This window comes from Schistosoma haematobium, chromosome 4 (genome assembly GCF_000699445.3).
Source record: "Schistosoma haematobium chromosome 4, whole genome shotgun sequence".
Taxonomy (NCBI): Eukaryota; Metazoa; Platyhelminthes; class Trematoda; order Strigeidida; family Schistosomatidae; genus Schistosoma; species Schistosoma haematobium.
Window position 1 is genome coordinate 24,081,396 of NC_067199.1, and position 129,102 is coordinate 24,210,497.

At 32.1% G+C, this 129,102-nt stretch overlaps 4 protein-coding genes across 8 annotated transcripts; 3 read left to right on the plus strand and 1 right to left on the minus strand.

Moving 5' to 3' along the window:
* Nucleotides 1–1,216: 1,216 nt before the first annotated feature.
* On the plus strand, nt 1,217–47,001 carry DOCK7_3 (Dedicator of cytokinesis protein 7; the record flags this gene model as incomplete). Of its 4 annotated transcripts, XM_035729837.2 has the most annotated exons (10): nt 1,436–1,550; nt 6,097–6,314; nt 13,866–13,988; nt 18,595–18,733; nt 20,287–20,427; nt 33,625–33,797; nt 36,907–36,975; nt 41,118–41,310; nt 42,945–43,565; nt 45,428–47,001. In XM_035729837.2, 10 exons carry the CDS (start codon nt 1,436–1,438, stop codon nt 45,736–45,738), a joined length of 2,103 nt encoding a protein of 700 aa, XP_035585322.1. In that variant the 3' UTR covers nt 45,739–47,001. The 4 variants fall into 4 exon arrangements, with proteins under 4 accessions (XP_051066575.1, XP_035585322.1, XP_051066576.1 ...); XM_051216028.1 differs by lacking the exon at nt 36,907–36,975 and having other exon boundaries at nt 1,217–1,550; XM_051216026.1 differs by lacking the exons at nt 1,436–1,550; nt 36,907–36,975 and having other exon boundaries at nt 6,043–6,314.
* Nucleotides 47,002–55,342: 8,341 nt separating this feature from the next.
* Nucleotides 55,343–109,038, plus strand: DOCK7_1 (Dedicator of cytokinesis protein 7). 2 transcript variants are annotated; one of them, XM_051208208.1, is made up of 34 exons: nt 55,343–55,551; nt 55,590–55,658; nt 55,691–55,778; nt 55,813–55,953; nt 56,536–57,114; nt 58,645–58,710; nt 61,589–61,757; nt 62,448–62,785; nt 64,633–65,195; nt 69,563–69,686; nt 71,331–71,401; nt 73,464–73,611; nt 74,231–74,353; nt 76,732–76,907; nt 78,323–78,636; nt 79,033–79,130; nt 81,764–81,871; nt 84,240–84,411; nt 86,147–86,271; nt 87,191–87,615; nt 89,031–89,379; nt 90,920–91,234; nt 92,604–92,727; nt 94,380–94,702; nt 95,699–95,944; nt 96,236–96,388; nt 98,214–98,891; nt 99,364–99,822; nt 100,589–100,723; nt 101,159–101,248; nt 102,662–102,752; nt 104,615–104,877; nt 106,472–106,659; nt 107,566–109,038. In XM_051208208.1, exons 1-34 carry the CDS (start codon nt 55,457–55,459, stop codon nt 107,759–107,761), a joined length of 7,602 nt encoding a protein of 2,533 aa, XP_051066579.1. In that variant the 5' UTR covers nt 55,343–55,456; the 3' UTR covers nt 107,762–109,038. The 2 variants fall into 2 exon arrangements, with proteins under 2 accessions (XP_051066579.1, XP_051066578.1); XM_051208209.1 differs by lacking the exons at nt 69,563–69,686; nt 71,331–71,401; nt 73,464–73,611; ... (20 more) ...; nt 106,472–106,659; nt 107,566–109,038 and having other exon boundaries at nt 55,706–55,778; nt 64,633–65,865.
* A 1,345-nt stretch (nt 109,039–110,383) lies between these two features.
* Nucleotides 110,384–110,853, plus strand: MS3_00007708 (uncharacterized protein; the record flags this gene model as incomplete). The annotated part of the gene is made up of 1 exon (XM_012936438.2): nt 110,384–110,853. One exon carries the CDS (start codon nt 110,384–110,386, stop codon nt 110,735–110,737), a length of 354 nt encoding a protein of 117 aa, XP_012791892.1. The 3' UTR covers nt 110,738–110,853.
* A 1,626-nt stretch (nt 110,854–112,479) lies between these two features.
* On the minus strand, nt 112,480–120,264 carry SIRT7 (NAD-dependent protein deacetylase sirtuin-7). Its single transcript, XM_051216029.1, has 6 exons — nt 116,747–120,264; nt 116,514–116,714; nt 116,418–116,482; nt 116,240–116,383; nt 114,831–114,929; nt 112,480–113,925 (listed from the first exon to the last, which is right to left on the minus strand). The coding sequence occupies exons 3-6, from the start codon at nt 116,430–116,432 to the stop codon at nt 112,861–112,863; spliced, it is 1,323 nt and encodes a 440-aa protein (XP_051066580.1). The 5' UTR covers nt 116,433–116,482; nt 116,514–116,714; nt 116,747–120,264; the 3' UTR covers nt 112,480–112,860.
* Nucleotides 120,265–129,102: the final 8,838 nt, after the last annotated feature.

Consider the following 129,102-nt stretch of genomic DNA (forward strand, 5'->3'; position numbering starts at 1 on the left):
ATACCGCGCAGCGAGTTTCGAATCCAGGATCTATCAGTCTCCCACGCGAACGCTTAACCTCTAGACCACTGAGCCGGCCGAGGTCTAACGGTTCTAATATCTAACTTCAACTGATCCGTGAAATCGAAACACTGTTCACCATTGTCTTCAGTGATTCACTATCATAACTGATGCAGTTGAACTCCACTGGTCACCGCTCCTCACTAGAACTTCAGGAAATATCTCTTGGAGGCTATCACTAGTGAGTATATGATGATTATAATCAGAGAGGTGTTTTGTGGATATTATAGTAATCTAATAGTTGAATTCATGAGTCAATGCTTTCACGTTTTCCATGGTGGTCTAGCTTCAATTGACTCATGAGTTCAATCAGTGAAATTTCTAATATCTTCACAAAACCCCTTCTGATAATAAATGATTTAAGCAAGTAAAAGTAACTTTAATTAAATTTACTCTGAAAAACAAACAAACATTATTAGTATAAGTTTTCTAAGAAATTACTAATTAAACTACTTCAGTAGTAAATTCATCAATAGATTTATGTGTATATGAAAAGAGGATTTCAATCAAACACTTTTATGCTGATTTTATCTTTAGACAATCAATTTTGAGTTAACTGTTTTACTTTATCTACTTTAAATTTTTATTACCTTTCATTTAGTGAATTTCCTATTTCATAAAGAGAAAAAATTATACACAAATCACAATAAAACTTTTTATCACTATTTTTCTATACAAAATAGGATGGTGGAAGAACCATTAGTATTCATAAAATATTTTTTATATATATTTTTTTGTTTTGATACCAAGTTTAATACTGTGAATTTATGATTCAGCCTTAGATAATTTGTTGAAAGATTGCTAGGGTTAAAAAAGGTAGTTTATTCACATATCTACATAGATGTGTGTGTACATGTATGTGTGTGTGCGTGTAATATGTTCAATGTGCTATGAAATTACTGGTTAAATAAAAGTTAATCTATTTGTGTTTTAGTGTGCAAAATTATGGTAAACTAAACCGTTGTTATTAGTTAGGTTTCATTATGTTTCCTTTTAAAAGTTATCCATCTTCACATATTATTTTGAATGTATGTACTACTATTTTATATATGCATGTGAAATAAAATCAAATACATGGTGACCAATACCATTCTCACTGTACTATTAATCACATTAATAAAATAAATGAGGTGAAAAAGATTATAAATCAGTTTCAAGTGAACAGAAACAATATAATTTTTTTGTCTAAAAACACACGGTAGTTACTACTCAAATATATTGGAATGTGAATATACTAACTGAAGTTATGGTATATTAGAAAGTATTTATTGAGTTCAATACAATATTCATTACATATGATTATTAGAATATACAAGAAACATAAATAAATTTCAATTGGATTTTATTAAAAGTTTCTTCAGTGGATCTTGTTTTAATGAAGTCATTACCATATGAATATTATATATTATTAAATATGATTTTATTATTAATTTTGACTGAACTACCATTCATTATTGGTTTAAATGAACATGTTCAGTTGTCAAATACAAGTAAGTTTTAATGAATAATTACAATAATACAATATCACTAAGTATTTAAGTATATAAGGCATGATAGTTTTCTTTACACTCAAACATTTTAGTGAGTTAAAATTATTACTAGAAAATATATCATGAATGATTTCAGTTGCTAACTGATTAACGTTTAGGTTTATTGAAAGCTGTTACATTGATTTATTATATTTTTAATCAGGAAAGCGTTTTATGGATATTATAGGAATATAATAGTTGAATTTTTAAGTCAGTTGAAGCTAGACCACCATGGAAAACGTGAAAGCATTGACTCATGAATTCAACTATTAGATTACTATAATATCCACAAAACACCTCTCTGATTATAATCATCATATACTCACTAGTGATAGCCTCCAAGAGATATTTCCTGAAGTTCTAGTGAGGAGCGGTGACCAGTGGAGTTCAACTGCATCAGTTATGATAGTGAATCACTGAAGACAATGGTGAACAGTGTTTCGATTTCACGGATCAGTTGAAGTTAGATATTAGAACCGTTAGACCTCGGCCGGCTCAGTGGTCTAGAGGTTAAGCGTTCGCGTGGGAGACTGATAGATCCTGGATTCGAAACTCGCTGCGCGGTATCGTTGACGCGCTCTGCTGAGGGGTCTTACAATATGGCGAAACTGCCGTGCAGTGCTTTGAGGTTTTCCATGTTGTTCTAGCTTTAATTGGCTCATGAATTCAACTATTAAGTTATTATATTGTTATAATGTTTTGTGTTTTAATGAAGTTTCTTTTACTAACAAGTAGAGCTTGATCTAAATGGAGCCTAAAATAACTATATATTTAATTTCATCAGATATTACATAAAATGTTCATGAATCTGCACTTAAATCTGGCATATAGACTCATAGTATATACGTTGCACAATGTATAACTTGTATTTTTCAGTACTTAGTATGTTATTTATTACTACAACCATTAGTTGAATAGTTTTTTTCACACTACGTTAGCAGGGTAGATCGAAGTGTGATTTCATAATAAATGTGAATGTTCACTTTATAAAAGAAACAGTGATAAACCTTTTCAACTAGAATTCATAGGAAGTACATCACACTGTTGTTACTCTGCTAGCTCGTGAGTAGTGTACTGGATGCTGTCTCAAAGGTGAATTCCTGAAAATACTTGAATTACTTATGTACTAAATGAAGAAAGCTTACTTGACAAAATCATTTTGTGTTTACTGCACAAAGTAATTTGTAAATACGGAATGTATCAAGTTATTTATAATCTGAAGTTTGAGTTAGTTGGGAAAAATTCGATTTTGATTGATTGTTTCACAATTTTTGAGTCCTGAAAACGTTTATTAAGAATACAATAGCCCATTATCACTAACTAGCAAAGTATATAAAGCATGACAGTTTTCTCTAGTCCCATGCAGTTTAGTGAGTCAATAATCTTAACAAAATATATCATTTGACTTACGGATGATTGCTTAGTATTTAATAGGTTGCTTTTATATTTGCCTAGGACTTGGATACCGAAACAAAGATGTATACTGTTTATTTAAAAATCGGTTACAGTGTTAATGTAATCAGTTTTACTACAAATCTAAACACTTTTCAACTTGATTATGTCTTAAGTTTTTTACATTAATGATAGAGGATATAATTTTTAATTAAGCGGCAAGTTTTAGAATCCAAAACGTAGTAGACCAAAACAAAATGTTGGCGTGATGTAGAGCAATAGATTAGGCAACAAAACGGCTCGGTATATACGAAACGCTAGTGGAAATATTCGGTTTTATAATTTGTATGAATATGATATGAATTAAGAAGAATGTAACTGAAGTGATTTTTTTCAAACAGCCATATATGAGAAAGAATGAAAAACAGAATGCTTGAAATTATTCAAAACTTATTTTTAATATGGTGGCTGTTCAGTAATTATTTTTCAGATTTGAGAACCAAGTTTTCTGTTCTGTACTATGGTATCAGTTGTCAATTTCAGTGAAGTCGACTAATTTTCCATATTCGTTGTTAATTTTCCTTCCACGTAAATTACATATGGTTTCTATATTTCCGACATGGTTTTCTACCTTAAACGTTAGAAGCCTAAATATAATCACGGTGAAACAGTGAATACCGGTCATTTTTTTAAAAGATCTCCATGATAATCGCAAACTTGAAACATATTTTAGAATACCATATTGAGCTTTATTCACTTATCCAAAATTTTAAAATAAAAAAATTTTTTGAATAGTGTGTAATCAACAAAATTGCATAACATTAGATTCAAAAAGTAAATTGTTAATACGTTGTAAATCTTGATAGTTTAATGGAGGTATTACTTGAATATTAACCGAGTGTTTTCATTTTATTAAGTTTCATTCAAAATATTCTACTATAACTGTTATATTATCATTCAGATTTTCGACGAGTTGAAATAATGTTTTTTCCCTCATTTAGAATTTTGAGACTATGTATGCATTTAAATGATCACATTTATGTAAAAAAACTAGATATTTTTGACGTTTTCGCCATTGTTTTCTTACAAATACAAATTCACACAAATACCAAAATATTCTTCAGGGAGAAACTATTGTGTACACATAGTTCCCTTTATTATTTTAAAGAGAGCAAGAACAAAGATTGGTGCAGAATAATATGAATTCATTTTATTTCGTTAGGTTTTTATCAGCTGCTTACAACCTAAAATATTTGAAATTCAACATTATTACAGATATTGACATATTTATACATCAGAGGGTGATGAAGGATGAATATATGTAACATAATGTGGTAAAGATTTCGTTAGAGTTAGTGAGGTCATAAAATTTTGTTTTGAATATATAGAGCTTGGGAGGGAAGGTTCCAGAACATTGAGATAGTGATTAGAACTCATGGAATTAAACGCACATGATTATGTAATCAAGTAACTGAAAATAGATTAATGTTAATAAAGAGATATATGAATTGAAATTGGTCAGTTATGAATGATGTAATTATAAAATTCAGAAAGTTGGAATGACGTGATAAAAATAAATAAAAATAAAAGGGGATAGGGAGAATGTTACTAGGGCAAAGAAAGATTTATTACTGTTTCTTTTCGTATACAAAGATTTGGTTTTAAACGTTTGATTGCTATTGCTTCGGCGAATTTCAAAAGGTTTGAATTTGATTGTTTGTTGATCACCTTGAAGGACTTCAGTATATCAATTTCGTGTCCTGTGTCAAGGAGATGCCTTGCGACAGCGCTGCTAAATGCTTTTAGTCCGTTTGATCTCAAACTCTTCGGAATATGTTCTTTGAATCGAACGTAGGCTCTCCTTTCTGTTCTACCAATGTAACTGCTTTGGCAGTTACTCTAACGAAATCTTTGCTACATTATGTTACATATATTCATCATTCATCGCCCTCTGTTGTATAAGTATGTCAATATCTATAATAACTTTGAATTTCAAATATTTTAGGTTGTAAGCAGCTGATGAGAACCTAATGAAATAAAATGAATTAATATTATTCTGTACTAACCTTTGTTCTTGCTCTCATTAGAAACTATTGGAATTTGATTGAGATCATGAACCAATTGATGTTAGACCACTGTTGGAAACCTGGAAGCAGTGGACGGCTCAGTGATCCAGCAGCTCAAGCGTTCACGCTCGAGACTGGTGGCTCTGGGTTTGAGTCCCTCAAGCGGGGTCGTGGATGCGCACTGTTGAGGAGTCGCACAATAGGACGAAATGGCCGTCCAGTGCTTCCATGTTTTCAACGGTGGTCCAACACCAATTAGTCCATGATCTCAATCAAAAACTTAATAATCTTCGCAACCTCTATACTGATATTGTAATTCGCTTCGCTTCTTCACAACCAACAGTTTTTCTACATTATGCTTATCATGAAGTAGGTATTGATTTTTTGTAGTTTTCTGTACACGCTTTCTCATTATACTTAGTGGTAATAAAACTGAAAATGAACTTACATTTGATATTCTGAGAATCTCAGTACAATTATACTGTGTTGTATGCTATTTATGTTGGCAGACATAAATAGGTTGTTACCAAAATCAGAAGTGAAATGCCTGATAGCAGTCGGTTTAGAAGACCACATTGAAAAGAACGGTAATGTAAACACATAATAATTGTAATAACAACAGAAATGAAGGAACGGTAAAGTTTGTGAGGGACAATTGTTTGATGTGCAAATGAAGTATTTAATGTATGGTTTTCAGATTTTATGAAGACTGTAATTTTGTTTCTAACACTAAATTGGTTCTTCCCACTTGAGTGTTCGTTCACTAAAATACTTATTAAATTAGTGTTTATAAACGTTAATATTCAATAATGGTTAACATTAAGGAATTGTATTTTATGCTGACAGAAAACCAGTAACGCTCTAGGTTCACACTACTGATCAATTAAATATTTATTATAACTGTGGAATATACGACAGTTTAAGAATTGTGATAACTGTGTATTTTATTTATAAATCAATCATTTGTAATTTCACTAGACGTTTTTCACTAATAACTAATGTGCATATTTAAAAGTTACATTTAATTTAATTCTTATGTTTGTTTTTAGTTTTAAACAAAGAATGTGAAAATGATGATCCACTAGGTATGATATCAGGTACAATTGCCGATTGGCAGATTACTTCATCTTCAACTTATCCATCCAGTTTGGTGAAAGGATGTGAAGAAAAAAATGCACGCTTATTTCGAACAAATGGTTTAGCTTGGTGTGCAAAATTTAAATCCTCTTCAGAATGGCTTCAAATTGATTTAGGTGTACAAGCATTAGTAAGTGAATATTTTGTGCAAGAAATGTTTATATGAATTTTGAATGACGAAAATTTGTCTCAGTTAAATTAATTGTTCTCTTTAATTTTAATTAGAAAATTAATTATGTAGATAGTTGATTATCTCAACAACAAAAAAGAGACTACCCATTATTTCTGATGATCGTAGGAATCATAAATTCCTAGCTAGTTTGTGTCCATTACTACATTTCTTTAAACAATCAGGTTTAGTATATCTAACTTAATGCCTACATTCAGAGAGAAAAAAAGTGAAGGTAAAGAAGACATCAAGTAAATATGTGGGATTAATATCAATTCTTTGTTACGTTGTATTAAATTAGACCAAAATAAAGATGTTATTTGGTGTTTAAAGGATTACATTAACACAATTTTAGTATTCATTTAGTTGCAACTATATTTATTTAATTGTGGAGAGTTTATTGAAAAACTTAGTAGGGTAAACTTATTGTAATATTATTATGTGAATGATGTTCGTTTTTCTGTCTTACAGAAAATGATTAACAGTATAGGGGTAGTGGAGATTATTAGGTTTTTGATTGAGATCATGAACTAATTGATGTTAGATCATCGTTGGAAACCTGGAAGCACTGGGCGGCCGTTTCGTCCTATTGTGGAACTCCTCAGCAGTGCACATCCACGATCCCGCTCGCGAGATTCGAACTTGGGGCCTTCACTTTCACTCACGATTGCTTAATCTACTGAACCACTGAACCGGCATCCAGTGGTGCTAGTGTCTAACATGAACCAATCCACGAAATTACACGACCATCTTCTATTGTACTGAGTTAGATATCTGTCTCTACCCGACACAGTTTAGCGTTAGCTTAGCTTAAACTCTTCTAAAATTATCATTAATACCTTTCACTTATAAGCGACTGTAATATGACTAGAAGCAAAACGTCAAAACAGACACTTCTTTATTTGTTTATAAATTAATTTACGATGAATAAACATTTAAAATGTGAAATCTACCAAATCATTATGTTTTCCACAAACAATCATTCTCTGATGATCTATTCAGATTCACATCTTCGAAGCTCATATTTGAAGTTCATAATGTATTAAAATACCGCTCGCCTAGCGAGGTAAATCTATTCGTAACGAATGATTAATAAAATATAATCACATTTAAATCTGTAGTAAATCTAAATGTCTTAACTTGTTTTCAGTGATTCACTATAATAATTGTAACCAACTTTTCTATTCTAAATTGGACCTAGTAAAACATACTATTTTAGTTACGTCAGTGAATATAAATAACAGTTTCAGATGTTTTTGTTTACATTATTTTCTAGTGGTTATTAGATAAACCGTTCGTATCACTGAGTAATACAATTAAAAATAAATAATTTTCCATAGTCTACAAAAACCTCAGGTTACTAAATTATTTAACTAAAAGGCTTGTAGAACTTATTTTAGATGAATGTTGGTTTGTGTCACCGGTGATATCAAACCATGATCCATGGTAAAATGAAAAAAGCATTGATTACGTTTTTTATTTTAATATGGGACTTGATCACTTATCGATAAATATGGGCTGAAGACAAGGAGCGAATGGGTTACTATCACACGATTAACTCTAAACTTAGTGATTTCGTTCACATTTTTAATTTAAAAAAACTAATACAGAGAGGTTCTATCTTAGGCTACAGGATTCGATGTTTTGGGTATTACTCTACTTGAATGAAACAATTATTTAGTCCTATATAGTTTTGAACACCTTTCGGCTGCTTTTATACCGTTTGTTCATTAGATTATTTACTCTGTTTTAGAGTTTAGGACTATTTCCCTTCTTATCCGTGGTAAACTACTATAAAGTGTGTATTAATATAGCTCTAAAAATTTATTTCGATATCACTTTAATTTTAAACTAAAATACCTTCACTTTACCTATAAGATTTTGTCGCTACTTCAGTTAACGCTCTCTGAACTTCAATGTCAGATTAACGGATATCAGATCACTTATTCAGATCTTCGCTAAAACGTTATTATCTTTACAGTCAGCGAAGTGAGATTAAGCATTGGAAGATGGTAAATAACATCTTCAACAGACTTTGATCCGGTAGTCTAAGAGTACAGAAATGTACACGATACCTATAATTTATGGTTTTTAAACAAACAAGCAGTCTTTGATATGCACAACAAGGACGAAGTGACTTTTCAAGTGATGCTTGATATCCATTGTTCTCCAGCCGACATCATTCACTGACAAACGGATCTCAATAGATCACAGAAATTAAATCGATAAATTATCTTTGCAAGGAGAAGTGTTAAACACTTCCTGTGTAAGTCACCTATTCAACGAACTTCCATGATCACCGAAAAAACAGAACAGGTTGTGAAAATCGCTTGTATAATGGTTTGGCCATCACACTCCTACTAAATAATAAACGTTTTTTGGAATGCACTGACCGATCATGCCCACTGGCTCTTTCAATAATTCACTTATAATTTATAAAAATCATGTCAAGTATTACTGTATGCTATCATAATGTGAAAATTTTTATGCACAGAACTTAAATTTATTGTCAGGTATAGTAAAATCTATTAAACTGTACACTTTCAGTGTGCACCTTCATAACAATCTCCTATTTTTCAGTATCTCAGATTTATTCAGCAATAAATACGTAGACGGAGGCCCTCATTTTTTATTACGTTTACCAGTGCCATTATTCAAGAAATTTTTCTAGAAATCCGGTAGTTTTTTATATATAATCATGAACATAATTATTTTCAAATATCATTTATTTTATATTATTATTTTATATTTCACCTGGATTGTGTGCCAGATATGGTCTGAGAGTGTTCCATATTCACATATATTTGAATAATCGAAACTATGATAAAGAATGGTTAACAGTAACAGTCTCGGAATTAAAGTTTTAATGAAACACGATCCCAAATATTAGATTTATTTGAAAAATTATGTTTCTAAAAAAACCAAATGGGAAATTACAGGGGAAATAGCTGATACTACTACTACTAATTGGTGTTGAATTTTACAAAATAACCCCAATAATTATCTGCTCATATCCTTTAAATATTTCTAATATAGTTTTTAAATCTTATCACCTACAGAAAGGAAATCAACCAATGTAGTATTGTTCACTATTGCAAAAAATACGACATAATCATTATACATAAGAAGATATCAAATTGAAAACTTATTTTTACGACTTATTTTATCTCACTTTCCTTTTTTTTTCTAAAGTTTTTTTCTCGTCTTTTTTATTTCACAAAGTGCAAATCAATTAACTGAACCACTATTTCACTATGCTACCGGTTAAGAATTAAATAATGAACTAAAAAAAACTATTATTACTATCGTGACTATTCTACATTTAAACAATATGAAACCTATTTTTTTATTTCTTTTTAATTTCCATTCAAAAATATGAATTTACTCTAAAGTCATTAATTAAACTTCACTCTTATTTAATAAACGTCAGTTGAATTCTAAACAACAGCAACAAAAGTGAATATTTTATTAAAAATATTTCTGTATTACCAAAAAACTATCATAGTAACTTGATCTCATTTATGGATCTGTATAATTGAAGATCATTATTTGAATAGTTTTCTCCGTTGTTGTTTAGTTTTTTGTTTTTGTTTTTCACAAAAGACATATGTGATCAGATTTTTACCCGTTTATTATTACTGTTATCATTATTTTTTTCCATGACTATTAGTAGTAACTTTCATGTTTAATCATTTCATGTTAAAATGTTAATTGCTCTAGATGTTATTACTTTAGAAACAATTTTGTTAATGTAGTTTTAAAACAAAAAAAAGAAGAGAAAAAAGAAAAAGAAAGAAAACTTAGATAAGATTAATTCTCCATGTATTTTAAAATATGGCAAATCATTTTATTTTACTGAAAAATAAAAAAAATAAAATAACACAATCTATAATATTAGATAACTTTTATCTTGGCAAAATACACTATTACAATGTTATGTTGATTGACTAAAAGTTCATTCATGCATAATAATAAAATGTTCTTTTTTATTGATCGGTGAAATGGATAATACATGTCTAATATTCTATTTATTATTATTACAAGTTACATTTCTTTTTGTTACTTCATAAATATATTTGGAAAAAAAAATTAATGTCTTTTACTACCGTATAAATGTAACACATATATCATGTAATGTAAATTTTATAAAAAGCCGACAGTATAATGCATTTAATTTGAAATTATCACAGTTTATCAGTTGACTGACTGAATAACGAGTAAAGTTTTGTTATTCAAACAATATGTATAGTGGATATAAATTGGTAAGCATATCCATAATCAAATTCATAACAAAGAAAATAAAGTTTTAACGAATAAAACTATAATATTAGACACATATCTGAATGAACTTCCACCATAGTGTATACTTAAAAACAAGTCTATTATATTCAGTGCATTGTATCAACAAAGCTTGATACTTTAACTATAAAGAAAGTTGAATAGATCAAGAACATACATTGCTAAAATTCAATACTTTTTCTTGCAATCAATGTGTATAATGTCTCTTGGTAAAAGAATTCGTTTAGAATCATGTTAAATAAAATTACTCATTCATACTAAAAACATCAAATTTCTACACAGCTCTTCACATGCATACATATACATTAAGATGTCACTCATAGAATCGTTTTAGATTTTAATTACGTATCAATATGGTCAAATCTGTTCTTATGTATCATGTTTGTAGTTCACCTATTATATTACTAAAACTAGCAATGACTCGAAAAAGATTATAGGTTCTTTAGATGGGAAGCATATTCTGGGTCTAGAAACTCCAACTATTCAGTTTTAATTCATTCCGATATTACAAATATGTTTTTATTTATTATTATTTTGTTTTCATCTGATTAACAAGAATTTACGTTCATATTTAAAATTATAATCTGAGCAAAACTTTTAATGTGTCATTTTCATTTAAAATATTCGTTTAATTGAAGGTATCATCATTGTTTGATCAGTATCAAACTGTTTGAATTGAGTAAGATACATAAGTTACGATTTAACAAAGAAAACCTTTTGATATGTAGTAGGGATCACAATATTAAGAGGTCTCAAACTAATGCTGTCCTATACGTAATTTGCTGCTAATTTTTGTAAATAAGACTGGAATAACGTGCCACCGCTAAAATTTACTTCTGAAACCTAAAAGTTCATTAATATCAGGTTCATCTGACCTCTATGATCTATTATGTATTTACTAGAATTTATCACAAATCCACATTTATTGCCTAAATAACATAAATTCATCTTGATTTACAGGTTATACTTTTTAACTAAGATCAAAACGATTTTTAATTGTATTACCTTTGTTAAATGAAGTTGAAGCGAATTGTGATTAGATAAACTCTCAAGTTTTTGATAGAGTTTTGTTCTCTGAGCTGAATGGTTTGGTCGTGGAGCTTTCATCGTTCTTCTGAACGACGTATACATACGGGGAAATTCTGAAGTTTGTGCTGATGACGTCGTTCAGAAGAACGACGAAAGCTCCACGACCAAACCATCCAGCTCAGAGAACAAACTTCCATCAAAATCATCCACCTGAGCTACAAATCTCTACCATCTCACTCTCAAGTTTTATTTTGTTACTGACTACATATAAATACATTAGATTATAAGTAATTACACCAGTCAGTCAGCTTAGTCGTTCACTTAAAGACACTGTTGAATAATCATAAATATGTACCGTTTTTGAAAGACTAAAGTATGTAAAACACTAACTTTATTAGTTAGGAGTAACTTGAAGTTGCTTCTCTGAAACTATAGATGCATCAGTGTGAACAATACGCAAAGTGATTTGATTTATACGGTAGTTAATAAGGTTAAAGTGTTTTTCAAATAATCAGCAAACTTAATTTACTTATTATAAACAAAAATGCGAACCACTAAATATTTAGTTACTTTCTAACAAGTTTGTGCTCACTTTTAACAAATATTCATTTTCTAATGTGCAGGAAATTAATAAAACAAATGATGCAAAGTTATCAATGTGACATTCCTTATTTGTCAGCTGTTTGGGCTCCTACTTATATTGGAAATATATATTATTATTGTTCCATTGAAGAATGTGCACAATTTGCTATATATAGAATATCAAATAAAACGATGTAATTATCAGATGTGTGGTTTAGTTATGTAAACGAAATAAACTATAATAGAAAAATGAATAGTTAACAATGTTGTAGTGTAATTACAGAAAACGTAGTCGATAAGAAACAAATCACTATTCATAAAACAGCAGACGATTTAAACGTATTATCATGTTATCATGAATGTAAAATGAGAATATTATGTCATATAAGATCCATTAATGGTATTTGTAGTTTGAATTCCTACTGATAAACTACAATTAGAGTTACTTAACTAACCCAGAAAGTTGAATTAACTCTTCAATGAGTCAGGTAGCTATTTTATAGATCATTATACCTCATCAATTATAAAAATAGATTGATATCTAAATTTATCCACATATATATTTGATTTGACTAATATCTGTTGACTTTGAAACAACGCATACATCTGTTTTCATTTCAGTACTAATAAACAGATGATATAAAAATATCAATCCATGAAACTATATTTTATGGACGACCTTTAAGCGACGCTAAAGTGACCATGAGAATGTCTACCAATTAACTAGGACTAAATGACGATGATAAAGCAGTGTGAGGAATTAGAATTGACAGTAAATGATTAGGGTGAGGGTTGAGATTTAAAGTTTTCATCACGAAATGCCAAAACGCTATTTAACCAAATGGATGGATGAATTTCGAGCCAACCCTTTAAAATATTAGCAGCTGAATTTCAGTTGCTGTGGCTTTGTGGATTCAGTGTACAAAATTACAAACTTTGGTATGTTGTGAAGTAGATTCACTAGTTTTCCTGTTAATATGACTATCATTAGAGAATAATCGAGAAACTGTTATTCTATCAATTTACCATGAAATTCTGTTAAGGCTAAATCATGAAATCAAGTCCAGATTAATTCCAGGATATCATATCAAAATCACTAGAATTTTGTTCGGAAATCATAATAAGTAACTAACTAACAAAATTTTGCAATAATGGTAAGGTACCTTATTCAAATTTATTGACAAGACATTTGAAGAGGTCTGCTGTAAATTCTAAACCCAAATCTGAAATTTTTTTTCTGAACCAACATTTAACCATAGAGTGAAATAAATGTCTGGTGTTAGTAACGCCGGTAAATAACCTTGCCTCGAAATAATAGATGCTAATATAAACTAAGAAAACTTGGTTTAATATAATTCTACTAAGTAACGTTTATTTTCAGTATACTGGATAATATAGATGAAAACAAGTAAGTCAACCAGATACAATTCTTTCAACCATGAGTTACAAATTGATTAGTTTACTGTTACTTATGATAGTAATTTTCAAACTATATTTTCCACGCCATGGCTGATCTACCAATTTATCATTTAACATCGTTTTTTCCAAACGACAGAGGAACTGATAAAATAACTTCCATTTGCTATACATTAAATTTTAAAGGTAACAGGCATCATGACTCAGGGTCGGGGTGATGGTTCAGAATGGGTAACTTCATTTATGGTATCCTACAGTGATGATGCTATGCACTGGAAGTTTGTCACTGACCAATATGCCAATCAAAAAGTAAGTTACTTACCAGTTTTTCTTATATATATTTATTGAGTAATGTTTTTGTCCTGATGATGTATAATAATCTAACATGATCCTTTCTTGAATACTCACTCAGAAATGTACTTATTAGTAAAATAACAACCTTATAAATTGATCAGATAAACGCGCTACACTTGATGACTGAACATTTCTTAAAATTAGTACTAGTGGGATCAAGTACTTGCCCCATGATATAAATTTATTTATTCACGGAGATCTTAAAATACATTTGCGTCAATTATGAGCTAACACTATGCTTGCGTAAGAGAGAACAATATTTATTTAAAATACATATATTCTTAGTGATAACTGTTATCAATAATTTTTTTAGATAAAGTTAAGGTGATAGTCAGGATTTTAACCGTCAGTTAGTTAGAGTAACTGTGTTTAAAGATAATTCTCTACGCTATTACATTGTGCGATAAATAGCATTTAGGAATCATTTTTTGTTCATTTCCACCCATGAACTTATATTAAACCTTATGTTGAAAGATAGGTAAATTAAAAAATAAGGTAATAGATGTCAGTTTCGAAGCATACATTTTCTATACACCTGTAATGATCTTTTGACGTTTTTTCACGGCCGTAGTTCAACCTGTGTTCGGAATTATTCATTTTAAGTTTCTATCCGTTTTATAACGTTCTTTCTTTGTTTAAAACATTTTCCTTATAAACGGTTTTATAGATAGCATCACTGAAAGTGATTATCAGTATACCCAGTATCAGTTATGTAACATGATGTTAATACAATTAGTGCATACTACTAATTTTAATAAGTTTACAAGTAGCTAATATAAAACCATGAAACTTATTGAATACTAATTAATGTGTTATTCATGCCTTATTTAAATAAGCAAAACATTTTAGAATGACTCTTACACCATAGAAAACAGAATAAATATTTATCTACTTGTAGTTCAATCCATTACCATGTAATAAATATTTATTAAACAGAACCAAATAGGTTTTACATGAATTTTCAACAACCATAGGTAATATCATTCGGCGCCATGTTTTTTTCGCTATAGTAATTTATGTTTTTTTTTTCCAGCCAATTCTCTTATAAATGTCCATTTCATCTAGCTATACAATAGTTATGAAGTATTTTGTAAAGAAAGCATTTAATCATTTAGGATAACATAACACTGTACAATGAAATCATTTTATTATTTAAATAGATATTATTGTTACTACTGTTGTTGAAATGAGAATAAAGTATTAGACGAGGAAATAATAATTTTCTAACAAGTCATTATTATAGATTTTTACTGAAACATATGTTTTACTGAAATCAATCGTCAAAACATAACACTCGAATTTATACATATATATACATCTGGAATAGTTAGTTATATCTCAAATGTTTCTCGTTATATTTAAAGTGACGTAGTATAACACTGTCCTACATTTAAACAGAGTGTTGGAGATTATATATATATATATATATATATATATATATATATATATATATAATTAAGGTTGTATTTTTGTGTTAAATAGCTTGTTTTTTTGTATTTTGGTTTATGACTTCTTTTTGTTTGTATTTTGATTCTTTATTACAACTAAGATGACTTTTTTGAAAAATTTTTCGTTCATCTCCATAGTTAATTATCATTGAAATTGTTGTCTGTAGATGTGATAGATTCGACTATTCTAATACCTACTATTACAATACATTGAGTTTTCGTTTGCATGTCTAAATAAAAATATAAAAATAACATTACACAAATGAAACTATCTGTTTGAAACTGGTCATATATATATATATATATGCATATATATATGTATATATATATATATGTGGGGACATAAGAGTCAAATAAATAAATTGGGAACAATAAGGGAATACAATATTTTAGTACCATGTTTTTAATGCCCACTAATATTAGTCGATTAAAAACGTAGAAATTTATCTGGTTTTTATAATAAATCCAGTTTAAAAATTAATGTTTGTCAGGATCAAACCACTGGAATCATTTGTATTCAACTATCCGTCGAGGTTTTGCCCATTCATACTAAATTCATTAAATAGAATAGTTAAAAGAAAAACTTCACAAGTTACGTTAGAATATTATGACGTCTTAGTGACGATGATTTTTTAAAATTTTAAACGAGTAACTTTTATCCTCAGTCGACAAAGTAGTAAAACAATGTGAAAAAACCTATTCCAAAAATTATCCTTCTTTTGTTCTGAGCATATATTGAATACCTCATTTCAGTAATCTAAGTGTTTGATTTCTGTCAAGGAATCAATAACTTATTATGCTAACTACGTTCATTGACTACATATAAACCAGCGACCTTTCCCAAACATCTGGGCTACCTGTTCCTGCCATCTAGATGTTTCAAGAAGGTATCTATTTTTGTTTGTTCTAATACATTATTATGACTGTTAATCACATAATCTATTCAGGTGCGTTTCTGAAAAGTGTACAATAGTTCGTTGTACAAGTTACAAAAGGTCATCGCTGCTGGCAATATGCAGCGCAAAGAATGTACATTATTTAGTTTTCAATTGACTGGACTGATAACTTCTAACTGGCGATCACTCAATACTTATCGTCAGGATAGACAAAGAAATAAGAAATGGAAACTTGTTAATTTGCTTTGTGTCGAGAATTCTATATTGTATCAAAAATATAATATTGAATAAAGCCAACGATAATAAGCATCAAGTAAAAAGATTTTACTTGTATATGCTTATTTTCCTTTTTGTGGCCAGAATTTCAACGACTGCTTTACTGTAGTACACAAGTGTAGCATTATATATATATAGTATTTAGCATATTTTATTTTCACCCTAAATATATTTATAATGATAAACGAAAACTACAAGTGTGGGGAAATGTTGGGGACGTTAGATTCCCAGAAATCACTTGAAAAAGGACCTAAGTTTGTAATTTTATTTAAAAAATTTGAACTTCTTTGTTTTCGCGCCAAAGGCGCTCTTGTCACCTTCATGTCGTATTTCCCACTGGGAAATATTTTAAATGCTATTGGTCCGTTACGTCTTTCATTATGCTATTTGGTAACTCTGCACAAGGACGACTTTGTACTGTATATATACGTTTTGAGTTGTGTTTGTTGTGATCGCTTGTATCTGGCTGTTTGTGGAATATACTTCCCCATTCCATGCTTGGACTTCTCCCTCTAGTTAGTGGGGCTGGGACGCATCAGTAGCTAGCTTACTGGTCTTTGGCCGTCGAGTCTTGTTTCTCGTTCGCAGATTAAGTGAACTCATGGTAGCTTCAACTATAGCAGGAAACGAAAGTAATCATGTAATACAAGCAAATGAAATCTACCAATTTATTTTTCCTATAAATGCATACATATTAATATGAACTTTGAAGTAGGTCACTTCACATCTCGAATGAGTTCTTTTAGACCTTACATATTGGATTATATACTGTTAATTCAATTCCTTGAAAAGATTTACATAGAGCTTTTGAACTCCACTGGTCATTGCTTCTCACTAGAACTTCAGGAAATATCTCCTGGAGGCTGTCACTAGTGAGCATATGATGATTATAACCAGAGAGTGGTTTTGTGGATATTATAGTAATTTAATGGTTGATTTCGTGATAACGATAAGTCCTGGGTTCGAATCCCTCGGGAGATTCATGTGTGTTCACTGCTGAGGAGTCCCATACTAGGATGAAACGGCCGTCCAGTGCTCCCAGTTTCTCCATGGTGGTCTAGATTCAGTTGACTCACGAATTCAACTGTTAAATAAATTTTAACTAAATTATGTGTCCCGTATTTCTAAATGTATAGTTTAATATATTCTGGTTATAATAATCAGATGTTGATTTAATACTGATATGAATAATCTCAGTTTCATTTAGTTTCCTTCATAGTTTTGAAGTGACACATCTATTGTTTTTATGCCCGTTATTGTGAATGATCTGATCTCATCAGTAAAATTATTTATCACTCTTTATGCATCAATTTTCATCACCGACGGCTACATATGAGTTCATATTAGGACAATAAAATAGGCTGGATAAGTATTCACTTTAGCATTGATTAATTTACTAAACTGTTAAACATTTAAACAAATCACTTTTACATTTTAGTTTTAGAATTCAGTTTGCCATATGATAAATTTCATCATTTCTTCTCATAACTGTTATGAAATGTGGGCGAATATAAGCCAAAACAAAATGGATCCGAATTGAAGACTAGTAACTTGCTTCAGATCATATATATAAAGTACAACTGGATAAATCTCATAGTTCCTGTTCAGAAAGAAATTTTAATGACCAAATTAATGATCTAAATTCTACAGTTCATGAAACACTCTGTAACTAGACATGTATACAAAAATCTTTTCAGATAGAGTTAATGATTGTCGCATAAATATCTTACTTCTATTTTGCTATCCATCCAGAATTTTCACAGTTTACATCAGACTTTGATCTTAGACTACAACTGAAAATTTGAAAGAACTAGGTGGGCGTTATGTCCTAGGATTTTTAACAGATTGCTTTATTTGGTGCCAGTTCAAGCTTGTGATTTGTCTCGAATAAACGTTTTTCTCTTAATTAACTGAGACTTTACTTCACGTGATTTTTTCTAGATTTTTGAAGGAAATTCAGACTCCTACTCAGTAAAACATAATTATTTTGATGAACCAATTCGAGCGAGATATGTTAAAATTCATACATACACATGGCATAATCATCCTAGTCTTCGAGTTGAACTAGTTGGCTGTCAGTGTAAGTGAATAATTTGAGTTTTATTATTATTATTATTATTATTACATGATTACATAAATCAACAACTGATTGTTATTCAGTCTTTCAACCATACTTTTCAATCTCGTTACGAGTTGTGTAACAAAATAATATAAATATAGTTGACTATGGAATTTTGTTCATAAATGGTTCGTAGTAATCGCCGAATTCATTAATATACACTGACATTCACAAATAAATTTATTAACGCACAAATAGGAATTATAGAATCAGTAAAGCAGCAAAGTAAAAAGAAATTATTAATAAAATGAAAAGGTGGCATTTAAATCAGACGGTTACAATATTATTTATTACATAACCTCGTTGACTGCATTTTTAATATGATATTGATTCATAGAATCTATTGAACACTTTGAAGGTATTGGTGCAAATTCATTACGATAACTTTAACTTCTTAGTTGGCTTTAAATATAAATGCCACGATATAATGAACAGTGTTTAATAGTTATCAAGAAGAACGTATCCATCATATGAACATTTAAGTGTGAATTTTTCCATTCATCGTTCATTTTATATACACAGTGAAAACGCCTGTCAAGCAGAACTTCAAAAATACTGTCTTTTCCTAAGCAGAGAAAAATCACCAATAACGTAAGCACTCCTAAAGACATTACAAAGTGTATTTTATTAAATCTATTGATTACTACAATGTTACCAGCTTAGAATTTATGACAATTACTTTGTCATAAACCCAATAATAATTTCTAAAGGTCACTCAATTATCCTTAAACTAAATAATTATGTTTCCGCATATTTTATCGCACGTTCCCCTCATCATTTAAATATGACTTTCTGTCTTTTTTCATTAGTTTTTCTGTCAAATCATAAAACCGTGTATGGTATATTTTAGAATTTTTGACTCATCAATGTTGAGTAATTAGTTATTATCCTAATAACCACGTGCTGAGTGACTATTATATTACATTACTAACTAATACAAAATATGGTTGCATGATGTAAAAATTAAATCATGTTAACCATACTGTTAAGATATTGAATTATACTTCATCCTTATCTAATTGCATGAAGTTAATTATGGATTTTACCACAATTCAATTTTGCTAGAACAATGGTGATTAATTTTCGTGGTTGTAGTTAAAACAATAGTTTTGAAGATATAAACTTACTTCTAAAATTCTTTTGTAACTAACTGCAATTTCTAAGCGAACAAGGTGAATAACCTCAAATCTTGACGTAAAGACAGAGGTTTTATTCTCACATGTTAGGCTTAATAACATTCAGGAATTATTACTTATAATCAATACAGTATGTCTGACAATAGATCTACCATCTCAGAATGTGGGAACATGAACATCATTTATACGTTGGCTAGTGTTAGTCATCCCCATCCATAAAATGAAGTTTTCTAAAGACTAAAATAAGTTCATGATTTCAATTTCGAAAGTTGTGTGAAATGAGATTGAGAAACAAATATTTCAAATGAAATATTAATTAAAAATTCCTTAAAATCCATTTTAATCTTTATGTTTATTGTTTATACTTTGTTACTTAAGCATGTAAACAACTTATTGGTATACCTCCTTATGCAAGATTCGCTGCTTCAAGTTCTCGTGGCAAACGCTCACAACGTTCTTGTACTCCAGAATATGGTCATTATCTAAGTAATAAAGCATGGTGTGCTCAGCGTCAAGATGGTAAGTGAAATAAACTGTTTACTTCGAAATAATCCACTGTTTTTTAATATAATTACTTACGCCTGTTACTCGTAATGAAGGAGCATGGGCCGCTCACAAACATTCTCCATCCAACTCTATTCTGTGTTATCCATCTCAGTTGTTTCCAGTTTTTATTGATCTTTTTCACGTCTGCTTCCAATCCCCGATGTAGTCGTCGAGATCTAACTATTCAATATATTTTGCTGAATCCATATTTTAAATTTAATTCGATTTACAATTAACAATAGGGTTTATTGGTCGATCTATTTGCAAAACTGATATGCAATGTATGTTTAAAAAAAACGCATGTGTTACTATTCTACAACAACTGAACTACATTAAAATGGTTTATAATTGGTTTCTTCTTTCATAGAAATTATCCTGGAGTGATGGAATGATATCTAAGAAGCAATGGTGATGACAGTTTCTCTTAACCTAACATAAAGGATTATGCACCTTTTTCACAAACAGATAATAAGAGAATCGTTGTAAACTCTTATATATTTTCCAGGGATACTGAAAATGTTTTTATAAAATAGACAACTTTATCTATAATAATATGAATTTATTAGCCCAATGCTAAAAGTATACAAACGATAAGCCGATCATTTAGTCGGTTTTTTATTTTGTAAGTTAAATAGTGGTAACTTTTTTTAATAAGTTTATGAAACAGTCGAATTTTTAGACAGACTTTTGTTTACTAAGTGAATGTTTGTTTTTTTCCGTTTGAATGTTCTCACATGAACAATATACTCAGTCAGTTATCAAGTTTTATTACCTTTGTTCAAGCATAGACATATTTGTAAGAAATATAACTAAGTAATCATGAGTCAGCTTATTATGTGACGAATGTTTAATAAACCAAATATTTGTTTTCCAGTCATTGAAATTATTGTATCTAACTAGGGTTTACTAATCTAACATTCAATAACCTTATAAAAACGAATAATCTTATAATGTATCAGATTAGAATTATTGGTCAAAATCAAGTTCTTAACTTTAATATTTGGAGCCTGGATAAGTGGATATTGAGAACCAATCAATGGAAGGTAATGTGCAATAATTATGAATAATGACGTTATATAGCAATTATATTACATAATACTATTACAAAGTTAAATAAATACGTCCTTTATCACAATATCAATGTTCAGAATTTGTTAACCACAGTAAACTGACCTATACGTTTTTATATCCTTTTGTCTATCAAGAATATTGACAACAAAAAGCTGTAAGATAATATATTATATATTACTGGTAATCAATAAGTAAACAATAAGCTGATATAAAATGTTGCTTTAACAAAAGTCATTAACTTGAACTATTGTTTTTTCTAAAAATAATGTCATTCATACTTTACGCTTTAGTATCTTCATAGATATTCTAAAGTGAGATTGACATTCTATAGTGGGAATATTTATTGATTTTTATATTTATTGGTTTCTTTAGTATTCCATTTCAATTATGTTATTTATCAATCTTTTTATTTCGATTGCATAATGATAAAATCAAATGATTTATGGATTCATTCTGTTTAATAATAACATATTAAAACAGTTAAGGTTCAATAATCAATAACCATCCAGCTCAGAGAACAAAACTCCACCAAAAAGGTTCAATAATGTTTTTCTTTCAATAGTTTATTATATATTTCTGAATTAATCTATAATAAGATTTATAACCATAGCTAACAAATTACAAATTGCATAATATTTTTCTTAGGAGAGATTACAAACAAACTCAGTTTTGTGGTATTGTATAAAAGTGTAAAAAGGCGTATACTAAGGTTTATTGAAGCCTTAGCCATACGAAAATTCAGACCCCCTTTGTGTGTTTAAAAACAGTTTGTTCTTACCTTAAACCTACCCTGGTAATATTGACTTATTATCCAGAGTGATTAGGTTTCAAATTGCGTTCACATTATTATTATTACTCTTATGATTATCCTTATCTCCTCTTACCCCGTTTCTAGTCTAGTTGACCTTTTATTTTTATATATAAATGCTCTTAAGAAGTATATGTGTGATTAGATTGTTCGAAATGTATTGCGCTAATATATCACATAGTTCTGATAATCTTCGTCTTCCAATTACATTATCGGAATTTATCAAAGGGACTAATTGTTTTAAAATACCATCGATTTCAGAAATTTCAAGCGAAATTGTAGTTTTGCATTTTTTCAAAAAAAACTATGATTAAAGAAATCCAAAACTTTCTAACAGTTAGAGAGGGTGGTTTTGTAGACGAAACGGCTGTTCAGTGCTTTTAGGTTTTCTATGGTGGTCTAACTTCAATTGACTCATGAATTGAACTATTAAATTTCCAATAATTAATGAGTATCCTGTTCCTATTGAGGCCTAAAAATATATAATAATCAAATATATACCGTTTTTAATCCTAAAATTTTATAATGCTTTGTTTTAGGTAGTATTACTCATTCAGTAGAACTTTGTTCATTCATTAAACATTCAATGAGGTAAAAAAATGTCTAGTTCAGTGATCAAATTGTTAAATTATCACCGTTTCACAATTCAGCTTGTATCATTGATATTTTCTGTAGAGACAATTAACATTTTAGACAGATTTTGAGAATTCCTGATTAGTCCACATATCATGATTATTGAAAATTTACCATTTTCTTCATAGTTAAAAATTGGCGTCTAATTTATTTCAAATATTTGAAATTGAAAAAATATTTCCATAAAATCCATTTACACTATTGAAGATTTGATTTCAACATATTTATTTAAATGATATCAGTTTTGTAATATCTTCCATTCTTATTCGAACAGTTTACTTTCGAATCAAAGCCTTAGTAAATAACTTTTATTTCTAAAGAAATTTTTTGTGGGAACAAATTAACAAATAATTGCTGTTACGGAAGAAATGTTTATCATTACTTGATGGCAGAAGATTCTCTGGTTAATTAGGTCCAGCACCATATATAGGGCTAAAATCAACACCTTAAATTTCTTTTTGAAGGATAAAGTCACAAGACCTCTTCAATAACTCATACAGTTGTCAAATAGCATTACAAAACAATAGATAACTCTATAATGAATACATAACAATTATTTCATACAATTTTTTCCATTGAAAAATATTATTAAGGTACAAACAATAAGCTTATTAGGATGAAATGAGTTACGTTTAACTCGTGGATATTTTTTGGCCGTTTACAGACTAGAAACAGGAGTAAAAAATATACATAGCCACTTTACATACTTACATCTTAATAATGAAGACTGTTAGAATGATGACAAAAGTTATGGGAGAATTATTAAGTGGTATAGTGGCTACCTATTTATCTAAAACATGAAGAACAAGTGTAACGGCAACATAATACCTGACGCGATGAAACGTTGGACATTCATTTCATTCATTATTCCTGAAAATTTTAGTAACTTTGCTATTAGAACTTGTTAAAAATGGTTAACTGTTGATCTCGATTTGGCTAAATACCATTTCGGCATTGTAGCTGTCAGTTTTTGATGAAAAAATTGAGTATAATTTATAACACTAACGTTCAACTGTAAATCGTAATCCTAGTTCCTCGCATTAATTTATAACCCAAGTAAGTAGATGGATATTTTCAAGGTCACTTTAGCGTTTCTCAAAGGTCATCCATCAATTATAGTCTCACTGTATTGTGGATTGGTCTTCGATCATACTTTTATACAGGTGATTAGTACAATTTAAGGTGTTTGTGTGAAAAGAATCCTTTCCTCTTAATCACTTACAATCATGTTTTTTTAAAGTTCACATGTTTTCATCGTAACATAGATATAATTACTGATATACAATTGTGTCAATTTATTTGTATCAAACATACGGGATATTGCGTATGTTAAATGAAATATATCATTTATATAATTATTAATTCCTCTTATCCAATAGAAGAAAATTGAAATTAAGCTTTAGATTATATTGGTAGTTGAATATTCCGGTAATTGTGAGAAACATAAATAAGTACCGAGAATAGAAATTTCTAATAACATAACTTTATTCAATTGATTTGACATAAGCTAAGATAATTCATTCAAGATCATTAAATATATGCACTAGAAAAACTAACTATTCAAACGAAATAGAATGAATAATTTTAGTCAGCTATTTATGGGAAATAAAACCAACTTTAAATACAGAATAAAAGAATGGGATAATGTAAATTGTTTCAGATTGAATTATAACTCATACCCGTAACACAAGTTAGTAGATATCTGAACTTAATAGCCTAGTAAATAACGCAGTAGCATTTGAAGCGAGAATTACTGGGTTAAAGTCAACTTCAGATTGCACATAAACCCAGCTGGCGTGTCCTAAGTAGGATGAAACAATCACTATTGATTCCATGTTTCTCCATATTCCATTTATTTTTTTATTTATTTGTGTCACAATGGTTATATCGAGGCAATCTACACAGAATGCATATATACTAACCAAGATTGATCAAGTTTCAGTCAAATAGGATAATACAAAATTTTCAAATTGAATTAAACCTCTAAATATGGATGATGAATGTTTACTCGTCGTAGAAATCTACCTACTTTAAAACTTATTTTCATTTTGAGACACTGCAACAAAAGCTTCTTTAAATTCATTTGGTGTTGTTTGCTTGTATCTACCTATTGTTGTTTAGAACTGCAATTGTTCAGTCCTTTGTTAGCATAAGTGCATCCTGTGCGGGTTGCCTCAATATTGCCTTAAGTCGTAAGCTCTATAGGCAACGATGGATTGTCGCTAACAGTAGAATTCAAGAAGCGCGTTTCGTACTATTTGGGACTCGTCAGCTCGATGTATCTGAATCTCAGAGTTTATGTCCACTCCGGGACTCTAACTCAGTAATGTTCGCTCCAAACGCTATCGCTTTATCCACTTAGCTACTAAGTCCTGATGAACATCAACTCTGGGATGCAAGTACATCCAGATGACGAGTCTCAAACAGAATGAAACATACATCCTACATTTCACTGCTAGTCACCATCCATTTTTACTTAAAAATGTCTTGAATTATTTACCACTTATGGACAAATTCTGTAGAGAAAAATTAATTAATTGCTAATATAAACCTAAGAAACTTTTATTTCAAAGAACTTACAGAATAAACTATTGTACTGAAGGCGGACACAGGTGAGGACAACCGAATTATATTTAGCACAAAATGACAGAGTTACCTGGTAAAATAGAAAAACCATATAGTAAATTGTTAATTTGCAAAATATTAATGTATCATATCAACCGGAACTGTCCCTGTTGCAAACATCAATCCATTGTCTCACATTTCATTGTTCATGCATTTCCTTACAAATTGCATTGCGTTGTCACTCTTCCTTTCTTGATCTTCCCCATCTTCTGCTGCCAGACATTGAGTTTTTAACCCGCGTGATATACTACTTACATCGATATAAGTAGCACGCACCATACTATAAGTAAAAATAATTTAATTCATGCATTTCAATCCATTACTGATCATCAATCTTTCACATATGTTTACTTAAGCGATAAAATGTAAAATAATTTTTCATTGTTTTACAATAAAAAAAGTAGAGAGAGAATGTGTGTGTGTGTGTGTGTGAGTAAGGGAGTGACTGAGAGAAGAAAATAAATTTAAATAGGGGTAGAAGAAGAGTTCATAAATCTACTTGATTTTTCTTTCTAAACAAATAACTAAATGACTTAACAGGTGTAAAATAATGAATAAAATTGCATGAATTTTACATTCTTTTCTGGTTAATTCCAGAAGAAAAAAAGAGAAAAACTTAACAACTTAAATAATTAATCTATTCTACATTCTATTCTATTTAAACTATACATTTTTTTTATTTAAATAGTTCATTACGTAAGAATAATGTTGCCTAGCAACAAATCATTTTGTTTCTTGAATACATTCGTTTAGTGCTATTAAAAATATCATTTTAATGATTTCCACATGTAGAGAAAAAAGAATATGATGTTTAAAGGAAAAAGCAAATAAATTAATATCACACAAAACTGAAATGAAATTAGTTGAATAAAGATTGTCTACAAGTTTCTATTCCTTTTTTTATATTATATGAAAGGAAGTAGATTTTTTCTTCTAATCAGAAACTCTTTGAATCATCAAAAAATGAGAAATGAATCAAAATAAGTTGAATATATATGACATAAATATTTAAATGTTTTCCATGTTTCAAATTATTTATTATAGTTACATAATCATAGGATTTATTGTAGATGATTCATCAATAAAATTTCAGTGTATTATATAATAGTTTGTCAATAAGAAATAAACAACAATATATTCTTTATACGAATATTCGTCTGACAAGTAAATTTGGAACATATCTCTTGTTTAAACCTGATTTTAATATCACATGCATCGTTATTATTATTGAAAGAACTGAATGAGTTTTTGAACAATACAATTTATGTTTTGACATGCACATCGATCTTTCATTATCAAGTTTTCATCCTTGAACTTGAACTTTATTTATTCCTTCATATCAATCTCTCACACATACATACATACCTACACACTCACACACATACGATTTGTTACTCAGTTAAGTATTTCCATGTAGTTGAATTCATCACATGATTTGTAGTTAACTGACTCATTTTATCCTATTTTACAAAAAATCAACATCCAAATATGATTGGTTTAACACAGTATAATCCTGATTGTTAAAAGCTATATATTTCTTTGATAATTTTGATTTTGATTATTACCCTGAAGAAGTCCAGACAAGTTAACTGGACGAAACGTTGGAATTAGTTAAATTTCAATCGCTGAGAATATTTCAAATATAATTTTCACATATAATATATTCTTTACTTTAGATGTTAAATAAGGATTGGAAGTTAGTATTCCATATTGTCTCATTGTTAGGTCCCGATAAACATAATGAATGGTTACTTTGGGATCCTTTTATGAACCAATACTAAACGTATATTTTTATCGTATAATTGTTAAATAACTAAGTTATTCATATTCATGTTCTTCTTATTATAAGCTTTATTTCGACCTAGGAACCATTATTATATGTTTTGCCATTCTTGAATTATGCACTGTCTATTAGTCACTACCTCACACATTCACAGCCACATTTGGCCATATTTTGTACAAATGTTATTTTCTATGTTATGCTGCGTTGTGCTCTGTTTGATTGATATATAAACTCAGTATGTTTGAAATATAAGCATTCATATTACAGAAGCTGACACTGGTGTTCTGGACTTAAGTGGCTGGGCTAGGCGGAAAGCAGGACCAATCAGGACGTCTTTTACGCGTCTTTGGTCTGATCAATAATTCGCTGCTTCTGATTGGCGGTTTTGGGCATAACACTAATGTATAGTAGATTGTTTAGAAGACGTACTGATATTGGTCAAATTTATTAACTTTTAACAAGATCTCATCTATAGTCTTCGTTAAACAACAACGTCACGTATGAACCATATCTATGGAATGTAACGTTGGAACATATAGATCGATATTGACGACGTTAGTGAACTCATTTTGATTACAGTCAAGTTTCATTGGTGATATCTATTCTACTGCAGATAATGGTTGAATTTCAAAAGTCATAGTCTCATGTTAAATACTCAGAAAATCTTTTCTTCAATATTCAAAAAAGAACAAAGTAATTTTCACGTGAAACACTTGTGGAAATTAGTTTAATTTGAAGTTACGTTTCATTTTATACTATCATCAGTCGGAGAGCTAGTGAAAACCCGGAAAGCTGTTTCAGTATTCAAGATAAATATTTGATTGAGATCATGAACCGATTGATATTAGACCACCGTCGAAAACCTGGAAGCACTAGGCGGCCGTTTCGTCCTATTGTGGGACTCCTCAACAGTGTGCGTCCACGACCTCGCCCGCGGGATTCGAACCCAGGGCCTTTAGTCTCGTGCACGAACGCTTAACGTCTGTCCAGTGTTTCCAGGTTTTCAACGGTGGTCTGACACCAATCGATTCATGATCTCAATCAAAAACTTAGTAATCTCCACAACTCCTATACTGATAAATATTTGAATTTTGTAGTATTTGGATGCATTAAGTCTAGTACTTCAAAGTATTTTTTACAAATATCAGGATATATATGCAGTATTTCATAATATAATTGTCGTATTAATAATTTACTCTAACTGTTTTATTTATAAAATGGATAATAAGTGCTATTATCAGGCGGATAAGGATATTAAAGAAAATATGAGTTAATTCTCTAACAGCACAAACATGAAGAAAGTACTTAATCATAGACTAATGAATCAGTTTTACATTGTTTGAAACAATTTATATTTTTTACATGAAAGACAGTCATGCAAATAAACACCAAAGTTTTGTTATCAATCGATACAACATTTGAGAAAACAATGTTGCTGACATGCTCTAAAGGCATTTATGATTCGGAAGCTCTAAACAAAAAGACTTTCTGAAACGACAGAACATTATTCTTAAGAAAACTGAACTTGTATTTGAATGCTCATAAAATTTAAATAATTATTATTCCTTGCGTAAGCAACTTGAATACATTATAAATCACAGTCAATTATAATCAAAATAGATACAGTAATTGATGAGTTAATGAATATTTATTGAATCTAAGTAAAATGGTCGCTTGATGTTTATCGAAGAACAATAAATCCAAATGGCTGAAATTGTTTAGCAGTATAGTAAAAAGACTATCAGTAATCAAACAGCTGGTAAATATTGGTCCAGAGTCATCTGTTTGGTGATCAAAAGCATTTTTAATAGTGGTGAGCGTTTGTTATCTTGTATTCCTCAAAATATCGCTAATTAATAAAAATCCAGAATTATTTGTACAAAAAAGGCATATCAGTTTGCATAAGTCATAGTTTTAAGTTTTGTAAAACCACTTATTCAGTAAACCTTTTATCGTCAATTAGGTTAATTTCATCAGTTCTATTATTTTTTTTGACTACATTTCATTTTGATTTGATAAATATATCTAGTCATAATGAGCGTCTAGTGTTTACATCTAATAATGATTTTATAAATTCTATGACATTCTTGGTGAATATTCAGTACTATCATGACTGAACTATCAACACCCTGGGAAAATTAACATTTTATTGCGTTTTGTCTAATTTCTCTTGCATTACTAAATTCGATAAACTATTGTTATTTCCAATAAACAGATCATTGATCATCAATACAAAGAAAAGCTTATAGTTATATGCACAAAACTCAATGAAGAAAATGGATAGGAAACAGGTCTTTTCATTGAACCACTTCCTGATTTATGCCTCAGTGGGTGTATTCCTCTAAGAAAAATATTCTACTAATCACAGTCACATAAAAGGAATAATGTCTAGGTTAAAACATGAATATTGATGAAAAATCATCACCAGATTTCAGTGAATAACCTAAAGTCAATCTCAGTTCGAATTGCTCAAAAGCAATGTTTCATACTATGAAGCTGGATAGTCCGAGTTAATTATCAAAAAGATTACAAGTATAATTTCTATAAAGCTTCAACCGGCAAGAAACCAAGGTTCAAGGTTTCTTATTGGCTATTCCAAACCACGTAAAATCTTTACTTTGTGTAAACGATGTCTAGTGACTTAGACTAGTGTTCTTTATCATAAATCAATTGATAAAATCTGATTAGCACTAATGCACTAAACACGCACGACACTGACCACTATCTCATGATCAAGTGAAAACTTCAGGTAATTTGTATGAAGTTAAATAACATGAGAACGGTCGACTAAACATTTTTCAATATCGCTTGCAGGTTGAGAAATAGTCAACGAATTTATCAATAATAACAAAAATTGATTTCATGATCCGGTAATAAGGCCAGAATTATTGTATAGCTCCCCTAGAGAATAATGTATTTTAATCTGGCCAAGTAGCTAAGAACACTTAACGGTGATTTTAGTCACCTAGTACACTGGATGTATTGATGTGACTATAATTTATGGACGACCTTTGAGCGACGCTTGAATGACCTTGATAGTGTCCACTTAATAACCAGGACTAAATGAGGGTTGTAAACCTGTGTGAGAACTTCGAACTGGATTTATAGTTGATAGTTAATGTTAGGAATTATATTTATGGTTTTCATTACGAACTGACATCAGCTATAATGCCAAAACTCTATTTTGCCGAATCGATTATTGAGTTTCGCACCAAAATCAGAGACCTGTTATCTTATAACTGATTGGTTTGTCCATAAATTATAGTCTCGCCGATGTATTCTTACAACATCAAACTATTTTGCCTGATGTCGATATCATACGTTTCAGTTCATTTTAATGGTCCATTTAAATCATCGATGACCCAATTTCTTTTTAATTTTATACTGAATAATAATTAAACAATAGAGTTGTGACTTTATATTTTGTATAATTAATTACTGACTTTTCCCTTAGTTCTTGGAAGCAGATTTTTTACCAATAATGAAATGATCTGAGGTAATTTTCCGGACCTAGCTGATAATTTCAAAGATAGAATGAGAACATCAATTCTTAAAGCTTCAGCGGATACTGTAAAGTATAAAATATGATACTCAACACTCGTTTATAGTGAAAAAATATTGTCTTAATCTGGATAAATATTGTTTAGTGATTTTCAACTTTGTAGTTACGATTTTTAAGGAGTAATGAGTTAAAGAATAATTTACTGTCCAGTTTGGAAACATGCATTTTAGAACGACTGACAAACAATAATTTTTATCATTAAGTAAACCAAAAGTTGCCAATCTGAGTCACTATACGTTATATTACATTCCAGCAATATTATTAATAACCTTCCGATAAGTCTTTAGGAAAACTATTTTTCATAAATTACAGCATATTATAAATATATATAATTACCATTCCATTTCAAAATCACATTCTTGCAAGTACATTTCATAATCAATACTGTGTAAAACTAATGCCGGATATTTTCTTACCAATTATTAACGTAATTTCAATAATTGAGACCATGAGTCATTTGAAGCTAGACCACCATGAATAACCTGGAAGCACTGAATAGCAGGACTACTCAGCAGTGCGCATCCATGATACCGCCTCGGGAGACTCGAACCCAGGACCTATCAGTCTCGCGCGCGAATGCCAAACCTCTAGACCACCGAGTCGGCTGAAATTGGATATTGAAGTTAGACATTAAAACCTTGAAATGACGGCCCAGTAGTCTAGTGGTTAAGTGTCCACTCGCGAGACCGAAGTTCCCATGTTTGAGTCCCACGTATATGATCTAGGATGCTCACTGCTGAGGAGTCCATGCTAAGACGAGACGGTCGTCCAGTGTTTCCAAATTTTCCATGGTGGTCCAGCTTAAATTGACTCATGACCTCGACTATTGGAATTATTATAATATTCGCAGAAACCACACCCGATTTTAATTAATCATGTCTTAAAATTCGATGTTGAAAATGGTTTGTCTACATGAAATTACTCATCATGTTTTGTCTTTTAAAATAGCTTACAAGTTCTAATACAACTAAAATGGAATTATGTTATGAATCACAAAAATACTTTTTTTAGTGGGAAACATTGAATAGGTATTGATAAAGATGATAGACTTAACTAATTTTTCTAGTGACTTAAATTCAGGCATTTTATTTATAAACATTTTTTTATGGTGTAACCACTTCAGTTTATTGTAGTTTATCAATGATACAATGGTAGGTCTTTTTTCTCTATCGTTAGCAATATATATATAACAACTGAGAAGTCCAAAAATTGGAATTTGTATTAATTAATATTGCAGAACCACTATATCCATTTATGCGTGAACGAAATTCTAGAAAAACCCGAATGTATTTCAGTTAAACTTAAGATTATTTCCGCAGCTCTGTTCAGTTAATTAGTGTGTTACTAATCAAGTGTACATGAATTTTGACATGTAAGTCTTTCTAGATGTCCTGACACTCATTGTAACCGATAATTAGCAGGTTATTTATAATTTTATAATCTGTGCTCGATTCGATTCTAATTATTTTATGTCTACTTAGATGGAAGTATTTAAAAGTAATACAATGAATGAATTGTGTAAGTGATACTGAAGCAAAGTGGCTTCTCTTAACAAAATACAAAAATTCTCACTTGGCTTCTGTACATATATGTATCTTACAAGATAAATTTTCCATAATATTTAAATTAAATAACAAATTAACAGCTTGCGCTGCATATTATGTATACTAATGCCAAGTTTTTTAAACTCTTAGTTTTTCTTTAGTGTGTTTGATATTTTGAGTATAAATACCCATACATCTTAGATTCCTAATAGTATGTGCTAACAATATGTGCTTCATTATTATCATAAACCAATCCCCATTGTGGACCTGGAAGCATTGGACGGCTGTTTCGTTACAGTATGGGACGTTTTGGCAGTGCGCATCGACGATACTGCACGCAGAACTCGGTCCCGGCATCTTCAGTCGCACGCAAACGCTTGACTCCTAAACCACAAAGTCGGCGTCCAGTGGTGTTTATGTCTAACTTCAACCAATCAGCGATATCGTGCGACTATCTTCCGTTATCTCCAGTGGGCAACTGTCTCACATTCAACACGGTTGAATTCTTCTGATCACGATTGCTTACTAGAAATCTATAGGTCAAGCTTTAACACTCGACCGAAGTTCTTGGGTTCGAGTCCCGCGTGCGAGGCCACCGATTCTCACTGATGAGGGGTTCCATACTAGAACGAAACGGCTGTTAGTTGTTTTCAGTGGTGATCTAATAGTTCAGGATTTCAATGAAATTCAACAATCTCCACAGTCTCATATTGAAAATAATATATATGTTCATTAACTAACTAAAAATTACTTAACCTTCTGTGTTCTGTTACGTTTATATTGAATTTTGGCTACTGATATTACCATTCGAACATCAGTTAAAATATAAGCTGCTTATGAGTTTGGAACTGAAATCACTCTGAAAATTATAATTTTGATGAACAATATGAGTCTGTAGTTCTTCATATGTTTTTAATTTTTAAGAAGCTCACACAGCACTTAGGACGCCTAATCATTATTACCTAAAAAACCACTTTACAGACTCTTGTTTACTGCTTGTCTAACGAAGTACATCAACTATATTATTAGTCCGTTATAACCAATGTCGAATAATTAAAAAAATTGTTTTTATTTGTTAAAAAATGTTTTCACTCAAAATTCAATTTATTCTACATTGTCTTTCATATCTTTTAAAAATATTCAGCTTTGCAATGGCTTCAAATAGACGTTGGCCCACCAACATTAATAACTGGAGTTATTCTGAAATCACGAGGAGATGTGAAAAATTCGCAATATGTAACACGTTTCAAGCTCTCTTACAGTAATGATACACGGCTGTGGTACTTTTACAAGGATGCAGCCCCTCTAGATCCTAGGGTAAGTTTCTTTTGATCAATAAGTGAGAGCGGAGTACAGATGATTAATTACTTACTTACGCCTGTCACTCCTCGTGGAGGACCATATGCCGTCCACCAGCATTTTTATCCAAATCTATCCTCCGCAATCCTTTCCAGTTGTTTCCGGTTGCTATTCATTACTTTGATGTCTGCTTCCAATTCTCGACACAATATGTTCCTTGGTCTTAAACTTTGCCTTTATCCTTCAGGATTCCAAGTTAGTGCTTGCTTCGTGATGCCATTTGATGATTTCTGTAGTGTATTTCCTATCCATCTCCATTGCTTTTTCCTGATTTCCTCTTCAAATGGAGGCTGGTTTGTGCTCTCCCTCAGTAGGCTATTGCTAATGGTATCAAGTCAATGGACAGTGAGTATTTTATTCAGGAAATTGAATATAATTACCTGGCACCGATTTCATGAAGGTTACGGTAGCAGTTCTCCGAGTTTCAGTTCCTTACAATATGAACAGCTGTCTACACGTTCGTATTGAAGGTTCTGACATTGATCTTGACTTGCAGAAAATTATTTTGAGTTCCATATGTACTCCAGTCGTAGCAATGGTGACCTTGTTTTGCCAATGCCTGCATTCACATCTGCGCCAGATCCTCCGTGTTGATCTATGATGCCGACCATGTACGTGAAAGATTCCACCTCTTCCATGGTTTCTCCATCAAGTGTGACTGCATTGGCGTTCTCTGTGTTGTATTTGAGGTTCATGCTTTTTCCCTTGTGTATGTTGAGGCCTAATGGTGCAGATGCTGCTACGTTACTGACTGTCTTCACTTGCATTTGTTGATGTGTATCGGATAGAATGACTAGGTCATCTACGAAATGAAAATCATCTATATGCATCCAAGATGTCCATTGTATTCCGTGCTTCCCCTCAGCTGTTGAGGTCTTTATAACCCAGTCAACCACCAGAGGAAAGAGAAAGGGGGAGAGTAAATAGCCTTATCTGATATTAGTATTCACTTGCATCTGTCCGCCGTCTGCCATTTACGACTTTGCAGTATAGTCCGTCGTATGAATTTTGGATGATGTTGACAGTTTTCTCAGGGAGACCATAGTGTTGAACAAGGTTTCATAATGTTCTCCTATCCACACTGTCAAATGCCTTATCGTTGTGAAGGACTTTGATGTATATTGACGCATTTCATTCAACTGATTGTTCAACGACAATTCGTGGTGTCACGATTTGGTCTGTGCATGATCGATCCTCACGGAATCCGTCCTGTTGATCTCGAAGCTGGAGGCCTACTGAGTCACTCATCCTGTTCAACAACACTCTGTTGAATACCTCACCTGGTATTGACAGTAATGTGATCCCTCTGTAGTTCTCACATTTGCTCAGATCTCCTTTCTATGGTATCTTGATGAGTTATCCATCTTTTCAGTCTGTCTGTGGTACTTGTTCTTCTTCCCAAATCTTTCTAATTAGTGTGTGGAGCATACTTGCAGTTCCCTCTTTGTCTGACTCCAGTGCTTCGGTTGGTACATTGTCAGATTTTGCTGCCTTCGCAATCTTGGTTTGTTTGATGGCCATCCTGATTTCTTCGATTGTTGGTGGAGAGACATCTATAGGATGGACTATAGGTGGTGCTTCGATATACGGTGGATTCAATGGAGCTGGTCTATCCAAGTGTTTCTGTTCCCCTGTCCTTGAATTTCAGTAATTTTCTTGCCTTCACTGTCCTTGATCGGTCTCTCTGGTTTATTATATTTATTATATAGTATATAATAGTGAGTAGTAAGTTCCATCTTATTTACTGCCAAAATAAACATTCTTTCAAGAATGTATTTTTACTGTAGAAATAATGCTTGTACGTTTGATATTCCGTATAAAAACTTTCAATATGTACATTCAGAGAATAACTCAAATTGTTCTCATTAACTCAATAAAGAATTATTGACAACATGATTTAGAATCAGTTAAAATAAATAAATACAGTAAATAAACAAATAAATTACCCAGTTCTTGTTTCATTTACCATAGTAATCATATCTTACTTGGTGCTGTATATTCGTTCATTCTTCCTTACAGTTTCTACTTAGCCTATAGACATCAAATATCAGTGGTCGTCTGACTTTTATATTTTTGCACAACTTGAATAAGTTGATATCTTAGACGCTTTTAAATTGCACGTTGAAAATAAAATGAATGTTTTGTTCCGTTTATTTAATTTAATATCGCCTTTAGGTTGTTGGTAAATCAACTAGATTACAGTTTCTTGACACTGTTTCCTAAATACGTTTGAATCGTGTGTTAAGATTCATATGTAGTGACCTATAATAACGTTAATATTTACGCCTCTGTCTTGATCGTGTATCACTATTCAGTGTTTTGGAGAGTAATATCAAAGGACTTAAATGGTAATTGTTTCAATTCTACAAAACTACCGCGGAAAATGAATTTCTATTTCATGAATTTTCTTTCAAAAGATGGTCAAACTATGCTTAATTTTACATATCACATAATAATTATTTCCCTATTACTCAATAGTATTACATGTTTAAGTTCAACCAAAGAGAATCATATGTTATAATTAGAACATTGACATATCAAAAACTCCTTATTCACGGACATCAATATGATATTTAAGTGAAAACCTATTCATTAGGTACATGAAATTTTTTCATATTACATAATATTACCAAATTTTTTGAATACGTTTCTAAATTCGGACTATTCCTTTTTTGAGGTACTAAGTCAGAAATTCCGATTATTTTTTTTTACGAAAAAAATAAAGGAAATAAACTAATTAAATGAGTTTTCATATATAATATTAACTAATTTAAATTATTTTCTTTTTTCCTTGTGTTTTATTTTATCGCATGACTTCAATACACTATCACTAATATGTTTATCAACATTTCATCAACATATAAAATCTTCATTTATAATTTTATGGTTTATGCTTCACTTTGTCTTTCATCTCCACCCCATCATGAAAACTTTTATTATTTGGGGTTTTTTTTTGTTGCTGTTGGTAATTTTATTTATTTATTTTATTTACTTATTTTCTTGCTTGTTACTATTTTATTTTTGTTATTCAACATTGAATGAAAATTGTTATTATTTTTGTTTTAAGTCTACTGTGTGGTCATTTGAATGGAGTCAAAAAATGAAAGAATCAGATGATAAGATAAAATCTGATAAAGTAAAAAATATTTATTCACATTAAACTAATTATAATATTATATATAGATACATGTATATATCTGTTTCAAATACGAAATGTTTATTAAGTTTCTTCATTTTACTTAATTACTTCATTTTGTATTTAGTTCAATCATATTTTTTAGTTGTGTTGCATGGTTTAATGAATATTTATTTTCAATATTTTTAGTTCCAACAGATGCATATGTTAAGCAATTTTACCTTATTAAACACTAAAATTGTACAGATTTAGTTTACGGTTAAATATTTTAATAGTTATGAAAGCAGTTATAAATCATTGATCTATGAGTTACTAATGGATATATAATTAATCAGTCAGGAAAATGCTGGTGTAAAATAATGAAATGAATTAAACATTGTTTATCTGACTGATTTGAGTGAAAAGTGGCTATTATTGATAAATCTGCTAATTGAACGCTAAATTCAGTTCCTAAGCTATTCTAGTAACCCCCAGGCTAGATCTATAGAGCAACTTGAACACTGGAGAAAAGGCACGAAATATGGAAGAAACGCTTTACTCTAAATGTTCGTTCATGTACAGAAAATCTAGAGTTTTTTTTATAGTACTTTAGATGGCCTTGGGTTTCTGGAAAATTCAGGAACGCCACTAAAAACAGTAGCAGTATATGTGACCATCCAATCAGAAACTCGACATGTGACTTTTCACTTTCTAGCTGTTTCCGGCAAAACGTCTAGTGAATACTAATTATATAAGATGCTTCTTAACATTTTCAGAGCCTTTTTGGCTTTTTTTTTCGAGATTTCTAGATATTTTCGACAATCATCTTAAGTATACAAACAATACTGACTTTAGTAGGGTAAAGTCTTTGACTATTCATACAGAGTGATTTAGTTCTTAGTTTAGTTGATTTGCATTAACCTTCATATTCCATATAAACAGAACATTGAAAAGCTAATTTATTTAATGCATTAAAACAACAGAATTTAGTTTTGTTGATGAAAAAATCAAATTAATTTGTTGGCTACATTGAAATCGTGTAGCAACCATTTTTTTCTGGACTAATTAACATAAATCTATTTTTTTAAGAAATAAGACTGACTAATGTAGCATTCATATTGAACCTTTACAAAAGTATAGCTGACATTGTCTTTAAATTATTATTTCCATAATTCAATTTCAGTAAATGATAAGAATAATAAAAACTCACTATCGAGTTTGTTTGAAAACTGAAAGATTGATATGTAAAACTGTTGTAGCTTATTCTGACCACAACTACAATATGATTTCATAATAGAAAAAATACAAATGTTTCCAACATGTGAATATAACTTTTCAGTTAATTATTTCTTACAGACTGTATGGATAAGTAGATTGAATGTTTTCACTTAAATTTACAAAGATCTAATTAGGATTACGTTGGATGAAAATTTATCATTGAAAATTTCTAATTAACCTGTAAAAATGTCTAGACTAGTTTAATTAGACTTATCAGTTATGTTGAAATATATACACTTTACTATAAATCGCTAAGTGATATCTGGTCTAATGACAAATGGTTTATTATTATTATTATTATTGTTCAAATAGTTAAAATCTCAGTGTTGGTGCAATTCAAATTAGGTTACGATCAGCACTCTCATGTTTGCTTCACGTAATAATCACTATATTACATAAATTCAGTTTATAAAGAACCTCAGTGTGTAATACTTTGAATTCCGAATCGGCACAAAGAAAGTATAACTGGTAATTCGTTTAACATTGATTTAGTATTATCATATATGATAGTACATATGTGTTGATACATAAAACTTTTACATCAATTCAGGTCACGTTATCAATTAAACGTTTCATTTAATATGTTAATCAAATAGGCCTATTCATTACACTAGACTCTCCTTCAATGTATTCAGAAATATATTGACTGTTACGAGGAATAAACTTTGCTATTTAAGAATAAGCAAAAGTCATCAGTAAATAAGCTTTAATTTAAATTCTGTATTTAAAACAAACTAAACACTATAAACATATATCTTTAAACAGAAGGGGTTTCGTGGAGATTTTTAGAAATTTCAATAGTTGAAATCATGAGTCAGTTGAAGCTAGACCACCATGGAGAACTTGGAAGCAGTGGACAGCCGTTTCGTCCTAGTATGAGACTCCTCGGCAATGCTCATCTACGATCCATGGTGTAATGGTTAAGCGCTCACACGCGAGACTGATAGGTCCTAGGTTCGGATCTCGCGGGGGGCGGGATCTTGGATCCGCACTGTTAAGTAACTACACTCCTAAATTTAAGAAACTGATAAACTACTATGTGTTATATATCCAGTTGTTTTGTTTGAAAGATACTACACGACAAGAAAATCTGCTACTTTAAACTAGAAAACTTTGGATCAGTGATGGTTTCAAAATATTCTTTAGTTATATTTGTTAGCTTTTTTAGACTTAATAACAATTTTCTCGTGTTTTTTTATCAAAATGTAATAGTATTATGATACTGGGATTTCACGCTTGAATGCTTTCTTTGTGTAATTCCTGTTCATAACTTAACACCATGTATGACGGTTTTTATGATCACAATCTAAATTAAAATAAATTCCATTTTTCCTAATTTTGTCAATAAGACGTTAAATTGAAAAAAATCGGCGAGATTCTAATTTAGGGACGACCTTTGAACGATTCTTAAATGACTTTGACAATTATTAGCCAATCAGAAGACAGTTAGTATAAAGTGAAAATATATTATAAGAAAGTAATGAATTACAGTGGATATTCTTCTTTTACATGATTTAAAAACCTGTTAAAGTTTGATAAAGGTTCAGCGATTCTGAATTCATAGTGCATATGGTATAGAAACTCGTCCATAGGGTTAGGGTTGTAGCCTCTCAATAAACACCTCTTCTCTAAAATCCGTTGTAAACCGATCGTATGTTAGCACCCTAACCCTAAACCCTAACCTAACCCTAACCATAACCCTAACGCCAACCCTAGCCTAACCTTAACCCTAACCCTATGGACGAGTTTCTATACCATATGCATTATGAATTCAGAACCTCTGAACCTTTATCAACTTTTAACAAGTTTTTAAATCATGTAAAAGAAGAATATCCACTGTAATTCATTACTTTCTTATAATATATTTTCACTTTATACTAACTGTCTTCTGATTGGCTAATAATTGAAATTGTTCAAACGCTTCTGATTGGCTCGCCCCTAAATTAGAGTCTCGCCGTCATATCTGTTGTAACCTCTCATTAATCACCTCCTCTCTAAATTCCGCTGTGAACCGATCGTATGTTAGCATCGCGTGTTGAACTTGGCTCCGTGACCTTGAAATTGCTCAAACGCTTCTGATTGGCTCGTCCCTAAATTAGAGTCTCGCCAAAAGCTCAATGTTTAATCCAACTGAACAAAGACTAAGTAAATTTTTCTGGAAAATTTCAATACATTTACTTACATTTTCGTTAAATCATATTCAATCTCAAAGTATTTTTCTATGAGACGTTTATACTTAAATAACACAACAATCTATATAAAGATGAAAGTAATGACCCCATCAATAAGATGTTTTATGCAATCGGTTCATTTAATCAATTCAAATAAAGCTAATACAATAATTGTAGTAGAATAATATGACCTGATTATAATATTTCATGGTTATTTATCATTTACTTATGTTGTACCTCATTGTTACATTTTAATTCAAATATGATTGTAAGTAAATGATAATAAACCACAAAGTAGATGTTTATTATTATGATGTTTATTATAAACTTGTATATATTGAATAATTAGCATGTAGATTTCAAATGGAAAATATAGAATGTTCTAAACTTTAGTTTATTATTATTTTAATTTGAAATATATTTTCGCGCAGTTTTGTATTTATTTTAATGTGTATGGCTTTTTATTTATTTTATCTAAATTTCTGCTCAATTTCTTAGTTTTGCTTTCTTGTGTATCAATGAAAAATTTCTTATTTATTTTACAATTTTGCATGTTTGCTTTTTTTTTGTTTTCGTGACAAAATGAAAATGTTACTATGAGGAAAATAATTGATTTTTTTTCTGATAATTTTGTTCATCCTATGAACATTTATAACACAATCAAATTATATATTGGAATAAAACAAAATCATATATATATATGATTTACTAAAGATATTTGATGGAAATAATGAGCAAATCACTGAACGTATTCATTATTTGGCTACTCCATTTATTGCACGTTATGTACGTATACATCCAGTAATATGGAGAAGCCGTATTGCAATGCGTGTTGGTCTATTAGGATGTAAACAGAAAGGTTCTTGTACTGCCGGTTTCTTTAGAATTAACAATGAAAGTTCTTGTGGTAAGTTATACTAAGTTTAAATTATTTAAAAGATATTAAATTTACCAGTCTTTCACATTTAAATAACATTTAACAATAATGATACCATCCATACAAGTGGTTTATAATGGTTCATTCCAAACTATTATGCTTTCAATTCTCTTACTTCCTAAACATCAACGGGTACTTCTGAATGTTTGAATAATTATAAAAACGATTAAATGACGTTTTACGGTGTAATTTATTCCGTAAATTACGAAAGTAGAATTTACACGTTATACTAATGAACATGTCAATCCTTTCAAAGCCTCTGATTGCATGATTAAGTTACGCGTGAAATGCGAGAGATGTATTTTAAATATAATCCCAGTATTTATGAGAATACATACATTTTACTTACAAACCTCACTTCGCGAAGTATCTATGTCGTTTACTGCAATAATATAAAATTGTAATAAAATTTGTATTCTAAGGTTTTCTTGAACAGATCACATATGAAATGTGCGGTAAAATATAAATAGGTTGTAGTTGAATTATAACCATAATGGAAGACAGCAATCGAAAAGGAAACAAGTAACGTAAAAATGGAAGCTCTTACTAATCAGTAAAATTTTAATGAATGTGAGAGAACCGAAAGTAACTGCTAGAAATGTTAGGAAGGTGTCATTACGAATAATAAATAAATAAAACTTAGGTATTCCCGTAAATTGAATTACTAGATAACAATAAAATGATTTTTATTGCTTACATATGATTGAGAAAGAAATTAACTACTGAAAATGTATTAGGTAGCATAATTAATATAAAGACATGTATTTAACTGGAAGAAAGGTGATCAATAAACCATGTATAGTTCTTTGATATATGAAGAGTGGGGAAAAATTAGAAGGAACCTGAAAACCTGAAAATGCTAACAGGTTTACAGAAAATTAATAAATTAACTAAAATCCAGATAAAATCAAGCTGTGAAAAGTATGATCGGATGGTATATTTCTGATCTATCTAGCTATAAACTGACATATAATTAAAAATATTGCAAGTTGTTTTGGATTAAGTTGAGAAAATTCCTCTTCTACAAAGTCCATTTCGCTGAACACTGGTTATCTGGTTGTCACGTACAAATGGCTTAGAATACAACTCTCAAAGATCATGACATTTTATTAGCAGTATAGCCTATACACTTTAGAAGTGATTTGGATGATTTATGTCTTACACAAAAGTTGCAGGGTATCTACAGAAATATAAGTCTCTTTAGCAAACCAAGATTAGGATGCTATTGAACTTTATTTAAGGCACAGACTTTACTTTTGGGAATACCTATTGTGCAATGCTTGAGTATTCATAAATGTGCAAGCGACTTCATAAGCGATTTTCTAAAAAATCTATGGACTCAGTAAATGAATTGATCAAGGTCGAAGCTGACCACTAACATGAGAGTTTATCGAAGTTCACGTCACTATGAAACGTGATCTTCATTCCGCAACTCCCAAGGGGCTTAGAGGAGCATTAACAAGGTGTTTGTATTGCTTCTTAGCTCCTATTAATATTTTGACTCGTAAAAACTTGACATACATGCGTTTTCCATCTGTGATATTTATATTTGAATGAGTATTAGTTGCTGTAGATTTTCTCACTATTCAATTTCATTTATCTAGTCCCTAATCTTGCTTACAAGAAAAATGCTTGGTTAACACCAGAATCTTCAAATCATCGTAAAAGAAATCTTCAAGATTCTGATAAGGCATCACGATCATATGGTTTCACCAGTGAAGCAAGAAATTTGATTGATCCTGAAAATCCTTCACATTTTCAGTATACTGAAAATCAACGTCCACCAATGTTGGCTCATCATAGGATAAGAGATAACACCGCTAACTCAAATGCATTCAAATTTAGTAACATACCTCTATGGTCATCAGTTAATGGTATGACCAATGAACAATTCATGGGTGACAGCAGTGATAGAATGGCATTGTTAGCTGTTGATGGTTGGACAGGTGAAGAAATACTTTTAAAAAATTCAACCTTATCAACGAGGTCATCAGAACGTTTAATGAATGATGCTCCAGATAATAAACAACTTACGAATGATAGTTTAAATAAAAGAAGTATACAGAATGTTCTACACACAACCTCAATGACACAAAAGTCGGCCCATCCATGCACTATACTTGAATATCGTTGGCCCTTTGTTGAATTACCTTCATGGTATGTAGACCTTAGGGAGCATATTGAAGTAAAAGGAGTTGTTATTTATACAGCAGGTCATGGTAGAGGTTAGTGTTTAATCTTATTTAATCACGTATGATATGATTATGGATAATGAATAGTTTTATTGGTAATTTCTTTATTGAAATATACATTTTGATTAAGTTAAAAGTTCGTATGCTTATCAATTTAACTGTTGAGCATAATTTAAATTCAATACCTTTTTCTTATCCGTCATTCATTCACTGACCTACTGAGTTCAGATGGTCCAAATCGTGCCAATAAGCACAATGAGTTAACATGCCAACAAAGGATGATTGAAACTTAGTCCTAATAATGATATAGCACGATGCGGCTGAACGGAAAGTTCAGAGTAATTTGGTTTAGCAGAAAATGAGAGTTTTTATGAAATCACGTGTAGAACACGAACTATACCTATTCTTATGTTAGTACACATAGGCAGTACCCACAAGGTATTATACCTAAGAGCCGATGAAAGTAACTGTATTTGATCATATAAACAACATCTTACTTTCTTAGCTAGCATACGACAAACATTATAATAAAATGTAAGAATTATTTTTATTTCATATTAGTTCACTGAAAGATCCAGTATTGAACTTACGATGTACGCTCTACACTTCAGGGGCCAACTTGAATAAATTCAGTTTATCAGTCGATTGTGTTCACCTAAAATAATAGTGAGGCTAGTTCATTTTGTTAAACTGAATACTTTAAAGTGATTATTATTTTGGTATCATCATAGTTCATCTTCACGTTTATGCTTTTTACTCTCTTTTTTCAATTTAGTAGCGATATATTTTCAATATATGTTACCAGTCAACACCAAATAACATTTCTTTTGTTCCTACTGTCCTCCTGTGATTCTTATCCTATGAATTATGATTAATTACTTTAATATTTTTTTCTATTCTAAAGCTTACAGAAACTCATACATGTGTTCGTTTGCGTTCATGATTCTATGATTCTTTTGTAACCAAACTACAATGTACAGTGAATTTATTATTTTTTCCGTTTAGAAAGATATATTTAACTACAAAGCAATAACTAACTGATGTAAAACGTATGTATTTTTGTCGTAAAATCTGAAATGTGAGTTATTAAGGACAATCGTTCCACCAAATATCTCTTGTTCAATGCATTCCAAGGTTTCGATAAAGATGTAGATTGACATTCTCATGATTTCCCGATATCATAAATTACAAATGTACAGTTTGCTCTCGAAATCAAATGATTTTTCCTATAGTTTATGACTGTACTACAACAATGCATTTACACACAAGTAATGTAATCTATTTGACTCAAGAACAGATCAATAAACAAATAACCCATGTGACTCAGTATATCAGCCTCAAGATAAATAATATCTTCTTATAACAAGCTAATTAACTATCCCACTAACTTACCAAAATAACATAAGCTATATTTAAACTTGATCAAGTAATCAAGCAAAGTAAAGTCATAAAAAACTGGGTGCTCAGTTTACATCCAGTTGTTCATTTTTGATTGGGATATATACACATCTACATTTTATTTCTTCTCAGATGTACCAAGTCAAATTTATTCATGCTTTTGAATTTTTTTAAATTATCATCTCCATTTCATTTCGTATCATCTTGAATATTATTATTGAGCCATGAATACCATAAACAAAAGCTTTAGGGTTTCTTTTGTGAGGTAGTTTTCATCAGCATTTGACTCCAGAAACTTTAGGTCGTATTTATAGGATAGTAATTTTAGATCAATAAGCTAGTTCACCAACTTATGCCAGTGTGCACAAAAACATTGACCTCATAACTGATAAAATCTGTAAGAAAACAGATTTACAAATATCATTTTCGTGAAATCATTTTTAGTCATTTCGTATTTAGAAGTCCTACTATAAAAAATATTCTTGTATATTTTTTAGATGGAAGATATCTTCTGTCTTCTTTATTTGGCAGTGATGACAAAACAAAATTCAATTCAGAAAATTTAGAAAGATTATCTATCTATGTCGAGTCAGAGCCACGTCACCATGATACTAAAGCATTATCTAGATCAAGTTCTAGTCTATGTGGTTTTGTTACTAGAATTAATGATGCTATATTCAGTCCACGTTTACACATACCTTGCAGACAACCGTTAATCGGTCGTTATGTTTATGTTGAAGCTCGTGGAGTTCGTGGAAGGTGGTCACAAGAGTTTGCAGCTTTGTTATGTGAAGTTATGGTGTATTAAAACAAAGCTGTTTTTGTTAAAGTGTTATGAAAGTACAAATAATACATTTATAATTATCATAATAATTATCATTCATACCTCGTTATAATCATTAGCGAATAGAATCAATCATTCTTTTAACAGTGTAAAGGTGAAAGAAATTATCACAGTTAAAATGAATCTTACATGAAGTTTTTCTGTCCATTAAACGTTATTTACTATTATTTTTGTCTCATGACACTGTTTCTTTATATCAATTTTTTACGTAGGAAATACTTGTTCATCATCAAAATATATATTCACTAAATATATTTACACATATAACAATGAAATCATTGCATATTGCTTAATTATACATAATATGGTTAAAATGGTTCTCTAGACGAACACCTTATTTATATAGAAAATTGTTTAATCTAAAATAGCTTTATTTGTCTAACGCACATTAACTTCATTCTTTTCAAACTATGTAATCATCCTACGAACTGGAAAACAGATCATTTTAACAAGTATACCTTAATGAATCCATTTTGTTGCTTATACTCCAATATACAAATATATTAATAAACTTTACATTTAATAATGAAAATTGTTTCACAAATAAATCCTTTTAAAACAAAACTCTGATAACAAAATTGTTTAGAATAGGGTCTCGCTGTTGTATTGTTTTATTATCTACCCAGAAGATGATTAGAAGATCAAAAAGTGATTGATTTGCAGTATTCTTAAAATGTACTTCATTTCGTTATCATTTCATCAGATCATTTGTCCCTGTCGCCTCAACAAATATATGGACCTAGTCTGATAAAGGGCTTATCTCGGCACATGAATACTGCTGAAGCTGAAGCTGGAAAAAGAACTATATTTGAAGAACTGACTTGGAAACAGTGGAAATCATACGTATTTAAATGAAGATATATGAATAAATTGTAAGACAACCATAGAAAAAATTGTTCCAGAATAGGATCACCAACTTATGCTTTCAAATACCATAAACAGAAGAGGGATTTTGCCTTCATTTATAAATTAATGCAAACCCTTTAACGTTTTAACAGAAACTTTGCATCCAACTTCAATGATGATGAACCTCGCAAATACTTCAAGTTTGTAGGGCCAGTAAAATGTCACGACCTTAGCCAAACCATTGGGCATTTAGATCACTGAATATCAAGCAGTCTATCGGTCCTTGTCGTTGTCAGGGACAGCCAACGAGCATCAATCAGTTCCAAGCTCCTGACTGACCCATGAGGAATCGGTCTCACTGTGTTTATTTCACGTACTCACACTAATATATTTCTGTAATAACGTAGTTTGTGTTGTACAGTCTTCAAAGTAGCCATTGTACCTGGATACGACGACAGGGTAGCGCACGTCAGGTTTTAATCGTAATGTGTGACTTTGATGTAAACTGGTTAGTCAAGCCATACCCGTTCAATCCGAGTAAGTACCCGCTTATTAACAAAGAGCACTTACGCTGACGATCTGCAAGCCATCTGGAACAAGTGTTCAAGCCATAGAACTTATTTTAAGCTTACCAAGCATAAATAAGCAATGTGTTTCATGAGATTTTTAGTGTACTCTTGTGCAGTTATCCCGCTAATACTCGCCGAAAATCAATCACTCAGATATATTTAGTTTAGTATAATTGCTGGTATCTTATGAACGTAGATATGACTCTAATTTGGATGAACGCATAAATATGCTGTGAACATAAATCAACTGGATCCTTCCGTAGACCAAAAACCAGAAGGCGGTTGACGGTTGTAATAAGATATATCTCTTGGCAATCTCGTGATATCAAAATAATACCGAGATCGTGCCAAAGTTTACAATCGCAACTATTAAACGTACACGAGTCCGTGCAACGTTACAGTCAACGGAAGAATGTGTTTTTTAGTGCACTTGACATACAGGTACAGTAAAACAATCACTGGTACCAATGGTTATAATAATAATTGTTTCGATTATACCAATCGCGTTCTTTCCATGAAAGTAGGTCACTACAGTACTCTGATCATGAACAAGTAAATGCTGTGAAAGCTTGTATAAACTTAGTGAAATTACATTTAAAGATGCCACAGTTATTCGGAGTTTGGCAATATCTTTACGGATAACACTTTCGTAATCTTAGTACACCAGCCTGATCAAATCAGAAGTCAGAATGTCTTTAATTTCTAGTAATAACAACAGTATGGTGAACTTAAGAACGACAAACGAGTCGATAGAAAGGTAGGTTTTAAGTACCATGTTGTAATACAGTCTAAAAAAGTAATAATTTCAACCATGAAGATTGTGGTGTCGGCTGCTATGTTAGACTCCTATGGCTTTGAAGATGCCACAGGTATTCGGGGTTTGAAAATGCTTTAACCAGTAACACCTAATATGAAGCATGCCTAACAAATGAAATCAAAAGACAGAAGCGAGGAGGTTAGAAGATATATTTGATAAGCTATTAATATATCGAGGATCGTCTGATCTAATCTGACTAGCGATTGCAGGGGTTGCTGAACACGGCGTTACCACACGTGATCTGGTGCGGATGTATGACCGAGCGCCTTCGGCTAGGTGAGTTCATTAAAACATGTGGTCATCATCCAATGTTGAAAACCTACAGAGCTATTTATTTTGGGGATTTATTTACCGCTACAGATCACTTCCCACCTAGTGGGGTAGTGATGACCCTAAGACGTGGCCAGCCAGAAGTTTAAACCCAATGAGTTTTGTCGTTGGTAAACACTCTTCTGATAGCTTGCTAGTTTCGGCAGCTTCTGGTCGTGTTTCCTTACCATAAGAAACCATGAATTACAATATAATAAAAAAATAATGTACAATGAAAATTTCGGTTCCTCGTAAAGCTCATCGTTCTTCTTATCGTCTTTTCCAGACCTCCTGGAAAAAAAAGAATACGTAAGTGCATGTCGAAATAAACTCGTAAGCGCTATAAGACACAAAATAGGCGAAAAAGTGCAAATAATATAAAAGCAAATTTTTATAAATGCTTTTTTTGTCTGTCTTTTTAGAAAAAATTTCAATATGCACATTAGCCAAATAATAAATATATATAAATATAAGCATATAAAAATTGATTTTTTTGAATATTGTATATAATGCTATGGAAAATGGCGATGAAACAAAATTTTAACTAGTGTCTTACGTGCAATAGTCGTTCAAATGTTCCAAAAATCTTACTCTTCTCCCAGAACGCGTTTGTTTAATTTTTATTTTCAGATACTGTCGAAGTATGATCGTGCGTGTTGGTTGTCGGATGAGGTATTATAAGTGTCGGAGTCGTGTCGTTCGATTGTACCGAAGAAAAATCGACGAAGATAAGATTACCTTCTAAATACGCCGCTTTGTGGCGATCGATGCTGATGCTATCGTTGGTTCCGTTCTTATCGATTATATAGTATTTAGGTTCGCGTTGAAGAACTTTGTAAGGTCCTTCGTATGCTGATTCGGAGGGTCGTCGATGCGAGTCTCAACGCACGAAGACGTGTGTACTATATCGTAAGTCAGGTTGAACGAAAACATCAGTTGATTGAGGTCGAGTGGAAGCAGGTTTAACTGAACGCATTGCGTTTGTAAGCCTGTTCGTGTAGGAGGTTAAATTCATGTTCATTGAAGAGGATGAGGGATCCACGAATCCTCCCGGAAGTCGAAGTGTCGTTCCATAAACGAGTTTAGCCGCAGTGTATCCACTGTCAGTTTTCACTTCATTGCGAATGCCTGGAAAGACGAGTGGAAGAGCGTCGGTCCACTATGAAACGTTTGCAGCTGATAGCAAAGCTTTTAACTGTCGGTGAAAGCGTTCTACCAACCCGTTTTCTTGTGGGTGGTAGGCTGTCGTTCGGAAGCGAGTGATTCCTAAGTGTGGTCAGACGACGGAAAAGGGCGGCCTGTTTGAGCATCTGGGCTACCTGTTCCTGCCATCTAAATATTTCAACAAGTTATCTATTTTTGTTTGTTTTAATATATCATTATGTTTATTAATCGCATAACCTATTCTGCTGAGCTTCTGAAAAGTGTACAACCTTTCGTTGTCAAAGTTACAAAAACTCAATAAGAGACAACGTGTTTGCTGGCAATATGCAACGAAAAGAATGTTCATTATTCAGATTTTCATTTACTGAACTGCTAACATCTAACTGGCGATCACTCAATATTTATCGCCAGGACCGACCAAAAGAAAGAAACGGAAACTTGTTGAAATACTTTGCGCTGAGAATTCTATATTGTGCCAAAAATATAATATTGAATATAGCTGACAATGATAATAATAATAAGTTTGCTGAAGCCATTGCCATCAGGCGTCAGAAACCTGAATTATGTATTCAAAAGGAGACAGTGGTTGATCTTTCCTTGCCCTGGTGACAAATATTCCTTCACTGCACCATAAAATTTTAATTTTTTTCCTTTTTTTTCTTTTTTTGCATTTGTTACACCATTGACTCTATTTTATTTTTTCAACTATCTTTCAAATTAATAATCTTTCAACTGAACTCTACTCACAACATTCCTTCAATGTTATTCATTATGTAATCGATTGTTTCTAAACCACTTTTGAACTGTTGTCACAAATAGCGTTGTAGAATATTCTTTCACATTAGGTTTATATTTACAATATTCAGTTAGCAATTTAAACCCATTATGTAATTATGATTTTTAAATATCACAGGTTGTAAGCAGCTGACGAGAACCTACGAAATAAAATGTATTCATGTTATTCTGCCAGAATCTTTGTTCTTGCTCTTTTCAAAATGATAAAGGGAACTATGTGTATGAAATCTAATAATAATAATAATAAAAAGTCCAGATTCGAACTGACGTCCGCGGTCTGTAGTGATAGTTGAAGGACAGCCGAAGATTTCTACCCATCGTTCGGCGAAGGCGCGGGCCACTGTTTCAGCAGTGATGTCCTTGATCGGTACTGCTTCTGGACATCGAGTGAAACTGTCTACGGTGGTTAAAAGATAAGAGTATCCATTTGAATCTGGTAAAAGTCCTACCAAAACCAGGTGAACCCGGTCGAAACGAGCGTCGGGAGTTTTAAGTGAGCTTAAGGGACATTTGTTGTGTCTGATAACCTTAGATTTTTGGCAGCCTGCACAGGAGCGTGCCCACTCCCTCATGTCTTTATTCATTCCAGGTCATCAAAATCGCTCTGCTTTGTGCTTGCTTGTTGCACAAACACCTGGATGAGAAAGTTCGTGCAACGTATTGAAAACGTTGCGTCGATAATAATTCGGAACATCTGGGTGGTCCCTACCTTTAGATGCGTCACATAGTAAGGCTTCCTTACCTGATCCCACCTGTTTGACGCGTGGCTTGAGGGTTGTAGACGATAACTCGTGTTGAAGATCAGTGTCTTCTTTTCGAAGCTGGGCGAGTTTAAGAAGTTCGATCCCTTGGAAACTGTTCAAGGAAGTTATTCGAGACAAGGCGTCTGCAACTACATTGTTTGCTCCAGAAATGTGTTGGATGTCTGAAGTAAACTGCGAAATGTAGTCTAGTTGCCGAGACTCACGAGGTGAGTACTTGTCTGAAGGAGAGCTTAAAGAAAAGTTAAGCGGTTTATGGTCAGTGAAAAGGGTAAATTCACGGCCTTAGATATAGTGTTGAAAATGCTGTACAGAACAATGCATAGCTAGAGGTTCCCTACCAAGTGTTCTGTACCTCGATTCAGTGTCTAGCAACCGTCTAGAGAAAAACGCCAAATGTTGCCAGGAGTTGTTAACCCACTGTTGTAAGACTCCTCCGATTGCTGAGTCGGATGCGTCTACTGCGATGCTAATGGGTGCTTCACTATCCTGATGGGCGAGTATTGTTGCTTGAGAGATAAGTTCTTTAACTGGGGAGAATGTTTTCCGTGCGGTGTCATCTAGATTGATGGACTTCGCATTTCCACGAAGTTGGTCGGTAAGAGGTTTCACGAATAACGCGCATTTAGGTATGAATCGTCTATAGAAACTTACAAGGCCGTTAAACGTTCATAGTTGCTTGATCGTGGTCGGTTCTGAGTAATCCAAAATGACCGCCACTTTGGTCCTAAGGGGTCGAATAACTTGCGCATCTATAATGTGTCCTAGGAAGTGTAACGAGTCAGTACCGATTTGGCATTTCTGAATGCTTACAGTAATGTTTCGGTAAACGATCGAAAACAAGATCCAGATGCTTGAGATGCGATTCTCTGTCCGGACTTGCTACTAGACAGTCGTCAACATACGCATGTACGAAGTTGAGACCTCGAAAAACGTCGTCTATGAACCTTAGGAATGTTTGGGCAGCGTTTCTTTGACCGAAAGGCATTCGCAAAAATCCATAGAGTCCGAAAGGAGGAATGATGGCGGTTTTCGGTATGTCGTCAGTGGCCATGGGAATTTGGTTATACGCTTTAACTAAGTCGATTTTCGAAAAGACAGTTGTACCTTTCAAGGTAGCTGTCCAATCGTGAATGTGAGGCAACAGGTAACGATCGGGAATGGTTTTGCATTCAATCGCCGATAGTCACCAGTTGAACGCTAATCGATGCTGTCCTTTTTTGGGACCATATGCAGCGGAGATGCATATGGGCTATTTGACGGTCGTATGATTCCTAAGTCTATCATGTGATCGAACTCGTTTTTCGCCAGCCTTAGCTTTTCAGGGGCTAGCTAACGTGCTTTAGAGAATACAGGTGGTCCTGTAGTCGTGATGTGATGTGTAACGTTGCTGGTTACACATAATGGTTTTGGTTGCGATTGCTTAATCCCAGGATACTTATCGAGTAGCGGTTGATAAAGTGGGTCTATCGTATGTTTAATTTTGACTGGGGATAATCTGCAACCAGAAAAAGAAGTTACTCAAACGGATGAATTATTAATTCCGTCTACTAGCCTCCGTTTGCGCGTATCGATGATTAGATTATGGTGTTGTAGAAGGTCCATACCAATGATTGGCATAGAAACATCTGCAACAACGAAAATCCAGTGAATGGGTTTGCGTAAACCCACGTTCAGGTAAACGTAACTTTTGCCATACGTGACGATAGGTTTTCCGTTTGCCAACTGTAAGTTTAGAACCGATTCGTGAAGTCGGCCGTTGGGATTCGCTGAGAGAACGCTAACTTCTGCGCCAGTGTCGACGAGGTAGCGAACTCTTGTTGTCACATCTGTGACGTACAACGGACAGCTATGTTCGCCGGCTACGGTTGCCGTTAACGCGTACCAGCTTGTAAGTTTCCCGAGTTGTTTTTCGAGTCAGTCGGTTTCGAGATGGGAAAATTGCAGGGTTTTCTGCAATTTCTGGATGACTATCCATACTGGTGATGATACCAGCACCAGTCGGGGTTATCCGTCTCTCGTGGTCTGGAGACAGATCGCTTACGTGAAGTGCTTCTACGTGGGGCGTGTGAACTCTTACGGTCGTTACGAAAATTAAGGTAACGCGTGAGCGTATGACATAACTCTGTCATGTCGTTCTGGGTCGGTTGAGGCTTTTCTTTGACTTAAAAAACCTCGGTATTAGAAGATTTTGTGATTTCTAAAATGCCGTTGGCAAATACAGCTAGCTTGTCCAAGGCGTTGTTGTAAAACGAGACAGGCACAGCTTGCACCTGTTGAGGTAGTTTGGACAAGAAAAGTTGTTTAAATAGGCCATCATCGAAGGTTCTTTGGACGATAACCTCTCTCATGTTTTGCAACATGTCCGTCGCAGAACCGTGTTGTAGGTCAATGTTATTACAGAGTTGGTCTAAACTTTGTCTACCGGTTAGGTCTCCGCGTTTCAGAATAGAACGTTTCAGCGTTTCGTAAGGTCCAGAAACATCACTAGTAAATATTTTAGGTGTGACGTATCTCTTGAATTCGCGCGGTAGTGCCTTGACTACTGCGAGGAATTGTGCACGTGTGTCGATCACTCTGTGCTAGGAGAAGTCGTCTTCTGCGTAGCAGAACCAGGCTTCGATGCTGTCTGATCAGAAGGGCATCAGATGAAACGAAGGTGGGTACAAAAACTTAAGCTTAAGTACTTTGGATGTCTGTTCAGTCATGATGAAATATGAAGTACATAATGAACGTGGGAAAATATTTATATATCCAAAAATCACAAAAAATATCACGACGTACAAAAAATTAAGGCAATGATATATAGCATCCCACAAAGGAACAGACTCACAGTTTGCGATTTGGTGTACCAGATCACGTTGGGCTCAGCAATGAAGATGCCACAGGTACTCGGGGTTTGAAAATGCTTTAACCAGTAACACCTAATATGAAGCATGCCTAACAAATGAAATCAAAAGACAGAAGCGAGGAGGTTAGAAGATATATTTGATAAGCTATTAATATATCGAGGATCGTCTGATCTAATCTGACTAGCGATTGCAGGGGTTGCTGAACACGGCGTTACCACACGTGATCTGGTGCGGATGTATGACCGAGCGCCTTCGGCTAGGTGAGTTCATTAAAACATGTGGTCATCATCCAATGTTGAAAACCTACAGAGCTATTTATTTTGGGGATTTATTTACCGCTTCAGCTTATTCTAGCTTTTGGATCAGACAATTTTTTCATTCTGCTTGATTCATATTTTGACCTTGCCATTTATTCGCTCTTCAACCTTGACAGTTTTTTTATATGTATGTGTTCTTCTTATGTAACTCATCATATGTTTGCAGCTTTTTTTGCTCTAAATACCGATTTACACTTGGTTAAACCGAGTTGTCACTTTCGCATTCTCCATTGCGGTTCATTCAGTTTCGCTTCTCTTACTCCTCTTAGCTTCATTCTCTCCGTCTTCCTGATTGTCTGTTCAGACCAACGATTGTATGAAATATACATATTCAAAATTCGGTCTCGTACTTGACCTATTCAATCCCTTCATTCACCAACGCGTCTGAAGTCAGTGATTGTATTCGAGGATTCGCGACATGTATATTTCAATAACAATCAACATACGATCTAACTAAAGCCAGATATAAGACCATAAAAATGATGAGCCCGACGTGATCTAGTACACCGATTAGTAAACTGTGAGACCGTTCCCTCAAGGCACGTTTGAATTATAAAAGGTGCTACTGGTAAAGGTGTTGTCAAACTCCTAATACTTCTGGCATCTTTAAGACATACTCATACTTTGAATTTTCACGTGCAATGAACGTAAAACGCAAAGTTTATAAAATTGAACGGTTTGAATTTTTTCATATCGGCACAAAGTTACGCTTTCGATCGTTCAAACTGAATTCTACAAACGCTGTCCGCGTTTACGTTTGGTTACCATGATCGAAACTTCAACAGTGGTAGTTTATGGAGATAGGCTGAATTTTGTTGTCCGGAAATATGAATATTTTGCACTATCCAACATCAGTATAATACATATTGAGTGGCATCCAAACACATAATATTTTCTGGTCGATTCGTCTTGGAGTCCGATTTATTACCAAGCAGTGATTCCTTTTCCAAAACTCCAAGAATATGTTTCTTAAGACCATACATAACCAGTGTCTATTCTTATATATTAGTCACGTTTCACGGACTCAATTCGAAATATAAGCACGCTTACGGATTTACAAGTAGACGAGTAGGTAAATCCAACGATAACCTATTGGACATGTCTCTTTGTTGTTTAGGTTTATCATTTGTAGATTACAAATTTTAAGCTCGTTGGTTGAATTTTCATGAGGATGACCGCTTCACTATTACCAACGTAGTGGTTTTCTTGGGGTATTTGCAATAGCGCTGACTTCGTAAATTCTACTCGGATCATGTCATATAATTCTAAAACAATAAATCATACGATAAAATGTGTCAACCTGAAACGCAGCAACATTTCCAGCCCGTCACCTGTTCCTGATAATTTGTAAGCTTGATTCATAACATCAACTTTTAAAACTATAGGGATTCTGCTTCGCTCACTGTTCAACAATGCATTTCGTCTTACTACTCACTTATACAGTGCTTTCAGATGTATGTTCCTTTTTCGGCTTAAATATTTGTAGTCATGACGAGCAAAGGTTTCATAAGAAATACTCTTGTTTACCCTTCTCGAATCTGGACTTGGTTGGAAGTAGAAGTCTAGTGCACGAGGTGACTTATAATCCTGTGACTAATAAAATTTTAGAAACGACCGAACAACTTGACAAATGAAGCTTCGAAAAATGACACCGCCCAAATAAATGATTATAATGTTTTCGGGTATTCAGGCGGTCCTTTATTAACACTGACTAAGTCACTGCTGGGTATACGCGAACCCTTGGAGTGGGTAAGCATGCTTCCATTTTACTTTATTTTAGAAGCAAGTTGATGTTGTGCCTTTTATATGTCGTATATCATGTCTTCGTTTTTTATATTTGTAATGAAATTCGATTCGTTAATTTTAGTTAAGGTGTTACTGGTTTTCTTACCATATTAAGTTTTTTCTGCTAATACAAATGAGTCTACTTACAGTTACGTGTATATTTAAAGTCCCTTCCCACTGTTCAGTGTTAACAATGGTTTCATGGTCAGTATTAAACTTTGATTATTTTTAACAAAATATTTTCTCTGTACTCATTATTTACCTCCACCTGACAATCTTTACACAACTCACTCTCTGTTGTTCAGAGGCTTCTGATTTCACTATCCTGTTTATCCAACTAATTAGGCTGACGATACCATACTATAAAAACCATCATGAATACTTAACAGTATGATGAACTTGTTACTGAATGTAAGTAGTCCCACAAAATGTGTTAAAATTCATTGGGGACAACAATTTAGGAAGTTGTAACTTTACTTGTTGTTTGTTACTTTCGTTATGTATGTAATATTTTGCTTGATTATATATTTTGTCAACCTGATCTAGAAGGATACTATCGAAATTCGTCAGTTAAGTCCTGGATGCAAATGGCCATCTGAGCTACTCAATCCGACCAAAAGTCAACCAAATACAACTTTATATCTATTGACGGAGTTTCTCGAGCTGCAACTAGATGACGGTAACCTAGAGCCTATTTTCGGTTCAGCATTTATTTACGATGTTCATTCGCGCCTTAAAGTTTCGGAAACATTCCATTTTGATACCAATTCAACGAGAATGATGAACTTGTTTAGTGGTAGTATGACAAACCAGCAACTAGCTTATCGTGATGTGACCTCATTAGCACAGACCTGTCTGTTTCGAATAAGTAGTCGATACAATCTGTCCAACTCAACAGATCTAAGAAGTAATATTACGAAGCCTTATTTAAAAACACCCTCTGGGGGCTCTGCGGAAAAAATTGGAGTACACTCGAATGTTCCTACAAATGACTGTGAATCAAATAACGACGATGATTTTGGTCTAGAAGACGTCCTACTATTTGCTTCAGAATGGACTGAGAAGCTTACTTTTAACTCCTGTAAAACATCTTGTTGTAAAGGCGGATTGTTTTTAATTATTCGAGTGAGCTAGAAGGAATGATCATTTTATAAATGGTTTGGTTGTTAATATTTTAATTTCTATATTATATACTACATAAGTTATTGTTTTAGTATATCATTTTGTTTTGTCGCTAGAGCAGTATCATCAGAACTCAGTCCCTAATGACTATAACTACTACGTCACACTCAGCACTTTCAGGTTCGATTGCAGTTTCTGACTTCTAAATCAATTTTTCAGTGCATTTGGATAAAATAAACTAATATTAACAATTGTGAAATCAACAAAGATATATATATATATATATATATATATATATATATATATATATGAAAAGTATTTAAAAGTAATCTATTCCTCTTGCACCTTATAACATTCAGTCATGTATCAAATTCAGTGAATAGTGTGGTATATTTTTAATATAATTTCTTAGAAGTTTTATAGTTAGAGACTCGTGAAGTTAATAATAGTTCCAGCTCTGTCTAATTGTTTACGAAGTGTAACAATTACAAGTGTTTAATCTTTTCTCTACTTTTAACGCAGTGTATCTTTTAGTTTATTCCAATCAAACGAGAAAGTATAATTTTAAATCACACACTGTAGTATGTATATTGTGGATTTTTAAAGCCTTTAAACTTTCTACTTTTTATGACCAATTATGCTGCTTCTACTGAACCACTAATATCTAATATTTGCTATCAGTTTCACAGGATATATGATTTAACAATCGATTATAGTAAGCTAAGGCTTTACTTAAACATACACGGACACCCGTCGTTGTTACTTCATTATCTTGAATATCCGGAAGATAAACATTCATGCGAAAATCACACTTAACTTGAGGTTCAAATAGAATATAAAACTGATGAGTACGAAAAATTATCTAATACCAATGTAATTTGTTAGTCATAACATTTTGCCTCATCTAATATCAAAGTTTGAACTGTGCTGATGTTTTGTTTTTGATTATTGGTTAACATTTACTCACCATAAAGTTAAGTGATCAATGATTGGTTTGTTTATTTGGTTACTTTCCTGTTTTCATCGTTGCAGTTACTTATCATAGGCTTTAGTTTGAATAACCTTTCCTAATGCTTATACTGAGTTAAATAGCTCTCCACTTTATAACCCGTTCCTCTTTGCATCTTACAGGCCATCTAAACTGATCAATTTCATGAATAATTTGTTTTGATCTAACTAAGCAAGCGCAATATATGTATCAAAACCCAACTTATCTCATGGATCAAGTTACAAATCCACATCTTGATATTTATGCAAAGGTTCTAAGAAGATTACTTTTTCTACCTTATCCTTAGCAAAACAGTACATAGAGAGAAACTTGTATTAGGGTTTAATTTATAATACAACCCTTAAAAATGTTTGTCTTGAAATGATTTTAACAGGTATTCATTCGTAAAATGTCACTAATTCTCTTCAATTATTTGCAGTTTCACTAATTTACGTTACTGTGCTCAAACAATGCGACTCATTGAATCATATAATCACTAGTCATGTATTTCCACCGAATAATTAATTTTTTCCTTATTTTGACAGGTAGAGAAGGTATTACAACAAGGTGATGTAAATGATGTCATTGAAAGTTATAATAAGGATGAAAAAGTGAGTCATACACTTTTCTTTAGCATTTCACTTTTTTCTCTAGAAAGGATTATCATTTTCAAATGTTCCGTTTGCTAATGTTTGCAGATAATTTTAATGCTTAACAGATCCATCTAAAATTTAGTACTAAACTGTTACGGGACACGTAGTATAGTAAAATAATCCTGTATAATATGAACCTTGAGCCGTTTCTAGGATAGTTACTTCGGTTCCTGTAACTTTGTACCATGTACTACCAAATTATACTAAGGAGTCTAAAACTCAAAATGAGAAGTATCTTTCGTATGTGTTGTGTCCTCTGAGTTGGAGGATTCAGTCATGAAGGTTTTATTTTCTTTCTAAACAACGATAGCAATGTAATAGTGCAGCAGTTGTTTGCGTACAAACAATCAGTCAAATTTTAAGTGAACGGAACATGTTACCATATTTGATACATTTCATGCACAATCAGTCATCAAAATAAATTTGCATTGCACAAATAAACTGAAGGTGTGGAAGTATGGTCTAAAGTAAAGAAATAAGGACAGTTTATAATGAGCGAAGTAGTTCAATTAGAAATACAATCAGAAAGAATCCTATCAGCTGAAGGGATTTCTTTCACCATCTTATTCAGAATGTAAAAGGAAATTTCAACAGAATCGGCATTGGCTTCTGTCCTGATCCCTATATGATAGCTTTTCAAGGTAAGCCACTTAATTGCATCATCTCCCTAACTTCAACAAAAGAGTTGTAATGTGCCTCAACAGACCAAAATATTTGTCAATTGGGCGAAAATTCTAACAGCTCAATTCTTTTTAGAGTATGTGTTCATGATGTTGTTTAGAAAGATAATGAAAAGTTCCAGATTAAACCATCTGGGTTTGTGAACGAAATACCTCCAAAATTATCATCGTGAGCTACAAATATTTTTCATCAATTGACAAATATCCTTCCAGTTTTTATACTATTTATAAAGTTTTGACTTATTTTACTTCATTTTATAGTATTAAAGTGCCTTCGAATTGATCCAGTCTACATATTATTATGTTATATGTTTTCTTGAGTAGATTTTGTTCTATTTTAGCTTCAAATATTTGATGTTACATTGTGTTGAACCATTCATAAATAATTCACATGCAATTTATCACCAGAATAAAACATTTATTTACAATAAAATACAGTTAGTATGTAACAGCGTTTAATGCAATGCACTTGTTTTTGTACTTAATGAATTGGAGACGTATTTATTTACTTACATTGACTGCACAAATAAATAATAAGCAAGCTGAATGTTTATTCATAAAACTTTAATTCTTCTACACACAAATGGCACTAAGGATAGGGAAGAAAGAAGTTCAAATAATTTCTTTTTGTTCATTCAGAATGTAAAAGGTTAAACTATTTCTTAATGCAATGTACATACAAGAGTTTGTAGTATTTTTTACATCAGTGACTAAATAGCAAACATAGTATCAAATTAGTCATCTTTTATAATTGAGAAATGATCTGCTGGTTTTAATTGGTAATGTATGGTTTTACAATACGACAGGCCTAATTTATTTTTTTTCATTTTCCCCTCAATTTGGTCATATTATTCGACAATGTATTTCATTTTTCTCTAGTATATTAGAATGTAAAGCATATAAAATTATCATATATATGTGTGTAGTTTTCGTTATTTCTTCTGCAAAGTATAAGTATCCAAGGATATGCGAAGTTCATATCAACTATGTCAATGGGAACCTAATCTTTGCACAATTAAGGAGCTATCTATTGGTTACAGCACTCACCTTTCGACCGATAGACTGGAGGTTTTGAATATGCTTCACTTATTTCAATGTAGTGAGGCGGTTAATATCACTTTCATAGTCGACTACACGGAACTGTGCTCGACAGTAATACAAGTAGCCTGACTAAACTTCTAAGCCACCTTTTTTCCAAATGTTTTTATTCTTGTATATTTTCCCGTTTTAGATATGCTTCAAGTAGTTAATTATGTACGTTACCGATGCATTGTAAAGTAGTTGTTCAGGTATGGTGTGGATTATCTTAAAAAGATTGGGGTTTCATTTTCGTGGTTGACTCACGACGTCGTCTCGTCTACTCTCCATTGAGTTTTCAGAAAAGCTAAGAAAACGTTTCGCAAAAATATTTAAGATCTTTCCAGAGACTCATGCATATTCTGATTCCCTCTTAAATAAATGAGTTTTCGTACTTGAAAAGTAGTCTGGTTTAACATGAAAAACAACCATTCACGACCTTAAAAAACTCTTCAGCTATGCAAATACAACATATACATATACGTTTCAAAATGGTTAAGCAACAGATTCTTAGTTTCATTTGCGTGCACCAACTGAGTAGTAAAGAGTATAAAATATCCAATTCATATTTCAGCGTCATTCAAGGTCAATAATTCCACCACATTGAAATGTTATTTCGAAATCATTTTAAGTGTTTGTACTTTTAAAAATGTGGAAAATTAGATAAACGTTTCAAGTTAACCTGATGACACTTAATAAGGATGACCTGTTTACAAACTAAATGGAATTTAATATGCAAAAAGTATTGTGCCCATCACGACACCTGAAGGTCGTTAGAAATTACATACTCATAGACAACAACTATCAAGTGCTTCATCAGTTATTTGTTATATTTGTTACTAACATCAATTAAGGAAAAAAACAATGTAATAGCAGTGTGACGTCTTCCAAACCAAGTAAGTAATTATTTCCGACATAGTCTAGAAATTCAAATCCAAATACTTTTTTTTAGATTGACTTCAATTGTTTGATTACTGTACATTGGGTAGTAGATATTTTTAATAACTTATCCGTCTATTTTAACAAACTAAATAAATTGTCAAATTTAATGTGTTTGTGTATTGTGTTTTCTTTTACAGAATAAAGATAAACTCAAAACCACAATAAACTGGTGTTGTCAACGCTTAGGACGTTATCGTATGCCCTTAGTTTGGACTGCTGTTGATTTAACACCATATATGATTGATCGTCGTAATAAATTTATTCAATCACAAACTGATGATACTCATTGTGCAAAAACAACGGAATGTAAGTATATAGACGTATTTTGTGCAGTTCAGAAAAATGATGTTCTTAAGTTTTATAAAGGTCTAGTAATTTCTTTAGTGATTACTTAAGTAAACTGGTTAAATTTAAAAGAATTGGTTAACGTACATGCTGTTATTCATCAATCATTGGGGTGACTGGAAGTGGTCGACATAAAACTATATATTTGTAGATATTACGATTATTCGAAATCATTCGTTGTCTCTAATAAACTGATTCCTTCTCTAAGATCATATCTCTGTAAATTACACATTGAATTTAATTTTTTATAAGCTGTTTACTGTTTAATTTAGTTATCAATATTTATGTCCGTTGGCCGATGAGATAATAATTTTTACGCTTACGATTACATGATTTGAATAGCATTATTAAAAAAAATAGATCTATGAATGATCAGTCAACTTAAAGCATTCGACAGTTTTAGCGTTACTTTTTTCGTTTGGTTTAAGTGAATATGATTTTTAATTCATGCCTAGTAATAATTCATCACAATTGCGTGTTAAGTTCTGCTTTCTAATATCCCTTCAACACATCAATCTCATTTTTGTTGTTAGTCAATGTAATTTGTTTTTAGAATTGATTATACCACGTATGTAAATATCACATTTTTATGCTTGCATGATGTCTTTATTTCTTCATTTGTTTGTTTTCCTCTTTCCACTTTTCACTAAGCCATTAATCTCAACAAACAATATTCTGAGTTTAATAAACGAAATTTAAATGGTGGCGGTAGTACACGTAGTCGGTCAGTAGATCCTGCTTTACATAATCATTCAGAGGATAATAGTGTTAATCCTCATGATTCATTATCATCATCAATATTTGGTGTATCGAATAGCCCAGAGGGTTTCGTAAAAAAAGCAAAATATGACTGGATAAAAGGAATGGTAACTAGTCATCATGAAAAACGCTTTCATCAAAGTATTTCTAATTGTTCAAAAAGCATCGAACAATCAGATTCAATATGCTTTTCACCTATAGAACTAAAAATCAATAATTTTTTTAGACAAGTAAGTTGTTATGCACATTTAACTTAAAAACTGATTAGTATTATTTTGAAATTTTTTCAGGTTTTTTATTGATTATGTTAGTTTTTACAAAATTTGTTTTTAATATTCAGGGTTAATTTTTAGATCAACTCTTTTTACAATCATCTGTATAATTAAATGTATTTGATTCTTGAATAACGTAGGTTTTATTTTTATCTTTACCTCCAGTTCACTTACTGTCATAAAGATTGTTGAGTTCCTGTGAGTTTAACAAATTTAGCTCTCGTCATTTGAATAAACTCAAGGAACTTACATTTCATTCTTTTAAATGACTGTCCAACCCATTTGTTTCGGTTGTCTCATAACTAGTACTTTGCAATTGTAATATTTATATTACTTTTATTGTGCGGACAAGTGTACGGATAACTACTTCTTTTTCAGTTTTATCTATTTATATTTATTTAGTTAAGATTATAGATTTTTGCACTGTTGATTTAATTTATCTGGCATTCTAAGCGAATGATGTGTTTATGATTTTGTGTAATGGTAGTGTTTTTATTATATTTACTCTTTACACAAGCTTAAATTGTTTCGAGTTATTCAGTGAAACGTATCACATATACTCTATTCGATAATCGTGATTGTTTTCATTAAATCTCAATAAATATTCGCTGTATACACATTTATGACTCTTGTCATGTAAAATAACTATAGTTTGATTAATGCAATGATCTGTTTGTAAGCACTTGTTTGCTTAAGGATGGAAATCGCTTCAATGCACATTTGTCTTTTTTATTTGCCATGGTATCGATAAATACAAGGGGAATGTGAATTTAGGCTGTTATCATCATAGTACTCGTTTTCAAAATTTGCGGATAGTGTGTTACAACTTTTTGTACCTCAGTGATTAATATCACTTGACTTGGAACCATTTAATTGCTAATTGGAAGTTCGCTCTATCAACTTTGATTTGTGCAACTTATTAGTTAGTATTGATAGCTCTTAAATATGAACAAACTACGGCTCATAATTGAAAAAATACTTCGGTACTTAGTAATGGACTCCTAGCTTTTTAGATCATGTGTATATATTAAGGTTATTCTGTACATTTTCTGTCTGGCTAGTCTTATTGATTCTAACAAGTGTTTGTTTTCAACGTTTTTAGTAAATAGTGCGTCAATTTTTTCGACATGATTTTTTTATTCTAAGTACTAACAAAAGCGCATTTTTGAATAGAATTTCTGTGTACAACCGTGTATATATTAATGCTTTATACTGACTAAAGATCTTATAAAAACATTTCATTGCCTCATATATATTAGTTTGTTAAAATCTAGACTGGTTTTTTTTAGTGTTGATTTAGCACAAATCTGTTGTTGGTATTTGGTATATTTTTGCTCTATTTTATAAGTATATCTAAAGTAATTCGATTATAGCAGTTAGTCTCAAGGACCATTTATTTTTTTTCACAATCATTGATCACAGATTGGTAACGAATGTGACATGTGCCTAACTGTCAGTGCTGATTAAATTTTGTTAATCATATTGTATTGGCAAACTATAGTGCACGTGATGATAATTCAATCACTTTGGCTAGTTTTTTCACTGAAATTTGATGGATACTATTTGATTCATACTAAGAAAACAGACCAATATGACTTACTTCACACTGATGAATTAATGTAGATTGTCTTCAACCTTATTTTTATCCAGTAAATTAATATGCTCTTTATAGTTTACCCTTAGAATTATAGACTATATTATGCATATGAAATTTATCAATATTTTAAACATGAAATGACTTGATTTATGATCAACTCAAAGTAGAGCTTTTGGATGATTTTCCCCACTCTTTTTTCTTTTTCAAGGAAAAAGATCGAATAAATGACGATGAGTTATTTCGTCATGTTAATGAAATTCATCGTCAAACACTATTTAATCATCGACATGTCATTTCACCTGGTCCTGGATTAAATGGTGTTTTAATGAACAATCACGTTGTTACTAATAATAACAGTAATAATTCAGAGAATTCTAATTTAAATATTTCCAACTTTTCATTAAATCTTTCATCTGCATTTAGTCCTACTAGCGGTTCAGTGAGACGTTTCAAAACAATTTCTAATATATCATTAAATATACGTTTACATTGGGCGACTTCACAAACTCTTATCAATTTGTTAAAGTCAACGAATCTAAAAATTGAAAGATATTCAATTTCAAAAAGAAAAGATGAATTAAATAGTCAGTCTAGCATTTTGCTCAATCCCGAATGTCTTCCGTACATTGGTTCTATTTTTCAAGCATTTAGTGATTTTTCTGTTAATAAAGTTGACAATAACTCTACAGTGTTTGAACATATACCAAATATGATTCGTGAAGTTCTTGAATTGCCTTCACCAGATCTAATGGTCCCATTTACATCATATCGGTAGGTGTACTTTTTTTAAATATTTGCCTGTTAAATACTCATAGTATGTGAGTGAGTTGATTATAAATTTGTTTTTTTTTTGTGCGAGAACACAAGGAAATTGTTTCATTTATTTGCAAATTGACTTTACCGTCAGCATTTCCACTTATTCATTGTTGGAGAATGAGTTATAAACATCCAGCATATAATATTTCCATTAATTAATCTTTTAATGACATTTTATAATTAGTGATGGATTTAACCATAGGGTTAATATGTCAAAACCGCACTGGACTCAATTCATTCTGAAAATCCTAATACTATCACCAACCCTTGCATAAAACAGTGTAACTCTAAGCCAAATATTTACTTTACATATATTGCGAAAATATGTGGTACAATTAGATAGAAAGAAATATACCATGGTTGTTTACTGGTTTAATTTGAAAATCATAGGAGAGATTTATTTCACTGCTGTCTAGTACTCAAGGTAAAGTCATATTCAATTTTATAAATCAAGGGATTGTGGTCAATTTGCCTTCCAACACCCTCTATATCCATCTACTTTATTTATAATAGAACACTGTTTTTTATCTTACAGTTTTATGCAACTCTAACTTCAATTTTAAATATCATTTGATAACTTCAATACAATAAATAACAAACACCCAGAAATCGTGTGTATGAACAATAAATATCAATAACTAATATGAGTTTAAACACTGAATATCTGTTAATCTAATGCAAATGCTTTGATAATTTATTAAATCATATATTAATCTAAAGTTTCGTCCATATAATTTAATGAAAATATAAACTGTTCTTTTTTAGTTTCTTTGACAACTGCTTTGATAAATACATCAAGTTCATTTGTAAATTTTGTTTAAATCCTTTTAAATGCTTTGATTTTTCTAACTGAATCTTTAATTGCAAATTTTGTGAAGCTAGCGATTATCTATCTACTGTAATATATCTTTTATATTATTATAAGCAAAGATGGATGGTGACTAGCAGTGGAATTCAGGACGCGCGTTTCGTCCTGTTTTGGGACCCGTCAGCTGGACGTACCTGCATCTCAGAGTTGATGTTTACTCTGGGACTCGAACTCAATACCGTTCGCCTGAAACGCCATCGCGTTATCCACTTAGCTACTGAGTCCTGATAGCCAGTTGCTTGTGCAATGGGGTGAAGTTTAATTCATTTGGTATTGTTTTACTTAAATCTTCACATATGCCAATAAGAGACTGATCAATTTCAGTCCTAAAACATCAATCGGAAGATTCAAGTAAAACAATACCAAGTGAATTTTGTATTCTTCTTCTTCTTTCTACTTTCTGTAAACGATATTTATGAAAATGTCCATTAAAATATTAAGTTTATATCTTTGTATATTTTACATTATTCATTACTTTTATATTTGGACAATAACTTTTTAAGTCTAATAAACTTTTAAGAAATTTTTATTTCTTCGTTTATATTAGAAAATTCTAGACTAAATAATTTTGATCTACATTTGTCATATAGACATAAATTTTTTTATACATTGGTGTACTCTTGTATGTGTTTGTTTGCATATACCTGTGTACATATGTATTTACATATAAATTTAGATAATTTTTGGTAACATTGTGTGTAATTACATACACCATATATTTGTTCTACAGGCGAGTAGATCATTTTGGTCAGTTTTAATATTGTTTTATTTAATTTAAGGACTCTTTCGTGCTTATTCTAACTTCTTAAGCGATTGTTGCTTGCGAGAATTGAGTTTTTTTGTGACTCTATATAAAACATAAAATATACACTGTTTTACAGATGATTCATCAGATATTTTTTTAAGACATAGATAAGTAAATTTTTCATTAAATTTTGTGTTTAATCAACATAAAAATAATAGTCACTTGAAAATGTTATGTTTGCTGGAGAGTTTGTTATATGGGGCTAAGTATGCTTTGCTTAAACATCAAAGAAAATAGATTGTCAGATAGCATCAAGTATGAAACTGAATTTTAATGGTATCTTGATATCATTGAATAGTTTGCATGTTTGTGGGGGAGTTCTAAAGCTTCCAGTCTGTAGGCCTGGATTAAATAATGTTAGTCTTTTTGAGGCTTATGTTTGTATTGAGATCTTTTTTTCATATGTAATGTAACTTGGTCAGACTGACTGATTAAGTCATATGGGCAACACTGGCTGTCAAAAACATTTATGAAAAGCATCATAAGTTATATTGTTGAGCATAAAAACGCTTAGAAGAAACTTATTTGCAATTTTATTATCTGGTGAAAATAGTCTGAAATGACATGTTTAGATCTTTTTCTGTAGTTAGATTATAGAAAAATTACAGATAAATAAATATTCGACATAATTTTTCTGATAAAAGGATTTAGAGTATTCCCATTTCACTTGATACAAACAAAACCTTTTGATGGCTACCTGGGATTATGATTGAATTCTATAGAAGTTCTATATTTTTTTGAAAATAATTACATTTTATGTAGTTACATAATAGTTACATTTATTTCACAGAATAGTTATTCAACGTTGATTGTTTAAAGAAGTTTACTAGTACAAAAGGTTATCAGCTATATATAGATGTCTCATTTATCTGAGGAAAAAAATAATCGAATATAAGATATTGAAGTAACTTTAAATACTATGTGTTAGTCAAAGTAAAACAACTTATTAATGACAAGAAAACGAATGGTCTTCATCGGCTAAAACTATTTCGTCGTACTTAAACTCTTTAAAAAATAATCAGAACACAACTTAAATTAATATCTCGTTTGCAATAAGATTTCAGTAACAATGAGTTCACTTATTTGGAGTAACTTTAAACCTTTCAGTTTACTGACTATACTACTTATTTCGACAACTACATCGTTTAAAAAATAGCCAAGAACCTACTAGTATGAATTGTGAAATCTTTGTATCTATTGTTTTTTGTACATTAGTTAAGTCACATTGTTGAATCTAACATAATATACCTTTACTGATGTAATAGATTAACTTCATCAAAGCTGTAAACATAAGCAAAGTTATGAAATCTAAATTGTTTGAATTACCATGATGTAGTGAGATGCACATGATACCTACCTTATTGTTCTCCATCATACTCAAATGTTGACCAAGAGTGAAATGATAATTATGTATCATGTGAATATGTGCACCTACATTATTTTATGTAAAATGTTGTTTTGATTAATTTTAAGTGCATTGTTCAGTTGTTTTCTCCTAGTCTATACCATATCATGCATCTCACGAAACTAATTGGATATAAGTATTATCATGTGTAGAGTTGTGCGTGTACACTGAGGAGTCTTAGACTAAAATAAAACAACTATTTGCTGTTACAGGTTTCTCATGGTTCTTCAGCTATTTTCTTTTCATGTCGAAAACTATCATAAAGCTACACAATTTTATGCGTAACACTTAAGTAGATAATATATTTTCATTAGTGGCTAGCGTCAAAATAGACTTTTAAAAGTTTCAATATAAAGCTGTGATCTATGAAGTTGGCCGAATCGGAAGTAAGTCAGTAACCAATTAGACAAGAATTGGTGTTGATAACAAATTTAGTGAGACTGAAGTATGACTTGCTGTATTCCCATTGAATGACCTAACAGTCCTAGGTTTGTTTTGGTGTGTTGTCGTGCTTTTTTTCTCGTAAGTTTTCGTAAAATAATTCGATAAGCAGATATGCAAGTAAATTGTATTTTAATTCCCTGATTACAGTAAAGTGTAATTTTAAACTGAAAACTTAGAACAAAGAAGCTGGCTGGAATTTAATTTGTACGGTATAACGATCCTGTGACTATTTGTTAACAATTATCAAACTAAACGTATTATACTTAAGAATTGTAAATTTCAGTTTAGTGCTTATTGGAGTCATTGGGTTACCCATTACATGACCTAACAAATGCAATTTAACCTATAGTTAGTTAACAGATTCTTATAGTATATTTCATCAAGTTGATTAGTGTCTGTGGTTAGCTGCCAAAATATCCAAAAACCAGAGTTCATTTTGATTAGTTCTTGTTTACACTTTCTAGCATCTAAGTACTCGTAATTTCCTGAAGATTGAACTTTGCATCAATGTACCATACAATTACAGACTACTCAGCTGACTTGTTCATACTACTACCTGGATATTAGTAATAATATTTGATAAACATTATTGCTTCATTAATAAACTTATATTTATTAATTAGTCCACTTATTTGCAATCAGTCTACATCTGATTTTATTTTAAATCTTGGGTGAATGCGTTGGTTAAAATTAACATTTGTTGTGTTGTGACTAGATTCCTAATGATTTGTTTGTATTTATGGATATATATACTTTCATTATTACGCATGTTTATCTTTTATTATCTTTTCTGTTCATAGTAACCTTTTATATGTATATCCACGAAGTGTTAGTCTTCCTCCTTCAAAACAGGCTTCTTCTCGAAATATTACTGTTCGTGTACAATTAATGTATAGTGACTCTACTGTAACTAAAGTACTACCGGTAAGTGATTTTTTAAAAATAATTTCTCTGAAATTTCTGCTTAACAAATCTAAGCATGCGACTGAAAGATACTTTTGTGTGAATCAACGAGTATCCGTGAATTTCAGATTAGTATCAAAATGAGGTGTTATAATTTTTAGACAGAATTTTTTCACTGTGTTGAATAAATACTTTGATCTTTCTCTTACTCTTCATTGTAGTGTACTTTGATTTATAAAACCGAAGTATATATATAACTTGATATTCATGAACGATATTTTTAGAAAAGATTAGACTCTAATAGTCACTAATTTTACGCTTATGTAAGGAGATTAATAATAGAATTATAGTCTTCGCTTTTATCCTCAATAGCACAGCTCTTGTATTTATGGAGTATTAGAATTGGGATGTAGTAAAATATATTATTCATTATAAGTACTTTGTAACCAAATACTTCAATAACTGCTTTCATTATTACAACTAAATTTCACGTAAATATTTAAAAGTTTATACTTCTTAAAATAGTTTTTTCCTCAAACAAGTCACGTAAATATATTATTGTTAGGGTACTAGATTGTTTAATTAACGCATGAAACATTCAAGAACATGGGTACAAATTCCAACTGTGTCACATTTGCCTTTGAGAGAAAAAGTTGACCTTGTAAAACCAACTAGATATCTTAGTGTACCGTATTATCTAATACTGAAATCAACAATTAATCGTTTACAATATATATATCCAAGATTTTTATTTTTTGGAAAGTATTCGACAGTATTGTCAAGCATTTTTTTCTAATAATCCTTACTGAGTTTTGTTTTTAGTAGCTTGCAGTGAAACTCAAGATGAAATCAAAATCGAAATTTCTACCTTTGATAATGCTTGATATCTTCAAATAAACTAGCCTGTCATAATGAACTTCATCTTTTCATCAGTATTTAAAATCTCTGTCTACACTATATATTGTCTCGGCAAAACCTCAAGTTTAGTAGATAACTAAGATTTTATAAAAAAAAAGTCCCTGGTAAATTTTAACCAATGATTGCTTTTACTAATAAATGATTATGATAGAAGCTCAAGTTTCACATTTCTACACAAATATGTTGCCTCGCTAATAAAAAAATATTCATTTTTCTGGTATTAATCATGCTTTGGTGTTGTTCAGTTTTTGATTATCATATACATTATTTTTTCTTTCTTACAACCAAATGGATTATTTCAATCTCGCTCAATTTAAATAAAAGCATGATATCACTAAAAAACTCAATAAAAGGTATGCTACAATGTATATCGACTTGTACATTGTTAATTAGTTACATTACGTTCTTGATTGGATATTGTAAACTCTATGCCTACGTTCTCATCGACTAAAGTTCGAATGAAGAAATAGACACGTTTTACTGAAAGCTCTTTGATCTTCAAAAAGCTAAGCGCTTAGACGTAACAATTATAACATATGATTATGTTGCTTAAGTCGTCAGTCTAAGCAAAATGGAAAGATTCTTGTGTCGGTTTTTATTGGTGTTCCAGTTCAGAAAACAAATAATAGAAACCGTTTCCTGTAACTATCTTCAGGCTTATACAATTATCATATATACGTATAGGTGTTTATTTTTTTACTACACTTTATTTATCCAGTTTTTTGTCTGATTTATTTTATCTCATAGGCTATATATGGCAAAAGTAATTCTCCTAGGTTTATAAGCGACGCGTTCACCACAGTTTTATATCATAACAGGTAAGTAACTAAATCATATTCTACTTTTCGCCACATATATGTTATTATCAAATAGAAGCTTAGAAGAAATAATCTCACAAGATAAAGATTTCTGTTCTTGCTAATGTAGATGCATGTTATTTTCTTTGAAATTCTCAACACTGGTATCCAAGTAAACCCTGATGTGACCACAGCTATATATCAATGACAGTATGAGATTAAGCATAAGAAATGTACTGAATGAAAAGTACAAAATTTATCTTATTTAAACTTAACATTTTAATAAAGATGTAAAATAAATACGACCATATCACTGTAATCAATTTCAATCTATACCGCTTAATTTTTCTAAAAATAGTTAATGATTATCTCATAATTTGTTTCGAAATCCTGTCTAAATTTTCACCAGGCTACCTTACAATTCAGTCAAACATCTATATACTATAAGACATTTATGTACTAATCGGTGATTTGTACGTGTATATGTTATGATCATCTCCACGAGTTATCTAATTGTTACCATGGCGAACAAATATCCTGTTAGTTGTTATAATCTAACAGTTAACTGCCCCCAAATTCCATGGTACGGCCGAGAGTGGGGAGAGTCCGCTCTCCCTCTCGAAATGCTCTCACATAGCCACGCGTATATAGCCTCTGCCAGGGAAGTCCTACTCATCGACTTCTCGTGGCGGGGGTGTTGTTCACGAAATTGAGAGGACGGAAAGCAAATGTTCGGAGCTTTATTCGGGTCATTGGATATGGAAGATCCATCTAGGGGAGTTGAGAAACCCTCATTCCCAACCAATGATGCATATGGACTCCAAGATCCTGAAGGAACAAATGGCGTATAAACCAATCGTTGGTCACCGAATACCATGGGAATGCATCTCCTTACGATGCTCCACCGCCTCGGGGTTCAGACCTTCAGGTCGAAGGCTCCGGGTGCGGTCCCCTAAGAAGACTGACTGCTTCGGTTTGGGCAGTATCCCAGCCCCCACATAGTGATATATATGGCGCACATATACTTGGTGCATCTCTGTACAAATATCTATGTGTTAAAATAAATAAATAAACAGACCATTAACTTAAATTCTTTTGATTAGTAAGATCATTTGGGTAAGACCAGAAATTGTGGACAACCTTTGAGCGACGCTAATATGACCTTGAGAATTTCCATCTACTTACTAAGGCTAAATGAGTGTTATAAACCAGTGTGAGGAATTAGAATGTACTACTAATGGATAGCATTAGGAATTAGGCTTAGGGTTTTCATCACAACCTAATATAAGCTAAAATGCCAAGACGCTACTTGGTCAAATGGATGAATGAATTTCGCCCTAAAATCCAAGAATTATTATCCCAGTTCTGATTGGTTCACCCATAAATTATAGTCTCGCCAACATTTGTTTAATAATTTACTCTGTCTTGACACAAAACACTTAATCTTGAGAAAAATTCAACTACGGTTTCGTCGCATGCCAAGTCAAATCAAGCTTTAAATGAAGTTCATGATAACGCCTTTCGTTGGGGAGAAAATAATATTTGACGGAATGAATTAAATTCAATATAAAAAAAAGGTAAAGTTTCTGTTATGTTGCGCGGTTGTCCGAGTCTGCTTCTTCGGACTGGCCTAGAGTATCGGTTTCATGTACAGTTGAATACATATAGTAATAGGCTAAACATACGAAAGCAACTCTGTTTTTTTTATCATGTCAAGGTAAACTTTATGGGTGTACCATTTTTTAACTTAATTACCACATGCTTAGTCAGGATACAAATAAGTTGCAACTTTACGAAAACCCGTTCACATTGTTTTGTGATTACTGGAAATTTATTAGCACAACAGTTATCATTTGATGCATTCCGTAATAGATTCCTACATATATTATGTGACTTTCTTGTTTGTTCGAATCATCAAAATCATAAAATAATAAATCTCAGTGCTCAATTTCATATTTTCTAGTTTCACGTAGCTACGTATTCACAGAACTTCTAGCCCTGCTTGTTTTTACCGTTTTGATTTGTCCATTTTAGTTACAGACTTAATTGTTTTATATTTATGTTTTTATTATCAAACTATTAGATCGCCTGAATTTTTCGATGAAATAAAAATTCAGTTACCCGGAAAATTGGAAGAAACTCATTATCTGTTATTTACATTTTATCATGTAATTTGTCAAACAAAAAAACTTGAATCATCTGCGTCTTTAGAAACTGTAATTGGTTATTCTGTAAGTAATATTCATTTGTTTAAAACTATTCAATATGAAAGTTCATGACTAACTAGATATGCGTCAAAAGACAATAAGAATGAATTAGCACCAGATAGTTGTTTGTTTCTAGTTCGTGACTTTTTCATAGCACTCACGTAAAACCAAACCCAAGGTTCGATCTCGGCACTTCATTTGCTGAGGAGGACACCATACCTATAATGTATTATGCCAAAATTCAATCATCTATGTTTCTAAAACGTATACTGTTAAATCCCAACTTATTGATCTGATAGTAATAGCCTCATCGCTAGACATGATTATTAGATCGTCGTTACACACGCTTAGCAGTTATAAACTAGGAATAAAACAATTGTTTAGTGATCTCTGCTTCACACTGATCCTCCGACTAATGCCGGTTTGTAGTAAAACCTAAAATCTGAACCATATAGATACTTTTACTGTTGGCTCATATAACTTGTAGATTATTCAAGAAATACCAGTCAACGTACTTATTCTCAAATTCACAAATGTGTTTCATCTATTCTGTATTATGTTACCTGAAAGGCCGTTTAGCTGTAGATTCATGGTAAACTTGACTGTATAACCAACCATGTTCTATTGTTTTATTTTAATTTAGTGGCTACCTTTATTAGAACAAGGATGTTTAAAAGATCGTGATCTGAATTTGTTAGTCAGTGTAGAAAAACCATCCCCAGCTTTGGCAATGATTAAGCCGGACATAAAATCGATCTCAGAAAAGGTAATCATGTATATTAATTTTTTACTTTGTTGTGCTTGCAGGAACAATCAATTCATTTTTCAGTAGACTGTGTGTCATACTCTTGTTACTTATCTGAACAGCAATATAAGTAATATAGTTTTAACATGACAAGATATCGTAGTTTGAATCACGAACTGATCTTAACTTGATCAACATTAAGAGCTTTTTCATCCTGGTTCATAAGTTTTCATCTGAGTGGTTCCACGACCCTATCGCAAAGCCTCAAACCAAAGACCTTCAGTCTCAGTGGTCAAGAACCTAAGCGTTCGCGTTTCAAATCAAATGTCTCAGGTTAGTTCACTGTAGTGGGGTTGGGGATGCGCTTTGATAAAGAGTCCCGTAAGAGGATTAAACATCGCAGTAAATTCTGGTTTAAAATGGTCGTCTGTCTAGCATCAGTTTGTAATTTAAAGCCTGAAAATTCTAGTCTTTACCCATGTATTTTGATATTAGAGCAATCACCAATTTGTAAACGTTTTTTCCATAATCGAAAGGCCAGTAAAAACATAGAAGCACTGAACATTTGCTATTTCCCTGGTCTCAGCTTCTCAACAATTTTCATCCAAATTTTTATAAACTTTGAGTTTAGTCAAATTATAGAACTCTTATAAACGTAAGGAACTGCAACTTCATTGTAAGAAACAACTGGTAAACGTCTTGAAAGACTTATTCATACGATACAGCTTTGGTGGATGTAGTCGACTTTTATATTTATACTATGGCGATATTTTATCAGTAGATTTACATAGTTATATATATGTAACATTTATTAAACTTTATTTAATCACCGAATTTCATAGAATATCATTTTTGTAACATTTTAGTAAAATCCAATAGGTACTATGTATTGATCCATATCAAAAACCATTTCACAAAACTATATATCTCCGTAACATCTTGATCGGTTTAATTTATAATTAGGCGAGTGTGCTTATATGTACTGAATTTTAATACAAAGCTTTGTTAGTCAACAACATATGGCATTTTCAAATCAGATTGAAAGGATAAACATTTTAGTAAATTTGGAAAATTCCCATATTGTGATTTAGTAAACATATAGTGTAAACTGTTTACATTACTTCGTTTTTTCTTCCTCTAAAACACAAAATGTTAATTTTAAACTTTTCCACATCAATGAATAGTCTTATCGTATTGCGCTTGGAGTAATTGAATAATTTTATTATCTTTGGAGTTTTATCAGCCCTGGTAGTTTGTTAGCCATTAAGTGACGCACTCTTATCATCGATGTAAAAACCATGCTTTACTTTCCTCATCTACATGTTGAAAAAAATAATTCATTTAGAATAGGAAAAAGATTCTGAAACAATGAAAAACAGTCAAATAAGCTTTCAATTGTTTCGTCATTCTTCTAAATACATTAAGCCTTGTGTTTTTTTATGTACTGCCAATTATATTGATTTCATAGAACTTGTTAAAAAGTATAATTGTTGTTTTGCGAGTTCTTCTTACTCCAATTGATTTTACATCCCGAGTTAACTTCGTATAATTTATAAACTTATCCAGTTGTGTAACTAGATTCATATAACGATGTGATGCAAATAGCTGAATACGAAATATTTTAGGAAATGGATATATTTAATACATAATGACATGGCAGCTCACATGCATAGAGTAAAGGATTTGTAAAACGTAAGAATCGTATACTGCAGCGAACTGACTGACGTAATGCTCAGTGATGTAGTATTTGTATTTGACTTGATAGACAAATCAATGTAGAAATTATTATCTTATTTTTGTATACCTAGGTATTATAGTGTTATACAGACGCTCAGGCAGTCACGTGTTTATAAAAGTGGTAAACTAGTGCAAACATATACAAGCTGAGTGTTCTGCTACCATTACAAGACTTTGTTGTCACACCTATTGTTGTGAACATAGTTGAATAAAAGTATAAACTAATGAAAGATTTGGAACCAACTATGGACTTCCACGAAACTCAGGTCTAGACTTCAAGCTCCTAACCTCTAACCATTGGAAATCACTGGATCTTAATTCTACTTCACCTAAATTTATTTTTAGCTATCGTGTGAATTAAAGGTTTTTAACCCCCTATATTTACTGAAATTTAATCCAAAAGTGACAGAATACTTAATAACTGAAATATAAGTTTGTACAGGACATATTCTAGCCTGTTTTAATCATTTAGTACAAAAAGCATTCAGCGAGTTCATTGTTTTCTAACTATTTAACCTATTTCATAGGAATGCATATATATATATATATATATATATATATATATATATGTATACACTTATATATATATTATGTTACACTTTTCAATGAAATTGAAACTTACACTTCATACTCTTTTGATCACCGTTTTATTTGTCCCTTAGTTTTGTATGGATGCTTGCAAATGGGTTGATGCTCATCGTGAACTATTCAGTGTTTCTACAACTGTTGTTTCTAGCGTTTACATGCAAGATGCTTCATTAGAATGTCTTTTATCGGCTTGTCATATAAATCGAATCAATTCTACCATTGAAAGTTTTGCTAATCGATCTGCTGTTCGGTAACCTATTCACCTTTGATTATAATTAATAAAAAATTTAATGATATTTTTGTAATATCTCAACGGTTGGAAAATTAAATTTCCAATGTTTCACAACTTAGTATAAGCCGCTTCTTCAGAGTAATTTGATATACTTGATCGCAACTATTGTTATTTGTATTAGTCTAAAGTAAAAAGTACTTATTTTTCCAAAGATCACTGATTGTTCTTTTTCGTGGCTTCACCGATCGCACAGCTAATCTGAGTGTTATTATAGAGTCAGTCCCCCAGCTGACCGTGAGCCTCCCGGGAGCGCATTTTTTAAACATATTTATTCAAACATACTTTATTCTACTTCAATGTAATAATAATACTGATCCTAATAAACAATCAGTATTACTTTTGTACAGTTTAATATAGAAAAGTGTTTATATTTCTTAAATTCTATTGTAGATCGTTTTGTATTTTAGTTTAAAACGAATGAATTTCTGTGACTTTGGATAAGTATTAACAGTAGGTGTCAGAAATACTACCATCAATAATAAAGCGGCGTAGAATCATTGTCTTACTTTGAAGCTTTTTCATGACGTACTGTGTCTTCTCTACTGTTAAAATTCTTTGTGCATGTCAAAGTAATCAGTCAGTCAGTCAGTAACAACGTAGAACTTCGTACGTACGTACATCAGTTCGAGTTGCCATACCACACTAGCACAGAGATGCAGTTGTCGATTCAAATCCCGTAGTGGTAGATGTAAGAGTATAAGTAGTAATGGGATAGATTAGGGTTTGAAGATGTTATTTAAAGGTCAAAGTAATCAGTTCATTCATTTATTTAAAGTTTCTTATTTTATGAATACTACTGTCTTCTTTATATTCAACTATCCCAACTAATCGTGGTTGCAAATTCAGAATAGAAATTTTTAAAACATCTACACAGATAGGTTATGATTTAACATATATTCGTAAACACCCATGGGTTATTTAGCTCATTGCAGAAAATGTTTATGATTAATCACATACGTACAAAGACGAAATTATTTCAAGTGATCGGAAACTAATCTCTATCAGAATATCTCAGTGATAAAATCTCACACTCCGAAGGTAAGTGACGTGGGAACATTAGTCCCCTCACTATCTCAGTTACTAGCACAAAGCCTAGATTCATGGTCTCCTCCCAACTACCTTCAGCCACCAAACATCTTGAGAAACAGCACGCTATGTTGAGTCACCCGAACTAGTGGTCTTTATCCCGACCAGATCAATAGAATTCCAGGATCTTTGAAGGACTAATATGGCATTAGACACTACTCATAAATTTAACGTATTACTCCCTTATTAAGTATAACTAAATTTCTATGTAGAATTAATTTGCTTACACAATCATTTTTCATGGTTAAAGTGAATTGTCTTTTTCTCTACAATACTTAACATTTCAGTCAACTATTCTCATATATTCATAAAACAAGTCTTCATCAGTTAACTGCATTTTTCGTACCGCTCCTCGATGGCTTTCTTCGATTGTTATTTAATTGCATAATAAGTACGATTTCAATCAAAATAAATGGTACCAAATCGAATAATAATGATAGTAGTATGGAGATGAATAGACCTAGTCTAATCGCGTTAGAACTGCTCATTGTATTTTTGAATCGTATTACACGAAGTTTTCCTCATTTAAATGATAGACATGGACGAAACCAACTTCTAGTTTCATATTTAACTGGCCCACACTTTTTAACTATTGAAACAGGTTAGTTAATTGGGTAAATATCATGTTAAGTTTGTGAAATAATAAGTAATTAAAGTAATACTTACATATTTTTGTTTGTTGAAGATGGTCAATCTAATCAATGTTACAGGATTTCTATAGTTAAATTAAATATTGGTCATTTCACTTACAATTAATGAAGAAAACATAAATAAATCGCTTTTTAAAACATGTTTTTGAGAATAGAATAACCAAAAGTTTAGTTTACTAACTAATATACATTCTCCTACATGTTCTCTGAGTCATTATACTGAAGATACTACACAGTTTAATATTGAACTATTATAATTTCTAAAAATGATAATCATTTGGAAACCACTAATGAAATATTTCATTAAAACTAGTTTTATTTAGTTTTCTCTTGTGTTCTTTTTTTAGTTTTAGGTCATTACTTCTCTGGACATCCGTTATTTGGAGTACCGATAGTTTCGGATTTGGTAAATCCTGAACAGATCGATAAAAGCCTTTTAGCTAATGTATATCTTATTTTTTCCCTAATATATATATAAATTAGTAATTTTAACTATTTTTCATTATCCTCGTAAAACAAAGGAAAGGTTAACGATACCTTAAAATCAATAATCTATATTAATGAATTCAGTGATGCAAATCTTGATTACACAATAAAAACAAAATACTTGTTTGCCGATCAAAAACTAGTCACTTTTCCATGGCGATAATATTTTTCGTTTTTTTTAAGGACAAAAAACAACAGTTCACTAGGCTTCCATTTTTCGCTTTCCAGTTAAACTCTGTGTAAATCTTTAGAATTATTGGTATCGTATTCATATCAGCTTTCTAATGACTTGTATAATGTATCACTCCTCACAGAGATTTAAGCAGTACTTGCCAAAGATCACTAGCTTAACATTTTCGTTTATTAAGAAATGCGAAAAATTCACGTTTACGATTCCCTGAAAAAAATGTTTTTATTGGTAATCCGCTGTAGAAATTCAATGATCTGTTTTGATCAATCTCCTGTTTCTTGCGATGCTTCAACTTAAGTGTGTATATAAAAACTAATTAAATGAAGTTGTCTAGGACTTTTATTAGCATTTCACTGAAGCATTAATCCATTGCAGTTTGTGATATGCATATTAACAGATGAAGGTATAATTTGCAATATATATTCATTCAATTACTTGGGAAAAGTATTGTCTAATGGGATATTTTCCAAATAATCAATAACACTCAAACTGACTGTAATTTTATTGATTAATCCCTAACTAAACCATATATCTATCATAGACCTTTTAGTTGTAATTCATAGATCAACGATAATTTTTTTGATTGATACATTTTTTGCATTGAATTTTAATCTACGTGTCTGTAAAAATGTAAATTTTAAGAATTTAAGTAGTAATAGAGTCAAAAATGCCATTAATGAGATTTAGAGCTCAGTTGGATGTTTTTATCAGTGTTCTATTGTTTGGCATTGTGACACTCTAGTCATTTTACTAACAATACATATTGGCTTTAGATTTTATTCATATCTTTGTACAGGAAATATCGATCAGTCACATGTTCAGTGAACAATTGAAAGCAAAATCTTGTACGAATGACATAGCACATAATAACAATCAATCACCAAGTCATCAGAACGGGTTGACTTAGCCCTCCATTAATAATTATCAAAATTTTCACTTAATTTGGGACCCTATTATTCTCTACGAAATGATAATGAAAGTTTCTTCAACTGAACCATTTTAACCCAAATAACGTATCACTAAAATTCCTGTTTTGTTAGATGTTCGGTAACAATAGTAGTATTAGTGATTTTAAATATTTTAAGGTAGAAATATATGTATGTAAAAATGATGTAAAAATCTCAGATTATTATTGTTACTGCTTTTACTCTTTTTTTCAACGTTGTTTTATACTCCAGTTCCCGGATGATTGACAGCATTTTAACAACTGAAATATTCTTCATTTTCATTTTTCTCATTAAACCTTTTCTACGGAAATTAATACCTATATTTTATAGATGATCTTTACTATAACATTGTATACACTTCAAATATTGTGCTTTAAACTTTACAGTAATTTAATCTCATATATATGTTAATCAACGTATGATTGATTTTTTCTTTGTAAGCCTCTTTTCTGAATAAAAGGGATTAGAACTTACACCTTAATGCCATTGTTTCCTGTAGCTTAGTGTAAAAATCATTTGGGACTATGTAAACTGATCTCTGAATAACTATTTCAGAAAAATATATTTATTGAAGATAATGAATATATCCTTCTGTTTCAAAGAATATAAAGTGATTAGTAATTCATACAATCTAAATGTCTCTCAGAATCAATATACCACTGACTGGTTATTCTACATTAGGACTTGAAAGTGAACTATGTAAAGTGTAAATGGTTTAACACTTTTACTGACTTACTTCTTTCATACTTTATAAGTTGACTCTTCAGGAATTGTCTAAAATGAAGGTTGACCGATGAAATTTACTGATTTCTTATGAATTTATTATGTAGCTGAGTTGCACAACACATTTGCACGACTATCTGAAGTAGTGTAGTGAACGAACGCTTAGTGGGCAACGCCAATTCATTATTTTATGCAAAATTACACAGCACCCTGGTAAAATGCGAAAATCATATATTGAATACATTATTTACACATTTTCCTTCGATTGTCCTTTATATACTTCATGATTCTTCCAATTCTGTATTTATTTTTATTGCTCTCTGTCTCCCTTCCTGTTCTCTTCAATTTAATCTTATGCTTGCAGGCGTTCCACTTCAGATTGCTCGTAAATACTACTTATATCTGTCAGCGTAAGTAGTATACACCAGAGAAGTAGTAGTAGTAGCGGTGCATTAGTAGACCGAATATTGAACTGTCATTTCGTTCTTATTAAAAAGAGAATTGAGCCATAGGTCAGCCATTCATATTCTGATAATTCAAAAGACTAAATGATAAAACAACAGTATGACAAATATTTAATACTACCAAGATTAAACCATTTAAACATAACATTTCTGACTTGAATCATCAACTAGAAGTTTTATTTTTCACATCTATTTGTTCATGACTGTTATTAATAAATTTCTCAGTTTTAAACAAATTTAATTGTTTTTTTTTTCATTTTGTTAACAGATCATTTTAACTGAACTTATAAAAATCTATCTATTCAGAACTAAACTCAATGATTCTCAAAGTAGTCAAACTTTTTTCCCTCCATTATGGTTTCTTTTGGAATTATTTGTAAGTCATATTGAATGTGTTTTTTCATTAGTTAATCGGTTAAGGTAACCATGTCGGATCAAATAGAATTTATTGGATTATTTTTTTGTTTTGACTTTTCATGAATTAGGGTTGTAAAAATTCATTTTTGTTTTAGAATTTTCTCAAAATAATTTTGTATAATAAAATTATATTTTTTGAAATTCAAATAATAATCGTAATATTGGCAGCGATACATTTTGTGCAAACTATAAGTAACTAGGTTTGCTCATTTTGTTATATATCTAACTGCATCTAAAACGATGTAAAAACATTTTACATTTTTATTTCATTAAGTTGTTTAAATTACTATTCATTGTAACTCAGTTATCTGCTTGAAAACGTGTAATTTTTTAACAAACATTGGTTATGAAAAAAATTAACCTATCTTTGTCCACTGTGTATCTTTTTTTACTCATTAGAAGAGTTCATTGAGGTGGTTGTAAGATCAGACCAGGCCCCCAAATGCCCTGGTATGGCCGAGAGTGGGGTGGGCCCGCCCTCCCACTCGAAATGCTCTCACACGGCCACACGTACACAGCCTCTGCCAGGGAAGTCCTACTCACTGCCTTCTTGTGGCGGAGGTGTTTTTTACGAAAATGAGAGGAAGAAAAGCGAATGTCCGGCGCTTTAACCATATCCCAAACCAATGGTGCACATGGGCTTCAGTATCCCGCGGGAACAAATGGCGTATAAACCAATTTTTGGTCACCGGCTACCATGTGACTACATCTCCTCACGATGCTCCACTGCCTTGTGGGTTAGACCTTTAGGTCAAAGGCTCGGGGTGTGGCCCCCTAAGAAAACCATCTGCTTCGGTCTGGGCACCCGGGCAGTATCACAGCCCACACACAAATATGGTGTGGCGCATATATATTTGGTGCCCTCTTGTACCAATATTTATGTGTTCAAATAAAATAAAACTGTAAGATCAAGTATGCATCATTAAATTGTCACAAAAATGTTCGTGAAGTTGTTTTAGCATTGCGCATTTGTTATTTTTCTGCATCTCTATGATTGATATAAAGCTTGTTAATCTAGTTATAAATTCCCTTATTCATTACACAGACATACTAATTAGAGTAGATTTATGTTGTAAAACGTTCCCTATTGTCATTGGACATGTCAGCTGGACTATATAACAGTTCACTAATATATCTTAGATTAGTGCATAATAGCGTCTATTGTCGATATTTCTTTCATTTGTTATCAGACAGTAGCGATATCTCAAATCACGTTAACTAAAGTTCTTAAAACCACTTTTATTGAATAATGATTTAGTTTTTTAATCCTTTGGGTTTTAAGCATTGGATCTTTAGTCGATTAGCCACATGTCTATAATCTGTTTTACCTTTTTTGGTTTGAATTATCAAGTAGTATCCCCGTCTTGCACCTGGTACGTTTTGTTCTTAGTCTGATGTACTTGTATTCTGTTCTTAAGTTATATATTAGAATTCGACTAATGATGTTAGATAATAATCACACTGTATCTTACAATTAGACTTGGAAAAAGTCATCGTTGTATTTAAATTCAGTAACTCCAAAGTAAAACGCTTTAAAGGTTATAACTTAACCTTACCAAGAAATCTTAAACTATAACAAAACAAATATTTCATAATTTCTCTATCTGCAAAATTTACTCACTTCGCTGTTTCACAATGAGGCTAAACCTAAATCAGTTAAATGTCCACAAACTACTATATTAACAATTAGTTGTACCATTGATTTAATATTTTGAAAACTAGTTCAGTTGAATTACAAATCTCAACCAATAACTAACGTTTTCTTCAAAAAATTCATTTCAATTATGGAATGCTGTGTTTGATTCCCGATTGGATGATTATTACACACTTGTTTTCGATTTATTTTGTCTTTACATGTGTGTTCTTCTCCTCGTTCGAATTGATTAAAAGAAGCGGTAAATATAAATGTAGGTGCTTGGATGTATAGTTTACTAGTGTATAGTATTCTGTTTCAGGATGCTTTCCAGCTGAATAGAGTTGATCGATAAAGTGAAAAATACAATTAGGATATAGTGTAAATTATTTTTCACCTATGCTGTTAGTTCATACACACAATTCATGATACAAACACTCCGATGATAAAGCTATAAATTAATTTATTTAAAAACTTTTGATGACCTCTGGAAAAGGAATGGTTGACCTTGTAAAACCTACTATGTCCTTAAAAGTATATTCCCTAATCTACCAAATTGATTTGTTTTTCTATGAGGTGTCAATTTTCTCAGTCAAGTAGATATATGAATAAGCTTCTGAATAATGTAATTTATATTTTCTATACTTTATTTTTATGTAAAATAAACATATTACTTATTATCTGTTAATTTCAGATTCATTTATTAGCACAAGATTGGCACTTGACAATAGAAGCTAATGAACCGAACATCATTTTACCACTATATGAAAACCCTTGTTTTTTGGAAGATTTAAGTTCATTTAATACATGCCTAACAGAATATATGATTCGATATGTTTGTAGTCAATATACTAGAATTTCGGATGGTAAGTTTAATAATATACTATCACTATGAATTGCTTCTTTTAGAAGTCGATTCTCTTAAATATTCTGTAGAGTGGTCTATATGAAGACGTTTAATCTCATTTAAAAACTATCTGATAAATATGCGGTGTTTTGAAAATGATTTTGACTAACAAACATCGTTTTAGACATCACATTGTTATTTATTTAGCCGTTTATTTATAATAGACGATACTTACCATCCATTTGATATCGTTATCTAAGGGTAGACTGAAATTAATTTACAGAATTGGAAAAGCATCACCTTGTGTTAATATTAATATACAAGATACCATTTCTAACGCTGATCATTATAAAATCACAATTATTGTCATGACATCTTTACTAAAAGGGTCAAGGACTAAAGGGACGTCGGTGGTTTAGAGTTAGAATGCTCGCCTGCCATGCGGGCAGTCCTGGTTTGATTCCCGGCTGGCGCACACCGCTTACCCTCAAATGCCTTGGTTGGCAAAGAGTGAGGATAGTCCTCTCTCTTTCTCAAAATGCCCTCATATGGCCACGAAAAATACAACCACTGCCACTGAAGTTCTATTCACTACTTCCTGGCGGTGTGGATGTTGTTGACGAAACTGAGAGAACGAAAAGCGAATATCCGGCGCTTTCCCGGGTCGGTGGATACGAAGGATCCACCTAGGGGAGTTAGGAAATCCTGATTCCAAATCAATCATGCACATGGGCTCCAGTATCCTAAGGAAACAAATGACGCATAGACCTATTGTTGGTCGCCGACTACCATGGGTCTGCACCTTCTAACATTGCTCCACTGCCTTGTGGATTAGGTCAAAGGCTCGGGATGTGGCTCCCTAATAAAACCATCTACTTCGGTTTGAACACCCGGGCAATATCTTAGTCCTCACACAAATCGAATGATTTATGTGGCGCATATCTATATCGTACCTCCTTTTACCAATTTTTATATATGTAAATAAATAAATAACAAAGACTATGAAAATACAATGATCTATATGGTGGTGAGCAATGGAATCTGAAGTTCACATTTCATTCTATTGATTCTGCTTTTTCATTCTTATTTAATGATTAAGTATTTTAACATTCCTTTAAAACTATTTTTATTGCGGCACACTTTGATTTTGCAACATGGCTAAAAGTCCTTAAAGTGTTTATTTATTATAAGTAACAAATTAACTATTATTCCATTAAATTAATTGTATTTCATAAAATATATTTCAACAGTAGTTGTAATCAATGTATTGAAATTAAATTTTTATCCTAGATGGTTCTACTGTTTGTTCACTTTCCTTCCGTTTTGTTTGTTTGAATGAACACAAATTTCTAATAAGTTAACTAAGATGCTTGCAGTAATGTTCTGATGGTATTCATGATTATGCAGAAAAGGAATATTAACAAACAGATTAGATATTAGTTTCATTAGTTTGGAATTTACATATTTGTATAGTCGTTTTAAGTTTTGGTCATTTCTATTTCCTTTAATTTCATGCCATATTTGTTAGTGACGAAGCAATGGTTTAGTGTTCAAAGTACTCTACTTTTAACCAGTAAATTACAAGCTGAAACTCCATCCAACTTAACTCGGTTTAGGCAAATCGGTATTATCACTACTTCTCAGGCAACAGAATCTGTTACTTCATGGTCAATTACATAAACTAAGACCTAATACACAAATTTTTGAATTGTTAACAAATTCTATTTCTTTTTACCATTTTATTTTTGTTTTAGCAGATTCAACTCAGTGGGAATCTCATCGACTAAACAATCAAATATTCTCATTTTTCCTTTACGATCTTTTCTCATTTCTACCTATCGAGTATATTTTTTCTGAAATAAAAAATTATTGGAATAAAGTGAGTGGGTTTGAAATTCATTTAAAGTTTATTGATAAATGATTAAATATTTCTGTGTTTAGTAACAAATTATGATTATTATTACCTTAAACTTAGCAAATACAATTTTCTACAATTTATGCACTTTTCATTTCATACTTGAAATGGATTGAAAATAATCCAAAGCACAATAATAATAGTACTACCACTAATAGTAATGATAATAATAGTAATAATAATATGTGTACATGTGAATCGTTAATTATGGTAGGGTTGAAACAGTTGTAGTCCATGTTAGCAATCTGTTGTGTTGTTAAAAGGTTCAAAATTTCACAAATTTCATTTTCTGTTGCTATTCTTATTTGAATGTTGTCAGAACAACTTTCAGATGTGTAGGTGCTTTATTTAAACTGTTATCGGATTATTAGAAGTATGTGAAGAATTCTGTAATTTAATATTGACCATGTGATGAAAGCGTCAGTGCGAACACATGCTTCTCCATTTCATTATGTTAATTTCGTAGTCGTCTTGGTATATTTAACATAATTTACTGCTATCTACTTGTCTTTCCATCTTCTTAACGTCGTACAATATCAAATCTTCTACTCTTATCAATCATTTGTGTTCATATATCATAGGTTTATGTTACAAAGTGTAACACTTACTTATCTCCCCTAATTGTTTTTCCTAAGTTAGTGTCATCCTTCTTGTAATGATAGGTAACAAGGTCATCAAGAACCAGAACCTTCGGTCTCGCGTACGAGATCGTGGATGAGCACTGTTGAGGAGTTCCGTACTATAACGAAACGGCCGTTCTGTGCTTACAGGTTTTCAATGGTGGTCTAGCATTGATCGATTCATGATATAAATCGAAACTCAACAATCTCCACAACCCTATACTAATAATGTGTATTTGCCTTTATCTTTATCACCAATACAGATTGATCAACTACTCTCGGATGCAGAATTAAATCAAATTTCAAGTGATAAATTATTAAATTATTTCAAATTAGATTTATTACAAATAATTTGTTCACATAAAGCATTTTACCTGTTGAATGATTGTAATAATGACAATGTTAATTTCAATAATTTATTACCAGTGAATTGTGAACGATTACTTCAAAGTTATAAGCAATTATCCTTATGCAAAAATAATCATCAAACAAAGCCTTATATAAAGTCAAATTATATTCCATTAGCTACTATTGAACCAGAATTCTATGGAACTGAAGATAATCATCATCATTGTCACACTGATGATTATCATGCAAAAAGTTTAAACATAAATAATGTGAATGTCTTCAATAGACATTTTCTTATTTCACTAGTTATTTGTGAATTGATCACAGCTTTAAGATCTGAGTAAGTTACAGTTCGACAAGTTTTCGTTTTTCTTATTGTTATTTTAAAAAATTTTCACCTAAACCTTTCTGAATTGAATAATTGGAATTTGCTCATAAAAATCTATTTGTATACGAAATAAGAGTGGCTTTATTCACTTTAAATAATCACTTGAGAAATATCAGAATGAATAAGGGATCAATAGTTTTCATTCACTTGATTCTAGTAAGCCTGAAATCAGAAAATGTACTTAGATAAAAAAAACTACAGTCCAATGTACAATGAGGTATCATATAGAAAAATAACATTTCTACATTAATATCTTGGAAACTATTCTGATATTTTAGCATAGAAGGTTTGTTCTGTTTACATTTCACATCACTGACCAAAGTCAGCTTAAGAATCAAGGGACACTGTTTAGGAGTTTCGTTCTAGTGTAGGGCGCTTCAAAAGTGTACTTAATGAACTATTGGTATAGTGTATGGTGAATTGTTTGCATTTAGAAATGTTGATAATTAGGCCTCACTGTATTGGCCTAACGTTAACATGTTCACATCTAAGCCCAAAGTATTTTGGTTCAATCCCTGGTGTGGTCATTAGTGTTCATTTATCAGGAGTCCCGTATTAGGACTAAACAGCCGTTCATAGCATCTCGATTTCTAATGGATGTCTGGATAAATTCAGTCAGTGATATAAAGTACCGGTATTTTTTTGATACTCAATTGTTGATTATATTAGTTTTCATCAACCGTATATCATGAAAATTTTATTAATCAAGAAAATAAACTCATCAGGAAAATGCGAAATATTCCATAGACTCATTTAGTTAGATCAGTTTCATCTTATACTAATTATCTACTAAACGTGAATATGTTGGGCGCTAAACTTGCTAAATCCTTCCCAGTCTAATTACCGTTTAAAAGCGTAAACGAATAGAATATTATCATCATTGGTGTATTTTATTGAAAAAACATTAATAAAACAGTTACGTGTCCAAAATTTTCATTTCTACTTTTATATTGGTAATTTTGTTCTTCACAACTCAAAGTAATAAATGAATAACGAGTAGTATATTCATATCTATACCATCTATAAATGACTGTATTCAAATAAGTTTTTCATCTTGATATTATTTGTTGATATGCTGGTGAATTTATTTCATTCCTCATAATTTTGATGGTCTTAGTTTCATTATCCTGGAATATTGGGAACTTTATTTTCAATTTCCTTTTACTCCTTCAATTCTATTATGGTAATCAAAATAATTTATTAAATCACTTAATTAAAAAAACGTATTCAAATTATTGTAAAGTAGGACTAGTTATATTTTATCAACCTATGAAGTTTATATCTCAAGCATTAGGTAAATATTTAACTTTGAACTTGTAAATTAACTGACTATTTAGATTCCTCTCTTACGTTTTCCCTTTTAACAGGGACTCTGACCTGCAAAGACGTGGAGTTGATGTTCTTTGGAATATTCTATTAAATAATGAATTGGATTTAGAAAAAGAGACATCAGAAAAAGATTCTTCATCTCAATCGATTTCTAACCTATCTCAACTCACTTACTTTTATTCCCCAATACTTAATATTACGTGTGATTCTTTGCCATGTCTTGTTAAAACATGGCATTTAAACCAACTTCGATCAAATCGTTCTGCTGAGACTGAATTTCTCAAACCTAAACAACAATTTACATATGCTACAACAGCAGATAAAGTGGTTCCTAATTCATCGAATGATTCTTGTTCAACAGTTCGAGCTTCCGGAAGAATGAGACGGGTATGTTTATCGATTGATTATCTTGCTCGTTCGAGTATTTTCTATGTGTAATTCTAAATCCATTTTCAACCCACTTCCTAATTATATCACTCAGTGTTCAGATAGTCTTTTATTATTTTCATTACTACCATACACGTTTTCAGATTATGATTCCTATTATCCAAAGGCATGAATTTATGTATCACTTGCATATCGTCTACAATTTCGTTCTTTTATATATTGTCTCTTACATTTTGTTTGTCCTCTCAGGATATTCGTACACATTTCATGATAGTCATAACGTTCAATTAATGTAACTTCCCCACACAATCATCTTAATTACCGTTACTCTTTACAATTAGAAAGTATCTTATGATAAAGTGTTCTCTGAGCTGGTAAATAAATACCTCAGAAATCAAACACCTCTAAATCTCTTGTGATGTTTAAGTTTTTACCATGTGAATGGAAAGCAGAATCATTCTAATATGCTCTATTTAGTAACTGAACAATCTTGGATATAGTTTTTCAGAGTACACATTTATCGATAAATTAGTGACGATTTAAGTAGAAGTAAAATCTTAATCGTTAATACTTTTCCATGATTCAAGCTTCTTTTTAAATTCAGTCTTGAATTTTGTATCCTTTTTCAGAAACTAAACAACATTCATCGCCTCTCTGATGGTGTAAAAAATATAAGGAAATAATTCAGTACTTAGTACTATATTTTAGTTTTGTCTAGCAAGTCATTTTAAGTTTATAAATGTAAATTTGTCTTGAAAAAATCTATATTTTAGTAGCTAATGGAGTAATATTTAACTCAAGCTGCGTTTCTACTCAGTTCCTCCTACTATATTTTTTCATACAACACTTTACTACTCGTAAGTAGCTAACTTTCTAAGCCGAAAAACCATAAATCATCAGTTTGCAATCATTTTTACTCAAAGATTAATTTTACACAATTCCGGATTCAACTTCAAGTCCATATATGACGCTTGTTAATAGTTTTATTTGTTATGTTTATTGTCTGGAGATTCTTTCAACAAACTACTCTCATATGATTAAATTTCTGATGAATATTCTACCAAATAAGTATGATTGACATGTCAAAACGCACTTCTAAATGAATCATTGTTTTCGAAACTCAATGTGTGACATTCGTTTATTATGGCCACTTTATTATGTAGCACATTTATCACTTAGTTTTAACCCGCACTAATAACTTGTTTGATGAATTGAACCATGGCTTTCTTTGAGAGGATCAGTGATGGTTGACTGAATATAAAAGATAATTCATTGAACTTATTTGTTGATAATAACTTTGGTCGTTGCTGATTTTAAATTCCAAAGTCGTGCCTCTTATTACTCTGTAAAAGTTGTCAACTTGTCTACTCAAGAGGTTATAAAGACTATGTACGGTTACGCTTGGATGCACTTTGACAAATACTATTGACCATATTTCTGCCACGCATTTCTTCAATATTTATTAATAAATTACAATTAAACCGTCCTTTCATTCATACTAAAATATTCTTTCGTAATCTTATCATGAATAAACTTTTAGATAAGGCGATATGCAAAACCTACTAAATTTTTGGAATCTGTATCGGTCGGGAACTTGAATACTAAAGAACCTGAAAAACCTCGTTCTCCACTACCTAATGAAGATTCAGATGTGAACCTTATATTGAATACCCAATTGGATTCTACTAAACCTATGAAATATATTACGATGAAACGATTATTGTTAATTAATGTTTGGATCCTTAAATATATTCCCGATTCACTTTATCATGAATGGCTTCAACAAGCTAGCACTAAAGAGCGGAATCAGCTTTTGTTATTGATTTTCTTAATCGTAGATGTTTTCGAAACTCACGTATGATAAAACAGTATATATTTCAGTGATTTTTTGTTAATGTCTTCTTATTAGTAGTTTTGTATACATTTATTTTAAGTCCATTAATACGATATGGTTTTTTGTGTTATTTATCTTCACCCCGTAAGCTTAAAAAAATAGCTGCTTGGTGGTTCCTGATTCTGAGTGGTTGTCTAGCTACAGTAAGTCCGTGATATAAACTATATGATTCGACAATCCTTACGAAACACTCTATACTAGTAATAACCATTTAGCCACCAGTGTTTCATTTCTAAGCCGAACTCTCGGAGTCCTAGTGATAGACCCATATCAATGAAGTTTAACAACGTTAAGAGTGAAACAATTGCCTACCGTTAGCAACAGTTAATGGTCACGCAATATGACAAGTTGTCCGAACACAAAAACGTGAAGTTTTGGATCCTGAATTGATTGTCTGGAGGTTAATGGCTCACTTAGAGCCCTGAAAGTACTGAGTTTGATCCCTGTGAAGTTTGTGAGTACGCACATTTGAGTAGTCCCATACCAGAGTGAAACAACTGCCCAATGCTTCCTGATTTTCATTGACTGCCTACAGCCTGTCCATGATACTAACTACAAAATATTGGTTAACAGTTAAGTGTATTAGCATATAAATGATCATTGAAATAAGCATGTACGTCAAGTTAAAAATACAAATATCATTTATCATTTTGTCCTTGGTTCCCAAATAAATTATTATTAATCTGTCATAGTCCTAAGAAAATAAGTCTTAAAAAGAATTGCATTTCGTCTGTATAAAGGTTACAGCTTTGAGAATCATTTGGAGAACTGATAGTGATGTAATTTCATATGCTTTTAACTTATATAGCTAAAGAGATTTGTTGAAATCCTTCATTACTTACACTAATCACTCTATTTTTCCATAAACATTCCAAGTGCATTCAACTCTATTGTATATGGGAGGCAACAATTATGTAACATATTTTCATCCTTAATTACAGTGCATACAACAATTTTTTCTGGAGAATACTGACTGTAGGTGTATCCTAGTGAAAAAATGTTGTAGATTTCTAGTTGAAGTAAAACTATGGAGACAAGCTTTGAATTCACTGGCGACATGGTTTTAAATCTCTTAATCTTGTTCTAGAATTCTTATTGAACTTAAAGCTACTGACATATGGCTTTCTACCTTATAAAAATTGATATTTAAAGACAATTAATGATTTCTTTTGTTACTTATATTCCTAAAATATAATTAATTCACACGAATATGCAAATATCAGTATGCAATTTATCATTTCTAAATTATGGATTGTTCGGTTATCGTTATCGACCACATGACAATCTGATTAATCATTAACTTTTATTTTTGTATCATATTAATTAATAGATTTCCGAAGATGATTTACCCCTTAAAGATAGTTACCCTCTAAGAGATAGTAGAAATCATTCAGATTATCAAGTAATTAAGAATGAATCACGAAATACCTTGGATCAAAATACTTCATCAAATTGTATGTTTTTGAAAATATATATATCATTAATTTGATATGAAATGATTTTTTAAATACCTGTATATACCAATATTTTGTAGTTATCGGTCTTTACTTAACTTTATACAAACAGTTGTCTATATATGACCTAATAAAAGCCAATTTTAATGCATCACTCAATATTTTACCTAAAACAGATAGTGGAGTTTTGTATGTTCTAATTATCTCAATCTCTGAATGAAACACTAACTCAAACATCACAAGAGGTATTGCTCTCCTAAAAGACTGTAAATAAACTTTCTTGATGAGTATCAACTAGCATGAAACGTAAGTTTAGAACATTTTGCAGATTACCTCCAACCATGTGACTAACACTGAACAAAATATTCTCCACATTATCAGATCACCTGATGTACATTTAAAATTAGCCGACAAAATTCTCCTCGCATTAAGTACTAGACATAATTATTTATTATCCACAACGTTAGGTAAACTATCAAAAACATATTCATTGTATCGATATTCAAAACGATGTTGCAAAATTAAACTGGTCACTTAATATACTTGAAGCAACATTAGTTTATCGGTATCATTGTCTGTCGTTTTTTTTATTATAAGATGAATACTAAGACAAAATATGATGGGGAACACAAATCATCTAGAATTAATTGATTGAAAACATGAGACAAAGTTTCAATAATTCTTAATCTTCAGTAGTATTTTCATATTTCAATCAAAAACTTTGTACTTACAAATACATTTTATCAAACTTCTGTTCTTATCAAATTATAGATTTATTGCCACTTAACGTTAGTGTTAATTATACAGTCTATTGCTGTGATCATGTAATGTAATTTTTAGCACACAATGTCTGTATGGTAAAATTTACCAAAAGAAAGGCTTTTTAATTTGATACACGTACATCTTAGTCGTTTAAATAATATTACACAATGCTGATTGATAGAAACTTGTGCAATAACTGGTAACTACTTTAGATACTAAATTAGCATCATTTGTGAATGGCTATTTAATGTCAACAGACAATGCTTTTTAGTCCGTGAATAAACATGATAATATATTGAAAATCGACAAAAATAAACATGAACAGGATTCATTCAAAATATAAGCGACCAAGTTACACAACTTCTGTAGATCACTCATGCACTAAAAGAAGCCAGACCTAGATCAGGTTAACACTTCGTTTGGCTTGTCAGATATATCTCAAAGTCCTATTGAATAAATATCGAATTCATAAAAAAGATATGTTAGCCATTATTTTTGAAAAAGTCAAATAAATTCCAAACTTTACAACATAAAATCCAAGGCTCACTGTTCAAATACATCTTTCCAACTAATAACAAGTCAGAAATATTTTGAAAAAGATTCAATCTTCATCACTATGCTAAAGATTATTCTTATGTTTCACTTTTTTATAATTTGTGCAGTACATATATATATATATATATATATATATATATATATATAACATCTGGAACGGTTGCTTAGTGGTTAAGGGATTCAACCATAAGGTCCAGGTTTAAACCACACACCATCTACTTCAATCTGGTCATCCAGGTAGTATCATTCGCCCTTATACTTAGAGTGTGACTTTTTTCCAAGAATCTAATTTATAGGTTACTGTAGCGTAATCTAACCTTTGTTTTACTTTACAGATCATATTTCTGTTGATCGATCCCTTAAAAAATCACCTCATGATTCACTTATCAAGTTGAAATCTCCATCAGTTGATTGTACTTTGTCAAGTCCTTATGTTCATCAAAATAACAACACTTCCTCAAGTCAACAATATCATTCTCGTCCAACTTTACTAAAACTCAGGACTAAATTTACAAGATCTAATAGTTTTTCACTGGGATCATATTCAAATGATACAGATTTGTTTAGCTCAAATCAAGATTTAAATGTTCTACGAAGTATTTTGGTTTCTAATGATGTTGTTATGGTCTTGTGCAATTCGTTGGATTCTACAATAGAAGTATGTTTAAACATTGTTGAATTATATGGTAAATTTCATCTTACCAGAGTGATGAAAATATATTCATTATGGGTTTTATATGATGTATCGTATTTAGTACATTTTAAGCTTCATACCTTTTTCTCATCGAAAGCAAATTAGATTCATTGTCAGTGCTCACCTGTTTTAAGACAATTAAAAGAATAATTATAAAATTTATGTGAAGTATTCATGTCATTAGTGTTTAGTACTTAAAAAAGATATTATACACTTAAATTCAAGTTGTGCTTGTGGTTCATTAATGCCATTTTATATTCAATACAAATTTATTTGAAGTAGACATTTAATGCAAGAAAATAAAAATATCTGAACATTATTTGACAAATTTATAGATTCCTAAGGCTAGCGCTAATACATTTTGTAATGTTATTTGTTTATTTAGCTCATTTACCAGATACAGATTGGCTACGATCTTTTGATACCACATGGTTTCTCAAGTTGAAGAAGATCGAGCAGGGTTCAAACCTTCGACTTTGCAGCTAAAAGTCAAACGCTTAAACATTACTTTACAGCCCTACAATGATAAGTTTTAGATTGATTTCTCGATTCCTATTGTCTTGGAGTTTTTCTCAAAACTTCAATGGATTTGTCATCGGATAATAACTCAATAAATTTATTCTTTGTTTCACAGCGTTACATAATAGGATTAGAATTTTAAACCAGGTTCATTTTTAAAAGCAATTCTGAATAAATCAGCTTGATATCTTGATTGAAAGATGCCTAAGTGGATATTGAACTCTCTTGATCCCTCTAGCCATCATAGATGGTTGTATACCGTAGTATTTAGTTATTCATGTTTAATTATAGATATCGTAGAGATTTTAATAGTTTTGATTGTTTCCCTTCAGTAGATAACGTGTGTTCGAAAATGTATCACATTAGTGATGATTTTTTGTTGAATATTTAATTATTTGAATAGTGTGATTTAGTGAATATTCGCACTTATATTTCTTTCAGGGATTATGGCAAGCGGACACGGCACTTGGCCAACCTGGCTTAAGTTTATTCACACTTTATAATTATCCATTTAATTGTATTCTACCTTACAAGAAATCGAATTCGATTAATAATGAAAACAATACCTCTACAAGCCAATGTCTTATCAGTTGTATTATTCGTATTATCTTATATGTACTTGGTTTAAATCAAAGCCCAGTGAGTTATCAACGCATTCTGCTTTCCTTGAAACGTATCATATCACGTGTAAGTTATTTTAACATTTTTTTAAGTAATTAATATATGTTCGCTTTGTACCTCTATAATCCAATCGTCCCGTTCGCATATAATAACTGAATTATTTGATCAATCAATCTGAAATTAGTCTCAATTCGAGAGTACATATTTCTTCGAATTCTTTACTTAAGAACGTTTTATCCCTCATCACTATGTTCAATGTAGATTTCGAAAATAATTTTCCTTTCTCATTGTCGTATTTTCCAGTAAATTCACATTTAATTCTTGTTGATGTTGATTTTTTTCAAAATTTATTTCTAGTTCCCTAGCTTCTTATTTGAAGATAATCCGGAATTTTGTTCTGTTTCATGTCATCATTTATTACGGTTATGTACAATGAAAGAAACAACTGTTCGCGACGATGCTGTAGATACACTATATTTTTTAATAAAAAATTATTATACACTAACTAAAGTACGTGGTTACTTTTGAATTTCGGTAATATTGTTTGAATAATTATGCAATAATGTGTTATCATATTCATAACTTATTGTTAATAGACGTTTTCCCCGGCTTGATATTTTATGGCAGTGCTTTCGACCACATTCTTCCTAACACCTGAACTGAAGCTTGTGGGTGCTTACATTTCATGAACTTTTGGTTAACAATCCTAAATTTTAAAACGTGGATATTTCCTATTAATTATAGTTACTGCCATAAACATTTGAGCGAACTATAAGCATGTATAATAGCGTGAAGATTTGTTCATTTTCATTAGTATAAAACATTCTCAGTGACATTAACATCAAATTTTTCAACTTAAAAGTATAAATAGCAGTAGCGTTGTTTAATGAACTGATGCATCGTAAAAAAATGAGTTAAGCACTTCTAATCGTTTGGTATTTATCCGAATATTCTTTTCTCAATTTATATACCATCTTATATACAGGATATTATGCTTGTACATTGACTAATCACTGAATAGTTACCATTGTCATATGTGTTTAGTTCTTAGTGCTGACTCAACTCTATCTACCAAGTTTCAATTAGGCGAATGATCTAAGTGACTCAATTTCTTCACTAAGGTTTGGTATTAGGTTGTTGAAGCTAGTCGACAGATCTTGAACTCAGGTTTCGTGCTAGTTAGCAGTTATCACTATGATATACTTGGAATCTTGAACAAGCTAATGCTCCCTAGATGATTAGAATGTATACCACAATGTGAGTGCTTACTACTGAACGATTCAGACTACATAGCTTCTGGCAACTTATAATCACCGAATTTGTAGTTTATGTCAATAATATGAGAATCACTCATTATGATTTAATTAGTTACCTGTAATAAGAGCATGACAGACAAACATAGAGTAGAGTATAGATATACGGTGGCGAAAGTGCCCGTATTTGGTTAGCATGAAGACATGATAATAACAAAAGAGATGAAAACAATCTTGTGGTATTATTCAAGAGAAATACTAAACCTTCAGAATACGATTTGAAAAGACAGAATGGAAAACTGCCAACAAATTCTATCAATAACTTTAATTGTACTGCTATTATTCACAATAATTCCACAAAGTTAGATTTAACAAATCTTTCATTTAATATATTGAACTAGTCAATAAATAAGCTCTATTGTGGAAAGTTCATTGAATAAAATGAATTTTATTAAATAGTGAGAAATGTTAGATAAATAATATATAGTTATTTGATTCAATCTCAATAGATGGTTAGCGAATAAACATAAATTCTACCCATTAGATTTATTAAAAAGTATTGGAAGTACATTTATTGATTGTATCTTATCAACCTTCTGGATTTTTCATTAAACTTTATGTGAATTAATATATCCTGTAAAATTAACAGTTGAGTTTTAAGATGAATACTAGAGGAATAGAAACAGGTAACCCGCTTGTGTTGTTTACTTAACCTCAAGCAAGAGTGACTCATTATCGTGTTAAAACGCATCACTAAGATGAGCAATCATAAAAATCAACCATTTTCCTACAGCTTAATTACTTTCCCTAACCAATTTCATTGAATCCCTATTCTGTTTACTTTGATCGAATACAAAGTTTAGTTAATACATGTAAAATTATAATATAAGATTAGCTCATAGTTTGCAGAAATATTCTCTCTATGATTGTTCAACTAACATTTTCACTACTTTATTAAACTGTTTAAAATATGGCCCACATTATTTAGTTGTTTATTTCATAACTGTTCGTCATGTTTTCTAATTTCCTACTAATCAACATCTTATTTCCGTTTTTTTTTCCCTTCTTTACTCAAACAATAGAATCTATCTTTTGTCAAAGTACATCTTTATTTAACATTTAATTCATTTTTTACAAAGTTAATTAATAGTGGAATGATCATATCAAATAATTCACTAATGAATAAACATTTAAATAATAAAATGAATACTGAAAATATTCATTTCACATTATCGTCTACTTTGTTAATGAAAGCATATTTAATCGATTCATTACATTATTTAAAACATTTAACCTTATCAGATGTAGATTCTAACTTATCAACTAAATTAATTGATAACAGTAACTATGACGAAACAATGTTTGATTCAGAAAGATACATTGAACCATTTAATTTAACATCATTATCATTGAATAATAATGACGATGGGTATAATACGGTTTCTGGAATAACTACAACACCGATGACAGTGCCAACAATACCATTTATGTCAAATATTCCCACTACAAATTTTACTTTACAAATTAGTCAACTAGTAGATAATTTAAATTATTTATTAAATGATGCTATACGATTACAAGATACAATACATGTTGTATATAAACGACAACAGGAACAATCGAATGATTGTTTTAAACAAACAGTGAATGAAGATACACTTTCAATGATTGATTTATTACATTCTATATCACATAGAAACCGTGCATCACCAGAATTACGATTGTATTGGATTTTACAAATTGCTGAGAAACATTATGAAGTATGTTTTGTGTTTTTGTTTGTTTTGATGTTATTAAATTCGGAGGTGAATTTAGTCCTGTTTCTTGCGATTTATTTTAAGTATGAATACAAAATGGTCTTTCTCAAGCTTACAGTTCACATATTTCCTGACTGTGGCATTGTAGGCCTTCGAAATGGACGAACTAAACAGGTGTCAGGTTACCCTCTTAGTTTAATTGTTAATTGAGTGATATTCCGTTTAAATACTGATTTAATGGAAATCTATTAAAAATGAAATAACATCGATAAGCACAAATTGATTCAAATAGTTAGAATGTGTAACTATTTGTTCGTAGTTTTCCAGTTTAATGTAGGAACTTAGGTCGATTTTCCATCTCTACATCTAATCAATTATGAGCCATCAATTAGCGTACATTTGGAAAAAATATTTAAATTTAATAGTTTGCTTTTTTTATTTTCTAACAACTGTTTAAATCTGAATTCATTTATAGCTTTCTCAATTTGCTGAAGCTTCTCAGTGCTTAGCACATTGTACAGCTATTGTCGCCGAACATATGATTAATCGAGGTTGTAGTCCATCTGGACTATCATCAGCTGGATGTGCAGATATTGCTGATGCTGTACAAAATTTAAATATACTTGAAGAAAGTTGTGCGTGCGGCTTTCCTAATACAAGTGTATTCGATAAGTTCAGTTGTTCTACACCGATAATTCTACAAGATTTATCATCTCTTATGCCTTTAGATGTTTCTTGGCATTTTACAATGCCTGGATTTATGGCACTAATATCCTGGACAGCAGAATCATTTGCAAAAGCTGGCTTTTATGAAATAGTTCCATGTTTATATTCTCGCCTTGTGCTTTTGTTGCAATCAAGTAATGATTATGGACGTCTAGCAGAGATCCATGGACGAATAAGAGATGCATATACCGTACTGAATAAAAATCAGGTAATATCAAAACATCTTTTTCGGTAAAAGTTTTTAAGGCAATAGAATTCAATATTTGTGATTTACTTCATCTTTAAAAATTTACCTGTATTATCATAATAAATTTAAGTAATATGACATCATCTTAAGGATATTAGGTAGTTGAACCCAATCGATAGGAAACCCTAGATATAGGTTTCTAAACTTAAAATGCTAGTGCGCTTGATGAGATCCAAACTTGTGTCATAGTGTCATGAAGACTTAACCACTTAGCTATTTGGTAGTAGCTGACCTTTTCTCGAACGAAGATATTCACATTGACAGATCACTGTAAAGTAATTATTGTCAGGTTTGTGGGATTTTTAGTGGTAATCAAATCCTGTACACTAATTTCTGGTAGTTGATCCCACAATAATGTGTCTCATTAGTCTTTGATGAGCGATTCCTCGGGTTCGAAAGTATTCTAAATCAATACTTCTATTTAATTTTCTTGATTTATAATGTTTGTTGCTCCGGTTGTGTAGAAAAGGCAATCTTTATTGTTAGCGTTAGATCTCTAGGTTTTTAGTATTATGAAGGAAACTTGTATTCTCTATATGATTCCCAGTTATCTCTTTATTAGCCCAATTAGAACTGATATCATCAACGTATTTTTGTTGCGTCCGCACGCGTCTCGCATTCCGATATTCTCATTTAGCTTAGTGATCTTGTCGAATTATTTCGGTGATAAAACTGCGATAATACTAGGGAAATATACTAATCAATACACCTTTTCTAATTTTTTCAGAATACTAAAAGAATGTTCAGTAGTTATTTCCGTGTTGGTTTTCATGGAATTATTTTTGGTGAATTAAACGGTAAAGATTTTATATATAAAGAAGCTCCATTCACGAAATTGGCTGAAATCACTCATAGACTTCAAGTAAGATTTTTTTTATTACTTTTGTGTAGAAACGCATTCTATGTAACTTTAAGAAGTGAGTTTTGTCGCAGTTTTCAATTTTTATGCAAGATCACCAAAATTCACCTTTTTGCGTCTGTTTTAACGACTCCTGTCACTGTGGAAAACAGAAACTTTGGACTTCAAGCTCATAATAAGTTCACACTTAGTGTTAATAGTACAATAAAATTTAAATTATGAAAATTAAATAACTTGAAGAGATTAATGTAAAAATCGAATCTGTCCTTAGTTGCTTGTGAGACTGTGTGCAACTTACCTGAAGGACGGTGTTTTTCAAAAAGTTGCCTTCCAAATGTTCTTTTAGGTTTATTCGTAATATTTATCTAGTGAAAATTCTAATTAAACTCTAACTCATCTGTTGTTATGTACTTTCCTTTTTTGCCTGTAATTCTGTAGGCATTTTATGGAGATAAATTTGGTCAAGACAGGATAGTCATCATTAAAGATTCAAATATTGTAGACGAAAAACAATTAGATAGTGATAAAGTAAGTAAATTATGTGTTTTGTAAATTACTTTTTCACTGCTTAGTTCAAAAAAATTTCTAACTATTTCCAAGATCCATAAAAGTCAAAATGTCAGGGTTATCGATTAATAAAACTTTTTTGGATTGAGGATTGAACATAACTTACTTATCTTCAGTCAAACCATACTCGTTAAATAGTGTCAGTTCACTGATATAATCTCAACAACTCAATCGGTAACTTCATAATTCCCTTTAATGCTAAGCAAAAGACACTACAGAAATTAGTTTTAAAACAATGTATTTTACTTTCGAAAAGCAATTTCACCACGTAAATATCCAAGTAAACCAATCGTCATATTTTACTATTAGTAAACGTTTTATTCGGTAGCTTCATCACATCAATTCGAAAATTTCAGTTATTCTCAAAAATATTTGATATTTACTCCCCTTCGTTTTCGAGATTGAAGAAAGTTAGGCTATACCTGAGTTGACTATATCAGTTTTAGAACATAATATTTGATTTATAAAGCCATTCATTTCCTCATGAAATGGTGTATTTATTTGACGTTTCTTTCATTCATATTCATTAAGTTCGGCATTTGACTCATTAGGAATATATGTACATTATTTTTTCACACCAAAGTTAGTCATGGTCTGAAACTAACGAGTTTTGATATTCTAATGCATATTTGTAGCCTGTTTTTTTATGCTTTAGATCGTATATGTGCTCTCTACTCTTAAATATAACTATTCATGGCATTTACTTCACATTTGTATGTTTAATATAATGGAGTTATATTTGATCATCAGAATGAGAATCTGTGGAGATTGTATTAATTTTAAAAGCTGGATTCATGAGTCGATCTAAGCTAGACCACATGGAAGCATTGAACATAACGGTCGTCCAGTGCTTCCAGGTTTTCAATGATGGTCTAGCTTAGATCGACTCATGAATTTAACAATTATATTTTGTCAGTGTCTTTTTTATTATAAACTTGTGATTACTTTCTAAGACGAAACATCACTTTGTAGTTCTGGTTTTCCATGGAACTGTGATCTGAACACTTAACTTTCCGGTGTTTAGGTTCAAGCTTAATCGTCACCGCACTATTGACACAAAGACTGATCATTACCAAAGTTCATACTACGAGTATAGTTAATTATTTGTACACAGTTAGTGAGTATGTATTATTTTTTTGTTTATTTTTTTCTTACTTCAGAATTTAAACTTAGTAACTGGTTTTGTACAATGATTTGTAACGTGAACCTTATTAATAGTTATTATGTAACGTAAAGCAATCCTCCCTTAACCTTTCATTACCATGTATCTTACACTCTAATTATCTTTTATATGAACAAGAATTATGTTCTGTTCAACTGGATATTTTATATTAGATTTTTCAACCGACAATGTCATTATCCTTATTTCTGTAGGGTTATCTTCAAATCACTTTTGTGGAACCATATTTGGAGGATTTTGAACTTCGAAGACGTACAACTAAATTTCATTGTAATTATGGCCTAAGTAAGTCAGAGACTAGTTTTCTTTTTAATTTTTATCCTTTCATTATGTCACTGTAATTTAACTAATCATACCATAGTTGTATGAGACAGAAATATCAAATCTTAATTGCCCCTAGATATTTTCAATGAAAGTCAAATGTTTCCGACCATGTAACTGATATATTATGATCATAGTTTCTCATTAAAAACATATTAGAAGTTGTATATGTACAGTATTAAATACATTTTTTTATTTGTGGACTTACAAAATGTTAATTTATTAGTGAAAATAACTATTATTTAGGAGAACTTAAATCTGAAACCATAGGATGATATGAAAGTTAACATTTTTGATCCCCATTAACCCTTATCTCACATTGACTACACTGATGTACTTATGAGTAAGAACATAAAAACATTTACAATTGGTATCAGATGAACTTACTGATTACACAATAGAACAATGTCGCTAGATTACCTTGACAGTATTGCCTTTTAACTGAGATCATGAACCGATCACTAGTGGTCTAACTTTCATCGGCTCACGATCTCAATTAAAACTCAACAATATCCACAACCCTATACTAAGTATTACCTTTAGTTTATTGAGTTGGAAACAATATAAACTTACTAAAAAATACGATATTGATTGAATAAATCTATAAAATGCCATTATCTGCTATACTCATTGTAGGACAACAATCTATATTTCTCAATGTCAGACCCACCTTCATATCATTGGACAGGTTTGTTCTCTGCGATTGTTTGTTGATGGATGAGCCCTAAGAAGCTCATTGACATCCTAAAGTTTCGTTATATAAACACCTCAGGCAGATTGAGGGGATATAACCACCTCTCTCCATTGTTTCATTCAAGCAATGAGATCAGGTAGGGCTGCCAAATCTCATCAATCCTCTTTAACTCTACCATCGATAGGATTCTGAAAGCACCTCTGATGTAAGTAGGTAATTGTGATGTTGATCTGTTAACTGGAGAAATTCTTCTCGACCTTCAGTGTGCAGATTTCGTTTTACTGTTTGCTGATACTCAAGTCATGCAATCAGCGCTTAGTCAATTGGTAATGAGTGTCCTTAAGTATGGCATGTGCTTTGCACCTTGTAAGTCCAAAGTGCTTCTAAAAGACTAGCAGAAACCTGTGCCTGCACTCGCACTTAGTAGTGAGCGGTTATACAAAGCACAGTAGCTTGAAGAGTTATCGGGAATGTTTCGGAATAAAAGCCAGTGCCAATCCGGCTGTAATTTCCCTTCATTATCTTCATAGAAGTGAGCGGAACTTCTCTAGCCAAAAGGATTTGTAGTTACAGCTTTCTTAATTGAACTGCTTCTCCCATTATTTGTTTTTCTCCTCTTTACTCTCACACACCTATTATTTTGCTATTTTTCTTTACTACACTCATCTTCCCGATTCTTTCTATTCATCATCTCACTTATTGCGTGGAGTTAAACCGTCTACATACCATAGGGACAAAGTAAACTTTTCCTGTTTTTAGTGTATGGATCAAAGATATATATTTACAGATTACATGTGAATAAGGTTGATTAATTAAACAAGACAAAAAAACCATTTAAGAAAAAGAACGATTTGACAATGCTACTTTCTTTAATATTTTATCTTAAACAATTATTAACAATCTATTTGTAGTTGAATATTTTGTTGTACTGTCTCTCCTTAAAATCTCTTCAATTTTTTCTTAATAAACTAAACTTAATTCCTATCCATACGACAATATAAACACAGTATTTACCTAATGTAAATAGATTGGAATTCATTTACTGAAGAGTTGGTACATTTCTATTTTTAGTGTGTTACTTCAATATTCAGTATTTTATTGTGAAGGGATTTTACTATCACTTTTTTTTCAGAGCGTTTTGTTCTTTCTCTACCGTTCACAATTGATGGACAGGCTCATGGTAGTTTAAGTACACAATACAAGCGAAAATACATCCTAACAACATCCCGATGTTTTCCGTATATGAAGACACGTTTATTAGTTGTATCAACTGAATCGCATACTCTGACCCCAATTGAAGTTTCTTTAGAAGATATAACACATCGAGTTGAACAATTAGATCGAGTATTAACAACAGAACCACCTGACGTTAAATATTTACAAATGTTATTACAAGTAGGTTGTTGTGATTCATTCAAATTTCATTTCAATTAAAAAAGTTCCGTGATTACTAGTGTGTATATAGATGTTGTAGTTCACCTAAAAATTAGCTAATTTAATTAATAAATTTATGTTCAACATTTCTCTAGATAACTGACCTCTGCATTTTGTATTTCGACAAACTACTCTAATCATATAAAATGTACAGGCGAATTTTACATTATTACATTCTAGAACTGTAAACTTATAATTATTGTCATATTTTTCTTTCATTGTGCAAGATTCTCCATATTTGGTATAAAGCGAGAGGTCGATCAGAGTTGAATACCTAAACGTGTATTGGTAGGTGATTTGCAAAAGAAAAAACAGTCCAAGTGATTGGCATGAACTGACCCCTTCTTTATACCTTGGTTTCTAATTTTTACTTATAAATCGATACTTCTAAAATAATAGTTCAAAGTATCCACGATTTTTTCGTTACTAGAAGTGTTGCTGACTGAATTCCACTTCACGATACTTAGTTATACTGGTATCAAGGTCCAATGGTTATTGGATGATCAGAAATAGCTCTGTAAAATACCAGTTGAGAATCCTTTTTATTGACGGAAGTAACAATAAGAACAGGTTGTAGTTGATATGTAGTACTTTTTGAATGATAATTACACAAGGGGAAATGTGTTTGTACTGTAGGGGCTGATATTATTTCAAGCCCACATAGTTTATTCTAACTTCTGGACAGACCAATCTTTTCATTCTTCTCAAGCCACATTTTTACCTTGTCACTTATTCACCTATTAGTCCTGACTGTTTTTTATATGATTGCGTGTTAATTATTTACCCTATTCATTATGAATCGGCAACTTCTTTTTGTCTGACTATAAATATCGATTCAACCTTGGTTAGATCGAGTTGGTTCACATGCCATCTCCGATTCGCTTCGTTTTTCTAATTGTTAGTCTGGATCAACGATTGTATGAAATATACGTATTCTAAATCCATTCTCGTAATGGACCTATTTAATTCCTTTATTCGCTAACGCAATTTAAGTCGATGACTACATACAAGGGTTAGTGGCATGTAGATTTCCATAGCAATCATTCGTCCGATCTAATCGGAGTCAGATTTCGGGTCGCACTACAATACCAGATATTGTACAGTACACAGAAACAGTATTATATAGTACTGATAATCACGTTAAACATGAATAAAATTTTAAGGAAACAAACTTTGATAACAATTGTTCACAAATCAAGTTTTAAAAATCACTAAACGGATACCGACTAAATTGTCCATGGGCATTACTACAGTAAACTATTGTTTGATAATAACAGCAGACACAAAAATATATAATGCATTTGGATATTTTGCAAAAGTAATATGATTGCTTTGTATAATAATTAAATATGGCAAACTATTTCTAGAAGTGGATATTTAAGAGAAGTTACGATGCTAAGACATAGCGCCCATTAACAAAAGTGACAATTTACAATGCCGATCTGTATTATCTCTAAAGTTTTCACCAATCTCCTACTACAATATGTTGTTTGTTTTTGTTTTAATTCGTAAGATTTCATCGGGAATATTGATAATTACGCTTTTTTTCTTTCAGGGATGCATCGGAACTGTGGTCAACCAAGGACCTGTTGAAATGGCAACAACTTTCTTGGGGCATGAAAAAAATAAACCATTAAAATCATTAATTCCCGATAAGAATAAGTCGTCTACAACATTGAATTCCACTACATATGAAGATATACAAAATCGTCTTAGGATAACTTTTCAACAATTTCTGATAAAGTAATTTTTCACTGCATCATTTATAAATGTATATGTTTTAACAAAAAGTACTGTAACAATATGTAGGTGTGTTTGTAATTTGAAGCAAAAATGAGAACTTAGTATATATTGCTATCGTCAATAGAGTATTAACAGTTAAATTACTTGATTAAAATAGCTCCGTCAGACAAAAAAACACAGATCTTATATGTTTAAACACCTTTTTAATCAATCCGTATGATTAAACATTTATTTCAGTGAATTGACTGCAGGAATAATAAAGTTAATTAGTAACTAACTAAATTACACAGGAAATTCTTGTGAATATATTCTCTCAACAGGTCACTATTCTTTACGGTACAACACATTTATGAACATAAAAACAAGAAACTCATCCATACATATGTGATTTTTCTATACAGGATACTCCATACACTGACTCGATAGCTTCCATTTATTCTTATTCATAGTTCTTAAGTGAACTAGTTGAGTCTTGATATTTACGAGACGCTTCATACAAGCACAAAAATCGAGAAATGAAGTGTATCCTTATGATTTTACATCTGGCTAACGTCGAAGAATTCCATTTACAGGCACACAACACAGTGTTTAAGTTAGGCTGTTCAAACTAGACTTAAATGCTATTAAGCAACATTATACTGAATTTATACTTATACTGTTAAGCTAAATTATTATCTAAAAAACTCAACAGTATTTAGGGAAATAAGATATAGGTCAATTGTTTTAAGCTTAATTCCCTGTTTTACATTTGTAACCAATATTGACGTGTTCTTAGAAAATAACTTTATAAAAACCTGTGCTGATAGTTTTTTGTCAAATTGTGCTTTTCTAGAACTAGCAACCACTTTTACAAAATTTGCTGACTCACTTTTTCCTTATTACACCTTTGTCCATTCCCAATCATAGATCATATGAAGCTCTCCGTCTAAATGAATCATTAATCGGTTCTGATCAGATAGAATATCATAAAGAGTTGGAAAGAAATTTCACCAACGTTAAACGACTACTTGATCCTTTGATCGTGATACCTAAATCTACTTTGACTAATGGTTTTACAGGGACGAAACAAAATGATGAATTTCCACTAAAATCAACAAAATAATGGCATAAAGTCTGCTGAATATTTTTCAATTTATTCTATACTACTGAATACCATTTCCAGTAATCACCTCCGCATTTATTTACAAAATTCCATATACTCGTGAATAAATTAAGACAATAAAAAGTGGTGATACTTAATTTACAATTTGTTCATTCTGCGATGTCAATCCGGTAAAATTCTACCCGTCTACTTCATTCTTTTCATCACTTCTGTTGTTTATCTTCACCTGATTTTGTTATTTATTTAATAAACGGAAAAATTTACATAATTTCATTCTTTCCTTACTTCTTAGTCTTCTTTTTTTTAATACCTACAGAAGACGTGTACAACAGTTTATCCCGCAAAATTATACTGTGATAAAAGATTTTTCGCACTTTTAGCCCGGATTTCTACGTTGTTATTTATTTCTTCTTGGAATTTCCTCGTATTAGGTACTTTCTTAATTTATCTACTCTGCATTGTACTGTAAATACCTGTATATTAATTATTGTATTTGAACAAATATTTCTACTAAAATTTATTTATGTGTAAATACATTGATATGTCTATTATGAACTCTGTGTTTAATAATTGACTGATTAGTTGTTTAGTAGAAAATGAACCTCGAAACTATAAATGGAGATAATTCAATCCGTTAAACTTTCTAATACTACAATAATAACAAAACACTAGGGAAAATACAATTAGTGAAACAAAATCTACGCTAATTAATACGTAAATAGAGGCGTAGGTAAGTGAAAGAAAGTAGATCATTTAACATTCTAGACTGGACATAGTATGAAGACGTACGCTATTACTATTAATTGTAGTCTGAATACATAATAATTTAAGAATTGAGCGTACGAATCCCATAAGTAGTTAAAGCAGATCAATCACTGCCAAGTATTTCATTTCTAACTTTCGTGGTGAAGATATTCTTAGTGCTTTGAAAGTACACTTTGTAACTTTACAACTATAAAAATACATTTCCACATCCGATTTGGGTTAAACACTATTTAACTTCATTTGTAGATAAAACACCCCTTTATGCACAAGAACTACTATCAAGAAAATTTTGTTCATTCCATTATATAATCAAACCTCTGAATTTTCTCAATTTTATCCTACATTGACTTTTCCAACTATCAGATGTATTATCAATGTTCATCAAAAAGAATAAATAATACTATTTTATTAACAAAATCTCACATTCCAATCATTATAATCAATGGCTAAATTGTATTTATGCTTGTTTATGGACAAATCCACAATTAAGTTATATTTAATATAAAAAAAACTACCAATCAGATATTTGTCAATTCTATAGTAACTAGTTCTTAACCAATGAGAACAACATGAAAGTTAGACCGATATCAACCAGTAAAACATTTTTTTCCTTTAAAGTATATTTTAGGATATGAATTATTTACAATATTAAAGAACTTTATACTGTTTTAATAAGCTTAAAATGTTATGGAATTTAATAAGATGAATCGATATGAAAGTAATCAGTAGTCAGAAAATCTCATTTGTAACAGTATGCCATTTGATTATTTTTTACGTATTATGTAAAGCGAATGTAGGTGAGTTGACAAATTTTCATATGTAATTCTACTTTTATCGACTTATTATCGAACCATTTTAAATCTTTTTTTAGTGGAATAGAGCTTCATATCATAAGAGATTATAAGACTGAACCATTTCAAGTTTTAAGGTGTAGCTAAATTTAGTACCGTAATAAAGTCAGCTATTTCTACAGCAACGTAAAAATCTCTACAGTATAGTTCAGTATTCTTTTTGAAGTTCAATTTTAAGAAATATTTTACTGAAATTTCAAAGTTCTGTTACTACTTTATTTTGTCTTAAGATGTTGTGCTTGTGCAGTTCTCCAGAAAATTTGGGATGGTAATCAAAACTAGTACACTTCTGACAAATATATTTAACTTCAAAAAGTTAAAATGAGCAAAGACGAATGTCAAGTTGTCCAGAGCTTTGATCTGACCATTAGTAATTTTTGAAGGATCTTTCAGTTCACGAGAAAAACAGTAGTCTATGATATACTGGTATCACTTGCTTTAAGTAGCCAACTTATTAATAGCAAACGAGTCATATTACTAGATACATATACTAACTACAATCAGAAGTTGTGCTTAGTTAGTACACTACAAATCCAAACAGTTGCACGTATATAGCTGCAGTTGATTTGTGTTTTCGCCGCCACTTCACTTTGAACAACTTTCAAACGATTAAATAGGCAACGAAGCCCTGGTTTGATGATTACTGAGAAGACCTAATGCATCATAACAAAACTAAGTGATAACACAATGAACATGTACATAGAATTAATTAGTCCGACTTCGATAATCAGTTAACTCCAGTATATTCCCTGATGTAAGTTTTGAAGATGCACTGAGAATTTATCAAACAAGCTATGCTTTGTTACTAAGAAAGCTAATTAAATACCAATAAAAGCTGCAAAACCAGAGAAACTATGTGGAAAGGAAAATAATGACGATAACTACACGTTCCTTTTGTAATTAAAAATATGTAACGCATTCATCATGTCATATAATAAAAACTTGCTGCATTTCTCTTAATAAAAACTTCACAGCAACAGCAATCGCCTGTTATTCTTGTGTGTCAATGAACAAAAGTAACCCACCATGTGAGGATCCAGTCAGTGCTCATATCACGATTCAACGACCATGTCGTCAAACGATACCTGGACATGAAGGTTTGTTCTATGCCCACTACTGCACAAAAATAAAGGGTATTCGCCAGAAGGACGGTTCCAGTTTACTGATACGGAGATGCTCTATGGATAAACTAACCGACATACCAACTCACTGTGGACAATTCCAATTAGATGATGACTTATACCACGGATGCATTGCGACTTGCTCCAAAGACTGGTGTAATACTGGTGATAGACCTTCAGTTTCTGTCAGGATGTTAACATTATGTTTGCTTACTTTATCGTATACTGTGATACTTTAGTTAAATTAGCTAATACAAACCTAAATTATTGCAGGTGGTATGTGTAACGACATTATTATTACATCACGATCAAACCAAACTTTGCATTTAACATATCATATAAGTGTAACACTTAATTTTGAAGTTTTAATTCATTCTGAACAGATATAAAATATGACCTCAAAATCAAACTATATCTAAGTTGAATTTAAAAGAAAGTTAATGCTTTTTGGTTAAACTTATGAAGTAGTTCCTTTAACAGCACCAGATATCATCTAGATCATGACTGAGTTCTTGATTGTAAGCGACTTACCTACAGGACTGAATCCCACATACGGAAATGAATATAACCCTAACATTAACGGTTCAGATCATATTTTGGTCAAAATCACTGGTAATTTGTCATTGAGCTATCAGTCAGCCAGTCAGCATTGCGCGAAATAGAATGACACATGTGCATTCGTTCAAACTACCACACCACATTAGCACGAGATGAAATTACGATAAATCCTAGAATAATGTGTAATACCAGTAGTAGTAGATAAGATCAGGCATAGTCAATACTATTCGAGAAGGATAAAGTTGAAGAATAATACAATAAAATGTATGATAATTCTGAAACTTGAGGTCTAATAAAAGAAAACGAGTGAATGCATCCACATTAATGCGACGGATCTTGGACTATGTTACCCAACTTCTACGACAACTGGTTGCGATAATCGCGTCGACCCTTATCGAGGAGTTTGTATCTACTAAAATGACACAGTCACTAAGCTGTAAGTCAAAGGTATCTTTTTTTCATTTTAAAAAATGTTTCCTTTATATAATGAATATATTCAGTAATATTCTTTGTTTATAACTTTCTGATTGTTAATTTATTGTCTTTAAAACCTAAGAAAAATACGAACCCAAAAAAAACGAAACATGTATGAAGTGCAAACTAGTTAACAAGATGTATACATGATAAACATGCAAGTAACAAGTGTGAACTAGGCATCTTTTACGGAAATATATACAACTGATTCCTGTTAACTGGAAGTTTAAACATTTATCAAGATATCGAAATGGTTAAGACTGTCAGTAAGCAATTTAGAATTGGCAGTCGCTAGCGGAAAGGTTTATAATGTAGAAACTATCAACAACAAAATAAGAACCTATGTACAATCAGTCTCCAAATTTTCTTTTCGCAACCGTTTACAACCTTAAATCGATGGAACACAAACAAACTATTTTTAGCGTCTGACATTAAGATAGTTCACTTCATCATGTAACGTGGAAGGAAATAATTACTAAAGTAAGTAATCCATCTACCAAGTACGGGTTTGTTCACTCCGTTTTCAGGCATATTGTTTGTATGCGTGAGAAGACGGGAAATAATAATACCTCTGTTGTAAAAGTTGAAGTAGGTGGAGGGTGTTTCGAATCTGAGATTTACGGTTGGGACCAGTGTTTTGATCACTAAGCTGCTGATCTTACAAAACCACGAATTATCCAATGACATCAAGAACTTATTAAGTAAACTAAGACATTTCAGATGCCGTAGCTACATAGTCAAGACACTAACGGACTAACTTCTTGAACTACTGAACTGAGTAAAAATATGAAAAAATATACCTAGTGCGGTGCGACCAAGGTTTTTGATATTCAAACTACGAAGAATTCGGCAGAATTCTACCTGAAACACTTCGATTCCCGTAGTAGACATCTCAATATTGGATCAATAGTGTTTTACGAAGTTCATCACGATAATATTTATCTTGTCTCTTAGTTCTCCTTAATATGAAAAAAAAAACTATAAATAAGAGAATTTTATACAAAAAAGGGACGGGCTAAAGATCAGGAGTGAAAAAAGAAAATAATCACAACTAGAGCCAAAAGTGAAATGTACTTTTTAGTATTCAGGAATTGATCGATTGGTGTTACGAATCCATGTTTAATTCGAGAGCAAATAAACTATGACACGATGTAATTCTATTAGGTTCTTTTAATTATGGGAATGCACCTTATTATTTACAAAGGTACTGATTCTTGTTTTGAGTACAAAAGAGAAATGTTTATTCTACGTCTAAAGAACGAAATAGTAACCAATAGCTACAACCAAATCATGTGAAACTGTACACCAAAGAGTGAAAAATTTTGAAATATTATACGGAAGAAAATGGAATGTTCAAACGAGTACGTGTGCATTCTTCTTCTGGAGATAAAGAAAGACCGATTGAATAAAGGGGATCATGCCTGTGGTCATATTGTGGAACATCTATTTCCAAGTGATCTGACATAATAACGCGAAATAGTTCATCACAAGGAACTCGAAGTACCAAATCTGCAACCACATCTTTGCACGTTGGTTGTAAATTGATAATAACCAACCGACAATTTTCAGGGGTATCAGGGATTGAAGTCGGTTTGAAAACAGAATCAACACATGTGGGTTTCTTTTTATGTTTGCTCGACGAACTTAGTTGACCGCACCTCCCAAGGCCATAAGGCCATAAAAATGAATAGTTGCGCAAAACAGTTAAAGATGAACCAACAACAACAATTAATTTAGCAGGAGTATCCAGAGAATCCGGAGAGATAGGTTTTAAATCAACTGCTTCTGATGTTTTACAAAAATCCTGACACTCCATCTTCATAGCAGGACACATTCTTTTAAACCATGGGGATCCAATGAGATATTTTGTTGACTCTTCATGGGAACGTTTGCATCCATGATTCAAAGGTTTACGGTCATTCGAAGTGGCATTGATAGCATCTTGAAGAACTTTACGGCCATGTACAGCTTCGATCGCTGATCGAATGCGATATATTTCTGTTAACCCCATCTCTGGTTGTCGTTCAAAAAAGTGTACAACAACATCTCTTAGTAAAGGTGCCTTCGTAAGAACTGAGTCCGTCAGCATCTCAGACTTTTGAGTATTGCGTAAATGTTCCACTGCTTTAAGACGTACACCTTCAAAAGATTTGGCTAATTTTCTTGCAGCATATCGGTAACTCAACATAAGATTTTCATTTGATACATTTTTCTTGTATTTAGATACTGCCGAATGTTCAGCTGTTTTCTTTAGTATATCACTGGCTATTGTACTTTCAACAGGGTGTAAATTACGACACCGAGGACAAATGCGTCCAGTATAATGGTGTGAACGAGAAGTTGTTTCGGCAACATCAAAAGTCCGAAAAACAGTGTGTTCACAAGCGATGCATTGCTACAATAAGAAATATCAAGGCAAAGTATGATTTATACTATAAAGCACTTTATTCATTTGTTTGACAAAACACACCATATAAATAATTAGACGAAGGATGAAATAATTTAAAAAACTCACACAGAAGAAAAGCAGCGATATATATGCGAAAATCAGAAGTACCGTATTTTAATTCACTGGTCTATGTATTTAAATTCTAACTGTAGGCTCACATATTACGATTAAGTGATCAACTATTGTAAGATGTAATTCATATTTTAAAATATGAACCTCTATTCAGTTACTGAGTATTGGTTAGACACATACTTGCAAAAGTAACTACATCTTACCAAATTTTTGAAGACAGTATAGACGACCTAGTTATACAAGTAATGCCTCATTTCGACTTCAAGTGACAAGTACAACTCCCTACTCTAATTAGTACATGACTGACGAATTTTATTCTAACAACTACCTAAAAACAGCGTTCTGTGAGTACTGGTGGACTGATGCTATGTAATTTGCGATTAAATGGCAAACTGTAGATAGCACAAAAGGTTTTATCATTGAGATTGAAAACTATCATTATCGATGTGTCTAACTTTTGAGTGGGTCGAAAATGGTTCTTCGTGGAATGAACATTTATCTGTTTGCAGTTTATTAACTTTTCTTATCAAGAGACTTGAAATAAAGAAACCTAATTAACCACCTCAACAGATATTTATGGATAAGGCAATAAGCCACCTTTATTTTGTAATGCTTAATATGATAATAACTAGCAGTTTAAACCTCAGTGGGTACTGTGTACTTTGATTCAAAATTCGAGTGTCGAAACACAAAACAGTCGATTTTAGCACCAGAGACAGACACATAAAATAGTTTGTTCAAAAATAAATTGGTTTATACATAAGTACAAGTGCACTCACTTCAATGAATAAATTACCATGTAGCTCCGAAAGTTTTTCACGATTTAAACCACTGCGCACATGTAAGCCATCAACATTTTGAGAAACGACATGTCGAACCTGAGATTATACAGAGACGAAAGTTTTTGTTAATCATCAACTTAGCAATTAGTCAATCAGTTCAATATGACTGCTAATGTCAACAGTAAGTGAAGTTCAGATGAAGAAACAAAAAAGTTAATTCCACATTTTATTGTTTGCTGAAACATTTATACAGCCAGTGACAAACCCTAGGTACAAATTTAGTCTTGTGAGCATTTAGACTGATAAATACCTTTACAGCTAAGTAGCATAATGATCACTGACACAAAATAGAGAAATGCTGAAGAGGATTTTGAGATAAGAAAAAAGCCTCGTCTTGCATACAAGTGTTAATTACAGTAACAGTCAAATTAGGCTGTTTGGAACGTCTGTCTACGAAGTCCACCATGCTAGAGGGGTTGAACAGATGTTGATGACAAAGTCATTTCGCTAGATGAATATAGATATGATGGCAAACTACTTCTCTCTTGGCCAAATGGGAATTACATGGGTGCTGCCTTTTAATACCGAAAGTTCAACGATCACACCATAAAACAGCACATTTGGCTGATTCACAGCTTTCTCTTCTCAGGGGTAAAGAACATGTAAAGCCCGAAGAAATTTAAACTATTCACTTAACCTCTTTCAGTGTAAAAGTACCGATCATACAACCTGCTTTTTATGCGACCACTGCTGATTATTTCTACCAACAAGATAACACCCTGCGTATTTCAAACATTACAGTCAACTGCACATCGTAGCTTTCAACAACAGCTTATATCAAACAGAACAGCAAACTAGGATGTCATATCAGAGTAACGCTTCACATCTTAGGTTGACAGGAATTTTCAGGTAACAGCTGCAACAACAATCATTTTATGGAATCAAAGTCTCTACAAGAGAGCTTTTATTATAACATTTTAGCCCAACTTTAAACCACATAGTGAACATTTCATTAAAGTCTATAATTCCAACTAAAAAGTGTGAAAAGAACTTGATTTTACTTGAACGATAGTAACTCAACTAGTGAGAACGAAAATCCTTAAACAACAAAACTTTGTGCTACGAATATTTTCTGAATTAATATACATCTCAAGTAAACACTTTTATATAATTGCAGCCATCCCGTTAGGGTATATCAGTTGGTACACATACTTCAAGAACGCTATCTACAGTGAATCTCTTTATCACAGTTAGTATAAATTCATCAGTTTAAGTGTTCATAGTAAAGTGACAGCTTATCAAAGATCCTACAATAAAGACAATTTTATTGAATTAAAGGCAATTACATGGGATTCAAGAACAAGTTTAAAAGAAACTCAAATTCATACTATTAAGTTGGTACGTACATATCCTTCATCTACCAAAACTTTGATAGCCATATGAGTGAATGTTGGCTTTGCAATGGTTGCTTCTGGAAGTCGTAACTTTAAGTTGGTGTTTTTTGACTTTTTAGGAGTTTTAATCCGTGATTCACATTGACGTATTTTATCCTAATAAATAAAGTGCAGATATTTTGTATTATACCTGTAGTTTCAGCATCTCAGTATAGTTCGCTTGATCATTTTTGTTATAACCAACGGTACGTAGCACTAAACTAATAATCTGATCATAACGTGATACCTGAATTAACGCCTGTTACGCGATTAGAATACACAGTCCACAAACCGTTTGTCCCCCTATAATCTGGGATGCACGCCGATGTACTTATGCCAGCACCAGTATAAATGACAATACTCCCTTTGTTATCTTTAATGAGGCGAGCCAAAATGGCTGCATCACGATGCCAATCTTGAGATGCCTGAAATCAAAGAACATTACAATCTTAAAGAAATGTTAACTCATCGCAAATTTACCATTATAAAAAAATATATGCGAACGAAAAGTTTTTTCCAATATATTTTCATGTTCTACGGTAGTAAGACCAAATTAATGAACCAATAAAATAAGCACGTTTACAGCGAACAGGTTCTTTGAAATTATAGCGCATGAATTTAGGATTGTTAGAAGAACATTGCTCATATTGTAACCAATAGGTAATACTAACTTAAATAAATCTAAAAAAATCAACTCAAATTGTGAAACCAATAATCAGAATAAATATGGGTACATTAAAAAGAGAAAAATAATGTGACTGAAAATTACAGAAAGGGTTTCGTCGAAGATTACATAGTGCGTAAAATGATATGAATTGAGTGATAATGTTAATTCAATACAAAGTATAGGAAGAGGCTGGAGATACTTATGATATACACTAAGCCCCAGTATTCCGATCACTATAACCATCGCTTCTACCATTTGACAGACATTGGAAGGTGATTACTGACACGACGGATTTATCCTGGCTATATGATTCGTCTGAACTAAATAGGGCGGGACCGAGCTATTTACGGTTTTACTATTTCGCTTACCCATAATGGAGGGATTAAGGAGCGAGAAAATGTGAATCCATGAATCGTCGGTGAGTGTGACTTGCTACACAGTAGTCGAATAGATAAATACAAAGGGCTTAGTAGTTTGGTTGATCAGCCCTTAAGTATGTGACACCACCATAAGCACGGAGAACTTGTTGCTTAACACTCTCTCCACTATCCTGGGTAATTTCGGGATTATTACTTTACTGGCAACACAACCTCTGGATTGTAGAGATTTCCTATTAGAAGTCTAAATATCTGCTTTACAAAATTTGTAACCAGATATTTGTTTGTAAATATCCCACATATTAATTTTTTCTCAGTATTATGCACGGCTTTCAGATTTTCTGTGATAGTATGAGTAGAGAATATGGCCGCTATGCTGTAAATAAGTGGTCTTACTAAGTTTGTTTCGTACTGCAGAAACACAAGGTTGGAGAAATGTGTATTTTCCACCACCCAAGTATTTTCTTGTTTAAATTCCTTATCCATTTATCAACTCGTTTCGCTAGCAAAACATCCTACCTTAACGTTCATCACATGCGAACTCAGTGACAGAGTATACTTCGTCAAATTGCCTACGATCTCTGGTACTATTTTTATAAAGGATAACTGTATCCACCATACGACAGTAAAGTCTGAACTCATGAGTAAACTTATAAAGTGGACCGTTTACAAGTTTAATTGAAAATGTGTCAGCTAATATATACTTGATGGTAAACTCATTGAGGCCAATCCTTTGTTTGTAGATTTTGCCGTTACAAATCAAATATTGTGATAAAGTAATAACACTTATGATGGCAAACGAAATTCCTTTGTTTCATTTCTTCCGAGTTACCGACATATATATTCGACGGTCACCATGGTTGGAACAATTAAGAATCATGATGTTACATCTAGAGGCTCTGTCCTTGTTTTGAAGTGTTTACACGTTTGCTCTTGTTGACAATTCCGGAGATATAGTCAGCACTACTTCACAATCTTCGTGTAGAGGGGTTTCAAAGTAGTTACCAACCCATTCATAATAGTATAAGAGAAGTTATACATATCTGTTGGTCTCGATGGACATTCGACAATTCATATAACCTTGATAAATGAGTTTCCATCGCCCTAATTGTTTCGTACGAGTTTGACAAAATCATATATTAATCTTCGAGCATCATTGAAGATTTTATAAGGTTATTCTCTATACCGTCAGTAAGATCATTTTGGTTAGTCAGTTCCTGGAAATCTTTCTCTCGAGAACAAATTCCGACTCTTTATCCACTTTTAAAGTCGAAAAATGTTTAGAATTTGTCAGTGTATTAATGATATCCTAGTGTTTCTCCGTCAGAAAGCTCCTGTTGTTATTTCTGTTGTTCCTATACTGGCAATAAATAGATTTGATTTGAAACGTCCTAGTTCCATATCACAATGCGGTACTACACATAATATCAAAGTACTAAGGTTTTTTGAACTGAATGTACGTATTTACATGATCTTAATGATTGTATCGAAAAGTTTTAGAACGAAGGGCAATACCTTTAGCTTTTTTGTTTAGTTTGGTACAAAACGCTTACGACAATTCCTCTCAAGATTTGCTGTCTGCCATTTGATCTTCTGGAGCTCCGAAAATAAGCTATTTATCCACTTTGTTTCGTAAACCAACATTAAACTAATACATATGAGAAAGTGAAGCGATGTTTAGACCGAAATAGTGGTCGAAAGCTGAGTGACTTGTCAGTGAGGTGGAATGAATAGAAGCTCCATAAAAAGTCATTATTGGCCTTCTATCCGCTATGATTAATACCCAAAGAAAACCTTGGTATCGGTAGGCACCACTACATGTACTATATGATGTGACATAATAATATTACGAAGAATTGGAAAAGAAATCACACAACCAATATACAGGTAAAAATGTATAGATAAATATTTTCAGCGAGCTCACAACCAAGATGCATTTTATTGTTAGAAGTTCCTACCACCTGACAGAAATACAACAGGAAAATTCCCACTGGGCGAAGCATATATCCAACTGGAGTTGTACGATCGTTAGACCTGATTTAGATAGTTACGGTGGACCATTCGGTAATAATCGAACACAGCCACCCTTCACTATGTGCAGCCAAGCTACTAGCTTTCTGTTTTTCCAACCGGTTAGTGACGAGCAGTGTGGAAGATATTGGGATAGAACATGTAGAACGTGACCAGGCTGATGAAGCCGTGTTAAATACTAAAATGAAGACACTTCCACACATGACTTGACAAGCACCCATAACAAGGACCAAAAGAAACGAAAATTCACTATGGTTGAGGTCTGTTAACTCGGGTGTTTTATTATGTCACCATCCTCTGATAAAACATATTCCAAAGCCGAATATCAGTGTCACAATATTGATCGGTCAAAGTATCTTTAGAAACACCCATTATAACAGTGACTTAGTGGTTAAGGCACTGTCACTTTATCCACCTTCGGCTACATAGGCTTGGTCAGGTGTCCAAACTTGTACCCAGTAAATGAGTCGCCAACCGGTATGATGTACATCATACCGGTTGGCGACTTTAGTACGTACTATAACTTCATCCATCACATCTGTACAAAATGATCAGTGTAAGTCCCGACTTCCGCACACAAATGACTTAATACGGGTCGTGGTTTGAGATGTACATTAACCTCTGGAATTAAAGGCTGAGGGCAAGGTATAAACGGTAATCCCTTTCAAATCTGTCCGCCGTTTCGTTTCAGCGACCTTGAACGCGCTGACTGGAAGCGGGCATTCCGTATTTCAATTGCCGTGTGTGTGTTGGGTCCTATGAGTATTAAATGTTTCCATATATAAGTCATCTTTTGATGCATAATAAACACTAAATAACTGCTAAGAGCATTAACTGAGTATTTTCTGTTTTGTAGTGCACACTTTAGCTCTGTTGTTCCTTCGAAACTTGATCTGTGGTCCTAAGTGCTGTAGTGAAAGTCAATAGCTATATATAATTTGTTGATAAGGTCCGGAAAACAACGTAAGAAAGATAAAATAACGTAAAAGGTTATAGATGCGCATAGTTTTTGTGAGTTAAGACGAAATGTCAACTGAAGGGTAAGTCCTAAATATTTGTTGTTCTTCCTTCAGTTAATTTTTTTCAAGGAATAACCTTTTTTTAATAGCTATTGTATGTTGTATCTAGTGCTTCATGCTCAAGTGAAATTTCAGTGAACGTAAGCGACGCGTTCCAACGTATTATGCTGAATAAGAGATTCGGAAGCTGGATTGAATTAGATAATGCGCTAAAGGATTTCCATAAAGTATGATGGGATAAATCTATGTTTTCTCAGACGACCCATACACACTATGTTCACGCAGAAAGTAGATTGTTGAAGGATGTGAGATATAAATACTTGTTCGTAGTGTTTCGTTGCACGTTTGGTCGTAAACGTAAATCAGAAGGTCTGAATGTGATTAAAAAACCGTGAGGACTCTAACTAATGTGTTACCTTTAAGGTCTAAATTTTTAAATTGCCAATCGATGTTTCGCGCAAGATTGGGGGGTCAACAATACGTTATAAAATCTTACAACATGACTCACAACCATCCGTGTACAAGTTCGTGGATGGTTTGTGATCCGTTGAGTAGACGATTGTCATCAGAAGAAAAAGAAAACTTGAAACCAGTTATATTGCACTGTCAGTCGACGGACGAAGTTATCGAAAGTATTAAGGGAAGAACAGGTAAGCAGGTGACCGCTGCTGATGTCAAAAATATGAAAGCTGAACTCTCCACTGGTAAGTGTATATAAATATATTTCAGGTTGGACTCGGAAGCAGGTATTGCAGATGATGCGACAAAACGGTCAAGTTAGAGAGCATGCATACAATTATGATGCTCCACAGCGTCTTATACCCTTGCTGAACATGTTGACCCCATTCGCAAGATCCAAAGTGTTATACGAACTAAAAAGAATGCGTTTCGTTAACTTAGAATATGAAAGCGGCGAGTGGTTGTTTATGCTTGACCGCGGACAACATTACGAAGTAGATGTAAGTATATGTGAATGCAATTGTAGCACGTTTAATATGTGTCGATATCCGTGCCGCCATCTCCTGCTGGCATATATTAAAAGACGAAGTCTAACAGGTAAGCTATTTAAATTATAAAATATAAACTGCATAGCTCATCAACTTCTTAGGTGTTGCTGTAGATGGAAATTAGACAATACGCACAATTTACAAAACAACACAGTAATTTCATTACGGAGACGAAGTAAAGAATATATACAACTTCAACGGCTCCAAAGAATGTGCAAACAACGAATTGTTGAGAAATATGGTGAACGCTTCGCGAATCAGGTGGAGAGAAGGGGCTACAATTTTTACTTAAGAATTATAAACAGCTAGACAGCAGGTTTACGATTAACAGTTCTTTGTGGCTTTATTTTATACCACTATTTATACAACTTGTAAACTTATCTTTCCACTTTAGTAGTCATGAAAAATCAATAAACTTTTTCTCATTTTTTTATTTTAGTCTTCTTCATACTTTCATGGGGAGGTTTACCAATCGCTTTAACGAATAATTGTGTGTGAAAATTAAGAATTTGTACTACTGTATTAGTTACGAACTGTCGTTAGAACTTAGCGTTATATCGTTGTTCATTGTCAGGAATCAATGAGTCAAATAAAACAATAATGCGACTTCCACGTAAAACCTTACAGATTAAACAACCGCCTTACATATTTTCCGTTGTCAGATTACGTCCATCATCAAGTTAGTATTAGTACGTAACTGGACAATTTCATGCAGCTAGTTCCTTGATAAGATGGATTACGTAATCCTTAGACCACCCTTCCACTCACACTTCTTTGCTAAATTATGTTAACTCTTCAGATTGTCTTCACTTATCTTATTAGTTCTTAATTCAATGATTTATTCATTACATCTAGAATTATCACACAATTTATCTTATATGCTTCTGAGCTTCACTCGACTATTACACCACCCATCCTTTATGTTCCCTTAAGTCTAACACCAAATGACCTTTGACCTGTTCAAGCATATACATATGTATAGTTATTATTGATAACCTAGGTCATTCCAATTCTTTGCTTTCTATTATATTTCATACTATTTCTTCCCTCAATCTTAAATTATAATGCATATTCAGTTGTATGCAACTTGTGAGAAACCACGAAATGTAATGCAGTCACATGGTTGTGCGTCAATATTTGTTTTGGCTTTATTTAGACCATAATTATACAAACTTACAGGATTTATAATGTAAAACACTGCTTATGGTTGTTATATTTATATTTAAATAATTCATTAGATGAGTGAACATGGCGGTAGGCAATATAAAACAGTTATCGTAAACTTGTAAACCGGTTTTCCACACGATCTTCCGTAATCCTAAATTCCATAAGCTTCATACTATTCTGAAAAACAACAAATCCGTTTTGAGACAAACAATTAAACTTTGTTCTCAGTATCATATTCAATAAGTTATTCAAATAGCAAGTAACAGACTGTGCCTATAAGTCTTTTATTAACAAGTAGTGACATTCATTCATAACTTCCTAAGTAACACAACAACTGTATTACCGAAACGGAGTGAAGAGTATATAATAACTCATTTGTGAACCCTATAACAGACACGTCACAAATCAGTATTAACTAAAAAACATGGTTGTGTCACCATTCTCACAAGAAACACCGATCGTTTTATTCATGAAGATTTTGTTCCTACTTGATGTGGTGTTATACACTATTACTGCAGACATTCAGAAAGCCGCTGGACAACACTATAAACGTCAATTGTTACTCACATATTTTTTTTATACGTTACATAATTATGTCACTTCAGTACAAAACAATGGTACCTCTAATGGATATAACTTTTTATGGCTAAATACAAACAAGTTATATAATATTCACAATTAGGTTAACGCTTGATTGCTTCTACTTACATTTTATAAACAACTACCGACATCCATGTTCACCGTCACCGCAATCAAGGAGGTGAACCATATGTAAAAGATTTTACGGTTCATTTTCATGAAAACTCAATATGTGATGTATTTTTTGACTAGAAACACGGTGAACTTTACTTGCTTGAGTTTGTATTGTTACAAATAACTATATTAAGCTAACTTCAGATTTACTTACGTGGTGAGCAAGAAATACGTCAAACTGCCAATAAATTGGAATAAAAACTATGTTACAAGCACTAGCAATACAGAAATTGATGTGTCATGCAAAAAAGCCTGTTAATAGCTGATAAATAACGACACAAAAAATCCACGACAATATGTAACGTGTGCGCGAAAATCCCTGGCTTACCCGCTAGTCCGTGCCCAAGCACCAAACAGTAGACAGTTGAGAACTGCGCCAGATCTCTGTTTGTGTTCTGATTGGTTCATAAATGGTCCGAATGTTTCTCGATGGAATAGGATGAACTTTCTCTTGACAGGACTTCGTATTTAGCAGCAGTGAATCACAGATGCCTCCAGGTAATAACCTAGGCATGTTTGCCTTTATTCCTTAAGAATATGTCACTTCTTCTAAAGCACTCCCGACAATCTGATTGAACTACCTTAGTCGGGAGAGTGTTCCATAATTTGACTGCTCGTGAATAGTAAAAGACTTACCTACAGTTGATTCTGCTATGTTGTGTCTCTAATTTCCGGATACTACTAAAGTTTCCTTGAAACTCATCTTTGTCACATTTGGAGTAACACATCAGATCATAGGATATCAACACTTCTAAATCTTTTTCAACTTGAGATACCTCTACAGTGGAGTTACCTGAATTGTATTCGCATTCCGCGACATGACTCAGATGGGCTACCTTACACTTTGAAGCGATAAAGGTAAGTCCGTTGTCGTCTGCACAGCTTTTAAGTTGAGTCAGATCCTGTGGAAGTGCCAGTTTATCCTCGTGGTTGGAAACTTCTCTCCAGAGTTTTACATAATCAGCGAAAAGCAATAACTGACTATACTTGCTCTGAGAGATTGTTTATACAAGTTAAGAATAGAAGAGGTCCAAGTGCTGAAACATGGGAGACCCAACTAGGACATTCCACGGCGAGAAAATGAAGTTAACCCTGACATTAAAAAGCTGATTACTTGAATATGAAGTATGTCAATCAACTAGTGGTTATTTGATTCCCATTCGTTCGAGTTTATTGATATGACATATATATATGACCTTATTTAAAGCCTTTAAGAGGTCAAGATATAGGACATCACCCTTTCCCTTGAGATCAGGGTTGATCATGAAGATGACACAGGTATCCAGTGTTTGACAACGCTTTTACCAGCAACACCTTCCAATATGATTTGTACCCACCCAGAGAAATCAAAAGACAGAGTCGAGGAGATCGGAAGAGTGTATTTGGCGATAACCAATATATCAGAATTCTCTGATCTAATCTGACCAGCGATTGCGGTAGATGTTGAGCACAGCGTTACCACATGTGATCTGGTGCGGATGCATGACCGAGCGCCTTCAGCTAGATGAGTCCACTAAAACATATGGTCAGCATCCAATGTCGAAAACTTACAGGGCTATTTATTTTGGGGACTTATTTACCGCTACAGTCAGCAAGTTGGCTATAGATGAGTAACCCTCTCTGCAACTGTGCTGTTAGTATGAAAAGAAGTTTATGGATAGTAAATAGTCACGTGAACCGCCGCGTATCAGGGACTACATTTTTTCAGGGTATTGAGAGAAGCATTGCCGGCTGGTAACTTGAAGTTCTCTGTGTCGACCTCCTTTGAAAATTGGTATGATTTGAGCTAATCTCCAATGTTTTGGTAACGTTCTTTGGCTTGGCGAGTGTGGGAGCGGCGTTACCAAGATTAAAGCTGTTTCCCTCAGTGTAGCACAATGGACCATATACGGATCGAGAGAAGTGTCCTTGTTTAAATGCTGAAGTTTCTGTTGCACCAAGCGAGCTCTCAGGTCCACTCCTGAGAAATTCCCATTTTCGCTTGTCGAAGAAAGGCTGTACGACGGAATAAGTTTTCCTCATTGGAGACAAATTTATCGATAAACTTTTTCCGATACTGAGGCCTGTCTTCTCTTATTGCCTTTGTGCATTAGTTTCTTGTTTGTTTGAATTACCTGTATGTGATGTTGCTAACAGTTCGTTTATATTCCGCTCAGTAGCGCCTTTTGTGGCTTAGCAAACGAAGAGTGAGATTCTTGATAACCGCAGGCTGCTGTTAGCTTTTGGGGTCCATTTGTGGAACAGACAGTTCTGTAGCACATAAGACCATGTGCAGTAAGAGATCCTAATGAGCGTCCACATCAATGTGCAGGTGAACTTTTCAGTCCACCTGCTGTAGATTGTTGTGCAAGGCAAATGCGTTCAACCGTTTTCGACTGCCGTGCCTGTTGTTGGTAGGATACTTTAGCTCTGTTTTGCCGGTTAGGTCGAGAGCTTTGACGAGGTGATCACTTTTTTCAGGAGAGCCAAGCGTAAGAGGTTGTCAGTTAGGGATTTTTCGTTTGTAAATATTCAATTTAGGCGTGACGGCCTCTATTTCTCCACCTAGTTGCTGAGTTCACACTCCTGAATAATGCCTGATCTTCAATGAGGTTGGAGAGCCGAGCTACAGTAGGATTGTCACATTCAAGTTATGTATGTTCAGAGAAGTTGACTTGAGGAAGATTAAAGTCTCCTAGAACCAGGATATAGGTGTATCAGAAAGAAGTAGAGGGGATAATCCTTCCAGCATACGGTTAACAAACTCAGTATCAGTATTGGACTTCCTGTAGATAACTCCAACTAGACACCTCGGGGTGTCAGACAGTCTCACCAACAACCATACAGATTCATCAAGACTGATAAGCCCTTAATTGTACACCAGATGTGATACTAAGCAGGATCGTAGATGCAGGATAACTGGAATAAACTAAGCGTAACTTTATGTACGGATCATGCTTTTTCCATTGATGAGCTGATTGATTAGTTGTTGCAGTGCATTCCTCTCTAACTGTTATGTTCACATTTCACACATTTGGTCGGGGACTGTTCTGACCGTATATAATATCGCAAGCCCTAAACATGAGTGAAAAACAGCATGACCGCTATTTATTGACGGTGGGAGAACATTTGGACAGGCATTGTCCTCGATCTCACAGGTGAATACTAAGTTTAACAAAGATCCTTGGTTTCTACCGAAACGTATAAGTTTGGATGCAGGCTGTGCCTAAGCATCCTCCTTTCGTGCCTTAAAGTAACCCTCGTGCTATTGATAGAAGAAACCAGACAAGTAGTGAATAGGTCTTTATTTCGATCTTAGCGCGGTCACAGTGGAGCGTGGGATTATCTGTTCAGACAAACAAAGGCTCTCAACATTCAATATAAGATAATAGGGAATATAACGCTTATACAAAACAAGGAAGTAAATGAATACTTGAACAATACTTTTTTGGCATATGCTTAGTTGTTTGGGGTCAACTCTTAACCAACCAACCTAAGCTGTTACACTCCAAAACCGTCGTCATCGAAGGAGTTTTCAGTTCCTATGGTGGTTATCTCTTTCCAACTAGTATCAGTGCATTAAAACCTACTAACATCAATCATTTGCTGGTTTTACTCCAAAGCTGAATATATTCTAAAGTGCTGTCAGATAATCAAGTTGGGATGCAGTAGATGACACCAAGTAAAAATGTACAAACTTCAAAATTGAGTTCACAAGTTCCACTGTTGTGAGACTCAAACAAAGAGATGGGTGTTTATATTACTAACTACGTATACACGGGCCCTTTCCTGAATCGATTCCAATCACTTCTCAGGTAGTTGTATCCCGATAATTCTGTAATGACGACAAAGTTATGGATAAAACAAGTTTTGATCACAGCAACGACCAATGGCTCTAATTCCCCATCAATATTCCAAGTTCATGGAATTCGTTTACTTGACTACAAGCACTTGAACGATCTATCCATATAGGCTATGGTAACATTCACTCCCAAGATCTAACTGCTATAATTAGATACTGCTGACTTAGGATTCTCTGATGAGCTGACTTCGTCACTTACTCGAAACTAAAGCCCTGTCACATTGTGTAAGCATTTAGTAGTAGGTGATATTTCGTCTAACACCTAATCCATGAAGATGTCATACGTATTCTTTGGGACAAGATGTTTTCTCACTAATCCGCATGCCATAGTTTCCTCGGGGAGTAATGTGTAGTTTGCAAGTCGACAAAATTACTCATCTCATTTCTTTGCTCAAGTCGACTGGCATATTCATGGGCTGTAACGGATTGTCGGGTCACCTTTAGATATGTTTGAAACAAGTGTAATTTGAGTGACTTCGAATTCACTGGATGTTAAATTGCCTATTGGAATCTACTAGTTGAAATCACAGTTTAGACATTCGCAACACGTGGATTGAGCGGTTAATCTTTTGTTACTGCTCTTATATAAGATGCCTTATCTGAAACAACATTGCGAATGTTGCTAACATGCCCATAGTTAATTGATGATCAGAATTATTCGAATTATTGTAGTAACTAGAAATTTCCAATATAGTGCATTTTACAGCAAGTGGAACTAGATAAACACAAATGAACGTATTAGATCTAGAGTTCAAAATTAGTGGTCAATCAAGTACAAAAGAATCATTAGTTATTACAAATACCACGTCCACCACAGCTTAAATGAGATTCCAAATTTCGGAAATCGATTGTAATTCTTTTCCTTAGGTTCATCGTGTGTATTTCGGATTGTATACTCTGTATGATTCAGGATATGTTCATTAGCATTAGAATGGGCAACCAAAATTGTATCAGACCCATCTGATTCCTTATAATCCATACATTTGTTGCAACTTACTAATATATCAACCACAAATTTATCGCCCGGTTTCAACAGACTGTCCACAGATTGTGGAAAAAGAGTTCTCTTACGAACATTCTTTTGTTCGAACAATTTCATTCTTGCTTCTTTTGAGTAGGGACTAGTAATTCTGAACTGATGAACTTTGTATGCTAACCTCTCCGGATGTTTTAACTTTAAAGCAGTAATAGAATTGACATTTGTTTTCAAGGTTTTGAAATTTCTTGCTTGCATATAGGAATTAGGGGACTTTGAAGTCATGTGTAATTTTTCACACTTCAATCCCGTAGTTAACAGGTTGTCAAGCATTTCAATAGGACCATTTCCAGTGGTCAATAAGGAAAGCTGACCGTGAAGCATTCTTAAATTTTCTAGGCCCAGGATGAATGTTTCACAATCAGTCATGATAAATCCACAATTAGGAATTGAGTATTTATCATCTATGCTTAACAAATTACAGCATCCAGCAATAGAAAGTTTATGACCAGCGATACTCGAGATGGAAACTTTGGTAGGCATAATTACAGCATCGGGATTTGTTGACTTCGACTCCGCAACCAAAATAATGGGTTTAATACTGCCAGTGTCGACAATAAAATCGTGAGAAGCACCATTGATCTGACATACAATCATTTTTGAACCTGAAATGAATTATTTGGTGTTGTAAATGAACGTATTAGATTTAAAATTCAAAATCAGTGGTCAATCAAGTACCAAAGAATCGTTAGTCAGAACAAATACTACAGGTGATCATTTTAGTCGCAAACTCTACCCCGGGTTATTGTGGGTTATCGGATCATACATCTGGAAATGTAATAAACACTCATTCCTCTAAGATAGTCTTCACTGGTAGGAGCAACAGACTAACGGTATAAATCCAACTGGTCAGTAAAGTATCCTACAATTAAGTACTACGAACCTTCGTTGAGTGTTTAATATTAATAAATGATGTCGTCTTTTGAAATATCTCCTGC

Bases quoted from the DNA above. Each gene is read 5' to 3' on its own strand.
- DOCK7_1 (XM_051208208.1), top strand. From the start codon at position 55,457: ATGTCATATAATTCTAAAACAATAAATCATACGATAAAATGTGTCAAC. The intron at 62,786-64,632 runs GTAAGTTGTTAT...TTCTTTTTCAAG, and splicing joins TCAATAATTTTTTTAGACAA to GAAAAAGATCGAATAAATGA. The intron at 102,753-104,614 runs GTAAGTCAGAGA...CTTTTTTTTCAG, and splicing joins TCATTGTAATTATGGCCTAA to AGCGTTTTGTTCTTTCTCTA.
- SIRT7 (XM_051216029.1), bottom strand. The intron at 114,930-116,239 runs GTACGTACCAAC...GTATAATCTCAG, and splicing joins TTTTGGTAGATGAAGGATAT to GTTCGACATGTCGTTTCTCA. The intron at 113,926-114,830 runs GTGAGTGCACTT...TTCTTATTGTAG, and splicing joins ATGGTAATTTATTCATTGAA to CAATGCATCGCTTGTGAACA.